This window comes from Ptychodera flava, chromosome 16, assembly GCF_041260155.1.
Source record: "Ptychodera flava strain L36383 chromosome 16, AS_Pfla_20210202, whole genome shotgun sequence".
NCBI lineage: Eukaryota > Metazoa > Hemichordata > Enteropneusta > Ptychoderidae > Ptychodera > Ptychodera flava.
Genome location: NC_091943.1, coordinates 16232562 through 16376740, shown reverse-complemented (window position 1 = coordinate 16376740; position 144179 = coordinate 16232562). Strand labels below are relative to the sequence as shown.

General features: G+C 38.9%; 3 protein-coding genes across 17 annotated transcripts; 2 read left to right on the top strand and 1 right to left on the bottom strand.

Moving 5' to 3' along the window:
* Positions 1-34415: 34415 nt before the first annotated feature.
* Positions 34416-93469, bottom strand: LOC139114136 (spectrin alpha chain, non-erythrocytic 1-like). 14 transcript variants are annotated; one of them, XM_070675664.1, is made up of 54 exons: positions 93374-93469; positions 82999-83259; positions 80867-80884; positions 78110-78235; positions 77396-77536; positions 76746-76829; positions 76052-76156; positions 75266-75357; positions 72717-72861; positions 72243-72359; positions 71687-71860; positions 71267-71368; positions 70672-70809; positions 70000-70110; positions 69563-69640; positions 69033-69188; positions 68139-68343; positions 67541-67722; positions 66740-66856; positions 65742-65762; positions 63551-63577; positions 61914-62163; positions 61461-61528; positions 60597-60746; positions 60007-60099; positions 59604-59738; positions 59200-59348; positions 58354-58657; positions 57667-57758; positions 56785-56929; positions 56152-56268; positions 55482-55646; positions 54977-55125; positions 54796-54844; positions 54273-54419; positions 53862-53965; positions 53130-53377; positions 52497-52681; positions 52038-52142; positions 51083-51291; positions 50421-50541; positions 49786-49907; positions 49004-49235; positions 48300-48459; positions 47543-47756; positions 43064-43253; positions 42207-42499; positions 41097-41120; positions 40062-40116; positions 39585-39679; positions 39161-39316; positions 36444-36590; positions 36041-36188; positions 34416-35571 (listed from the first exon to the last, which is right to left on the bottom strand). In XM_070675664.1, exons 2-54 carry the CDS (start codon positions 83233-83235, stop codon positions 35446-35448), a joined length of 7323 nt encoding a protein of 2440 aa, XP_070531765.1. In that variant the 5' UTR covers positions 83236-83259; positions 93374-93469; the 3' UTR covers positions 34416-35445. The 14 variants fall into 14 exon arrangements, with proteins under 14 accessions (XP_070531765.1, XP_070531766.1, XP_070531768.1 ...); XM_070675665.1 differs by lacking the exon at positions 93374-93469 and adding an exon at positions 87219-87237; XM_070675667.1 differs by lacking the exon at positions 41097-41120.
* A 7416-nt stretch (positions 93470-100885) lies between these two features.
* On the top strand, positions 100886-141006 carry LOC139114138 (metal-response element-binding transcription factor 2-like). 2 transcript variants are annotated; one of them, XM_070675681.1, is made up of 13 exons: positions 100886-101130; positions 105389-105556; positions 118704-118785; positions 119508-119603; positions 122122-122371; positions 132128-132180; positions 132323-132365; positions 133353-133421; positions 134200-134323; positions 134996-135063; positions 137508-137681; positions 139566-139671; positions 140117-141006. In XM_070675681.1, the coding sequence occupies exons 2-13, from the start codon at positions 105404-105406 to the stop codon at positions 140594-140596; spliced, it is 1698 nt and encodes a 565-aa protein (XP_070531782.1). In that variant the 5' UTR covers positions 100886-101130; positions 105389-105403; the 3' UTR covers positions 140597-141006. The 2 variants fall into 2 exon arrangements, with proteins under 2 accessions (XP_070531782.1, XP_070531783.1); XM_070675682.1 differs by having other exon boundaries at positions 105386-105556.
* On the top strand, positions 123301-126801 carry LOC139114135 (E3 ubiquitin-protein ligase TRIM71-like). Its single transcript, XM_070675663.1, has one exon. The coding sequence runs from the start codon at positions 123506-123508 to the stop codon at positions 126053-126055; it is 2550 nt and encodes an 849-aa protein (XP_070531764.1). The 5' UTR covers positions 123301-123505; the 3' UTR covers positions 126056-126801.
* Positions 141007-144179: the final 3173 nt, after the last annotated feature.

The window sequence follows — 144179 nt, the reverse complement described above, 5'->3', positions numbered from 1 at the left end:
GATTGTTATTTTATATATATTGTCTCAAATGGTATGAATGTATTGACGACGCGGGGTAACAAATAAACAACACACCTAGCTAAAATGCCACTATTTTATGTGTGAATGTATATTTGTGCCCCACGTGCTCATTTTTCTGCCTAACTAACAAAGTGAGTCACTTGTTGGTTTGTTAAGGATCATTTCTAGGTTCACTACATACCTATTAATATTTAGTACACGACACTCCAATATTCCTTTATTTCTCAGTCATAATATTCAGGGTTGACATGCAGAGGCCAAAGTTTTTCAAGACTGATTGTTATTGGTTTAAAAAAGGCATGGCTCTGTTGGCAGACTTAACAGACAGAACAAGTATCAGACCCGTCAAATCCTATTAAAGTACATTGAATATGTATTTTCTAAAAGCATCGATATTGGTCACTGCTATGAATTGCATTTTGTAACTATTGTCACAAATGTGTGAATATATTGAAGACACGAGAAAACAAGGAAGCAACACGCATAGCCTAGCCTGACAGAAAAAAATGCCGCCATTTTGAATACTTGTGTTTACATGTGAGAATGTAGACTTGTGTTCGACGCGCTTATTTCTCTGTATAACTGATAAATGCAGTCACTTGTGGTTCTGATAAGGATAATTTTAAGGTTCACACCTGTCGATATATACTACAAGACACGCCAATATAAGTTTATTTCTCTCTCAAAACATTCAGGGTTGACATGTAGGACCCGATATCAAAAATCATTGAGAAAAAAAAAACCTGACTCACACCATAACAGTTGTCAACATCTCTCGCTTATTAATCATTAATCGGTAATATGCCTTCATCGAAGTAGCATTTTCTCACCGCTACCTCCACATGTAGAATAAATTCACATTATTTTTCAAAACTTAAGCTTATAGTTATTGGTTTAAAAACGTCATGGTTCTGTTGACAGACTTAATTTTTATCATGTCAAAAAATTAAAGTTCAAGAAAACGTATTTGGCCAATGGAAAAAAAACTGACTCTCTGCAGAAGATAGGGCTGTATCCCTATAAGGCCTAGAGTAAATACATTGTAAGAGCTTAGATATTGGTTAGTGCTGTGAGTTTATTTTATATACATTGTCTCAAATGGTGTGAATGTATTGACGACACGGGGTAACAATTAAACAACACACCTAGCTTAAATGCCACCATCTTGAATACTTGCGTTTACATGATTGTGTGAATGTATACATGTGTTCCACGCGATCATTTCTCTGCCTAACTAACAAATTCAGTCACTTGTTGGTTCTGTTAAGGATAATTTATAGGTTCACCACATACCTGTTGATATTTAATACAAGACACTCCAATATTCGTTTATTTCTCAGTCCTAACATTCAGGGTTGACATGCAGAGGCCAAAGTCGAAATCCATTCAGAGAAATACCGTTGACTCACATGCAAAGCAGTCGTCAACGACTTTCGCTTATTAATCATTAATCAAGAACATGGATGCCTCGAGGTTTTAATTCACTAGAATCTCAACACTTTGTGAAATAAATTTACCTTGTTTTTCACAAACTGTTTGTCAGTATCGCTACTGTTCTATGAACGTCTTTGTACTGTTGGCAAACTTGATATTTTATCTCATCAAAAAATAAGGTTTCAGAACAAGTATCAGACCCGTCAAAACCCTATTAAAGTACATTGAAGTATGTATTTTCTAAAAGCATAGATATTGGTCACTGCTATGAATTGTATTTTGTAACCATTGTTACAAACGTGTGAATATATTGAAGTCACGAGGTAACTAGGAAGCAACACACATAGCCTAGCCTAACAGAAAAAAATGCTGCCATCTTGAATACTTGTGTTTACATGTGTGAATGTACACTTGTGTTCCACGCGCTCATTTCTCTGTCCAACTAATAAAGTGAGTCACTTGTTGGTTCTGTTAAGGATAATTTTGAGGTTCACTTCACACGTTTCGATATTTACTACAAAACACGACAATATTTGTTTATTTCCCTGTGAGGGTTGACATGCAAGGCCCAATATCGAAAGTCATTCAGAAAAAAAACCCTGACTCACACCACAACTATTTGTCAACATCTCTCGCTTATTAATGATTAATCGAAATAATGCCTGCATCGAAGTAGTCTTATGTCACCGCCATCCCCACATGTAGAATAAATTTACCTTGTTTTTTCAAAACTGAGAGTTATTGGTTTAAAAACGACATGGTTCTGTTGGCAGACTTAATTTTTATCATGTCAAAAAATTGAGGTTCAAGAAAAAGTATTTGGCCCATGAAAATACTGAATTCTCTGCAGAAGATAGGGTTGTATCCCTGTTTAATATATTCTAAACGCTTAGATATTAGTTAGTGCTGTGATTGTTATTTTATATATATTGTCTCAAATGGTATGAATGTATTGACGACACGGGGTAACAAATAAACAACGCACCTAGCTAAAATGCCACTATTTTATGTGTGAATGTATATTTGTGCCCCACGTGCTCATTTTTCTGCCTAACTAACAAAGTGAGTCACTTGTTGGTTTTGTTAAGGATCATTTCTAGGTTCACTACATACCTATTAATATTTAGTACACGACACTCCAATATTCCTTTATTTCTCAGTCATAATATTCAGGGTTGACATGCAGAGGCCAAAGTTTTTCAAAACTGATAGTTAGGGAGCATTCGTTATTTACGGGGAGGGGGGTTGGTGGAAATCGGGGGGGTTGACTTTTACAAAACCGCTTTTTAGGGGGTCAAATTTTACAATCAATGATTGTAGGGGGTCAAATTTTACAAAGGTTTGTATTGAGTTAGGGAAAACAAAATTGACTTTGGAATTTCACCGAAATGTTGCTTGTGTAACCGATGTTTCGAGACGGCAGAATAATAACCGACCGAAGCTCAGCCAAATTTTTTTCTCTAGCAGGGCCAACAAGTCCGAGACTGGCGTTAACCTCTCTAGAGCAGCAACAGAGCATGTAGCCCTGATTACAGGTCTGTGGTCTGTGTGTTCCTGGCGTATACGGCCTCCACCACAGCCCTGTAACGGTCTGTGGAGATAACTGGGGTCTCTGCAGCGAGATTCAAAATGGGGATCTCCATGGGTAAACAACTTGTCGAGTATGTTATGTTTCAGAAAATGAGCGGTTTTGGACGTTAGGAGAAGTCAATCGCATCTTTTCTGGGATTGGTTAGGAGGTAAAGGTAGGCAGGGAAAGGATTTTGCCCCAATAGAGCAGAATTTCGGCCTAAAAGACTGTTTAGTCTTCATTGCGGTCCAGATCCAGGCCGCAGAGACCTCAAGTCTGTTCAAAGACCATTGCAGGGCTGTGGTAGAGGCCATATAATGCTGGGAACACACATGCACACACCTGTACGCAGGGCTACACAGCATGGGGCATTAAATGAGGAACCAACACACAGTCATATAATGTAACAAACAACTTTTGTATATTACTATATTGTGTCAAATATCGGGGTCTACATGTAAAATAGTGAAACCGTACTTCAAAACTATAAATATTACTCCATGGTGACAGTAACCGTACTGATCGACCTCCCGACGGCAGGAGTCGAACACACTTTCAGAACAAAAACTGTTCATACCCTTTCTAAACGCTTAACATTTTCTATGGAAAACTTAACGTTACCGCAGAGGTACCTCAGACTTGACCGCGCGGCTGGGAAACACAAATAGGTTCACACGCGACTTTAACTAATGTTCAATGATGAGCACAATTGTAAGTCCCGTGTAATGTCTGCACATGAAAGTCGGCGACAACACACGCAATTCACTGCTAAGCAGCGTCCAGTTCAGCTATCACGGAGCAGCCATCTTAGATCTTTGTTTATTTCCGGTCGGGACATGCCGAACTAATCTGAAGTCTTCTTCTGCTAACTCCGCGCATCGACAAAAGTTCAGTGGAACGATCATAAATAATGTTCTCATGACAATCTCAGACATCTGACTGAACTCATAAACGGAATAAAGTTCACAGTTAACACACAATTTGCTGCAGAAAGATCAGCTTTCAACTTGTGGTGATATTATCATCTTAGCGTGCAGTGCGTATATTGCAAATATACGGCACGGCTTTCACTTGTGTGAGCTATGTTCGTTCGATCGACTAAAGTAGAGGATGGCGTAGGGTTTAAATAAACAGTCCGATCCGCATAAAATTCGATCTCTGCCACTCAACGGTTTCTTTACATATCTGCTGACTTGAGTAAGACTCAAAATAGAGAAATATCTGACTTAAAAAGCACACGCTGACACTCAAACCTTCCAGTGCCAGTGCAGCATGCAACGTAAAACACTCTCTGGAAAGTTCCCGTCTTGGACTCCTTAGGTATACAGTGATAACACACAAGAGCTCCCAGGCAAAATAGAAAATACACAGGTCCTCCATACATAATCTATGAGAAGCTATGAATAATTTCTTTTACATACAAAACTAGCTAAATCTGTGTGTTTATAGACTCTTGATTATTGATATTAATGTACTTGATAAGACTAGGGTAGTTACCAGTGCATGTGTGAGCAAGAAATTTGATTTTGGAATTTCACCGAATTGTTAATTCACTATCTTGTCAGAGGAAACTATGAATAATTTTTTTCCATTACAAAACTAGTTAAATCTGTGTATTTATATACGTTTGATTATTGATATTAATTTACTTGATTAGACTAGGGTGGTAACAAGTGGATGTTTGTGCAAGAAATTTGATTTTGGAATGTCACCGAAATGTTGATTCACTATCTTGTCTATATGGAAACTATGAATAATTTTTTTCCAACGTAAAACTAGGTAAATCTGTGTATTTATGTACGCTTGATTATTGATATTAGTGTACTTGATTAGACTAGAGCGATTACAAGTTCATGGGTGTGCAAAAAATTTGATTTTGGCATTTCACCAAAAATGTTGATTCTCTAGTATGTGAGGAAACTTCTTCAGCCCGGGGCCACAGGGTGCGAAGGGTTAATGAATCAAATCTGATGAATCTTTTTTTTTCATGGCGGGGGGGGGGGGTCACATTTTACAATTGATGAATTGAGGGGGGTCAAATTTTAGACATTTGATTTGGAGGGGGGGTCGCTTTTTACGTTTCATTTGTCGCTCAAATTCCACTGCCCCGCCCCCTCCCCGTAAATGACGAATGCTCCCTTATTGGTTTAAAAAGTCATGGCTCTGTTGGCAGACTTAACAGACAGAACAAGTATCAGACCCGTCAAAATCCTATTAAAGTACATTGAAGTATGTATTTTCCAAAAGCATCCATATTGGTCACTGCTATGAATTGCATTTTGTAACTATTGTCACAAATGTGTGAATATATTGAAGACACGAGAAAACAAGGAAGCAACACGCATAGCCTAGCCTGACAGAAAAAAATGCCGCCATTTTGAATACTTGTGTTTACATGTGAGAATGTACACTTGTGTTCGACGCGCTTATTTCTCTGTATAACTGATAAATGGAGTCACTTGTGGTTCTGATAAGGATAATTTTGAGGTTCACTTCACACCTGTCGATATATACTACAAGACAAGCCAATATTAGTTTATTTCTCTCTCAAAACATTCAGAGTTGACATGTACGACCCAATATCAAAAATCATTGAGAAAAAAAAAACCTGACACACACCACAACAGTTGTCAACATCTCTCGCTTATTAATCATTAATCGGTAATATGCCTTCATCGAAGTAGCATTTTCTCAACGCTACCTCCACATGTAGAATAAATTCACATTATTTTTCAAAACTTAAGCTTATAGTTATTGGTTTAAAAACGTCATGGTTCTGTTGGCAGACTTAATTTTTATCATGTCAAAAAATTAAAGTTCAAGAAAACGTATTTGGCAAATGGAAAAAAAAACTGACTCTCTGCAGAAGATAGGGCTGTATCCCTATAAGGCCTAGAGTAAATACTTTCTAAGAGCTTAGATATTGGTTAGTGCTGTGAGTTTATTTTATGTACATTGTCTCAAATGGTGTGAATGTATTGACGACACGGGGTAACAATTAAACAACACACCTAGCTTAAATGCCACCATCTTGAATACTTGCGTTTACATGATTGTGTGAATGTATACATGTGTTCCACGCGATCATTTCTCTGCCTAACTAACAAATTGAGTCACTTCTTGGTCCTGTTAAGGATAATTTCTAGGTTTACTACATACCTGTTGATATTTACTACAAGACACTCCAATATTCGTTTATTTCTCAGTCAAAACATTTACGGTTGACATGTATGCCAATGACGAAAGCCATGCCATTGAGAAACAAAACCGTTGACTCATATGCAAAGCAGTCGTCAACGTCTTTCGCATATTAATCATTAATAAGTAACATGGCTGTCTGGAGGTATTATATTGCTACCATCTCCACACTTTGTGAAGTTAATTTACCTTGTTTTTCATAACTGATTGTCAGTATTGCCATTTTTCATCAAACGTCTTGGTACTGTTTTTAAACTTGATTTTTATCTCGTCAAAAAATAAGGTTCCAGAACAAGTATCAGACCCGTCAAAACCCTATTAATGTTTGTTGAGGTGTGTTTTCTCTAAAAGCATCCATATTGGTCACTGCTATAATTTTATTTTGTAAACATTGTCACAAATGTGTGAATATATTCACGACACGAGGTAACACGGAAGCAACACGCATAGCCTTGCTTAACAGAAAAAAATGCCGCCATCTTGAATACTTGCGTTTACATGTGTGAATGTATACTTGTGTTCCATGGACTCATTTCTCTCTACAACTAATAAATGGAGTCACTTGTGGTTCTGTTAAGGATAATTTTGAGGTGCACTTCACACCTGTCGATATATACTAAAAAACACGCCAATATTTGTTTATTTCTCAGTCAAAACATCCGAGGTTGACATGCTAGGCCCAATATCGAAAGTCATACAGAAAATGTCTGTGTACTGTCTTGGAACATGACATCAAAACATTAAGGTTCTATGACAAGTATTGACCCGTCAAATTACTGATTTCTATGCAAAAGACAGCGCTATATCCCTATCAAAGTGTACAATTAATAAATGAGAGATATTGGTTAGTGCTGTTATTTGTATTTTCTAAAATTTGCCTTTATGAGGCTCAAACGTCAGTAAATTTGAATAACCTTTCAAACATTCTTATTTTCTTTCCCATGTACAAGCACTGCTGTGTTTCAGGATGAAATTTGCGTGATCAAAAGCTGTTGTATCAATCTTGTAAACTGTGTCTGCGATCTTTGTTTAAAGCTCTTGATCATTTTTTTTATAATAATACAATTTTTCAGGCCGTGATTGATTCCCTGTCTGAAACCTTTACGAGTCCATAACAAAACGCTAGGACAGATGAAAAAATAAGAGGCATAGTTTTCGAGTTCATTCATTATGTTTTCAATCGTTGCGGCTAATTTCGACCGAAAAACAGTAACGAGTGTACAGGATAGAGAGAAAGCACCTTAAGAGGTTAATTGACTGTCATATGTTCCTTTTGTAAAGTGATTACAAAATACAATCTCAGCATTTCCCAATATCTAGGCTTCAGAAAATATATAACACGATTAGAACGTATTTGGGATAATTGGATAGTGAATACGGCTAGTTTTCAATCGGGTTCGAACCCCCAACATACGGCATCAGTCGCCTAGCGGAGAGGCCACAGAGAGAACCGTAATGTCTTTAAAATCTGCAATTGTAAGCTCATCTGCTTTTCTTTTTACGTTACACACTTGTTTTTATGAGTAATTTGTAATATTGAGACATTCAGCAATACGGCACCTAAGATTTTTGAGAAATTTAAAAAATATGAAGATCCAATTATCTCAAAATAGTTCCAATCGTGTTATATACTTCAATTTGGTTATGAACTCTAGTATTTGTCGAATTCATTGCCTGGAAGGTTCCATTACTTGTAAGGCACTCATAAAGAAATGATCTACGGACAAGTATGGAAAGCAATGACTGACTTAAGTAGTCTAACAACATGATATTATTATGAATAATGTCATGTTGTGATGTACATTTAACATATCGTTTACAGCATTTATAATGTTATCCTAGGAACTTACAATGTTGTTCTGGGCATTCAGTATGTTGTCTTAGGTATTAAATATATTGTTCTAGGCATTAAACATGTTGTCCTAGGCATTCAGTATGTTGCCCTGGGATTTTCAATATGTTGTCCTGGGCATATTCTATGTATTCCTATGCATTCAGCACATTGTCCTATGCATTCAACATGTTGTCCTAGGCATTCTGCAATATTGTCTTAGGCTTTACAATGTTGTCACATGATTTTTGACCTCAGTGAGAGATGATCAAAACAAGCTAAATAGGTTAGTTTAATCTAGCCGCGACCTAAGAGTCAACCTGGCGAATATAATTTGTATGGAACAAGCAACACTTTATAAGTGAATACTAAGTCTGAAACTGTAAGTGTAAAACGACTCTAAATAAAAATATTATGTTCATAATTCATAGATTATTAATTACGAGGTTAGTAAAACTAGACATACTTCCTCTAATGTTGTGAATAATTAAGTATGCAAAAAAGTTAAAGCATCAAGACTGTTGTGTTAACTTCGCGTATTGTTGCTTAGAATAGTCTTTTCTCTTACTTCGAGTCTCGCTACTAGCTCGACGGTTCAGATTATCGATCTTAGTTATTGTTTACATTAAGTGTTGAATTTTTCCGCTTTATAATAAGACGAGGATTCGGATGAAAGCCATGCAAGTCAAATGGTATAAATATATTTAATACACGAGGTAACAATTAAGCAACACACATAGCCTTGCTTAACGGTTAATAAATGCCGCCATTTTGAATACGTGTTTACATGTGTGAATGTATACTTGTGTTCCACGCGTTCATTACTCTGTAGAACTAACAAGTAGAATCACTTTTTGGTTCTGTTAAGGATACTTTCGAGGTTCACTACATACCTGGCGATATTTACTACAAGACACTTCAACATCCGTTTATTTCTTAGTCAAAACATTCAGGGTTGAAATTCTTGGGCCAATGTCGAAAGCTATTAAGAAAACAACCCGCTGACACACAAGAAAGGCAGTCGTCAACGTCTCTTGCATAATACTAATTAGTCAGTAACATGCCTGCACGGGAGTATTGTTTCGCTACCATCTCCACACGCGTTTAAATGTACCTTATTTTTAAAAACTAATTACCGGTATAGCCATTGGTCTAAAAGCGTCTTGGTACTGTTTGCAAGCTTAATTTTATCACGTGAAATAATTATAGTTCCGGTACAAGTATTAGGCCCGTCCAAACACTGAAAACTCTGCAAAAGACAAAATTCAATCCCTATTAAATAGTATATGTTATAAAAGCTTACATATTGTTACGTTGTGTGGTTTGTATTTCATAAACATTGTCTGCACAAGGATCATACAGCATGAGATTAAATTTAATTAACCTTTCAAAAATAGCTTTTTCCTTCCCCTGTAAAACGCTGCAGTGTTTCCTATTAAAATGTGCGTTGTCAAAAGCTGTTGTATCAGTCTTGTAAAGTGTGTCCACGATTTTATTTTGAAGCCACAGACCGTTTTTTTATGATAATTATGATAATTTTTTCTAGCTATTAATTGATTCACTGTCTAAAGCCTTTCCGAGTCCATAGCAAATAACTAGGACAGATGAAACAAATCAGGGACACACCCAAATGCTACTGCGCACGCTCAGTCTGGCATTTGCATATTCTGAAACTCTGAAGCAGCTTTTGCTCGGGAAGCATAAGCCGATTTCTCCTTATATTGTAAGCTAGAGGGAAAGGACTTCGAGAAATTTCAGAATTGACCATCCGCAGGAGTCATTTGTCAACATAATGGAGGCACATGAAGCCGGTAAGTGCGACTTTGGCAAACTTTTTGAGGTATTCCCTCCAAAGATATTCGCAGAAACCTGAGTTCCATTGATTACAATCAACAGATCATCAATAGAGAAACCAACTTTACGTCCACATTTCCATCATTTGAACCAGCCAAAGCAGAAGACATAAAAACTCTCATCATGCAATCGCCTACCAAATCGTGTTCTCTTGACCCACTTCCTACATCAGTATTGAAACAATGCCTGGACAATTTACTTCAGTATATAACCACAACAATCAACTTATCTCTCCGATCTGGACACGTACCTACCACACTTAAATCTGCTCTTGTAACTCCATTACTGAAGAAGCTGTCACTGGATATTAACACTCTTAAGAACTACCGTCCAGTATCTAATTTACCATTCCTCTCGAAAGTCCTGGAAAAAGTTGTTGCCATTCAACCATTCAACTATGACTGGTCAAAATCTAGAAATTGCAAAAATTTCATTTATACACAGTGAGAAATATATTGTTGCCATTTTTAAAGTAATTTCGATGAGAACTTTCGAAAACTTGATCCTTGCCTACTCTAAAATGATAAAATGTTCAGACCCATGCCTTAACATACACGCGGTTGAGTCAAATTGTCATCTAACCTTGTGTGGGTATGAAGTGATGTACCATCAATCAATATAATATGAATGTAGGAGTGCACTCTTAATACCCTACGATGATGGGAGCGCTTTTTAAAAATCGTCCCTATCTTCAGGAATCTATTTTGATAGGGGATCTGCCGATGATCTCTTATTCTTAAACAGAATCAGTATGAATAAAAAGTCGCCCATTCATAAACTTACTCTTCAGGTACCTTAGGGGCCCTGAAAGGTGTTCCATAAATTATCATTAAACAGAAGTCATGCATTTACAAAGACATTGCGTTGTCCTTCAATAGGGTCTACCGACGCTCTAATTCTAACGGGTCTAATCATTACGGGTGCCACGATTACCGACTTTGCCTTGATAAAGAAATCGTGCCTGGAAGCAAGCCGTACAATGTGTAATCCATCATGTCGTAACAATTTCAAATTGTGAAGCTCAACATAACTAAATAAATTAAAATACTAGCAGTAATTGCAAATTTTAAAAACTGTTTTTATTAAAATGATTTTGAAGCATTCAGGTACGATATTTTTCATGTCCTACTCAAAGTTTTTAATTTTTGATATCTTGTTTTATCTATTAATTCTAGCTATCTTGCCACCTCAAGGGATGAACAGAGTGAATCGAGGGGAAAGTCTACCAATGATCAACCACGAATTACATGTTGTAAGTGTTTTATTAAATATACGAGAAACTACACTTTTTCATGAAAAAGAGTCTCAGAATACATAGTACATAATTGATACATAAATACATGTTTTGCCTATGATGCCTTCGTTACCCATATCCCAAATATTGCATTGCACTTTCTTCAACCTCGCGTATCATGGAAAGTGCGCAAATATATGAATGCCTCCCCTAACGAATATTTTCTTTCTGAAATGTTAGTGTATGAATGCCTGAATTTCTGTGGGCATATAAATAGCAAAATATAGTAACTGAAGGAATAAATGTCAGCAGACTGTGGCGAATGTGATAGGCTGTCGAGTAGCTGTGGGTCCATAGCTGTGGTGGGTCCTTTCTTTTATGTGCTGATTTTTGACTTCTTCGACTTTTAACACCTCCCCCTCCACCACTGCTATGGGAGTTCCCACAGACAAATGTCCAAATCCGCCCGCAAGCACACTTTGTTCTAGCTTGTTCGATGATATTTCGAAAACTTTCCATCCAAATTACAAATTGCCAACACTCATCGACAGCCTGGTTATTAGGAACTTACCACGACCAGAAATCCGTACAAAATTAAACAAAATACCACCTTTTTGTAGCTTTCCCCGACATGAATACCCGTCGTTGTTCTGGCTAAAAACCGTTTTATCAATTTTGGAAATATGGTAATCAGATGATCCTTGAGAACTTATAATGCAAATGTGATACTTGGTATCTGACATGTGATTCCTGGACACAAGACTATTGACCAAATATCGGAAAAAAATTCTAAATATAATTAAACCAATTTATGCTTTTCAACCACAATATCGCATACATTATCCCTACAAAGTACCAAGTATTAAAATATTAACTCTCTTATCGATACACCTATTGCAGTTTATGAAAAATCACATTTTTCTTATTCTCCTATCAACATTTACATGATTTCGTTCTATTATGCATACTTTTCGAAGCTAGTCACATTTAATGAGGGAATTTTTCAGTTACGAGCTCCACAAACTTGGTCTACAGACAGACTGACGGATCGATGGACAGACAGACAGGCTGACCGTAAACAGACTGACGGAGTGCTGACATCCCCCTCACAGTATGCCTTTGCTCATGGAGAATGACAAAGGTGTGACAAACAGCTGTATGCATTGATAAAATAGTTAAATATACAGGCACTCACATCAATTTGATTAGTTTCTGTTCGTCTTTCTATGTATGTCACAAAAACATTGGACATAAATTGAGGTAGCGTTGACCAATTTTTACTGCTATGCAAAAAATGGATGAAATGCTGTCGGTGATTTTGCTGGCTGAAGTTGTCAGTCGTCAGTGCGTGACCTATTCTTGACTAGCTCTGGTAAGTTACCAGAAAGTCAGGCCTGAAAGGGTTAAAGTCAAATACCATCCAAATGCAGTTTCTTACGTGTAATTTATAGTCTACCAACTTTGTGAACCGCATTACAGGGCTCTAAACTTCAATTTATCCTCAACTAAAATATAATGCGAGTCAGCCTGATGGAGTTGTTGTGTATATCTGTGCAAAGATTCGCTGTTCAAAACAACAGCCTTTTCGAAAACGGTAGTTGCAAGATTCCATAAATAATAACAATCAATAACTTACAGGCGATTTGAAGCCAATAGACGCCGATGAAACTAAACTTCGTTAACTGTAAAACCTAATTTCAATGTTGCTCTCTTTTTAAACTAGTCATATACTAATCCAAAAACTGACATGACTCAAATCCAACTCGTCCGATGATCAGCCCTTTCCATCGTCTTCCAAAATCAATTCGTTGATATGCCAACTCGTTTGTAGTTTCCAAGTTTGTGACACAAACATCTAAGGCCGGTAAGCTGTTAGTGCCAGAATGATTTGTGTCTAATTCACAGTCTACATAAGTTTATCAGTGTCTATAATTATCGAAATGTATTATTCGCATGGACGTTTATTATGAAAAAAGATATTAGGCCAAAGTAAGTAAATTCTTTGTTTTGCGTCCACTCAAAATCCTAAAAGGTGCGCCGGTAAGCGGTTAAAAAAAACACACAGAAAATTTAACACAAAATCTGTTTGCCTTTTTCGGACAATTTTTCTCAAACAACATGAGTACTCCTGTCACAGTGTGACACACTGTATGATCACTGTATGCATTGTCATGACAAATGGATCAAAATTAATAGTCATTCTTTGACGTTTGCTTTTAGATTTCTTTCTTGTGCATTCAAAGTGTCCACATGTCAATACCACTGCACAGCAACTTGACAGCCTCATTAAATTACTTAAATATGGACAGTTTGAGGAATGGGTACACTATAACAGTATACAGTAGCTGTCTTTTGTCCGCAAGTTCTTGTACGTTTGTTTCAAGTTTCTTGTAATGTTTATGCTGATGGGTGTCTGTTTTGAAAGAAAACACCAAACAGATTGGGTAACTTGTAGCCTCTGCATTCAATTTTAGAAAGATTGGGCATCAGAGAGAACAAGACATTGGTGATATAATGACAAAAGTATTCCCTGTAGCTTCCTCGGGACCATCCGTAAAACCAGCACCTTTCCTTTCCATCAAATAAAAGAAATCATTTCGCAATTGGCAGTCTCCATACACAGACTCATCAGACCCAAATTTAGGTGGACGCTTCACATCTATATTCCTTGCACTTTCAAAGTACCACACTTCAGATTGATTGAAAAGATGGAGTATCATGGCATAAATGGAATTATCACATGAACTGGCCCGAATTCCCACCTGTGTGACGTAGAACAGGACGGATAAGAAATCCGAATTACCCCTGTTGTACGTCATCAACCGGAACTTTTTTCTTGCATGGTAACCTTCATGCGGGTCGCGACGTGAACATAGACCGATTTGTCGTGATCGATGCGATGTGCCATGCTCTCAAGACACTTTTTCAAAAAAGGTGACCCGATAAATTCACACATGGAAACATAGAAGGCATGTCCAGCGAAATTTCGAGTCGCTAAAACTATAGCTGTTCCCGAGAATCGAATGGGGATACCGCCGGTCCAGTCGAGTCGCCTCGTAAGGCTCAATGTGGACGTCGTACCTGGTGATCCCGGTTGGTGATAAACCTAAAATCTTCACCTCAACGGAAGTTCAACTGAATAAAGGAGTACAGTATAATCTTCGGGAAAGCGACATACAGGCACAAGCATAAAGTCATTCGACTAACGCCGATAAATTTCCTTCATCATACAAAAAATTCCGGAAATTCTTGCTCGGAATCAAACCTGTAGCGGCGTAAGGTTGTAGCGCTAGCGAAGACATCAACTGTTGAGCTGTAGGCTATAAGCTTATGCATTGCAGCGCTGTGGAATCCGATGTACTTCGAAAGTTGACTCAGACAACACTCAAAACAGAGTTTCCGTCAAGTAAAATTAGGATGTATCTACGGGTGAGATATATGTTACTGCAAACATCAAAGTCCTTAAGACGAAAACATTGACGACCGAGATCGGGATTAACGAGTTGACACCGGCATGGCAGAGACCGGTGACGGCAGCGTTGTGGGCATAAAGTACATGCAATGAGTACACTCTGTGTGTCATCGAACGGATTCTTTCGCGCTCGCCACGGTCGTAAACTTGTGTGATATTTTGAAAAACCACGGAATCTCTGAGAATGAGAATTACTGTTTCGATCGTGTCGTTGCATTTACTTCATAAATCTATTTGTAAATATTCTGAATAACTCTGAATACTGTGGCTATCCGTCGCTAGCACGATGAAAGTTATGTCGACCGTACCGATGGCCGACTTGCCTTGGCATCGGTACAGCGCGAGACAATGATTGACAGGTTCACGTGACCGAATCCGTATGTCTGGTTGGTGGAGATACTATTTCATGTAGCAAATTTCAGCTTGATGGGATTTATGAATGTCATTCATTGAAAGTATCTCCTGGGTGACGGGCCGCTTTACTCTTTAAATGAAAGTAATCCGCGTAAGTAAAACACAAATCGCGACGAAATTCATGCAATTTGTTACGATAATTATGATCCATCTACGCCAAAAGAAAAATAAGAAGACTGTTCATGTGATAAATATATAATCCCATGGTATTTTTCTCTGTTTGACGTCATCGTATACGAGTGTTTTTCGCAGAGCCGTACAACTTCGAGCCGAAGGCGAGAAGTTGTGCGGCTCCGCGAAAAACACGAGACAGAGAAAAATACCATGGGATTATATATAACTATTCTACAGTGGGTCAAAGCTTGATTGACAAATACAAAAGAGCGAGTAGTCATAAATGGAGCATCATCTGAATGGAGAATACATCACAAGTGGTGTCCCACAGGGTTCAGTTCTTTGACCAGTACTCTTTCTAATCTACATCAATCATACTTGCGGTGAAATTAGTTCTGAACTCAAAAATTTACTGACAATACCAAGACATATCACCCCTTACGAAATTGTATTGATACTGACATTCTACAAGCTGGTTTGAACAAGTTACAAAAAATGAGTGAGCACTGGCGAACGCATATTGGCTACAACAACCCCTTCCATAAATTCTCAATTAACAACATTTCACTGGGGCGTACAACTGAAGAAAATGACTTGGGCGTCCTACTTCATTCTACCTTAAAACCTTCAAGCAAATGTGATAAGTTTGCAATAAAGCAAACAGAATGCTTGATCTCATCAAATGATCGTTGTCGAAAAATGTCAAAAAAATGTCATTCTTCGTCTTTACAAGCAACTTGTGAGACCACACTTGAATATGCAGTACAAGTTCGGTCACCATGGCTACAAAAGGGCATAAAAATCTTAGCACGGTAAATAATACCTAAACTCCAACACTACAATTATCAAAATAGACTTAAACTGCTTCATTTAATTGAACTTGAACAAAGAAGAATTCGCGACGACATGATTCAACTCAAGAAAGTTATCAAAGGCCATGACCACTGTAACCTTTCACTTGAGTTAGCAGCCGACTCGAGAACTCAAGGACACTGTCCCAAACTTCATAAATTGACCGTTCGACTTAACACAAGGAAGTTATTTTTTCAGCAAGAGTTGTGCACATTTGAAATAAATTACCAGCCGATGTCATTAATGCAGAAAGTGTGACCTCCTTCAAGAGCAGCTACGACCGCCTGCTACAAGTTTGAACTTTCACAGAGGGATTCTAATATAAACACGATTGGAACTAATTTGGGATAATTGGATTGTAAATTAATGCCGGTTTAATCAGCAAATGTAAGCTTATATGTTTTTCTGTTTCAGTTATACACTTGTTTTTATGAGCAACTTGTAATATTGCAAGGGTAAGCCATAGAATACCGAAACCTTTTGAGAAATTTAGTAAAATGAGCAATCCAATTATCCCAAATTATTTCCAATCGTGTTTTTGAACTATGTGCGGACATGCGCAGTTAACAACTTCCGGGAGACCAAAAACTAGCACATTTCAACATGTTCAAAATGGCGGTTTTGCGTCTGCCAGTATCTGCGTCTTACTATATTACGTGCTTCTTGTCTGGTCACGTGAGACTCAGTGATCAGCGTATGTACTACGCAGTTCGATGGCAAAATTTGGCGGGGTTATAGCCTAAAGTACGCGTTTTTGTAATCAGGTTTGATGTACGATGATGTCATCGACTCCTCTGTGGCCTAGATATGCCACCCCGATCGGGTAATTTGTTGTTTACATGTTTACGGCTAAAAGGCTTGTGGACTTGTGGACTTGTGGAACAGGTCTACGTCTCGCTCAAGCGCCTTTTGCTAAAATTGTGTGCAGAACAAATTGTTTTCATTACACTCATTTTCAATTTACAGGTGTAAGACATTTTGAATTCTCTAAAAACAGGTGGGAGTATGAGCTACAAAATGCAATATATACTGAAACACATGGGCATTTTCAGTTCATTTCTGGTTGTAATCAGGTTTGATGTACGATGATGTCATTGACTTGTTTTTAATTTTCAAAAAAATTTAATCTAAGTGGCTCAAATTTTGCGAATTTTTCACATTATGCTCTTGAAATACTGTAAAACAAAATGGCAATAAAATTGTGACATTTCAACTTTGTTCATCATGATTTTAAGAACTTTTTTGAAATGTCAGTCTTTCAACCCCTGTCATTTACGAATGAGAAGAAGTAATGCAAAAACATTGTTTTTTTACATATACTATAGTTTCAAATGAGATATCAAATTTCAAGCGTAGCATCAAGTTTTTGACTTAAATTAATATTCATCATTACTAATAGTACCAAAACATGAGCTTTTTACCCGAATAATATACTCCTTCAACCTTCGATGGAACTATTGCTACCATACTAAAAATTTAGACTCTCTCCTTGTTGAAAATATAATAGCATTAGGATCTTTCATGTCATCTTTGATAAGAAATATTATTTGAAAAAAGCGTGTTGGTTGAGTTAAACGACTCCGAATCCCTAATTTATTTTTATACGTCATCTATACTTATCGATATAAAAGGACGAGAGATCCAAGATATTGAAAAAAAATCCCCGCAGATTGTAACAGAAAAGCCCAGAGAATTTCTCACTTTGGAAAATTGCGATAAGGACATCGAGTTAGTAAGTATGGTTATTAAATCCTTGGTTAAATTCTAGCCACATTCGCATCATGAAACTGTGATAATTTTAGCTTTACTTCCACATAAAATTGAACAGCCGATGACAGCGCCCCATGGTTCAACCAATCAGATTTCGTTATATGGTAGTTTCCTATTACCTGCCTCTTTGTGCTTGGCACTGAGGCGGGGACCAGCCAACGTAGTATAGGCCACATGTATCAACTGAACCCCCATGCGAGACTCCAAGCGCGCCGTATTCGGGTTATTTGCACCCGGGCTTGTGGTGTATTCTGCTGTCCCTGGTCTTGCCATAGACACCCGTGCGGGGACGGCCGTAGAAACGTCGCAAGCGCTCGTGCAATACCCCTATAAGGCGCACTTGCACTGTCTCGCCAAGGGGTTCTGTCAGTATTTCGTGAATGGCCTTATTTTTATACACCTCCTTTAATCGCATTTTATACCTAGTGTCCCTCTCAATAAGGCCAAAGTAAGTAAATTCTTTGTTTTGCGTCCGCGCGCGCCTAGGTTTTTGGAGATTTTTCGGAAAAAAGCACAAACTTTCCTTTCAAAATTTCGCCGTTGGTGGCGCCGTTTTGTCGCAAAAACAAGTAATGGCTTTTAACTTTGCGATGAAATACTCCTTTACGGCAGTCAGATTTCACTGATAGACCGTGCGGTGACGTAAAACAGTACTCTATACAGATTTACCCCGTCGATCCTCTCTGCCTCACGCCGGAGCCTCACTTTCTGGCTGTCTGTTGTGGCTTTGCCTGTTGTGGCTTTGCCGTCACGATAAAAAATGGATGAAAGCAGGGAAATAATCAAGCGTAGCATCAAGTTTTTGACTTAAATTAATATTCATCATTACTAATAGTACCAAAACATGAGCTTTTTACCCGAATAATATACTCCTTCAACCTTCGATGGAACTATTGCTACCATACTAAAAATTTAGACTCTCTCCTTGTTGAAAATATAATAGCATTAGGATCTTTCATGTCATCTTTGATAAGAAATATTATTTGAAAAAAGCGTGTTGGTTGAGTTAAACGACTCCGAATCCCTAATTTATTTTTATACGTCATCTATACTTATCGATATAAAAGGACGAGAGATCCAAGATATTGAAAAAAAATCCCCGCAGATTGTAACAGAAAAGCCCAGAGAATTTCTCACTTTGGAAAATTGCGATAAGGACATCGAGTTAGTTTCGATTGTGACGGTATGGCGCCGATACGATGCATTGTTGGTGTGGCTGTAGCCTTTTAGGGTCTTTTGACATTTGTGTTTTTCTGTAATCGTATTTTTTTGTATTTTCAAATTTATTCTTCGTTATACTCAACACACACGTACATGCTAACCAGTTTATCATTAGTACCAAAAATTGAGGTTTTTAATCGAATATATACCCATTCATTCTTCGAATAATCTATTGATACCGTACTAAACCTCAGCTTGTTAAAAATATAATAGTATGAGGGGCTTTCCACGTCATCATTGATAAGAAGTATTGCTTTGAATAAAAGCGTGTTGGTTGAGTGCAACGCCTCCGAGTCCCTAATTTATTTTCATATGCCATCTTTACCCATTGATATAAAAGGGCGAGAGGTCCAAGTTATCATAAAAAATCCCCGAGGATAGTAAAAACAGAAAAGCCCCGGGGATTTCTCACTTATGAAAATTGCGTTAGGGACATCGAGTTAGTTTCGATTGAGACGCTATGGTGTCGATACGATACACTGGTGGTGTGGCTGTGAAGCTTTGGAGTTTTTTGGACATTTGTATTTTCTGCGACTTTATTCTCAGTGATACTCAACACACACATACATGCTAACCAGTTTGGTGAAACATCGTCGGTACATTGCCAGATGTTGACCGACTTATTTAACCCCTGATTAGGTCACATGACAATGTTTCATTGTGGAGGACAGTATAAAGTACAGTTATGAGACTGAAATAACTGATGTAATGACAGGACTAGAGGGTAATACTGATAAGCGAGGGCTACGTGCGTAACTTATTTGACACTATGTATAGATGAAACACACGTATAAATACACCGGACAGAGATATAGGGGAGGAAAAGCCTTTTCGCCGAGAGAATCTTTTGTGCACGGAAGTTCCTTTAGGTTGTGTGAGCCTCGTAAGAAAAGATGAAAAATTTTGCTGAAAGTTTCCTCAATAAAACCTTTCACCATTCTCTTAACAAAACAATAATAAAGCGGGGTCAAAGTGCAAAGTTTGGTGGTAGAGAAACAAATTAACAAACATTTACAGATATTTGAAATTCATAATGGCCACCATTCCTGTGTTAACTCAATGGGGAAAATACGATTTTCAATTTTCGAAAAACTAAGCTGGTGAAAATACGTCTTACTCCAAGAGCTTTAAAATTGTCTCCAATAAGTGGTCGATCAGAAAAGAATTGCAAAAATTTTAACAATCCGAATATTTGTCCCCGAGGCGTATTCTACTACATTTGGAGGTTTTCGTTTCTGTGAAATTGACGACATCCTTGCAATCGTAAGGTTTACAAACCCGCTCAAAGCAATGAATGATGCTTGAAAGATTTTACATACTGAAATTGTTGGCTAACAAAAAAGAAAATAACAGGCGCTCCGAAACCAAACTTTAGAAACGGGAAATATAGTATCGAATTTATAGATGGGAAAGTCCCCCTCCCTAACGGTAAATTATTGAAGCAGGTTGTTGAGATACTACAGTGCTGACAAATTTGTTTGCTTTTTAATTATTTTTCAGTTTTTATGCTATTTTCTCTTTCATTCTTTTACAAGGAGACACAATTCGTTCACGTTATTAAAATAATTAGATAAAGTAAGCCACGGACAAAGAGAGAAGGGTAAATAAGAAAAGGAAACAGGAATGAAAACATTTCTCTGGATTATTATAGTTTTAGTTTCTACTGGGTAAAATAAGTGTTACTATTAGCTTTGAGCTTATGGCCGTCTTACAATATTTGATACGTTGGTCGACTCGGAACTTATCACAACTTCAAATCAACTTTAGCTCGAGAGTGCGCAGGTAGACTTAGAGCCACCATCCGCTAAACGCAATAGGTTTTATTTGCTTTGGCCGTGTTTTAATTGTCAACGGCCCCGCACAGCTGGATAAGTATCTAACAGTTTAATTAATACAGATTTACCAACATTCCTCTGGTTAAATCACTGTCGTGGAGTGAGTGAGTATGAAAATGAATACAATATGTATCACGTTTCACTGGTCCAAAAGTTTCAGACTTGAGAACAGATATAATATACGGTAAACTGGAGTTTTCCTCCAATCTTATGATTGGAATTTTAACAGCCACATTGATGAAACGACAATCCCAGGAAACCACTTGACGATTTGGAAACTGTAACTAGTTTACGTCAAAGAGACTGTGAATTAATTGTTTAACTTACCATTTGCGTTTGAGATCAAACTCGGAAAGTGTGCTCACAGTAGGTTTCTTTCGTCTGTCTGCAAGTATCCATTGTTTAGTTTCCCGTAATAAATTATAGCTGAAAAAACTTAAAGTTTTTACTCCGAGACACGGCTGGATGTGCCAGGGCATTTCAGAGTACTCTTTACCCGGACTCTTCACCAACTCTAGACCTGCTCTGATATGTTCAGTGATAGTGACAACACCAGTTGCATGCTATTCGTCAAAATCAAAAGCAACAGAGTGCGTTCAAACAGATATACTCTGAAACAATCCCAATATAGCTTATGACGTACATCATTTTTAATGACTTGTTTTGGAAGAAAAATAACCCCCGCGAAACGAAATTTGGATGACGTCTTCCGCACGATATCCAGGCCAAAAACTCCACCACTAACAAAGGTCATTCGACTTACCAAATTGATAGAAATACAAGTGCTCCAAAGAACATAATTTGCATACACACATTGTTCGAAGGCAACGCTCTCGTGCTATCAGTTATTAGGTCTCATAGTCAAATTCTAGCTACAGACGCCCACCCACCGCTAACCGGTGGGCTAATTGTCTTTGCGAAGAAGACATGCCTGAGAACGTGCCTTCTCTTTTATTCAAAAGTAAATAGTCTTACATAATTAAATGTAACCCGATGACAATTGCGGTCTAATTATATCATTTTTATGTCAATAAAATATCGTGTGAAATAGAAACACATGCCGATAAAATTATCGAAGAATTAGGCTCGATCTTAATGCAATTGAAAAATATGCACAATGTATATAACCATGCATACTGTCATGGTTCTGTAATTCTGCCTTGTTGGTATTGATTCATTTTCTAACATTCCTAAATTTCTCGAGAAATTAGCGTCCGTGGACACTATAGGCCTAATTCCTGCGTATTTTCACTTGATATGGACCGTGACAATAGTCACAGTGGTGCAAGAAGTACCAAGAACTGGATCCACAACATGGGAGAAATCGTTCACGCAATTAAAACCGTCTGTGACAAACTCTTCCAATAGGTGAAATCTACGTGCAACCTCATTGTCCTGATTGCATAGTAACCATTTATCATATTGAGTAGCTGTTAAATATCCTTCAAACTCTTTAGTTGAGTCTGAAACAATATATGTACCATGCCTGCACAGGCAAGTGATAATTTATATGTTCACTTCTTTTTGTAATATCAGTACAAAGAAGTTTTATTATCGTGTTTTTTTTGCTTCAGAATCGGGCATAGCCACAATATATCATAAATAGGGACACTCACTCTCATTGAGAGATACTCTGATGTATCAATAACTGGGCCGTGATGCCTAGTCATGGTTCCGTATTCAATAAACAAGTATCAGTTCTACCACAGACAAATAGAAAAACAGACCAGCAACGCGGCATGCCTTTTGTTCCATGGTCGTCTCGGTAGACTATAGCCTTTTCATATTAAAATAAGCTTCAAAGGTGTTAAACTTTTTGGAGACTTTGTTTGTGGTTGATAATTGCACGAGATTATGCGAAAAATACGACGAGATGGCATCGTGCTACTAGTCGCGTAGCAAACCAGTTACTTTGTGAGCTCTCAGGGCAGAAACACTGCTTCACGCCAATCAAAACATAACACGCCAGCAGTTTCATAAACACGAACGTGTAAAATACAATATGACTGACCGTAAACCATTGAGTAAAACCAGACAGTATCGATAATAAAAAAGACTTTCAAATTTGGTTCAAACACACTCAATATATATTCATGAAAATATGAGAGGAATTTTTAAAATGGTAAAATTCACTTTCCTGAAGCTCAAAACACTCCCGTTTTCGCTAGCACGCCAATTCCGCTCAGCACCACACGACAACAACAACACAAACTTAGCCGAACATACTTTCACTTAACAATTGGCGAAAATCCGAAAATTACCGAAGGATGCATGGTCGGCACTCTTCGGAAAAGGCGAGGCGAACATAGATGGGTTACGTAACCGCTTCACGCCTTGTACAATACCCGTTGTTAGTCTGTTTCTCTATTTGTCTGTGGTTCTACATTATCATTCGTCAGTTCCAGGGTCATCTTGTCATTTTAGTTGAACCATGATGATACTATCAGTATTTATTTCATAGTGTCATGTAATTCATCAGTAATGTTGTTTCGTTTCCGTGAGTGAACTAACACTCTGGAACAATTAGATCCGTTAAAATCAACGGATCAAATCTAAAACGTACAGACTTCGGCGCAAACACTTTCTTATCCTCGTTTACTGACTCTTGCAAATTACAAATTAGGACTTCATTTAGTAACGTAGCTAGATGAATCGTTCGTCGGCACGAATGGTTCACATTTCTTCTAATTTACCTATATGACAGAGAGAATGTTTACGCGCGATTCAAGTACTAGTATTTGTCATTCGTTCGGTATAGGCCTATTCCTCATCGCACAGTGTTAGATACTGTGTTCCTTTTTCCAATGAATCATTTTCTGCTAAAATAGTTAGCCGACAAAATTGTCCACAGTTGTGATGAATCGACGACTTTGCTGAATATTATATATGCGTCATAAATAGCGCCACGACAAGCATGTGATTAGGGTGAGCAAAGGCAGAACCCAGACAGAGAAGCATAGGTGGTCCCTTTATTATAGACCATACATTGCAATGCAGATATTAATCAGAATTCGAAGTGAAAGCGAAATTAAGAGCTCGCCGATAATACGCTAGGTCGACATTTCACAGAAAATTCAATGTTGCCATGGCTCAGTGATACTTTTAATAATAATACAAAAGGGTATTTTTGTCTTTCATGGAACTGGTTCTGTGAAACGTCTTTGATATTCTGAAAATATTTATTATCATGTAAATGTTATTGAAATGATGACAGCACAGTAGCTCGCGTTGCCATGGCATTTATGAATGAATGCTGCTCTTGTGACCTTTACAAAGATCCTGGTACAGTTATTTGGATCTCTTTATCGATAAGTAAAACAGACTAATTTAATTGATGATCAAAGTACAAGTAGTGAACATAATATTCGATCTTAAGTCATGCGCGATAAACTTGACTTGAATTCGATTTGCATATTTGTGTATTGATATTTGAAGAAAAGTAAGTAAATATCCCAAAATGGGAGCTAATATCTGCAAAGTTCATAATCAATCGCACAAAATACAAAATAGATTTAGTCATTTTTATTTGTTTGTTGCCCCGGTTTAGTGCGCTTCATGAACGAGTTGCTATTGTAAAATAGCGTTGATAGACCAAAGCAAATAATAAATTTTATACATGCGACTCGTTTGTCTCAGACACTGAATTGCCTCTAAAAGGTTGGATTTGAGCCAATGTGCTTCAAGATGAGAGTATGTTTGTTTCAAATCAGTACAAATCCAAATTATCGCCCTGTACAAGCTCACTAGCATCACTTCTATAGATACGCTGGATATCTTTGTTCGCTGTCAAAACGGGAAACACGAAATCGGATTTTAAGTATATGATGTCTGATTTAGGTGAAGAAACACCTCAGAGATGATCAAATACATAAACAAAAGTCTTTCATGAAAAGCATTAAACAGAGACGCAAGCGGATGAAAATCTTTAAAGAATTGGACTCCTTGATTGTGCATATAAAGGATATAAAGTATCATTATGCAGTCATGTTTCTAATACTACAACATTACCCTAGAAATTAACGTCCGTTGACGCTATAAAGCCCGCACATGTCCACTCGATTTGGAATATGAAAATAAATTCTTAAGCACTAGATCCACAATATGGCGGAACACGTTCACACAGTTAAAAATCCGCCTAGCGACAAATTCTTCTCATACGAGAATACTGCGTGCTATCTCCATTTTCTCTTTGTATCGTAACCACGTCATATTGAGGTGTTAAATATCGCTCTAACTTAGTCCTAGCGTGGATTTGGTACAGTATATTTACCCTGCCTGCACAGGCGAGTGATAATTTATGTTTGTTTCTTTTCTAATATCGGTAGAAATAAGTCTTGTTATCGTGTCTTTATAGCGTCAGCATCTGGAATAGTCAAAATACCATATAAATAGGGCACTCGCTGTCAGCCACGTCCACTCACTCTCGTATGAAGCAATACTCTGATGTATCAACGACTAGGCCTAATGCCCATCCATGATTCCGTATTCAATAAACAAGTTGTCGTTCTACATTTATGACTCGTCAATTCCAGGGTCACCTTTTCATTTTTCGTTGAACTATGACAATGTCATCAGTATTTATCTCATAGTTCTATGTAATTTATTAGTAATGGTGTTTCGGTTTCTGTAACTGATCTGTTCAAAGGTTACCACTAGGATCGAAAACACTTCCACAGAGATAAAATCCATATGGGAATCAAATAAAATTGAAGGCCACATCGAGAATTACTCCCTCTCATTTACTTACTGATCTCTACTCGCAAATTAGTCAGTCTACCGCTATTTTTCTCTTTGAAATGCATGTTTATTCATCATGCTATGCAAGAACAACATCATCCAATCCAAACCGAAAGCTAGTGTGTGTGTGTGTGTGTGTGTGTGTGAGAGAGAGAGAGAGAGAGAGAGAGAGAGTGAGAGAGATAAACGTATTCTCTTAATCTAGAATAAAAAAAAAAACATGGTAAGTTGCTGATGCTTATCATGATGTGTTCAAAATTTAGTTGCATCACCAGTTAAATAAAAAAACTCTTACAGGTCATACAAATACTTGTATGCTGAGTACACAATGGCTGATATTATTTTTAGTCGTACCAGGAAATATTAGCCTATATTGTTGCCATAGCTACGCCGTCTCCAACTCGTACAATGCAAGCGTGCAGCATTTAGCGTGACATGTGGTAAATATATTTACATTAAACTGCGGTGTGTGGGTATTTGAACATGTATTTAATGTAAATGTGTGAAAAGAAATCAAAAAGAGGGTGTGCAACATTAAGTAAAATATAGATTGTAGTGCAACATATCCTCTGGAAAAGGGGCTCCACTTTGCATTGAAGGTAGAGACACATTCTCAATGACCCCTTTTTCATATCGCAAAAAATATTTCAACGGAGGGGTAACATTTATCGCATTAAGGTAGTATGTACCTTGAAAGTGAAAGACTTAAACTCTCTCTCGAACTTTCCTCAATGAAACTTTCAACCATTATCTTTCAAAACAAAGGATGAGGGTCACCGTGCAAATTTGATACTAGACTAGAGAAACAAATTAACAAAGGTTCACCGATATCTGAAATTCAAAATGGCCTTCATCCTTATTCAAATGCTATTAGAGAAATATTTTTTTTCAAACAACTAAAACTTTTATTACTCAAAGAGCTTTAAAATGACCCCCCGAGTAGTAGACCAGACGATTATTACAAAACATTGAGCGGCCGAATTTCGGTCCCCGAGGCTCATTCTACCTTAAGCTTTGCAATGTTTAAAGAAGTTATCAGATAGAAATAATTACATGTGCTTACCTGTACTTACGACACAAGTCATTGGGTATGTAATTCACCAAATACCAGAACTAGAGTAATGGACGACAGGGTATATTTTTCCACTCAAGGCGATATTTTTATATACCGACATCGATGACACTGAACACCATCAACCGAGCAACTTAAAACAACCCAATATTTCAATATGTTACGTATTGTTGTCAACAGCTGTTATCTAGATGTGCGTGAACTAACACTCTTGAATGATAAGACCTGTTAAAATCACGGGATTAAATCTTAAACGTGCAGACTTCGGCGTAAACACTTTCTTATCCTCGTTTACTGACTCTTTCAAATTACAAATTAGGACTCCATTTAGTAACGTAGCCAGATGAATCGTTCGTCGGCACGATTAGTTCATATTTCTTCGCGACAGAGAGACTGTTTACGCGCGATTCAAGTATTTGTCATTCGACCGCCTATTCCCCATCGCACAGTGTTAGATGATGTCGTCACTTTCCATAGCTCTGGGTAGTTTTCTGCATAAGCAGTTAGCCAAAGAATTGTCCACAGTTGTGATGAATCGACGACTTTGCTGAATATTATATATGCGTCATAAATAGCGCCACCACATGCACGTGATTTGAGTGTGCAAAGGCAGAGCCCAGAGAAGCATAGGTGGTCCCTTATTATAGACCATACATTGCAATACAAATATTAATCAGAATTTGAAGTGAAAGCGAACTCGCTGCACATACGCTTGGTCGACATTTCACAGAAAATTCACCGTTGCCATGGCTCAATGATACGTTTTAGTAATTGTACAATGGGTCGTTTTGTCTTTTCATTGAACTGGTTCTGTGAAACGTCTTTGATATCATGAAAATCTTTATTATCATGTAAATTGTTATTGAAATGATAATAAGAGCACTGTAGCTCGCGTTGCCTTGGCATTTTTGAGGGAATGAGTGCTGCTATTGTGACATTTACAAAGATCCGTGTGCAACTATTTGGATCACTCCATCGATGAATCTAATAGGCTAATTCAATCGAGCAAAGTACAAGTGGTGAACATAATATTCGATCTTAAATCATGCGCAATAAACTTGATTTGTATTCGATTTGCTATTTGTGTATTAATCTTTGAAGAAAAGCAAATAAATATACTAAAATGTGAGCTAAGATGTGCAAAGTTCATAATCAATTGCACAAAATACAAAAAATAGATTTAGTTATTTTTTGTTTGTTTGTTGCCCCTATTTAGTGCGCTGCATTAATGAGTTGATGTTTGTAAAATAGTGTTGACATACCGAAGCAAATAATAATATTATACGTGCGACTCGTCTGTTTAACACACTGATTTGTTTTAGTGTTGTTTGAACATAAAAAATATACCATCTTGAACTTGTTGGTGACAAGTAATATCGTTACATAACGCTGCATATGTCAAACATAACCACATTTTGTTTTTGTAAAATATGTCCTATGTGTGAGATCGTTAGTAAGCAAGTAAATGAACCTCGAGGGTTTAACTTTTGTGAAGCCAAGTTGACGCAAAAAGATATAATCGTCATATAGATTTGTATGAAAACATAACTGATGACGGATGCTCAAAATGATTACATGACATTTTACAACCTGACTCTAGTGTCTCTCTCCAGACCACATGTCTTTGCTGATCCACACTGTGTAACTTTCTAGCTAAGGAGCTTCGTTGGCTGTAGGGATAGCCTTGGCGGGGAGCGAAGCACCGAGACTATAGTCACTTTTGCTCCTGGCTAAGTTGCACACTTTACCATGAAAAGTAGGCACGAGCGCATCGACGAGGCCTGACTAAGGAGTAAAAGATGTGATATTACAATGGGTAACAATCTTCTTGCACAGCTGACGTCCGACCACTGGTGCCGATTTAAGTTCATTCTTCATAAATTTTCACAGTTTAGTTGCTGCAATGAGAAGTAATGGATTCATTTTTTATTGAAAACAGACTTTGCGCATATATACAAGGCACTATACCTACATGGTGTATAATTTCCACACAAACTTATATAACTAACATTAAATCTTTAAATGTTGGTTCAAATGTCTTGATTTTGTCGTCAAAAGTTAAGTTTGTGAGTGGTCCTAGGCTAACAAGTAAATCTAGTGTAAATCACGTCTCGATGAAATCAGGTCTGTGATCGTCTTACACATCTTTTGACGTTCGTTTTGCTCCAGCAAGTCATGTCAATATCGATTCCAACTCAAGCTTTTGAAACCTGGGAACCGTGTCAGATGCTATGAGACTTTGTCACCTTTCGTCAAGTAAAACTAACGATAAACTACTGATTTCTTATAGAGTGACGATTTGACGACATTGAATATGGCCTACAACGACGTGCAAAGCTCCCCCGGAGATATTGTTGACTTCAACATGAGTCGCTTTCAAGACGCTCGTGATGCTAAAAACCATCAATCAACCAATTTACGAAATGAAATTAATAACACCAGTATTCAGAACACCAACGATAACATAGTAAGTCAAGGCAATTCGACTTTATGAGCAATTGGCAATTACTAGAACAATATGTCTGGGTTGAAATGTAATAACTCCCTTGCTTATTCCCTCTATCCCCACCCAAAAAGCTACGTCAGGTTTCTGTGTCGTCTTGTTCGATTGGTTCTAAAGATACATGTAAAGAATATAATTTTCACCTGTGTACTAGACTAGCCCTAGTCGCTTGGCTTCTCTCGGCATGTGTTACTGGCTGGCTTAGCAGTCGAGTTATCGAATTCACTCCACGACCCACAACACCTTGCCAGAGTATATTGCTTCAATTTGCTTCAAGTTTACTTTGTTTTGATATCGATATGCCCATAGACTTAAGGCAAACCTACCTACATACCTGTAATAATCAGCAACCAGTTTAATCGAAGATGCACATCAACCGACCTGTTCTGATCGGAAATCAGAATTACTTCCAAACACCGATTTTCAAAACTTTAGCTATCATTATCATCATATAAAGGAATGCACAGACAGTTGGCTGTTAACATGGTATGTAGTAAAATTTAAATAATGCATAATTAATTTCTTATTTGCATTTAGGTCGTCAATAATAACGGAGGTACCGTTATTCACATGAACTGCTGTACAACTCGGGGAGACGGAAACACCAGCCGAGGAATCATACAAAGCTGCCCGCTACTTTTTGTCTTTTGTATTTTCTTATTAATTATCATTGCTGTCATTATTATTCTTTATTGGCGTTCAGTCAGCCTTTAAACACAATAGTGGCTGTGCCAGGATTCATGGGGCAAAACATTAAGGTCTAATACATCATAAAACTTAAATGTTAGAAAACAAAGGCAAGGGTAAAAAAACAGTCTGGCATGGCATTTGAAAACAAATGCTTCGTTGCTAAAGAAGCATTTGTTTATTATGCTGACGATACGAACTCAATGCAGCGCTTCTTCTGTCTGACCAGGTGAACATAGTTTTGTACTTTATTTAATGCTTGACAAGGTGTGACCAAGAATTATTTATTTGGTTCTATAATAGCACGCATGTTGCCACTTCACTTCGTCTTCTTTGATCAGTCTATATGCGTCGAAGAGGTAGTGTTGAGTTGTGTACTGTCCGAACTGGTCTTCCTGGAAACACCTAAGTTCTTTCATGAGTGCGGAAACGTCTTGCTGTTACGTTTAGGCGGATTGTCCTTCGATGAAACTCAAGTTCTGGCGAGTGTATTGCAGGGTACTTAGGAACATCATACTGGTGGGAGTGCCGTGCTGTGTCTACAAACTAAGACTGTTGTCCAACCTGAATGTTGTACTACTGCTGCGTCTAAGTTATCCCCGAACTATTGCACAAAAGCTGTATAATGTGTAGGCTATCCGCGAGTGCATCAAGAGTGTTGGGTAGTGTCTCAGTGGTAAAGGACACTTTTCGAAATCTGCGGGCTTCAGACTCATTTTTATCTTTTAGATACCTGATCGCCCTCAGCTTAAAGTAACTGTGGCATTCTGCATTTAGTTTGTTTGTCATTTAACTCCTTTTATTAAATACAAGACTTAGTTTAACATAAATAGTCGGTGTGTGGAGTGATCTGTGTTTAACCGGTATCCCGTTCTGGAAGTTTGTTTAGCCTGTTTAACGATTACCAAACAGCGAAAACATGTGGAGAACATTTCGATCGTAGTGCTGTGCTATTGGTATTTTATTATTACCTTATTAACTTTTTACCAACAAAACCACGGTCATGATAAAAGAGTAGGTGTTGACTGTACATCAAACTTAAAAGTGTTGTTTCCAAAATGGGTGATCATCGACTCACCCTTGATAACTTATTCCATCACGATCGATCTACTCCACAAAGCATGCTACGATATACACAATATTCATCTGGTCAACTCGGTCTGTATAAGTATACACACCATTGTTATTGTTGACAAGAGAGTTATTTTTGTTTTCTTCATAGAGCACGTGGAAACGCTCAGAATTCGTTCTGTCAACAATGCCTGTATATAATGCCTCTGGTGCGCGTGGACACTTAATTGTAAATTTTAGACTCAAAATCATCAGTAGCAATGTAACAATGTGATTTTGCTGGATAGTGAAAAAATCACCTGCTGCCTCTGAAGCCTTGCCAAAAAAATCAGGGAAACGATATTTTTATCAAGCTTGAAAATTTTTAGTCTCTCAAATAGGGATACAGCAAAACGGGATATAGCATCCCCAGAGCAAATGAGTTAAGTGCCTCCAGCAAGCTTGAGTGGAATGAAAGGTTATAAGAGAACACGATTGGAACTAATTCGGTACATTTGGATGTTCAATTTATCAAATTTCTCAAAAGTGTTAAGTGCCCTATCGCTGACTGTTGCAATATTACAAATTACTCATAAAAGCAAGTGTATAAATTAAAAAGGAAAGCAGATTATTTTACATTTGCATTTTAAACCGACATTTATTCACCCTCCAATTATCCCAAATTAGTTCCAATAGTGTTAGAGGTCATTCACATTGACGTCCTTTATTATTATGCAATACATGATGCTTGTTACCTTACGCCTTGTGACGAAATAGTCAAGAACTGGTAAACAAAACCAGGCCATAAAATTATAGAGATATTGACAAGCAGTGTGGGAGGGTATGATGAATTCGCATGCAAATAATCACTGTGTACAAGAGGTACGTTTACAAATACGGAGAAGCAAGGAACAACACCTGGCAGGATGTAACATTCTTTGTATCAAAATAAATGGTGTTATCTTTGAAAACTTTGAGCCACTACTCTGTTTCTGTCTTCCGACTTCCTCTCGCTTGCAATTTCCCGAAGGGTGACGATGAGAAGTAATACATGGTGGAGAACCCGGGTACCTCTCGCTGAGCAACTCAAAAACGAGTTTCTCCCAAAGCAAATCCACCGTTAACCATAAACAAAATTGTAATGTGTGCCGAGTTCTCAATTCACAGTTTGAAAGATTGACGGATTAAATTATTACTGTCCCTTTTGAAATTGACTAGCTACCTTCAGAGGCCGTCAAATCATAAAAATTCTCCCACCTCTCTCTCTCTCTCTCTCTCTCTCTCTCTCTCCCGACTATTCACTGAACACAAACTGCACTAGAATACCATTACAAAATAATTCTTGTGTTTTGCTCGGTATGTGACAAGAGTAAACAAGTTGAATCACACCATTCACATTATGCATTCCTTTTCTGAACAAACAACACTCAAATCAACAATATCCTAACTCGTTTACTTTGATGCTTAAACTAGTGCATCTTCGAACAACAACAAACAAATATAAAACCTTCTCAGCGACATGAAGTTACTCCAAAGTTGCATACACAAAGAGTCACATTTAGTAGTTGAGACCATGTAAAATTCTCTTTTGATGTATTAAACTCAGCGTCTGAATAAACACAAAAATACAAAGACATTATTCTCTTTTATCAAGCACTATTTACACAGCCAATGCATCAATCACTGAAATGCATTTCGCAACTGACATAATTCCATGAAAGATTAACCAATCATCAGCGGTGAAGGTAAACTGCGGTTTACCTGCAAAGAAATCCAAATTAATTCAACTGGTAGGATTACGCCGTACACATACATACTATGCCGGCCTCAATAATTCGTACAGATGAATACTTCTATCCGGTGACTTAATAAAAGTTCTCTCTGGTATCTGTGACAGAACCAAACAAGTTATCTCCAAGACGAAGGAGAGAAGCCATATCATGTCCAGCTAAATATTAGGATCATAACCTGCGGCCGCTGAGGCTCTACAAACCCAGGATTCAAACTGCCACCATGGTGCACTTCACAAACATCTGTGTAACTACCTGTAGCTAATTCCACTTGTTGCTTTCTACAAATTCATCTTTCATTTTCTTTTACATCTCCAATTCCTTTTGTTCAGCTGTTTGCAATTTTAAATGTGACAAATTCACTGCCATTCTGGGTATTTTGCTTCTGAGAACAAGTTTTTCCTTTTCACTTCAATGCATCTTATCTTATCCGGGCAGGACACTTCCAGTCTGTGAAAGCTCATGCTATTTAATTAAACCTGGTGAATGATGGCATATACTGAGGGACTGACTCTTGTTTGAAGTGAGGTCATCTCCTAGGGTAATGCCCAGAACAGTGACATTGTGTGACAGTTTCTACTCTAAATTGGCAGTTTACTGTGACACTGCTTTTGTCACGATTATCTTAAAATAGGAAGCAAGAATTCTTTGAATTGAATAATACTCACATAATTTTCAAAAATTAATTCATCCTCAACTGCCCTTTCTTTCCTATTTGACGTTATCTTAAATAAATCAACAGATTACTACAGAGAGCTGTGCATGGAAAGGGGGCACAAACAAAGATGACCTAAGTTCACTCACTGTTCTCTACCACTGCACAAACACTGTCCTTTCAAGGCAATTCTCAAAATCCGAGAAGTCGTCAAGTGGTATAACAGTGATATTGATTGTGAACGATAAAACAGGTATGGATCACCTGACAGAATTTTTTTTACCTTGGTAGTTAATGCAGCAACAAAAGATCTGTGTGGCAGTAAACTGATTAGTAGAGGGGCCGTCAATAGCAGCATTATTGTGACTGGCATGACTCTTGGATGACCCCTCCTCAATATACAACTGCCACCCTGTCACTCATCAAACAGGTAAATTATCTCTCTGCCACAAAGTGACAGCATTGCTAGAGAGCAAACCTGATCTACAGCAGAGTACATAGCACACAATTTATCAATCATGGTATGAGAAATATGCAAATTGAGAACCAAAATTTCTATTTCATTGAAACATTTCGTATATTTTCACAGTTCTGCATAATCAAAGTAATGCCAGTCATCACGGTATATTGCATGTAACAGTTACACAGTATGCACATATTGACTGGCCATGAGGGTAACAGCATATGTCTGTTGCACGAGGGTCTGAGAGTTGCTTAAAAGTCTTTTTCACCAGGCCATAGGCTGAGGGAGACCAACTGTTTTGGGAAGACTCACAGGACCAAGGGAACACAAATGTATGCCTTTACCTGAATATGGCCCGTCCATGTCTTTTATAACACTTGTCTCAGTCGCAGGCAACACTATCATCTTCCATAGGCATTCTATAATGTGCACATGCATAGATAACACTTTTCAATTTTCCAAAGTCCACAGTTTACAGTTTTGGAAACTGTTGACTGGAAACTTCCTCTTTGCATGTATCATGGGTTATATGTCAGAAAGCATTTCTTTGACAAGCACTGGTAATTGTGACGGCAAAACTATGCTTCGAAATCTCTCCGAAGGCTCACTCATGCACAAAAAATCTAGGACTAAATACCTTTTTTCAATGACTACGCATATTTATTACTACATTAGAACTATACCAGTCACAATATTGAAGCAGTACAGTTTTCTTATGAGATGCCAATTACCGCATTGTGCCAGAAGACCGATATCTCACTGCTTGACTTATGTCCTTAGCTACTTCAGACTCACAATAAAAATCTTTTTCAAGCAGATTTTCTTCTTTATTGTTGGTCAAAAGGCAAGTGAGATTTTAAGGTTTTCTCGTACAATGTTTTTGTGTTTGGAAAATGGCTTGATGGTTTTGACCACTAACAGGAACGTGCACACAGACTTACAAGTGTGGAGGCTTTTTTGCGATCATGATGAAAGTTTCTCAGAAAAGATGTAAGACATAAACACATTGAAACACACCCCTTTTTTATTCAATTTCTTCGATCTTATCATTCACCATTTTAGGTTAAAATGCATCTTTATACATAGGAGTGGTCCATGGGGTCCAAAAATTGATCATATCATAAAATTTTGATGACTAATTAACATTTATCATTACAAATTTTACTTTTTTGCCTGCTTAGTTGCACACACTGCAGTAAGACATAAGCAAGAGCGCAATTTCATTCACACTGATGATAATAATCTTCTTTGTGTAATTCTCACGGATATTTTAATCCTCTGACGAAATAGCAAAGCATTTATTTACTAAGTTATATCATTTATTTCCTTTAAAATTCCCAAACATTAATTAGAATGTGATAAGTGAAGTTTATCAGTGCTTTCTTTAGTTTTGATCTGCCATCTTTTTTGACTGTAACTTTTGCAGCCCTTTAACTTTGAAACATCGGTGTTGAAACTTTCTAAATGAAACAAATAAGAAAGTCCTGCAACTACTCACTTCTTTCTGTGGTCATAGATATCAACGCAGTGCAAAAACACTATACCGTATCATATCAAGATGGTTATAACTGGTAATTCCATCAAGCAATATAAGTCGCTTAAAAACTTAATCACTACTATGACTAGACTACTAGCAGAAATTCTCAGTGTCAATCTCTTTCTGAAATGCTAGTTCTGGAAGAGAGACGTGGTGAAGTCCACATAATCCAGGGCTCCAGGCACTTCCCTACCCTTGCTGTCTCGATAGGGCTTCATGTGTAGGATACACCACTCCGCCTGTTCTTTTGGTAAATTCTGCAGGGAAAAGCGTACAGAAAATGTGGAAAAGTTAACTTCAAATTTACACAAGGCAAAGTTTGCTTGGAAATTCACTTTTAGTATGTAAAACATACAGAGTAACTATTTGCAGCAAAAACCAATGGTAAGGGAAGGGTAAATTTTTCTGTGTCACATGATAGGATCATTGTTTTGCATATACTGTTGTGGTTGTACAAGAGTTTTGATCCAAGCAGCATTAGTGCATTAAGGTAGATTGCACCTCAGGGACAGATATGCAGACTCTCAAACTTTTACAATTATTTTCTGATCTACCACTTGTGGGGGCTCATTTTAAAGCTCTCTGAATAAAAAAAACTTTCACCATCTCAGTTTTTGGATATCAGAAACTTCATTTTTCTCCATAAAGTTAACTTCTGCGGTGCATACTACAGTAATGGAGGACAGTGGTGGAAACAATGTCGGTCACGTTGTAGATGAAACTTACCGAATACAGTTCTTGCTTGGTGACGTATGGCTTATTCTCAGAGCTGAGCGCACGGAAAGCGTTTTCAATTTCTTCGCTGGATTGGACATTTTCAGTTTCACGGCTTATCATGAAGCCCATGTATTCTTGCAAGGACACAAAGCCATCCCTTGTAAAAAGAAAAGGGTCAGTCATGTTAGTGAGCATTCAGCTGCAGTACCTCCAAATGTCCATGTGATATTTCAAATGTCTGTCATTTCAACATGTGACATACAAACACTGCAAATCCTGTGTCTGCATGATGAATCAATGACTGCTCACAGAATGGCTCTACGATGGAGTAGAAATGCTGTGAAAACATAAAACTACTCATTTTCCTGCATCTTGTACCAAACATTGGTCATATTTCCGCATCTTCACTCACCTATTAGGATCTACACTGTCCAGAATACTCTGGAACTCAGGATCTTCCTGGCCTTCCTCAACAACCGGAAGATCGTATCCGAGGGAACGTAGACAAGACTTGAATTCTTGGTGGTCCAGCTTGCCAGTCTTGTCCTTGTCAAAATGTCTGTGAGAGACAATATGTTTCACGAATGTCAAGAGTGTTTTTCACATTAGATCACTCTTTATGACTGCCTGAATCCTGAATATGGCATTTGAGAACACTAAAATCAGTGTTTTCTCCATAGTGAGTGAATGCATGAATCCCACCTATTTAATCTAATAACCCCCTCAAAATAAACATGAATACACAACACCTTGGCCCACAACATTCGGATCTTGCATGAGATATTTACATGACAGTATTTAACATAATAACAATAGTGGCTATCAAAACTTTGATTAATGTCTATGATATAACATCATAGAGTTGATTAAATCTACCATCTCCTTAAAACGCTTCCTATCTGCAGGACTTGAAGGACTATCATCACACTTTGTACATGGTTTTGTTTGTATGCCCTTCTTTTGAATTCTAGGTTTCACCCATTATTGGAGGCTTATTTTACTGAAATAGTTAAGCAGATTAGATGGTCCAGCCATTTTTGACATTGGGTAATCTTAACCCTTTGCAGTCCAGAGCGCCCTCAAACGCCCTATGGGGGTGCGGCCAAAGCGCCCAAAAGCGCCCGAACATTCCAGACTTCCGGGTCGATTTGAAAATGCGGGAAACGTAACGGTTTTCCGTGATGAACGTATCATCATTTTCTGATGACGTACTAAGCAAATGTTAGGCTACATTTTCCCGCTCATAAATATACAGGTTGCCATTAAAAGTTTTTGCACAAAATCGATCGATGTTTTCTCAGACGCGTCATGTCGCTAAGTTTGAATTTTAAATTTTTGTTTACGTCCTGCCGTAGCGTCAACCCTCACTGAAAAATCGCGGATGTCGGTCGCTCGAATACCTATTCATGAGAATTTTCCTTGACAATGACGAAAGGAGGAATTTGAAGGCTTTTCAGACGTAGACACAGTGAGTGACATAGACGTTGGCGAGATCGATGCAGCGCTACGGCAAATACTCCAGTTTTAGGACTTCAAACTGTAACCGGAAGCGCCCGATATCTCGCGTGAGATCCATCGTCGTCCCATGGTATAAAATTTCGATCTTCCGAATTTTCTGGTCGCTGAATCTGGCCCTTAGCATCGTTTAGGTGTCGGAGCTCATCCGGGAGATTATTTTTTCTGTTGATTCCGTTTTCAAAACGTAGAAACAGTGAGTGACATTGACGTAGGTGAGATCGATGCAGCGCTACGGCAAGTACATGCTGCATGCAAACTATGACCGAAGCGCCCGATAAATAGTGTGAGATCTCATAGTGTCGCCTCGTGGTACAAAATTTCGATCTTCTGAATTTTCTGGTCGCTGAATCTGTTTCTTATCATAGTTTAGGCATCGGAGCTCAGCCGTTAGATCATTTTTTCTGTTAATTCCGCCGCCTTTCCGTCAACAAGTTGTCGATGAAATCACCACTACGCGACTCTGTGTCGATGGCCCGGCGCCGACGTAAACCAGTACTGGTATGAGACTAAGGTTGATGAAATGCGGGCGCTCATAGCAAATATTTTGATCGAAATTCACACCATGCCAGATGTAAATGACTACTGGTCAACAGACGACAGATTACAACTACCGGGGATCGCAAAAGTAATGCCAAAGAACCGATATCAGAAGTATTTTCATGTCAATGATAATGAACTCGATGTGCCCGCCGGTGACCTCAACCGTGCATGATCGTACGTTCAAAGTTCGACCTCATCTTGACCTCAGGCGTTCAATTTTCTTTTCCCGCAAATTACGGTCATTTCGCCAGCTGTCGATTGATTAGGCTATGATAAAATTCAAAGGCCATATGATGCAGTACATGCAAGCCAAGCCAGTCAAGTAGTATTTCAAAGTTTAGATGCTGACTTGTCCCCTTAGCGGATACTGTCTGAGCTTCGATCCCCAGAATTTATTGGAAAGAAAGGCGGACGTACACGGTACAGGCGCCAAAAAGAGAACTATCGTACCCTCATTTTTTTGAATTAAAGACACTTTATAAATAAATACTTTTATTTTGTTGTAAATTTGATAATTTTGTGTTCGATATTACTTTTACTTTATAATACGTTTGAAAATGATGCAACATTTCCTCAATGTGCCATGAAATTTGCACAAGCTGGTTGATGATATATAATAATATGTACGGCAAATTCTCGTCTCTATGATGCTACAACAATTGCAAAATTAGAAAAACATTGATTTTCAAAATAACATCATGTAAAAAAAAGAAGAAACACTCAAATTATGTGTTTTGTTTATTTTTATTTCATCTGGGACTTCTTACCTGAAAAGGAAAGTGTAAAACTGCGCAATAAATCAGCTGCCAGCTTCATTTGATGAGGAAAAGTGTCAAGAAATTTTCTTGAATTCCCCATAAGCAATATATCATTGAAAGGAAATTTTATAAGCTTTAAAATAATTTCAGGTTGCTGTAGTCAGTTTTGAGCCACTTTTTTACAAATTTGGAATAACAATACACTGTTAATGATTACAGAATATTTTAATTTTTGAGTGGGGAGTTCTGGTCTCCACTGTATATTGTTATGCAAATGAGCTGGGCTGCAAAGGGTTAATGAAGAGTTACTTACTTGAACATCATGCTGAACTCCTTGAGGGCTTCTTCGCTGACACCGGTGGTGTTGCGGGCTTGGATTTGCTGTTCCAGGTTGTGCTGCATTCTCATACCGAGCTGGTCCAGCTGATCCCACTGTTGAGCCAGACCCACGGTGCTATGCTCAGTATAGCTATAATGCAAGCAAATGTGAGATGGATAAGAATCTCCTTCAGCCATTGACAGTGTCAAACACATGGCATACATGTACTATGTATGCATCGTATCTCTTTTCATCTCTTTCAGTTTTAATGTAGTGTACACACGATTGAGATTTTATGTAATATTTTGAATGATATAACACAAGACGCCTGTGATTCATTGCTGCTGTTGCAGATGCCATCTACAGCTCAGCTCAATGGATTAAGCAAGACGGAGCAATCTTAAAAACATTCTATTACCGATTATCCAGGATGAGGTGTTCCTCCATGGCAGCACCTAGGTCTTCTATCTTCTTCAGCTCACTACGGTGAGCACGGATTTCAGATAACTTGCGCTGTAGGTGGATGCACACTTTTGGATTAGCCTTACAGATTGCTGGTGTCTAAACATTTCACAATCACTTCTTCAATGTGATTTGGGAACACAGGGTGCTAAATATCAGAAGCATTTGCTGGGCTTTGAAAATCACTCATAACATCCTGTAGTAATGTTTGTCAGGTTACACAATATCCAGAAGAAAATGTTATTGGAGAGGAAAGTGGTGTTTGTATGACTGGCAGACTGCTTGAAAACATGTGAAATAACGAACTGTCCATCTGACAATATCCAAATTATGGACTCTCTTGCTCATCAAATCGCTTTATTGTAAGAGTAGATGAGGATATCACCAATACCTGACACATATGAGGGAATCAAGTTAACTTATGACAGCTCACCTTCATAGCTTCCAACTGGGTCTCCAAGGTACCAGACTCTTCAGCCAGCTGGGCTCTGTGTATGGCAATGAGGAGCAATGAGGAGAACATGTCACAAAAATGCGTAAGACCATCAAACAAACTATCTGAAGAGACCAATTCAACTTGCTGAATTAGTAGGAAGGATTCACAGCTTTGACGTTTTTCTTTGATTAAAGTCAACTTGGAATTCAAACTTCGTGGACGTAGGTAGAGTGTGCCTTGAGGACAGATATTTACACTGTCAAAACTTTTAAGATATTTTTTTGGTTTACCAAATGTGGAGGCTAAATTTGAAGCTTATGGAGTAAATAAAGTTTTCAACAGTTTAGTTTTTGAGAAAAATTGTGATTTTTGTTTCCCTCAACCAAAAATAGAGATAACACAAGGACAGCAGCCATTTTGGAATCTAAAATTCTTAAGTATCAAAAATTGCATGGTGAACCCAACTTTCATCCTTGATTTTGAAAGCGAATGGTAAAAAAGTTTCTTGAGGAAAGTTTAAGCAAAGTCTTTCATTTTCAACGTGTGAACTGACTTCAATTCTCGTTCAGAAACTCTACCATGTATAGTTTTCTGCATGCAATTTCCACTGAACATAGGTTTTTCTTCTCTGAACTGTTGGCAACGCTGGTATTGAGAATCCTACGAATTCAGGAGTTGGTGGGAATGGAATCAACGTACATCAAACAACACTCACTCACAGAGCAATCAACGTGTACACATCGAAAACTACTGACACTAACAAAGACATGCTCTCTCTCTCTATGACTACGTATTTTAGCGCACAGCAGATTTGTGCATTTGGCATGCGACGAAAGGCAACAATGAGGTATTAACAAAATCCAAGTGAATGAAAACATCATGCGATGAGGTAACCCACCACAGAGAAAAAAAAAGATGAGTTTTTTAAACTCTGTCAGTAGACTGAAAATGATTACTACCAATGTTAAAGATTAGGCATTTGTTTTCTGCTAGTCTTTTGTCAGTTTGAAAGAAATTAAAACGAATAATAACCCTCCGCCCATGACAACATAGTCCCTTCCGATAGGATGTTGCAAAAAGACACAGCGAGAGACGCAGACAGGTTTGACAGCCGCAGCGTGATGACAGACAGAAGAACCAGCATTTTAAAAACGGAGAAAAATTATAGAAGAAAAAAAGAAGAACAAAATAAAGATGATACACAGACAAGAAATACTGTACAAGCCGAGAAGGGAGAAAGTGGGCAAATGATTTGTGCTCATTATCTATCTAGCTAGTTTGGCACTTCTAAGTTCACATACTCTGCCATATATATTATTAGATTCAACTGACGGCTCTGAAAACTGGAGGACTTTCAAGAAACAAAATCTACTGCAGTGTTTTTCAAGTACATCGTCATGATACATGCAGTCTTCTCAAAATTTTGTCTTTCTTGCGACAGAAAAATATTCAAGTTTGTGCAAAAAATTGAATTAAGCCTAAAACACAAAGTAATTGCATAAAAGTACTACAGATTGACAAGAGGAAGTTAAAAGGAAACGGACACTGACAAAATAATGGAGCCACCTGACTAACCAAATGAAACAATCGGATATTTGTTTCATGACTATTGGTACTTAAAAAGAAATTTAGAATTTTGTCTTCATTCAGCAATGTGACTTTTGTGGACAAAGAAACAGCTCTAAATGTTACGAAAGTAGCAAGGTGTAATATGTTGTTAAAAAATATAAAAAATAAGAAAGCAGCTGCTTTCTTCATACCAAAGTTGTGCAATGGAATTCAAATAAATCAAAGAATAAAGTTGTCGTTGATGCGTTAATACATAATACATTTTCAATTTATCTGGAATGGAAAATGTAAATTGTGTTCAATGGAGATGCTGTCTGTGTCACTTTCTATTTTCCTTTTTTTATGCTGATTAGAATCAATAATTTTTCAACCTATTTCATATTTCGGGGTGAAAATTAATGAAAAATTCTACTAAATGCAAAAGTCTAGTTTATACACTCAAGATTTGGAAAATTTGAATTGATGTATGCAAATGATGACTGAGAAACTGAAGACTATCACCTTAGTGTATCACCTTAAATTTCATTTCTCACTGTTTTTCAACGTGTATCATGCCAGGAACATAACACGTACCTTGTTTCCTGCAGCCAGGCATGGAAAGCGTTGGCGTGCTTGGCAAACTCCTTCCGCAGCTTGTCGTTCTCCTCCTGTCGTCGCATCTCCTTGTTCAGTTCCACCTCCCGCTCTTTGATGATCTTCTGCAGGTTTCGCCAGGTGTCCTCCAGGGCCTCCATGGTGAACCAGGTGTACGGGTTGGTGGTCACGTTGTAGCTCTTGATCTGCTTGTCCAGGGAGGCCAACTGTTTCAGGTCGGCCTGGGCGCTGCTCAGGGAGTCAGTGAAGGCGTTGTGGGCTTCACGCAGGGCCTGGACGGCAAAACAGAGACATTGATGAGCTGCTCTCAGGATGGTGGGATTTCATGATAAACACTGACCAGATAGTATACAGCAGACATGAACATGCCACAAACAGAACTTGACATAACAATGGATCAATAAATGAACAAACATCTTTCATTTGTTTATCATTTATTTTCAGTTCATTTCTATCATCAAACTGGTGAAAAGCCAATTGCAGGATGAGGTGCTGACTATCCATTACTCAATGAAGCAATGATGAGCAAAGTGCCAAAATCAATTTACACAATATTATGGCTAATCATTCAACTTTCAAATCCCTGACAGTGATGTCATGCCCTATCCATAAGTGGATCTCAAACTCAGTCCCTCCACAGTCCTGCACCCAACCAACTTTACCATATCCTGATGCCTTAATAATTGTTTATATCAACCAATAATCACAAATTTTGGGGGGAATGTATAAATGGACAACTGCAGTATGTTTTGCATTGCTGATATCTTGGTTCAATCAGTATCACGCATTCACTACATCACAAGAAACCAATCCAACATTCATGAAGCAGTCCTCACCATGATTTCTTCCACAGAGTTACAGCGCACTGGATCAGTCAGATCCTCCTCGGCGTTTTCAAACCAGCTGTTGAAAGCGGACGCCTTCTTGGCGAATGTCAGGAACAACTCCTCAACCTGGCGGTACTGTTCCTGGGCTTTCAGCAGGCGCTGTTTGCGGTTGTTGGAGTCCTGTAGCAGTTTCTCCCATCTGGGTTAAGGGAAGATAAGTATAACATGTCAGACACTTTACATATTACAATGCAAGTATTGTTACATCAAAGGCACTCTTTGGAAATTAAATATCCAGTGCTAAAATTCCTGTAAAACACATTCATCAAGCAAGCTGAAGGGACAAAAAAGGTAAAAGAGAGAGCCTAAGGTATTCATTTTAATGCTACAGTAGAAGTCACAATGTGAGTTAAGGTGTACGGAAGTGCAGTTTTGCGTCACTATGCACATCAAAGAACCACATTTCCTTCTTTTACTTTCAGCTCAAAAACAATTGAAAAATTCACTTTCCTTGTAAAATTGATGGCATAATATTGTGAAAAGTTTGGGTGATAATGATCTTTAGTAAGTTCAACAAGCGACCTAGCGGCCGATATAGCTCCGCTGTGTTTATGTAGAGAATAACTATTTTTGACACATGTTGATGAAGAAGGAGGAAATCTTTGATAGCTCAATGCAGTGGCCAGAAAAAAGTGGCTAAAATAAGCTGCAAAAATACACAATTGAAGATTTCATCATACTTTGAATATATCACATCGGATCATCCCTAGGAACATGTCAACCAAAGCTATCTGATGAGTAGTGTTTTGAGAATAAAATTTTCTGACCAAAAATGGCAACAATTGCCCCCCCAAAATAAAATTGCAGATTTCATCATAATTTCAAAAGATCAAATTGAGTTCATCTATAGAAACCTGTATACCAAATTTCAAAGCTGTTAGACCAGTACTTTTTGAGAAACACATATTTTGACCAAAAATGGGAAAATTGCCACAAAATTCAAAATTGCAGATTTCATCATTATTTCAATAAATATCATGTAGTTCATCTATGGAACCTGTATACCAAATTTCAAAGCTATCAGATGAGCAGTTGTTGAAATACACATTTTTTGACCTAAAATTGCAAAAATTGCCCCAAAAATACAAAATTACAGATTTCAGGAGAAATTAAATATATATTACTTAGCTCATCTGTAGGAACCTGTATACCAAATTTCAAAGCTATCAGACCAGTACTTTTTGAGAAACACGTTTTTTGACCAAAAATAGCAAAAATTGCCCCAAAATTACAAAATCGCAGATTTCATCATAATTTCTACAAATATCATTAAGGTGATCTGTAGGAACCTGTATACTAAATTGCAAAGCTATCAGATGAGTACTTTTGGAAATACACATTTTTTGACCAAAAATGGCAAAAATTGCCCCAAAAATACAAAATTGCAGATTTCATCATAATTTCAATACATATCATTTAGTTCATGTGTAGGAACCTCTATACCAAATTTCAAAGCTATCAGATGAGTAGTTTTGGCAATACACATTTTTTGACCAAAAATGGCAAAAATTGCCCAAAAATACAAAATTACAGATTTCATCAGAAATTCAATATATATTACTAAGTGCATCTATAGAAACCTGTATACCAAATTTCAAAACTATCAGACCAGTACTTTTTGAGAAATACATTTTTTGACCAAAAATGGCAAAAATTGCCTTAAAAATGCAAATTTGCATATTTCTTCACAATTTGAACAAATCTTAAATAGATCATCCCTAGGGACATATGTACCAAATTTCAAAGCTATCTGACCGGTAGTTTTGAAGAAGAAGATTTTTAAAGATTTTTTTACCAAAAATGACAAAAATTGCCTTAAAAATACAAATATGCAAATTTCACCACGATTTGAAGAAATCTGACTGAAGTCACCATAAGTAAACTGCATATTAAATTTCAAAGCAATCGGACAAGCGGTTTGAGAAAAGAAGATTTTTTTACCAAAAACACCAAAAAATGCCCCAAAAATACAAATATGCAAATTTCACCACGATTTGAACAAACTTAAGTGAGGTCACCCCAAGTGAACCGCATATAAAATTTCAAAGCAATTGGACTTGCGGTTTCAGAGGAGAAGGCAATTGTTGACGGACGACGACGACGACGACGGACGACGGACGACGGACGACGGACGACGACGGACGACGACGGAAAATCAACCTATTTGATAAGCTCCGCGTCGCTGACAGCGGAGCTAAAAAGTTATTATTGTCTTGCCATTCCATTTGAATGGGAAGGTTCTGGCAATGGATAAGTAATTTATCAATTTAATAACATTTGTGCATCTGGGAGTGTGTGAAATATAAAACCAGATATGAACTGAATATGCTCACGTGTTTTACAACAGGTTCATTAATAGTAGTGCGCTTCACAGAACAATAAGATATATGTTATCACTATATGAAGCAGGTTTTTTTCAACATTGCACAGAACTCTCAGATTTTAATCACTAATTACAAAACTTTGTTTAATATGCAAATGAGCTGTTAATTAACTTCACACTGCTCAATGCTTCATGGGACAATTAGATATCCATCAGATCAACATTTGTAGCACGTTTCATTTAATTTAATGCTGTAATTTCAGAGTAATGTCACTAATTACAAAGTTCATTAAATATGCAAATAATCCCTAAATTAACTTGACACTATTCAATGATTCATAGCACAATTGAATATTTATCAAATCAATATCTGTAGCACGTTTCACAAAATTTGGTGCCGTAACTTCAGAGTTATATACCTAATTACAAAGTTTATTAAATATGCAAATGAACCCTTAATTAACTTTACACTACTAAATGCTTTACAACACAGTTAGATATCTGTCAGATCAGTATATGCAGCAGTTTTCATCACATTTGATGCAGTTATTTCGGAGTTATATGACTAATTATAAAACTTTATGAAATATGCAAATGAGCTAATTATTACCTTGACACTGTTCAATGCTTCTCAGTACAATTGGATATTTATCAGATCAACATCTGTAGCAATTTTCATCAAATTTAACGCTGTAATTTTGGAGTAATATCACTAATTACAAAGTTCATTAAATATGCAAATAAACCCTTAATTAACTTTACATAAGTAAATGCTCTACACCACAATTAGATATCTGTCGGATCATTATCTGCAGCAGATTTCATCACATTTGGTGCAGTTATTTTGGAGTTATATCACTAATTACAAAACTTCATAAAATATGCAAATGACCTATTTGTTAATTCGACACTGCCAAATGCATCTCAGTACAATTAGATACTTATCAAAACAATATCTGTACCCAATTTCAAAGACTTGGGTGCCGTAATTTCAGAGTTATATACCTAATTACAAATTTCATTAAATATGCAAATAGACCCTTAATTAATTTCACACTACTTAATGCTTTACACTACAGTTAGATATCAGTCGGATCAGTATCTGCAGCAGATTTCATCACATTTGGTGCAGTTATTTTGGAGTTATATCACTAATTACAAAACTTCATAAAATATGCAAATGACCTATTTGTTAATTTGACACTGCCAAATGCTTCTCAGTACAATTAGATATTTATCAAAACAATATCTGTACCCAATTTCAAAGACTTAGGTGCCGTAATTTCAGAGTTATATACCTAATTACAAATTTCATTAAATATGCAAATGAACCCTTAATTAATTTCACACTACTTAATGCTTTACACTACAGTTAGATATCAGTCGGATCAGTATCTGCAGCAGATTTCATCACATTTGGTCAAGTTATATTGGAGTTATATGACTTATTACAAAACTTCATAAAATATGCAAATGACCTATTTATTAACTTGACATTGCCCAATGCTTCAAAGTATAATTAGTATATATCAGATCATATTTGTTGCAAGTATCATCAAGTTTGGTACAGGAATTTCAGAGTTATCTTACTAATAACAAAAGTTCATTAAATATGCAAATGAGAGGTAATTGACATGACACACACAGTACCATCATAATGTTCTGAGATTGTCATCTGTGAAAAGTTTCCTGAAATTTTGTGCAGTATTTCTTGATATATGTCTACTCTGTCATTACCGTCTCCATAGGGAAACCATTGTACGGAAAAAAACGATATTGCATAACTTCATTAATATGCAAGCCACACTAACCAAAATCTAATCAGTTCTTGCAAGTAGCATATGGTACCTGTGTACCAAATCTGACTTGAATCCGTTCACGCGTTTTTGAGTTATCGTGTAAACAGACAGACAGACAGACAGACAGACACACACACACACTAACACACACACACACACACACGGACAGACAGACAGACATCGCTATGACAATAGCCCACGTGTTTACACACGTGAGCTAAAAATAAGAGAGATTAACAGGAACCTCTCAATTTCAACTATATCTGCATGGAACATCACTGCGAAGTGAAGTAATTGAGAACACACCTGGCAATGAGTGTGGCATGACGTTGTTGGATGGCTGGTGTCTGGGCATGGTGGGCTGCGACCAGCTGATCTTTCAGTGTTGTGATCTGTTGGATACCTTCTTTCTCAAAGGCATGCAGACCAGCGTCAAAGGTTTCTTGTTTGGTCAGCAAAGTCTGCACAGATGACAGATCTCTTCCGTAGTCATCTGAACGGGCCATTCCTTCTTTGTCAGCTGTTGGATTCAAAATAAATCGGGTCACATTTTACTGGGCTGTGTTGGTGCTTTTTGCCTTTACCTTTCAGTGCATATATTTACCTCTATGGTCTCGATAGAATGTGCAGGTTTTTTTAAGTTTGCTAGCATCACTGGACTCTTTGAAATGAGAGGTCAATGAAGTCAGTGAAATGCTGACAATACGCCATTTGAACAGTGATGTCTGGAGAATATTCTGAAACTTTTTCTAAACCCTTCTTGTGCTTACTATAAGATATGTACTGTGAGAGCTTATATTTGGATAACAAACAACACAACTGGTGGGCAAAAAAGATATTCTCATGACATATGCTAGAAGATGCTGATTCTTTGCTCTATTGGCATTTGAGAAAATTTTTCCTACTGTGTACGTTGCAAATATGTAAATCTTTGATCCTCATTGAGAAGTCCATCAGCACATCACTAAAACATCATGTAGGAGAGGTCCACCATAGACAGACTGTTTGTCTTCTTCAGAAAAAAAATGCAATACAACTGCTTGAAAGTTGATGGAACACCCACCGATCCAGGACTCTACCACATCAGCCTTCCAGATGAACTGTAAGAAGGCGGAGTTGTCCTCCAGTTTGCCCTTGCGATATCCGGCAGCCTGTTCCAAGGTGTCCACTTTCTGTTGCAGGGTGGTCAGGCGGTGAGCGATGGCATCAGCCTGGTGGTTACCCTGGATTGTGGGAGAGAAAAAATGAACATTGTAAAGTTGGAGTCACTGAAGTAGACTTTTCACTTTTCATCCTTTGAACCCTGAGTATTATAGGTCACCAGGAGGTCAGGGTTCAAGTGCCTGACACAAGCCTGGCAGTTTGGTGAATGCTTTAGCTGTGATACTAGTGAAATGGGAGCTTGATGAAATTCAACATATGAAATCCTAGACTTCAGCTGATCTCTGATCAGTTGTATCTGATTAAAAGGAGCTTTGATGATCAGAAACAAAAATGGAAATGCTGTTAGTGCTATAGTTAGCTTACAATTACAGTCGAATGATAAATTGGTTATTTTGAACACACTGGATGTCCATTTTCTCTATTGTCTAAACATTTAGATTGCTATCCTGATGAAACCACAGAGCTCTGCACTCACAACAGGTCACAGGAAGTGATGTCATAATATGCTCAGTAGACAATGAGATATTTCATTGAAAGACAGCTGTCAGAACACATTTCAGGCAAAACACTTGCACGAAATACGAATTATTCCCTTGTACTTACATCAGAGATGAGTTTTTCGCCAGCTCTCTGGATATCAGCAACGCGCTCTTTGTGCACGCTGAAATCGGTCTCAAAAGCTTTGTGTTTCTTCATCAATCCCTGGACAGCGGCAAGCGTGTCTCCGTAATCCTCGCTTGACATCAAGTTCTGCTTCTCATTCAGCCAGGTTTCCTCCTCGTCGACGTTGGCGCTGAACTGCTGGAAGGCCAGAGATTCATTCAGCTTCTGGCTCCTAAGACAAAACAGGAGCAGAGAAGAACAGGTGAAGCATTCAGACATTATCAGGATGAAACTGCTTTTTGAGTCAATATTTCTATAAATATCTTTATAATCTTGAATGACTGAGAAGAAGATATCTCGTAAGCTTGTGTACTTTCTTTAATGACTTTATATTGGAAATCCACATTGAAACTCTCCCATGGTATGTGATTGCACATCATTATCAAGGAAAGGTACTACTGACATAAGGTCTTGTTTGAACTCCTTCAAAGATAACATGCGAACAGCAAATTACAGTCAGCCCAAGAAACATCAAGAAATTATGATTTCCTATAAGAACCTGAATAGGCTGAACCTTCCAAACGCTCTACATCTCATTTGCAATGTCCCGGATAATTGGTTTCATTTGAGTGTACAGTGTTCATTCACATTGAAAAAGTATGTAAATTTGACGAAAACGACATTCCAGGACATGTGCACCATATACGGCACTTAAACTCCTTCCCTGACATTCACTACAGGACATCGGTGTTTGTATCTGTGTGAGGGCAGTATTCCCATACCTGATTTTAGCCAGCTGCTGCAGTTCCTGCCAGTTCTGGTTGAGCTGATCAAGTCTGTCCTGAATCTCCTGGCTTCCAAGGGTAGAGTCAGCCATCAGTTTGGCACCGGCATCTTGCACAGCCTGCCGAAAGTGATCAAGGGAAATGATGTTCACAAATATTTTTTTTCCGTAACATTTATGATTGCAGAACACAAGTACTTTCTACGAGAGAGGTTACACAGTTCATATGCATACTTTGAAGAGGTTCCCTAACAAACACTCTTTTGACTCTAATTGGGACAACATTTTCATTGTACTGGTCATATGCCAAAAGTGTGTTTTAGTGATGAAAAAGCACAATTATGCAATTTTTTCTTAATTATGCAAGCTCAACATACCAGGTTCTTGATATTCAACTTGACATCAAATATCCCTAGAATGATCTGATTTGGTCATGTAGTATTTTTGAGATATCAGCTCCTCAAATCTGGCTGCAGATGGCGAAGGATGGACAGACAAACAGACAGATACACAGACAGATAGACTGACACACATACAGAGAGTGATGGGCTTTGATACCACACCAAGGGCGTAATCCCTGCCTCTACACCCTGGGGCACGAAGACCGGTCTGTCTAGCTAAGCATTTGATTACCTGAATGGTAGGTTCATGGCTGGAGATCTCAGCTTCAAGACGCTTGTGTTTCTTCCTCAAGTTCTGGACACCGGTCAGTTCTCTACCATAATCATCAGAGCTGGTCAGCAGTTTCTTCTCCCTGAGAAACAGATCATGATATTGTTTTATTTTCTTTTTTTTTTCTTTTTTATTCTTTATTTTATTCAAAGTATCATCCAACAGGCAAACACCCAAATTACAGGATGAGGTACCCATCACCCACTACCCAATGGAGTAACGAGGAGTTAAGTGACTTGCTCAAGGGCAAAACACCATGCTAGAGTCTCACACTCAACATCCTCCAACAGTGAGTCCATTATGCTGGGCTTACTGGGTCTCAAACTCACCATTCTCTGGAAATGATTACAGTACCCTAGCCATTGCCTCCCTGGTGTCTGAACTGCATTTTGAAATTTTTGGTGTAGGAAGTTCAGAGTTTGATGCAACTGATGTATGGTACTTCGTATAACAGACAAAGAACTGGCTTGTACAATTTCAGATTGAGACACTTTCTGGTGAGGTCATGGAAACTACATAATTTTCACTCCTGTTCACCCCCGATTCCCTGTAAATAGATCCGCAATCATCACTGACAACAAATAGATGTGGGCTAAACCATGGTTGTGAAAGGGTTAACATACTTGATCCAGGATTCCTCATCGTCGATATCTCTCAGGAACTGGTGTTTGGTGTGGGACTCGTTCAGTTTGTCGCGGCGGGTAGCGGACAATTCCCGGACTCTGTCATAGCGTTCGTTGATGGAGATCTGCTTCTCACGGATTGTTTCAGAGTCAAAGTGACCACTCTCAATGAAGCTATCAGCTTGGGCATTCAGGTCTTTGATGCGGTCCTGGTAAAAACAGGAAAATCAGTGGTCAAGGTATACGGTGAAAAAACTTGATTTATTTGTCTAAATTTGACACATTACTCTTGGGAATATTCACAAAGAGGGAATTTCGACAATGCTACGCCACTTTACCGCTATTCAATGTACTAAATTTGCCACCTAGGTATGGTATCCCTGTATTGTTGCTGTTGTGAAAGTGTGGTGAATATTCCAGGCACAGGGGCAAGCACATTCAGAAGACCTGACTCTAAATGACTGGGCCTATCAAATACCATAGGAAATTGCAAAAAAAACCCAAAACAAAACCAAAAACATAGGGCCAAAGTCCCTGAAGCTACTATAGACATGGATACAGAATTAAGTATTTCTTGACTGTATGAAATTATCTCACAGGTGACTGGGCCTATCAAATACCATAGGAAACTGGCCCCCACAAAAAGACAGCAATAGCTTTTTAAAAGTGTGATTCGAAATTCACTGCTCTATTCTCACCATGCACACCACAGACTGCTCAGTCTGCAAGAAATGCAGTTTTTTTTTTCTCCCATTCCGTGTCCATTTATCTGTACTTCCTAAAATACACAATAGTACGGCTGGCATGGCAATTTAAAATACCTCCTGGTTGTTGACGTCATTCACTTTGTCTATGGGTTATGTCTGACACCCCCTATTTTCCTAAAAATACAGTTCTGCACCACTGAAAATGAATGCAGCTGATCTAACAAGCCAGCTAAGTGAGAGCTGCTCACCTCATGGGCTGCGATATCTGCTTCCAAAAGTTGGTGTTTCTTGATCAGGTTCTGCACGGAAGTGAGATCACGTCCGTAGTCTTCAGAAGCCAGGGCAGCTTCAACCTGGGAAGACAGGGAAAGCAGGTCTCTGCTGTCACATTTAAATATTCCGTGCATAAATTAAATTTCAGCAGGTGTTCACATGTTCTTTTTCAAGTAAAAGGACTCTGTCGTTACTGTTAGTTCTGTTATGTGTCATTGATGATCTGACAATATGGAACATTCTGGTATGAAAAGCAGTGTTGATAGGTTTGAAATTAAAGGTTGATAATGGCACAATTAAGACAAACAAAGATAATTAACCACTTTGACTTATATTTGTGTGACCAAAAGTGCAAAACATGAGCAGTATTGAATCTTTCATTCACACTACAGTTCTAAGTGCTCCCTGCCATGAATAACTTATCCATATCTCACCTCGCCTAACCAGAAATCAATGTCCTTGACTCCAATGTTGTAGGTTTGTTGTCTGTTTGCTTCTTTCAGTTTGGCTGCTTTCTCGGAAGATTTCTGGACCAGATATTTCCACTGGTCGCTGATGGCGATCAGGCGGGCTTGCACGGCCTCCTCACTGCCGGCACACTGCTGTTGTTCAATAAGACCTGTGAAGAGAGCCACAGATAACTTTTTGTTGAAACCCTGATTCTCTTTACTGTATATATTTTACCCCCCATTACTTTTTTGATCTCTTTAATCTCTGTATCAAGTAAACCTGAATCTAATCCTGGCCTTTATATCCTCCTTCACACAACATCTGTTTTGGTATTCAGCACCAAATCAGAAAAGAAACATCTTTTTTGTCTTGAACTAACTTCGTTACTCCAGTGAAATTTGATACACATCTGATTAAACTCGATACATTGTACTCGACTGTTGCCTTCACGTCAAAAGAATTTTCTACACTAAGGTCACAAATCCAAGTTGATGATTTGAGAGATGATTCTCACCTCACATTACTTCTGCTATGCATAAATCTGCACATGATACTTCAAAAGTCTGTAAGTCAGGAAGATTGGCTAATTGATGTCAAATACAATTTTCGTAACTTACGTTCACCGGCGGTCTGGACAGCGTTGACTCTTTCGGAGTTGGCGGCGACTTCTGCTTCGAACGCCTGGTGTTTCTGGTGCTTGCTCTGAATGTTGCTGGGGTCCTTGTAGGACTCGTCGGTGGCCATCTGCAGCTTCTCGGCGATCCAGGCCTCGACCTCGTCGGCGTCCCGGCTGAACTGCTGCAGGGTCTGGGACTCGCCGAGCTTGGAGCGCTTCTCAATCAGGGCTTCCTTCAGGTTGCTCCATCTGTGAACGGAGAGGATGTTAGTTCATTCTCTGTGCAGACACTTCATTTGTACTGGCCCTGGCCTGTTGCAATTTCTGAGATGATCATGGTATATGGCTTTCATCTGACAAGTTCTACCCCTCTCCCCAGTCAACTTTTCTTGCTGCTCACTTCCTGATATAACAACTTTTGAAGTTTTAACAAAATGTAACAGAGTTCAACTTTTTGCACCTGTGCTTTAAATGACAACCAGCAGTCACTGGATTTTGTAGTTCAAAGGTCAAAGACATACAATGAACCATACACTTGAGATGTTTTATGAGACACAGGTGTTATGATAGTGAGAGCCCAAATATCGCAAATTTTTGTCTACAATACAAAATGTGAATCACTTTCTGTAATAGCTGGCACAGCCATGCAAATGCACCACAATAACACCATATGAGTGAATCATCCCACTGCACACAAGACTAAGGACAAAGACACCACAGGAGGGTAACTCACCTATCCAAGACTTGTTCTCTTCTTACATTGATGGCAGGGGCGTCGTAATGATCAGCGGCAACCAACTGGTCAGCAAATGACTGCAGGGCACTGATCTTTTCCTCCTGTAAGACATAAAATAACAGCCTTAATTTAGCACAAAACCCTTGGCAAATCTTCAAGTCAATTTCTAACTCGTACAATTTGAATCTAAAATGTCACTTTTGAGTAAATTTTAACATTTTTTTTTCCTAACATAGGACTGATGGACTAACAAGTTTATCCTCTTCTTGTCACTGAACGACCAACACATCTTAGTACCATGACGGAGGCCATTAACGTCATACTGAGGTTTCATTTTTAGACTTCAATCCAAGTTACAAGACACATTCATTGACAAGCAAAGCCAAGGAACTTTGCATGAAAACTGACCTGGGCATTGATGGCTTTGTCAAAGTCTTCGTGTTTCTTGATCAGGGACTCCACGCCATCGAGGGAGTCTCCCACACTCTCCGATGTCAAGAATGCCTCACGGGACGCCATCCAGGCCTCGGCCTGCTCACAGTCACGACAAAACAACTGTGATGCAGAAATGAGAAAATGTCAGATGTTAGCTAGTACACCTTTCAATATCACAAACTTTAAATGCATAATCACCTGATACTGTTTAAAAGTAGAACTTTAAAACATTCTAACGTCTGATGTTTGTAGTAAGAATCAAGACACAATACATTCATGTGGGCTTTGTTGTGAGACAGGCTGGGACTGCTGAATGTAGAGCCATGTGCACTGAAGCACGTTTTCCAACAGACACATTACCTGTTTGCCCAGTTTAATTGATGAATTTTTGATGCAGGATTCTTTGAGTTATATGAGAAGGACAAACAGTAAATGTTATTTGTTATAACTGGTACTAAATCTTGTAAAATTGTGTATTTGTATGAATAAAACTAACCTGCAGCTCCAGGCACTGGTCTAGCTTGATGCGACGAGCATTCCATGCCCTGAAAGACAAACCAGGAAACAAATGTTATTTCCTAGCTTATTCAGACCAACTGAATCTTGAAGTTGCAATTCCGAATGATTTTGAAGGCTGTCAATGTGTACAATGAAAAAATTAATTATTCCAGACTTACTTATCCAGTTGGTCTCTCTCGTCGTTCAGCTGGTTGAGTTTTTCTTGAATTTCTTCACTGGCATAATGCTCATTACGGATCAGTTGTTGGCCGAAGGTTTCAAAGGCTTGGAAGTTGCCAGCACGGGCTTCGATCTCAGATCTCAGCTCCTAAAGGCACACATGGACAAAATATAGGCAGTTACAAATAGTGCCTGGGCTCATTAAGTTTGTGCAAAATGTCCTGCCTTTTGTTAAACTAATTATTTTCACAGCCGGCAAATTCAGCTGACAGTCAGTCGTTTTTGCCAGCTGCCTGCTATTTTCTACATCCCTCTATGTACATTGATGAATGTATTAAGATCGATTTATGTACAGGCAAGAATCAAGAATGCAATCATTTCATATACTGGATAAAAATACTTTTATCTCCTTGTTAACGCCTTTCATTCCTTTCTGGGGTACATCCCCCATGTGATGTCATGGGTCAAAAGGTAGGGGTCAAGGTTCAAAGTACAAAGGGTTACCTGGTGTCTTTCCAGCAGAGCCTCAGCACCGGTGACATCCTTAGCCAGTTCATCAGAGTTGGCCAACACCATGATGCTGTTAATCCAAGTCATCAGGTCCCGGTAGTCGGTCAGGAACCGTTGCAGATCGTATGAGTCATCAAGTTTAACTTTGCGAGCCTCGGCCTGGATTGAGATAAGTTAAAATTTGCGTTATGCTAAAAAGGCAAAGATTTTAGATTATCATGCATTTATACAAAAGGAAGAGAGATTTCATTAACTTTGCCACCTGGTCATAAATGCAATATGGTTCTTGAATTCAACATAAAACAGCAATGGAAATAAACAAAACACCATTGCACATGAAAACTAAAGATATTGCAGGCCAATTAAATATATTTTTGCAAGTTCCCATACCTGCTGTAGCAAAGGTTGTTGTCATACTTAAAACACTAGTGGGACAGTCAATTATTTTTACCATCATTTTTATCATTTTATAATTTGATGGGTGTGGACTGACAGTAAATAGGACCATTAAAATACACAGCTAACATCATTTGGCTCGCGCTGTAACAATTATGATTAAAATATTCTCCCAAAAATCCCGTTATAGATTTACTACTGTCTTTGTTAACTTTGGAATGGTGAATTGTCTGAAAATACAGGTTAGTCTGGCTTGAAGAAAGCTTACCCGTTTCTGGAGGTTAGCAAAGGCATCGTCAATTTCATGCTGTTTGTCAGAGATGCTCTCCGCTGATTCAGGATGGGTCTGGATCAGGCGTACGGCTGTGTCGTCAAGCTGGTGAACCTATCAATAGAAATGGACAGGAATTGACTGAGGTGTTTCATAAAAGAAAATACACACAGCATTACAGATGTTGAAATGGATTTCAGAACCGTTTAGCTAATGACCTTGAAAATTACCTCATGACAAAACCAAATCTGCTGGGATTGAGAAGATTTCATCTTTTTTTCTTATATATACAGTAAAGACAAAACTAAGGCTTCCACACACTTGATTTATATCAGTACAAGTGCCTTAATACTACAAAGTACTAGCAAACCAGAGGAGTAAACGTACACTTGATGAAACTAAAATGGATTGCCAGGGCACTTGTGGTAATGAAGCACTTAGTGTCAGGTTTTATTTAACAAACTCTCCAGTGCATAGCTGATAATCTTAACAATTGCAAAGCCAAGTTTAACATACAAATGACTTTATAGTGTTCTGCATCCTGAAAAACGTTCTCTACATCTCGTCTTTGCTGCATAAATTACTGAACACGTACACATATGGGTATGACATGGAGATCTTTTGATTTACCTTGTCGCCAAGTGCAGCAAGATCACGCTCCAAGCCTTGGTGTTTACGCTGCAGTGCCTGCACACTGTGCAAGTCGTGGCCATAGTTGTCGGTGTTCAGCGCATTGTCTTTCTCATTGATCCAGTCTTTGGTTTCATCAGCATCTCTGTGAACAGATAATGAGAGCATGAATGCATAACATAGAAATATTTCAACAACTTCAACCCCCCTTGTCTGTCTAACACTAGTCAAGCTTTGCGCCAGAAAGCAATGCGGTTCATACCACAGTTCAACAAAGCCAGGAATAAGTGTCATAAGGTGTGTTTCTCAGTACTTACTGTATCAGGGAACTTTGAGAATGGTTTGTTCAAAAACACATTTTGTAAAAGGCAGACTGAATAAACAATACTCACAAACTCAGGGAGTACATCCATATCTGTGTTATTTGGAATTATGGCAGTTCTTTATGTGTTGAGGTATTGAAAGGTATTGAGATAGAAGGGTATTGAGATGTAATGGACTGTATGGACAGATATTCAAACTCAAATTTTTACAACACTTTTCTGATCTACCACCTGTGTGGCCTCATCAGAAGCTATTGGAGTAAGTAACATTTTTACCAGTCTCATTTGTGAAAAAAAAACCCCAAAACTGAATTTTCACTGTTGAGTAAACACAGTGATGGTGGTCATTTTGAATTTAAATATCACTTAAGGTAATTTGTTTCCATAGCAACAAAACCTTGCACGGTGGCTGCTGATTTTTATTCATGATCTTTAAAGATGATGGTTGAAAGTTTCCTTCGGAAAAATTTCAACAAAACTTGAAGTATTTGAATTTGAGGCACATACTACTTTGAGTATCTACCAACAATGGTGCCTGTTACATCTGGTGTTACTCTACCTGAAGAAACGTTGTACTTCATGGGCACTTCCTAAGCTGGAGCTTCTATCATTGGTCAGTTGCTCCAGGGCAGTCCAGCGATTGTTCAATTCCTGAAAATCAGCATAAACAGGAAAACATCATAAGAGAACCACTCTGGCTCTCCTTTGGTCCAAAAGGTTCGGATAGCGTAGATGACTTCAACTGGAGTCCTCTGACATTTACATTAGAAATTGTATGGACAGTATGGGGCTGATTTGAAATGAATTTAAAGTTCCATCGCTGACATGCAATTACAAGTATTTGTAAAAAAATTTGCACTAAGGCTGTGGAAATAACTCTAATGGGAAAATTTGTTTCTTGTTACAACGTTGTTCTCATTGAAACTATGACAATCATGTCTTACAGGATCTGATTATAAAATGCAGCAATAGAGATGGATGCATAGAAACAGAATATTGCCAAATTTCACATTTCTATAAGCAGCACATTTCTATGTTGAGTATCCAACTTTAAGTCACAGTCTGCACTATTGTGGCAGAAAACGTTTTTTGAAAAAAACACACAGATGACATTAGTAGGTTGGGTAGATTAACTTGATCATGCTAAACCATCGATTTTTTGTTATGCATGGATCATAAGTATAGTACAAAATCATGTGCTCTAACACCACAAATCAGTTTGTGGGCCAGCAGTTCAGTCACTCACCGATATACGGGTAACCACGATCTGGGCCTCTGGGCTGCCATCCTCCTGCAGGACCCTGGAGATCTCGTTGATTTCAGTCAGTCTGGTCTCATTGGCTTTTAAATCTTTCTGGAAGTCATCAAACTTCTTGGTAAGCACTTCGACTTGTTCAAGGTCTTCGCCAACTTCGGTAGACGCGGCGATGGCCTCCTTGTCATTCATCCACACCATCAACTCGCCCGCTTCACGGATCAGCATGTGGTGCTTGACCGATTCCTCAAGGCGGCGTTTCCTCTCATTGGCCAGCTCAAGGAGGTGAGCGTATCTGTTCGTATCAAGATTACATCAAACGGTTGACTACTCGAAAAATGTCATTACATTGATTTCTACCAATATTCACTCTGGTGATGTCCAATTGACGACGTTCTTTTGACAATGTCTTCAGGAGGGCAATGTTTGAAACTTTTCACATAACGTGTTACTACGGTAAGGAGGGACTTCAAAAGCCACTTCTACATAACCTTGAAGCTATAGTTTCTATGACTTTGTCCCAAAACATAATAATTACATCATTGATCAGTTGCACCCAGGAAGCATAGCTCTTGCCTGTGTCGCTCTATCTTGCTTGGAGATTTTTGTATAGGATTTCCGCAGACTGTGTAGGGGACTCTGATGAGAGCCCCTGAAGTGCAGTCTTGGAAGCCGAGACTACATTTATACATGAATTTTATGGATATCTTAACTTTGATAAATCATCTCACTGGTGCCTGAATTAAAGTCCATTGCAGATACTCAAAGCACACTGCTTTGCCATTACAGGGTGGATCTTACCAGAGATGAAGATATGTCTGTGACATGTGTACTTACTGGTCTTCAATCTGTCTCTGTCTGTTGGCGATGCTGTTGACTTCATCAGCAAGATTGCCCTGTGATGTGGACTGTACTGAATCGATCTTCTTCACGTAGGCTGCTGGCACAAAACCCTGGCGATCGTTCACTTCCACTTTCCACCATTCCTACACGAGAAAATATTTGAAGTCACGAAAGTTATACGACAGATAAAAAGGACAAAGGATAAAGTCAACTGCTACCCAGTCTTGTAATCCCCCCAAAATTGTAACACAATAGCAAAACAACACGCACAAACGTTGACAATTTTTGAAACACTTTACATATTAATATTAACCTTCCAAAATTTTGAAATCAATGTACTCCAATAATCTGTAATACTCTCCTTTGGTTCAACTGCATGGTAAGATATATATGCCTACCTTGTTGGCACTATTCAGAAGGGTTAGAACATCCCCTTTCTTCATGGACACCTCACGAGGGCTCTTCTCCACGTAGTCATACAAAGCAAGAACACACTCCTTGCCGAGGTCGTCACCAATGGGTGCCTCTTGTTGCTAAATATCAACAGAAAGACATCACTGAAAAGCTGCACAGGAATCAAACAACTTAACCTCTTGATTTTTTTTTTGTAGAAAGATAGGGTCTTGTCATGATAAGAACTACAAAACTTTCAGTTTTACAACTAATGTGCTACACCCTGAAAAAATCTTGATTTGGTCTAACGGATTTGGACTTAGGGTATCACTGTCAGTAATTACTTTAGAATTTTGATAAATCGTGAAGTGGACTAATGAAGTCATGCAAATATGGACAGTCACTTACTCTGCATTCCATGGCCTCGTTTCTGAGAGCGTCAATGCTGGTGCTGTACGCCACCAGATCTGACATCAGCGCTTCGTGTTTCTTCAGGAGGGACTGTCAACGGAAACAAAAAGACTCCTTATTTTTTGTCGAGTTCAACATGAGAGAAATTCCCACTATCTGTGAATAGTTCTTGATAAATTGTCATTCAAACCATCAAAAATATGTGAACGTTTTGGAGGGCTGCATTCACAATTTACTATATCACTTTCTTGAAGCATTTGTGAAATAGACTCAGGCTGATAGCATTCTGTAATTATCTTATTAATTAAACTATTGTCCGACTTTTGTCAAGGGCGAAAATCAAAATTAACACATGTTGAATGCTTACACTTAAACATTCTATTCATTTCAAAGTAACATATGCATATCATGTCAAAAAACATTGGATTTGAACATGCATTCACATTTTAGAACAACGATATGAATCTCATAGGTGCTAACAATTTGTGAAATCACCATGCCCACACAATATTTGTCATATTTCTCTAGTGATCTTGAGATGATGTAGCGAAGTAAGTGTGCTGACACTTTCAGACATGAGCACTTACCTCTGCTGCGTCCTCATCTTTGCCGTAGTCTTCACTTCCGGCGATTGGTTCCTTCTCTTTCATCCAGGACTCTGCTTCATTGGCGTCGGCAAAGTATTGGTGAGCTTGCAGGGAGTCATCCAAGTCTTGCTTGCGTTGGTATGCTTTCTCCTACAATCAACGATGAAAAAAAAGCCATAGCTCTGTCAATTTAACCCTCTCATACCCATTCTCCAGTGGTGAGGTCCAACTTTGTCAACAATGGAATTCAGTCAAACCATGGCGGCGAAAGGGTTCAACCCACAAGTAAACATGTTCAGAAATATTTTCGATTTATAGTACTCGCTGCCTCTAGTCTTTCTTTCATCCCTTTAGCATTGGAATACCAGCCTTGCTGCCCCCCCCCCCCCACACACACGCTACCAACAATCAACACCACCACCATCATAACGCAGGTCACGTCACATTGGTCACGTGGTGATTAGACAAATATACGTGGCCTCATGAATAGAAATGACAGCTCATGAATAACAATGACATAATCACAAATGAAAAGGAAGTTAAAATGAGAAAAAAGTTCTGAAAAGTTGAAATTCATGAACATGTCCCAAGAGAAGTTATGACGCAAGTTTAAAATTTACGACTGAATTTGTCAACAGTGATTCACTTTCTCTGTTAAGTAATATCTTCTTTTTATTTCCCTATATTGCATCAATACCACTACTTGTCATACAGAGTCCTCCTGGTATCCGCTGCCCCAGCAACTTGTTGGGAGTGAGCCAACATGCGCTATTTGTATGGATACTGTAACTTCCTCCTACACATAGTAGCTACCTCTATCCTTTCGAAAACTTATTTCATGAACCGGGGTCTGCGACAACTTACCTTCAGTTGTTGCCATTTGTCTTGCAATCCAAGTATTTTCAGCTGGATGTCGTCAGATGCGAAGTGACCTACGTGAGAGAGCGGTGGAAACACAAGGTGATTATGGAATTCAAACCTGCATGTTTAAGGCTACCTTTGTGCTAGGTGGAGTCTTACACTGTGAAATGAAGTTTTAGATTATTCTATGGATGTGACTGGAGGTAAATAAAGCTACCAGTACAAGTTGCAAATTTACATTTCAACATTTTAAGGTAGTATACATCTTGAAAGTGAAAGATTTCAACTTTTGCTCAAACTTTCAAAATGGCTGTCATCCCCGTGTTAACTCTATGGGGAAAAATAATATCTTTGATTTTCGAAAAATTGTACTGGACACATTTTATACTGGCAGCGCTGCAGTGACACAACTAACATGTTCAAACACTGACATTCAAAGGTAACGGGGCTACATACCTTCGCTGACCATGTCCTGGCCGATTTGACAGACCACTTTGATGCGCGGCTCGTGGCCAGCCAGCTCAGCTTGCAGAGCCTGATGCTTCTTCAGCAGGTTCTGCACGCCGATCAGATCGCGACCGCGGTTAGTGGACGACGCTATGGGCTCTTTCTCCCGGATCCAGGCCTCCTCATCCTCAATGTCCCGGAACAGCTGGTGCAGGCGTTTGGAGTCTTCCAGCTTTTGCTTTCTCGCATGCAGGGGACCCTGGTGTGTGGAAAATAGACAAGTAAATTAGCAGAGTTCATATGCAAGCAGATATGGTACCTGTGCATAACCAGAGACACCTTAAAGAAACACAGCTCTTTGCTGTGTTTGTGTGGTAACACCAGATTATTCCCCTGCCAGTCATCCCTGTTAGAAGCAATCAAATGAAATTACGGACACTTGCGCTCACCAATCAACACAAAAAGGACAAGAAAGCCAACAGTCATCAACGTAAACCAGATCATACCAATTTTAAAGAGGCCTACGTTAGACCTTAGAAAACATTTTGCGGCAAAAGGAAATTCAAGCAAAGGAGTTTTTGGCTAATTTTCAGAGAAGTGTAAATTACAGTCAACTTAAAATATACATGAGTGATATTTTGCCAAATCTGTTGAGTGTAAGGCTGCAGTCAGACTTATCATGCTATTAATATTGAAACCCCTGTACACCTGTACGACTTGAACCCTTTTCCTGCCAAGTTCATATTTCACCATCAGGTCAAGTTGTTCAAAATTAATGATGCACAACATATTCCATACGGTGCATTTTAACACAGTATTGAAATCTGAGGGCCGTCGAAAACATAAATGCTGTAAACTTGATTTTTATGGATTAAGGCTTTTATAACAGACCAAGCCAAGTGGGTGAAAATACGTCATGTTTTGACTCAATACCGCTTTTCACTGACTTGGCACAAGGGGAAGTGATACTGTCTGGCAGGAAAAGGGGGTATACTTACTTGCACCTTTAAAAACCATTTTGTCTGACTGTGCAGAGGCTTACACTTTGTAACAGTGTGACACTGGTATTTTTTTGCAACATGCATGAACAGATGGCTTTCCAGATGATTTTGGCTTTGTACTGGTTTTTGTGGTTGATTGGCTGTGCATGGCATGGTCTCGTTCAGTTGGGTCTGTGTCCTGTTCACGATGGCAAAATTTTCAAACCAATCCAAAATAGCGCTTATACAAAGTTTCAATTTTATCCCATTTTCTGACATTGCATCCCCACAATCATCAGTCCAGGACACAACATACCCGTTTTAGTCAACTATATGACTTTCCAGGGCAAGTAAGCAAACATTCTGGGCGGTAAAACTGAGGCAAAAGTTATCACTGATATGGGAATAATATGCAACCTCCAGCCCATTAGAAAGTATTTTATCACCATAATACTATGTACAAAAAATCCCCATCCCAAAATGAAAGTTTTCTTTTGCCCTGTGTGAGCTGATCCCTATAAGCCTGCTAGTGCCTCAGAATGTGTTGTTTCCATGGAAAATCACACAGATACCATGAAAGTTCAAATGCATGGTTGATGATGATGTTATGTGCAACTGGTGCATTATCAGTATTTTGGGTTTTAGAGTATTTGAAAGACTGACTACCATTGAAGGCCGACTAGGTTCCGAGAACTGAAACGAGAATACATAAACCAAAATAGCTCATTCAAGGTATCATAAGATAGACTGCAACATAATGGCTGTACACATATATATACCTGTATATGTAACATTCATAGGTACAGTATCTCTGTATAAGTCATTCTGGTGACTGTGCAAAATCGTGACTTTGTAATAACAGGCAAAAACAAACTTCGCATTTCCTGTATTTAAAATACATGTGGTAAAACAAAGAAAACGTTGCTTGCATTCAAAAAAATCAAGCATGTGATGGCTTGCATTAGTCTGCACAGACCTAGTAATGGTCTTTCACATTCAGGAACAACAGAACTGTTACAATGATTCTTCAGTTTTGACCGATGTAATGTAATACCAACTCTTGTTCATGCCATCATGATGAAAACCCCATTAGCTGTATCTTTTTTTGATTTTTTTCAGTAAGCTGGTTTGAAGTCAAAAGCTACCTTAAAAATGCTCACCAACATGTGGCTACAGGACGTTTTTACGAACACTGGTGATGAAGGCACGACTTGGATTTTCACAGCTAAATAATTTGAGAGTTGCAACTCAAATATGGCCACCGCAAATATACACGTAAACACCTGAATTTGATCAACCAAAGCCATAAGTGCCGAGGGTTGAAATAGTCTAATTTATTAAATGGGAAACCAAAACTTCCGTCTGAAGACTGTATGGTATTTTTTTGGTAAGTAAAATTCAAAAGATACAGCTGATGGGGCTCGGAGTGTTTGTATCCCAGAATGATCCTTATATGAGTTGCAGTGCATAGGTGTGTTGGTACACGTGGCTGTGAGTTTATGTACATGAACATGACAGTGTTGATAAAATGTACCTGGGAAGTATTTCTGACATTCAAAATTTTGTAACTCTTTCCTGATCTGCTGCATGTGTGTGGACTCATTTTCACAACTGTGAAGTGAAGTTTGCAACCGCTTGTCTTTGTTAAAATTCAAAATTTGATTTTTCTTCACAGCATTGCAAAAGTTTTTTGTGGACATTTGCATCTCAAATATTGATCAATTTCAAGTAGCTTGTTTCACTGATCCCAAAATGTGCATGGAGACTCTTGATTTTTAAACTTGACCTTGAAAGAGAACAGTTTAAGTTTCCTTTCGGGGACGTTTGATCAGAAGTTTTCCAATCTCTGTTTTAAGGCATGTATTACAAACACTGTATATAATACATATATACAGAATAGTGTGATATCTTTTTGAATTATTTCGTGTACGTTGAACTTGACACCGTGTCTGATGGCATTGAAAGGCTGGGAATATTGAAGTTAGATATTAAAAATCGTGACCACACTCGATGATGAATTGAACATCTTATTCTTATTTGTCTGAGTGTGATTACATGTCTATCATTCTATAGAGGAAGAGATTGAGAATGTCAGATAGGAGAGGCCTGCAGTGTGTGGGTTACTGCATTTTCTTTTAGTTATTAGTTCATACCCGAAATGTTTCCACCTTTTGTTGTTAATGTGCCACAAAACCAACACTGAAATATAGCTTGATTAACTCTGTTATTAGTTGAGAAAAATAGTGTACGTGATCTGGCAATCACTGAGAGTTTCAAGCTTTAAGAGGGCTTGAAATAATAAAGAAACTTAAACTTAAGAGACCAGTATACAACAGAAACAGTTGAATACTGCCGACGCCTTTCCCATTGGCTTGCAACGATACTATGGCTTCTTCAACGTAAACAAAGAATCAACGATTACAAAACAAAAACAGATAAGAACGAAAATTTGGGGACAAACTCAAATTTCAAGTTGACCTTGGTAATGCTTGTTGGAATACTTTTCCAGGAATTCAATATAATATTGATTTTTTTTGTTTTAGTTTGATATTTTTTTGGTTTTTTGTTTGGATTTTTTCAGGGGGGAATATGAATCAATCTGAGATAGGCTGTACAAGGCAGTCAACCACTGCGGCTCCTACCACAACATGGCATGAGATGTCAATCTTGGTGAATGAGGCTGAAAGTTGACCAGTGATGATGATGATGCAAGAATGATTAGATGCTTTTTTTTAACGAGAGATACGAGATCTTGAAAGAGCATAGAGATGAGACAGTAAGTAAGCCTTAATCTTTATCATTTATAGGCTTAACAGTACTCCTGTAACCTTTGACCTCACTTTTTTTTTTTACTCACCATAACATTAGCACTCTGAGTCTGGAAAACACAAATTAACATGAAATCATAAATGGGCTTGCAATGACAGGTGGGAAGCTCTTATCCTCACTTGATCTCACAAGTTACACTGTTGTCGCAAGTCCAGTGCAACATCGCGGTGGCATATTGCTTGTAAAAAAGTGTGGTTCCAAAATCCCCCCTCCTCCCCTTCCCCAATATTTTCACTTTTAAATCTCTTTCTTCTCATTAACTTTCACTACTGTATGTTATCGGTACCAACAGCTTCAACTTTGAAAATATTTCATTTTTTGTGGGTTCCACGAAACAGAACGCATTATCTTTTCTTTCTTATAATACATTTGTTTAAATACTGACTATAAATCTTGTTTACACTATATATTGCGTACAATGTTTCTGTTGAAAAATGATGTCCTGACGAAAATTCAATATGGAAATGATGAGTGATATAAGCCTCTATGACATTTACAATTGGAACCACACATTTTCCCCAAATCTGAATGGCTTGTCTTTCTTCAATATAATGGATGCATTTAGCATGAACTGCTAAGGCTTTGCTGCTATGAATGTTGTACCTCCCCAGCACAAAGACAAAACGCGGCACGGACAAACGTGATGGACATGGGCAATGGACACCCGGTGGCTGGAATGCTGAATTTAGCTGTGAATGCATGTGCACAAACACACAGGGCGACAGAAAAAAAGGTTAGATAATAAAGTGTGCGGATTCATAGACTTCTACTACCTATCCTACAAGTCATTCACTGTGTCTGTCCCAACAAAATGTTAATTTATAAAGAAACAAAAGTATACATTTAGTTGTAGATTTGCATTCAACAAAACCTCTTGCTGAGACTGATCGTGGCCCAAAAAAATTTCAGCAGCATGTTTGGGTAAAAATGCAACAACGTGTGAAATCTAAGAGGAACTCTTGGACAGATCTCTGCGCTAGTGAAAGGTCATGGGTCAAAATAACACCAATCCCACAAAGTCCTCACCTGTAGAGCATCGTATCGCTTGATTAGCTGCTCTTCTTTCATTTTGATAGTGTCCTTGTCAAAGTGTCCAGCATCCATGAACTGCTGTGACTGGATTTTGACAGCATCGATACGGTCCTATGGCAGAAAAAAAAAGAAAGATGTCAATAACACAATTTGACAAGTAGGCTTTGAAAATAAGTAACTGTCACAAATCATGGAGCCCCTAGAATTCTGGCTTTGGTCATCATTTTCATTGGGCAGAGAGTTTCCCAACAATGCAGGCTTTGCTCTGAGATTTGCCATCATGACAACAGCCTTTATGTCGCAACAATTTTCATATCATTAAAAGGGACATTTGATAATTTTTTTTCGCTATTTTTGTTTTTAATGTCAACTGCTATTTCTTTGTGTACTCCTTTGGAGCATGTTGAGATACATGTGGTATTCAGCTCAACAACTTATCTTGTGCATGTGTAGAGCACATTGTTATGGTTGATGGGTGAAGTTCACTCTGGACTAAAATTAACATGTTAACAATAGCAGCACAACTTCTTGTATAGACGCTGTGTTGACAAGCTGAACAGTGGGTATCTCAACATGCTTTAGGGAGTAGAACTTGCAATTCACATACAAAACAAAACTAGTGAAAAAATTCGTCAAAAGTTACAGCTACTGTCCCTTTGATATTGAAATGAAGAAATCCCTACTGATTGATTCCATTCGGTTTCTGATTTATCTAGGAAGGGGGACATTTTCCATTTTAACCGAATGTTAACTATTTTTTCTCATCACTGACAGACAAAACAAGACAACCCTTACCTTATGGGAAGTGACGTCAGCTTCGATCAGAGCATGCTTCTTCTGCAGGTTGTTGACGCTGGTCAAGTCTTTGCCAAAGTCCTCAGATCCAAGGTGGCCCTCCAGTTCGGACAGCCAGATTTCAATATCTTCAATGTTGCGGTTGAACTGCTGCTGTTGGGAAGCTTCCTTCAGCTTAGATCCTAATGAAAAAAAAAGTTTTTTGAATTCAAATACAAGTTTCAAAACTTTTTCGCCTAAACTTCTTGTCTAGGTTAGTTCAAGCTCGCTGTATTGAAGTTTGAATAAAAAAAAACCGGTATTTGAGAAAGTTACAGATGTTTGAATTCATGAAAAGTTGAGCAATGTAGCACAGAACTTTGAAGGGTTCAGTTTCTCAATTGTCTCAACACTAAGTTCAACAATAGTACAAACTTTTGTGGCAGATGGTCTTGAAAATGAACTGTACTTTGAAAGGCAAAAACAAGTGACCGTCAAAATACAAGACTGCATGACACATTTCATTTTCAAAGGGTCAAATAAAATTCATTTTGTGATATTTACATTAAAAACTCCACTTTTCAAGACATTTTATTTTCACTAAAAGACTGGAATTCACCTTTGTTGCCAGTTTGTTCCAATAGTTGCTGCCACAGATCGGCGATCTCATCCAGGCGTTCTTTGATTTGGTCGGAGGCGTAGTGGTCAGTTGCGATCAACTCCTGCCCGGCTTCCCTGACAGCGTCGATACGCATCTGATTGGCAGACAGCTCTGCTTCAAAAGCCTGGTGTTTCTGGCTCTTGCCTTGCAAGTTGGTCGGGTCCTGTTGTGATGCAACAGCGTTTGCGATTACAAAAGGGGCAATCTTGGCAACTTTCAACTATTGCTGTTGATTTGTTTCATCTTGGGTGAATAATTTGTTGTTTGAACATTAAATCCAGTCTGTTGGCATGTAGTATGAGGCCAGACAACACTGGGGTCACGCCAAGGTGGGTTGCACCTTTATCACAAGTCAACAATATCAGAGTTGATCTATTCTTGGCTATTTTTACAGACAGTCTTAGCTACAAGCAGATTACCCTACAAATAAACAATGGGGCTCTCTTTTCTTTTGTGTGCCTCAAAGACAATTTGATGCAGATTTCACGAGACAATGGCATGCAATTTTGTAATTCTTTATATTCTATTCAACAGATATCCAGCAAAACTTCTTTTTTTAAAATTAAAATCGTGCAAACTTCATAACACTTTGACAATGAACACATTTGGGAATTTTTATTTTAATCTCGCTGATGCACTGTCCTAATGGCTGTCATAAAAGAAAAGGAAGCTTGTAGAGTCAGTCCAGGGCCTGGAGAAACATTGGCTATACATCCTGGCTTCTGTATACTTCTTCAATGAAATACACATTTAACCATCATAACAGGCTGCACTGACAATGTGAATCTGGATGTGCATATACAATTACACAAGATTATACCAGTAAGTCGTTCACCAATTTCACTGACTTACCCTGTAGGACTCATCTGATGCGCTCTTCAGTTTCTCGCTGATCCATCCCTTGACGTCGTCGGCATCACGGTCAAACATCTGCAGCTTGTATGACTCTTCCAGCTTCAATTTGCGGGCACTGGCACGCTCAATCAGTGCAGCACGTCTGGCAAGTAGCTGTTCATCAAAAGGAAACCAAGACAGTACGGATGATGAAACATCAGGAAAATTAAATTTGATTTACAAAACATCAAAAATATGATAAAATTGATCTCTATACTGCAAACAAATTATTGAGTTTTGGATATAACCTTCATTTTGGTTGAAACTACAAAATTTATCCTACATAGAATAAATACTTATTGCTTTTGGCTTTACATTGTGTTTTCTTAAATGCCAAGTTTTACCACATAGACCAATGCTAACATAGACAGACAGACAGACAGACTAACAGACAGACTAACAGATGTTTATTTTTTTTTTCCAGACAGCCCAACAACCCTGACAGTGTCTAGGTATATAAGCTTGAACGAGACAATAAGCTTGCTTACGCTATCTCTGCAAGTGGAGACATCATCGGCAGCGTAGTGCTTGCTCTCCACCAGTTTAGTGGCAAAGTCATCCAGGGCCTGGAAAACAACGACAAGTACACTAATCAGTGACTGCTCATGTCTGGAAAACGGCTGACAAAGCAATGTATCACTTATCCCAGGGTAAGTTTCAAAAGCAAATGAAACCTAGTCAGATCAAAACTTGCTATCTAATTCTGTGGAAGTGGACTTCTCATGTGACGCAACAGGCTGAATAGTGTGTGATCTGCGGTATAAGTACCCCACAAAAGCTTTGCCTTCCATCGTCACACACTCATAAAGTTCGTTCTGTGATGGCACTTCTGAGTGACAAATACTTCTGTACAAAGAAACACATAACACATGAATTTCCTACAGTCTGTTGTGGCTTATGTTTCTGGCTTCACAAGCATACTTACTTTGATTTTCTCTTCCTGTGCAGCCAAGGATTTTTCAAAATCTTCATGTTTCTTGATCAGTGCTTCAACGCTGTCAAGAGAATCGCCAAGATCTTCATTGGCGAGGAATGCCTGCGAGAGAAAAAAGTAAAGGATTTAACAATTTTCATCAGTAAATTGAAATGAAATAGTTTTGACAATATGATATATTGCTCAAAAATACTGAAAAGTTACTTTGGTCATGTCAAAGTTGTTCATATATTATATCAGTACAGCTTCAAGGCAGGCTCAACATACTTTCTCAACAGCATCTTACAAACTTGAATTTTTATAATTTTCCCCGATTGTTCATTCAATCAACTCAATTAAAAAGCATCAGGTTGTCACCTGCGTACCAATTACTCTGACTTAAATCAACCATTTATCTTGGCTTGGGTACTAAAAATACCGGCAGTTATGTTCTTTACATAAAGAACAAGATCTTGGGCAGAACATGTGGGCTTTGGTGTTCAAAGTATTGGCCACAAGTTTTATTATACATACTAGATGTAGCTGAGAGGGTTCGGAAACTACTTTTCAGGCCAAAAATTATATGTACTCCATGAAGATGTCATACAACACAATTTGTTCATTTATTACACATAACAATGAAGATGAATCTCCCCCCTCTCTCTCTCTCTCTGGCTAACTCACCTCCTGTTTGCTCATCCATGTGTCAGCTTGTTCTGTGTCTCTGTAGAACAGTTGCAGGTCCATGCACTGCTCGTACTGGTTCTGTCGCTCCTGCCACAGCTCCAACAGGGACGTCTTCTCCATGGCCAAAATCACCAGCTGTGATAAAACGCATGAAAATATCAGGATGGACGGTCACTTTGGGATTGCAATGGAAATTCTTTGTGTTTGTATCATTTACCTAGATGTGGAATCTAAAATACATGTCATATATAACACATGAAATACCCGACACACTAAGGACTTATCAGAATGCATTTCAGTCAAGAAGTCACACCTTGAATCTGGTGGCAATCAGTCATATCGTCTTAGAGCAGATGTTACACAATATGAGAAAGTCAGAATGTTATATGCCTCATATGACACGTAAAAAGTTCAACAGAATTCAAGAAGTGGGCTGTCTGATACTTTGAAGTCTATACAGTGTGGGTTCTTGCTGAGGAAAGCCCAAGTTCTGTGAAAAATACAGAACATTGCAAAGAGAGCCTGTGACGCCGTTCTACAGTGCGCCCTCTACAGGTCATCTTGAGGTGAGAGTGATGGCAATGACACTTGCCTTTTCAGAGACTTCATCTGAAGCATAGTGTCCAGAGTCGAGCAGATCTTGGCCAGCTGCTGCTGAACTCTTGAAACTGTCTTCACGGGCATCAATTTCACCCTGTGGTAAAAAAATATATAATTCCATCACTTGTTATGTTGAATACCTGTTTCAGCAAAGAAATGAAACTATCACCGCTGTCAAACAAAGCCTCTGGGATAATGAATAATTGCTGTCAGGTTACATGGATGACACTGCCGTATCCTCATTCTTACATTCAAGTGGCGCCCTCATGGGTTTGAATTTACTATGCAAAGACAAATAAATTTCGGGCAAAATGTTTAGGATAACACATCTCCAATATGTATCACAAAGCTCATGTGTCCTTTCTGACACTAAAGCTCTAAAGAAATCAGGCATAGTTCATCAGATCCATACCTTGTGTTCCTGGTGTCTTTCCAGGAGAGCCTCAGCTCCGGCAACATCCTTGGCGAGTTCATCGGCCGTGATCAGGGCTTTCATGTCGTTGATCCAGGAAATCAAGTCACGGAAATCAGCAAGGAATCGGTGCAACTTGTAGGAGTCTTCCAGTCTGGTTTTGCGCTCCTGGGCCTGAGGATGAAAATGAAAAAGTCATATTTTTGTGAAATAGTATACATTTGGTAATTCCACATACAAAATACAAGGCAAAATTAACAGAATCAAAGAAGTTATACTTGACTGTGTCAACAAATATTGGAACCCCATCTTTCAAGAGGTCAAAACAGACTAACTACTAACTATCATAGGTAGTGATGAAGTCAATATTTGTATCTACTGACAAAAGTGATCAACTTTTTTAATGAACAAAATTGAGATAATTTGATGAACAAATGAAACGCTAAAATTGTGCCCAGAGTACAGACCATACTCAGATACTGACATAATGTTTGGGACCTTCCCAACAAATGGGAAAGAGGTGGGTGAATGACTAGAGCGATGAATGCTCACACACCTTGGTTGTCAGCTGGTTCCAGTTGGTGTTGATTTCTTCCTTCTTGGCTTGGATCTCTGGAGCATTGTCCGTGTGGATCTCCTGGAGTCTGTCTGCTTCCACTGTTAATGTGGACACCTGTTTTCAAAAAGGAAGGGTGAACCAGGGTCCAAGACACAAAAAGGTGAGGAAAATTCTAAGAGTATTTGTGATCAGTTGATTTCATCATCTCTTTAAAACTGAAACTAACACCTAATAACCTGCATGCTGTTTACAATATGTTCCTTTTTAATTGAGGTAAACATCACTAGTTGAGAATAGGAAACAAGTTGCCATTTGTATTTCGTGCAAACCTGATTATTTCCAGTGGTATGGCTTGACCTACAATGTACATATTGTGGGAAGATCAGCAAATGGGTGGGCACCAAAAAACAATAGTAATATGCATTCTGATTTTGTTTAACTCTAAACCTTGATCTTTTCAGTGTTGCTTACCTTGTCATCCAGAGCGGCCAGGTCACGTTCTAAACCTTCATGCTTACGTTGCAGAGCTTGTACACTGGCAAGGTCACGGCCATAGTCATCGGATGACATCACTGAGTCTTTTTCATTAATCCAGCTGATGGTCTCATCTGCATCTCTGTTTGAATGAACACAAGATGCTTAAAATACAATTGCAGCTTAGATTCTTAGTTCTTTCAGATTCAAGGCCATGTCATCAGCAGTCTCTTTATGTCTTCTAATTACATGGCAGTGGTCTTGCACTTGAGAATCAGAGATAACAGTAACAAGTCATCGTTGATGACACAGTCCCCGCTTGTCCATTTTGTTATAATCTTTGGTGTCTAGGTAGCTGTGGAATGACATTGATGCAACGGGTGCATCAGGCCTGTGACTTGCATAATAAAGTAATCTGAGGAACGTTCAATAAAAGACTCATCTCTGCCGGTGTTGACCACTAAAGGAACTTTTGATTACATCACACATAACGATGCCCTCACTGCCTCTAGTGTCATGACAGCACATACTATACACATGGTTTGGTGGAATTTTCGAAATGGTATGGGATCGGGTATGTTGTTGTAATCAGCCATTTGGATCATATAATGAAACAAATTAATGTGCACAAGAACGCAGCCATATCACGTTTAAACAAAATCAGTCCATTGAAGGACAGTGACCTATGTTTATAAAATTGAAATCAAATGGCTGTCTATTGACCATATGGATCGTAGCACAAAATTAGTAGACATGCATAAGTATGCCATAGTACTTTATCTTTGTACCAAGTCTCAACAACATTGGATAAGGAATATTTGCATATGATTAAGCCTCAAAGACATGAAAAAATCCAAAAATGACAATCTGGCAGCCATATTGGAACATGTCACGAAGTAAATTGACATGTATACATGTATGTGTGCCATAGTGCTTGATCTTTGTGCCAAGTTTGGACAAAATGGGTTTAATGACCTTTGAATTATGCTTCAAAGACATGCAAAATTCCAACAAAATGGCAGTTCTGCAGCCATATTGGATCCTATCGCAAGGTTAATTGATACATGCATATGTATGCCATAGTGCTTTGCCTTTGTGCAAAGTTTGAACAAAATCAGTTCAAGGATGTTTGAGTTATGGTTCAGAGACATGAGAAAATCGAAAAAAATGACGCCTGTCGGCCATATTGGATCATATCATGAAATAAAGTGGCGTTCATATGAAGGGCATAATGTTTTGCTTTTGTGCCAAATTTGAACAGAATCAGTTCAAGGATGTCTGAGTTATGGTCCAAAGACATGAAAAATCGCAAAATGGCTGCCTCACGCCCATATTGATCGTATCGCAAAATAATTTTACATGCACATGAAGGCCATAGTGTTATGCCTTTGTGCCAAGTTTTAACAGAATCTGTTCAAGGATGTCTGAGTTATGATCCAAAAACATGAAAGATCCCAACAAATGGCCGCCTCACGCCCATATTGGATCGTATCGCAATATAATTTGACAAGCATATGTAGGCCGTAGTGTTATGCCTTTGTGCAAAGTTTGAACAGAATCGGTTCAAGGATATTTGAGTTATGGTTCAAAGACATGAAAAAATCGCAAACAAAATGGCCGCCTCGCAGCCATGTTGGATCGTATCGCAAAATAATTTGACATGCACATGTTGGTCATAGTGTTATGCCTTTGTGCCAAGGTTGAACAGAATATGTTCAAGGATGTCTGAGTTATGGTCCAAAGACATGAAAAATCGCAACAAAATGGCCGCCTCGCGCCCATATTGGATCGTATCGTGATATAATTAATATGGATATAAAAGCCATAGTGTTATGCCTTTGTGCAAAGTTTGAACAGAATCTGTTCAAGGATGTTTGAGTTATGGTCCAAAGACATGAAAAATCGCAACAAATGGCCGCCTCGCGGCCATATTGGATCGTATCACAAAATAAATCGACGTGCATCTGTAGGTCATAGTGCTATGCCTTTGTGCCAAGTTTGAACGAAATTGGTTCAGCAGTGTCTGAGAAACTGTTGATGACGGACGGACGGACGGACGGACGGACGGACGGACGGACGCACAGACGGGACCCAATCTATAAGTCCCCGTCGGACTTCGTCCGCGGGGACTAAGAAAACACTCTTCACAACCAAAGTCAAAAACAACACTGGAAACTGGAAAATGGTTTTCTTTGCAGGACGGAATGTTGGCTAAAATTTGGTCTCACACACTTTCTTCCAGGGGTGTTACTCATTCTAAATAAACTGCAGTTACTGTTTTAATGTCATGCACAAGCAGGAATGAATTATGAACAAAAGGATGATTTGCCATCAGATATTGGATGATGGATTAATGCATTAGGTAAAGGTTAGGACTCAAATGTCTGCCTTCTTTCAGCATTTACATACATGTATACCAATTGACATTTGAAATGCTGATTTTCTGCCCTGCCATCCAAAGCCTAGTTACCCTACAAGACAGTGGTGTCTATCATTGATGCTGTTCCGTACACAGTGGGTGGTATTTTCAATGTTTGACCACTGACCTGTTGAATTTCTGGATTTCCATGGCTCCGAACAACTTTTCCTGTCTGGCCAATGCCAGGGCTTTCAGTTTTTCCCATGCATCATTCAATTCCTGTCAAACAACAAACATAAGTGAAGCCATTAGGACATTCCGTTGCTTTTTTTAACAAAGGCTTGATAAGATGTCCCCTCCCCTACTCTGTAGAAGAGAAATCTGTACAAAATGTTGCAAAAAATGTGAAGTCAAGGCTTTAAAAGTATTCAATACATAAGAAAGCTTTTTGCACAATTTTGCAATGTCACTTTGCTCAAATTATTCAAATAATCCCCCGTTTTTTTACTCATTACTTGTGCATATTTTTTCCATCAGTGTCTTCCCTCTTAACGCTTGATGTCTTCCCTCTGAACTTTCTTGACAAATATGAAATTTGGCACACTTCTGAGTGACACCTGATTTTACACCATAAAGAGAGCATGATCTATCTTAAAAATGTACAAGTAACTTGCTTGTGCCATGCATTAATATTGATCCAATGTACATAAACAAAATATGCCAGTGCAAAAAATACAGAGTACAGTTGACTTACAAACTTCTCAGTATCATTTTTAAAAATCCCTGACTGCGATACACACGGTGAAATTTATAAAATAATGATTTACCCACTGTGAACTGCATAAACCTACCCTCCACTCAACCCATCCTGACTCCCCTATACTACCAATCTCCATTCCTACCAGTCCAAACCCTGCAATGTATACTTTCATTTCTGACTTTGCATTGTTCAAAACTGCATGCAGGTACTTACAGCTTGTCTTGCGCCAATGGTTTCTGATTCTGGGTGCTCTTCTTTGATCAGTGTGTCAGCTTCCGAGTTCACCTCAATCACCCTGTCTTCATGGGATTGTAAATCCTGGACAGAAATACACATATAGTCAACAATCTACAAATCTCAGGGACTCAGGGTATGAAATTTTCTTTGCACATTTGATGTTCAATCGCAAAATTTGAAGATGGCATGCAATAAGAAACTGATGGCAGATATGTTCAAATTCCTCACAGGGCAAATCAATGTGATGAAATCACCACAATCCTAACTTTCAAAACATTGTTGGGACTAATATGCTTTTGCAAATTTTGAAATGATTTCTGTTTAACTGTCCAAGTATATGTCATATACATCTGCTTTTTTGTCTTCCTGAGAGCTGTATATCTCGATACTGAGCAACTGATTTAAAGTAATTCCAGTCATACCAGTCAGCCCATACTGTGAATTTGTCAAACAATAAGATACTTGGGAGTGAACCCGATTAGTTGCTAAACAACTATTTTTCACTCTCGTTTTCCCAGACATGTTGTAATACTTTCTTTATATGACTGTTTTTGTAAGTGTTTTTTTTTCACACTTTGGAATGGGAATAAAGCATTTTCTTCTCTACACTCTAATACAAAGGATGATTTACATCCAAGTGTGGGGTCAGCGTACAAGTTACATCACCTACCTTTTGGAACTCATCAAATTTCTTCTGAAGCACCTCTACATGCTCCAAGTCAACACCAGTCTCCACTGAAGCACAGAATGCTTCCTGTAAAGGTGAGAAACATGCTGCATGATCAGTAATCTTGGTCTCTTCTATAAATTCATACTGTGTGCATGCATGTATATGCATACACACATACAAAGGCTGGCACCGTAAACAAGCTTTCTCTTGTCATATTTAATGCTCCTATATTGAATCGTTTGGTCCTTCATCCTTTGCAAAGCACTCTGATGAGAATCGCCACATGGTGCCATATGTCACCAAGAGGTCAGCGTTCATAGGTTGTTCATATAGGATCTTATTCATCGTATAAACCCTTCTTTTAAAATGAATGGGACCAGATCTTCTGGAAAAGTCCTATCCTATTCTAAATCCGAACTTTTTACAGTGGTGAAGTGACTATTCCATTATACACAGTGTTTGTCTTTTCTTTCTGTTGAACTCTGACCCATACTGATAAATACGCCCTTTCTATCACATACCTGTGCATGACTGATAATATTATACCCTCCATGATATGATTCCTTTAAATCTATCACAACATAATTTTTTTCATAACTGAAGGAAACAACATCTGCATGATTACAACCCTGTAACACTTCAAAACTGACCTTGTCTTTGATCCAGTACATGACTTCATCACACTCACGCAGGAAATGCACGAGTTTCTGGGCTTGCAGCAGTTTGATGCCTTTCTCACGCAGTTTGGACAGCAACAGGTCCCACAGACGGTGAAGTTCCTCCAATCGTTTCTGGCGATAACAAATACACATTAAACTGAATATGATTATGAAGCACTTGTCAGCTTTGTCACATGTGTGGTGGTTTTGCCCATCTGTGTAAAATGTTTAAAATTTCAGCAAAAGGGGTAATTTTCAACCAGGTATTCTTCCTTACACAGGCAGTTCTAGTCTGTCTGCTGTATATTTCTCAACTCTATTCCGGTATTTGTGGGGTGTGTCCCTTTAATTCAACTAATTTGTGAGATATGGGTAACGCCTATTATAACGCCTATTATATTCTCAAAGCTCATGCATCTGCTGTCAATGCAAAGCTGACAATTCTATGAACTTCATACGACAGACCAGTGCCAGTATTCTGAATCAGAGATGTTTCATACTCGATAGATGGATTCAACAACTCAGCTACAAATCTGTCCAATCTTGATCCAAGGTAATTTACCGACAAGTGAGAGAATTCTTCAAAGGTTCAATGTCGTGTTGTTCAAATAAAATCCTCAAATGGAAACAAGTGGTAAAAAGTGGTCTGCATAGGAATTTGCCCATCTGTGACCTGACATGTGTGATACATGTGTGCACACTTACCTGTATGATCTCAGATGCAAAGTGTTGAGCATTGATCATCTGCATACCGTCCTTGTCCAAGTCTTCAATGGCGTTGCTGTGTGCGGCAACCTCAGCCTCAAAGGCTTGATGTTTCTGAAGCTTACCCTGCAAACATGCAACAATCATGATTACATAATTTTCTATTTCATTCACCTATTCATTTTCTCTATCACTTTGTCTTGTACATTAATATCTCATTTTACATTATAAAAGGAAAAATCCAGGGGTAGTCCTGCAAAATACAATGTTCCGTTCCTAATCATTTTTATTCAGTACTCGCTGCAGTTTCCCTACCAATTTTATGCACTTATTTCTTGCAGTCAGCTATTAACGGCTTCAGTTTAGATTGCATACCGGGTTCTTGCAGAGGTTGAAAGCATGTAGTACAAGTGACTGATTTGAACATTAGATTCAATGTTGAGGTTAACAGTACAAATATCTATACTTGGACTTGAAGCATGAGAACAACAATTAATGTACCTCTTTTGCACCTCATTGAAATTCCACATGTATTGTACAGAGCTAGTTACACTTTCTTGGTTTAAAACAGATTTGTACAAGTTTCATGAAGAACATGTCAACACGTTATGAACAGAACATGCATCTTGACATTGCATGGATTGAATCACACACACACACGTACATTTAATCACAGATTTACAACACAGTACTTCGCTGCCATGCAGTACTTGCAGCCTTTCGCCATTTCCGAAACAAAATTAATAGAACAGAATATACCGGTACAATGTAACAACCACATCGATCGGTGTAACACATATACATCTACACTGGGTATATTTACTGTGACATTTCACATTCCTGTAATGGAACACTCATTTGGCATTTGTGCGTGTGTCTGTATGTGTGTGTGTCTGTGAAAACTGGTGTTTTTCATATGACTGCTGAGTGCATGAAACATGGCATAGAACATCCTGAAAGCCTGAAACTTGTGACGTACCATCAACCCACTACAATTTTTCCCCAAGATACCTGAAAATGTGATTAGCTAAGTGTACAGGAGCTCTATATATATGAGACTCTTATTTAGACAACATGAGTTTAGAATCATTCAGTTAAATAATAGCATGGTAAAGCAAGGTTGTTAGAAGAGTTTCAGGCTTCAGAGCAACGTCGCGTGCCACGTAGGATTCAATAGTAAAATGTCAATAGTACAGGTCATCATTTGACTGGAAGTGACCAAGACTATTTTCAAATTGAGAACATTGGGATTTAAAACTGATCTAATTACATGTTTAACATAGGAAATCCAGTTTATATGCAAAAATTTTGATAAACCACATAACAGGGATTTATATAAGTCAATGTGTCATTTCATGATGGAAATGTTTCCCTATGTTTTAACGGATTTTCGTCCATAATGAAAATAAAGCACACAGTAGGATTGTCGTTTGCATGTAAACCCAAAATGTTAAAGCGACAACTACAATGTATGTAAGAGAGGCATGTAATAAACATGTTTAGTCCAAACAAGGGACTAGTATCTTCAAGCCACGAGACCATTTACCCTCCTGACATCGAGCAAATGGTCATCTGCCCTCCGGCTCACAGTCCCTCGTTTTGTCAATAATACTATAATTCTGCATTTTGTACTCTTGTTATTATGCAGGCAGCTGAAGCACACGATACTTAATTCATATTCACGTCACTCAGCATGCAAATGGCTATGGAAAGCTGAAAGGCTCCACAGAGATCATGATAAGCAGCCACCATGGGCATACAGACATCCAGGGCAGTGCCCAACAGTGGTACAAGAAAGCAAGCAGAGCCGGAAGTGTTTTGTCTTGGTACTCAGCTTTGAAGCGCCCTCTAGAGTTAAGCTTTGTACTTCTGTTGAATTTGAATCATCATAATTGGAGGCCTCTGGGCAGATGATAAATTATTCAACCACCTCTCTGGATCCATGAAACAAAATCCTCCGCAAAAGAAAAACTGAAGCGTGTCTGTATACAAATCAAGATCATCAAATATTTTATTCTTGAAGGTAGGTCAATTTTCTGTGTTTGTCTTTAATCAGAAATGTTTCATAAATTGTTTAAAAGTCAAATTCTTGTCAGACCGCTTTGTCGAGCAAGAACTGAAGATAAAATACATGTGGCTCTCCATCTACTATAATGGGTTAGTTCAATGATTTTACACAGCATTACAATTTTATGATGCAATTTATGAGCTTGTATTTCTGCATTCTCAGAAAGCTAGAAAAGCTCACTTTCCCAAAAGAGATAGAATCATGAAACTCGTCACTGATAACAAAAGTATAATCAAGAGAGGTGGTCTGTATTCTCTTTCTGATATACAGGAACAAGTCAGCCAGCAGAAATGACCTATGCTTTAAAAAGTTGTGATAGATGTTTTGTGGTGACATATCTTAGATTATTAAATCATCTTTTAAACCCAGTAAATTGAATCTTACAGTATTAGCTTTACATCCTGGCTTAATATCATCCATTGAACCTTACACATGCCTCCCTGCAACACTTAAACAATCTTTGGTTTCCAGGTGATATCGGGACAAAAGAATTTAGATGAACATGACAAAAATTTGAAGAGGTCACAACATTAGAGAATGTTTGCTTATGTTTTAGAGTACAATGCATAACAGGGCAAGCAAAGCTGGCTATGTGTGTACCAAAACAAATGTGTACCAAAACAAATCAAAGCGATGATGAGGGTGGGTACAGTACCAGGGTGGTTTTATCTATGTGTGTGTCACCATACCTTAAGATTTTTGATATCCTGTAAGAATAGAAGCAGCGCAAGAGAGAAAAACATGGAGTGCGTATGGAATTAGGCAAGCCTCCAGTCAGTGACATCAACCACATACACACTGTGTCTGCAGAAACTGCAGTTTCATATGACAACTACCAGCAGCAGGTACGGGCGTGTGTTTTGGTGAGTTTGACAGGCACTTTCAATGTATTATTAGCAAGGGAAAAAAAATCGTGGAGGTTTGAAGTGAGTGAAATGTGTGGAGAACTGGAGATGATGGTTGGCTCAACGATGTTCTGAAAAATGATAAGGTCGTTAGGGTTGATGCTATCATCGGAGGAAATCTGGGAAAGCAGTTTTTCATGAGGTAATTAAACGAAATATTGTCATAGAAAAAAGAAAGCAATGATGTACATGTAAATATGGATCGGATTGAATCGGTCAGGAGATGCAAATTTTTTTGTTCAAAAAAAGGGAGGGAAGCTAGAAGATTTTCAAAAATATTGACATGCAAAATATTGTATGACAAGACAGAAACATCTGGATTTCTACTGTCGATGACATACATAAACCGTTGCTATTATACAGTAACAATGTAGAATATTACCATGAGCTATGAGTCAGTGTTCACGCTAACGTTTTCAACATTTGCAAAATGAGAAAAAAACTGTGGTTTTTGCTAGAAAATGTTTTCAGTAAATTCGCCATACCCATAGAGAGTGGCTATTAAAATGGACAAAAATCCAAGCGTGAACACTGAGTTGTAAAAAGTTTTCAATACATAAATGTGATAAAAAATGTGCATATTTTAATTTTGATTGCTAATATACTTATAAAACTGATGGTGATCTACAGATTACAACCAGAGAAAACAGACAAGTGTACAACTTGTTTAATTTTACATATGACAATATTGCTGTCTTTGAGAACTACTTGATTGCTGGGATAAAGGCAAATGAAAGGGGTGGGGAAATGACGGATTTTTTTTTAATTTTGTGGAAATACTCCTACAAATATGCAATGTTAATTTACCTTCTGAGAAATTGCTTTCTGCCAGACGGTTTGACACAGACACAAAGAGAGAAAACAGATTGAACGAAAAGGACACAGAAGAAAACTTCAGAAGACACACAAGATTTACAGAAATATCATCTCGTCCCACAGTTCTTTGACACATCATGAAAATTATGCATGTGTTTCACACCTTGCATGGAACTACACTTTGTTTTATAATTAGTCAGATTTATTTCGTACACAGGTCTGCAGCAATGGTGCTGCAGTAATTACAATGGATATAGCATGACCGAAATATTTATGTGATTACACAACGCAGAGCTTTTGTCCTGGTTTGCGACTTGGTATCAGTTCTGGATTGGTGGTGGAAACCATTTTCCACCATTAAAATTTAAATATATATGTATCATGCATCAACTGCAATATCATTTTTCTTCTATGAACCACCTCTTTTAATTCATTACACATTCAAGAAACAAACGTAGGAATGTAAATTTGTAAAACTGAGTGATGAACGCTACTAAATTATCACACAAATCTGTTCAATGACATGTGTAAGAAGTTGTGACGAGATTTCAAAGAAAAGAAAGAGATTGTTGAAAGTTCATACGCACATACACACACATGCACAGTACATGTACACATACAATATGAAGGCGATACATACAGCTCTAACCTCATCGAACCATTGATTATTTTACAACGAATCGCAAAAATTTTGTGCAACTTATGTGTTTGAAACTCATAACGAAAAACACCACCGTACACATGGCTGGCAGGGAAATAAAGTTGCGGCTTCCGGGAATGAATGTTAACTCAAATGTTACAGAGATTTCACCAAAATTCTGCATCTCTTCTCATCAGCAACTGAAAATATTTCTCTTCTTTCTCTTTTTTTTTTATTTTATACATTTAGAAAAAGGAATGGCTTTGATAATTCTGCTTTTTAGAAAGTACCCTGTCCACAGCTTATTCTGTTACATGAACTTTGATTCGAGTAGCAGAAAAAAACATAGATAATTTTACTTCTTGTTGGCACAAAATTTTTGTAGAGACACAAAATACACTGAAAATTGACTGTAACAGATACATATACACGTAGGTGTGCGACGGCAAAGACAACTTACCTGCAAGTTGGTTGGGTCTTTGTAACTTTCATCAGAGGCTGTCTGCAACTTCTCCAGAATCCATGTCTCCAGCTCATCGGCATCACGCTTGAAGTATTGGAATCGTCTAGCATCTTCCAGCTTCTCGCGCCTCTGGTTGGCGAGTTTCTTGAATTCGGCATAGTGGGCCAAGACCTGCTGTCTCCGCTCATGGATGTCATCTGCCGTCTCCAGGACCCTTATCTCTCGGTCCCCCATTTTCCTTTCTGTCACTTAGTTTCTCTGGCGGAAAAAAGAACATTGCGGTTACTCATTTTCTTACAGGTAGGATTGCAGTTACTCATTTTCTTACAGATAAGGCTCTGACAAACTGTACATAAATTTAAACAAGACATACACACACATACAAACACACAGACAGACAGACTTAGAAATGACTGGCTCGCAAAGAGTTTTCTGGGGGTTAAACACTTCTCCTTCTGAGAATAATAATGATTTTCTGCAAATTTAATCGGATGAAACTTTTTTATTACTCAATCAAAAGCACTGCACAATGAACATCACTGCAAATGCAGAGTTTATATTAATATTGAAACATAACATGTGCAAAACTGTACATCACTATATCTACAGATTTGCACACACACATAGCTAGGCATCAGCAAACGAAAACATGTCACTCTGTACAGTATTCTCCCCCAGCTGATCGTATAGTTAATTTGCATAACAATACATGTTAATGAATTTCTATTGTTTTACCAAAATGAAAGAGGTTCAGGGAAAACACTGATGTACATGATATCTATCTAATACTAGTAATCAAGAAACTCAAACCAAACCACAGACTCACTTCACGGACTATGGTTAAAACAACTTTTTTTACTGTTTGCGATTGGTCCTGTTTTAAATCAGTTGCCCATACAGTATGTGTATATTGACAAGGTGATAATTGCTTGAAACTTTTACAATGATCCATAACCAAACTCTAAACATGCATGTTAATGTCTAATATAGGCATAATTGTGTTGACTCAAACTCAAAATTTCAGTTCAATTGATGTGTAAAATATAGGAATGAGTTAACGACTTGACTTTCATCTGACTAAAAGCAGCAAATAATTTCCAATGAATCTCAAGGGTCAGTGCGCATGTCACGGCATACATGTACATGTGGCATACAGTACGGCTAATTCTTATCAAAATATGATAAATCAGATGTACATGTTTGCAATACACCTGGGTATTATTGTAATGGTTGCAAGCCTCTTCATAAGCTCCATAACAATTTCACCATCATACAATAGAATAGTGTGACAGACTCACAAAACCTACTACATGTACTGAGCCTGTCCAAGCACTACTACATGAATTTGATGCACAGTTATTTAAATAGTCTCAAAATATACATAAAATGTGTTCAAAATGCACTCAGTAAGTACCGGTGCTCCAAAACCAATGCTAATATTCAGTTCTCTATGCAAATTTCAGTTGAGTTCTTTGCATTCTCACAAAACATTACAACTTGCACACTGTACACTTGCAGCAGTAATTTCAACAGTGAATTTTTTTCACAGCACTTTCAACACAAGTGTACTAAAAATAAAATGCAACAAAATTCAAGCAATATCACTCCGAGTCTAAACCATCACCGCTGCCCTTCTTCTCACCTTTGAATTCACACACACACACAACATAAAGCACCAACTCAACATTGGATGAACATTTAAAGCCGTGGAAATTGACAAGGTTCCGCATTTCCATGGCAACATCATCTTGTCTCCATGCAGAGATTAGGGAACCGCACGTTCTACTCGATTGAGCACAACACTTGTGATGTACGGGAACTGCATGGAACTCAGCATTTCTGTAATCAACAGGCGCAGTTTGCAGCCACACTCCTGATCATACATGAGCTGAATGCGTAATAAAGACCGCTCCTGACGGACATCCAGTTTTATCTTTTCCTCTGTGTTTGGATAATTTTATCCAATTTCTCACTGGCTTTTGCTCAAGCAAAGGCACAGATATATCTTACATACATTAATGAACTTTAATTGGCAGTTGTTTTTTTTCATGTTTTTTTTTATCTTGTTTTTCCTTTCCCAATGAGTACATGCTATTAATTACATGAACTCAAACATGACATATCTGTTGCCAAGAAACTGGCCATAAGGGACATCCTTCATTTCAACATATTGCTCAACGGTTACCATGGAAATAATTGGGCGCAAAACATGCTTGAAGAATAATGAGCCAAGCACTGTGAGGATAGTGTAATGTTTTCTCTTATCATGTCAGTGGCACACATTGTACAGGTACATCAGTGACTGTTTTAAAACTGTTCATACCACTCCCTGTGTGAACAGGTCCACAGTCGCCCTTATTCTCAGCAGTACAGCACTGCAAATGAAAAATTTTGCAGGTTTTTTCTATAGTAAACTGAACAAAACAAACAAAACAGCTCAAAGATTATTAAATCTGTCTTGTCACACAATAATTGTAATCCCCAGTATTTGATTCATTCCCTATACTCAGAACTTAAGCTTTTACGCGCCACTTAGATTTAAATCATTCGTATATAGATCAGGTGCAGACAATACTGTACAAACATAATTTGAAAGCGATAAAACTTGGCGGCAGTATTTATGAGAGTATGTTCAGTAGATTCTAATATCTTTTAAGTCAGCATGCCCTCCGGGTGTACTTTAAGATTTTTCCGGTCTCCCTCTTTGCTTTACATGTACATATATACAAGAATAAGTGCTACATCATGTATGGGCAGAACATTCTGGAGTATTTTCACTTGGGACTGGGCATTACATGTGACATAATGACAAGGTACATATACAGAAATAGGGCCAGTACATTTAGCTGTAGCTTCTCATGATTTTTTTTCGCTATTTTCGTTTTTGAGCTTTGAATTTGAGCTTGTGTGTGTCCACCAAGCCTGTACTGTACGTGTGCAAACTGCACTGTTTTGACTCGTGAATTCAGGTCTGGACTAGAATTTGGTAAAGATAAACGATAGCAATGTAGTTTACACATGTACAGGCTTGGCTGACAAACTCAACCTTGACACTGTGTATATCAACAAGCCCTTGAAGAGTTGCAAAGGAATTTGCAAAAGACATACACAAGAAAAAACTTCAAAAGAGCAAAAATTTCATAAGTCAAAGCTACTGGCCCTTTAACAGCATTTACAGTAATAATGATGTTCACTCATTCTTTTTGTCTTAAGAAAGTGTATATATATATATATATATATATATATATATATATATATATATATATATATATATATATATATATAGTTAATTATATATATATATATATGACAAAAATAAAATAATATTCTTAAGAATATATATATATATATTTAAGACAAAAATAAAATAATATTCTTAAGAACATATATATGCATACATACACATATATATACATACACACACACACACACACACACCAAACTTGTATAGACAGGTATGCCGCATGCCTGTATTGTACCTGAATTGTACATTCTTCCTTACTTTATATACATACATACATACATACAGAGATATACACCCACACAAAGGCATACACAGGTTAAATGACAAAATAACACTGCTAAACACAATATCTGTTCTGTGTACCATAGAGTCTGCTGCAGTGAAATGTCAGATGCAGTCTGGCTGATTGATTAATTTCTTTTTTCACATTTTAGACTTATTGGGAAAGACTAATATACATGTTTTACGAAGAGCAATTCACTGAATGTCGACCCTACAGAATTTTTCACGCACTGAAATAATAGGAAGGCACACAGACCTTTTGTATTTTCTTATTTTGTTAAAAAAATAAAGATTTACACCTACAAAGGAAAGAGAAACAACAAAGCATTTCATCAGTGACGTGATCATTGAGGCTTTTGGGGCATTAAAATGCTGTAATCCGTTTTGATCAATTATAAAGTATATAACTGACGACACTAACGGGAGTATATTTAGACAAACGGCACTTCTTGATTTTGGACGATAACATCATCGCCATTCTCCCCTAGAAAGCGCATTTAACGAAAACGTCAATACCTTCAAAGACTGTCAATACAAATGTGAAGAGATTCTTTTCCATCCCCCCTTGAGGCTAACATCGCGGAATGACCTGCGCTCGGAGGGCACACGTCGGTCAAATCACAATGCGCCGAAACAAGAGGGGCCAGAGGATCGGAGAAAGGATTCGAGAAGAAAGGAGATAGAAACTAACCTGTCTCCTGTTGATGGACATATATTAACAGACAGCTTATGCCGTAGAAAAGAATGTAAATGACCAGGAGTAAAATAATGAGGAGGAGAAAAAGATCGGGATGCTGTGACAGAAAAGGACAGATGTTTCCTTTGGGCATGACATGACACAAAGGAAATGAACCACTCACTAAAAAAATTAACAGCTACATTTAAAAATCCGGCTGAAGTTCCGCCGACTCTACAGCATTCTGTCAGCCTTGTGTATCAAAAATAGAAATGAGAAGGAGAAGAAAAGGAAAAAAAAACGAGGAGAGAATATGGAAAATAAAACCTCGCCGCTGTGAGACGAGGGAGTGAAAAACGTGGGGAGAATGGTCAAAGAGGATTGAGAGGCCTGGGATTGTCAATTAGGAGGTATGAGATGGTACAGCTGTGCTTCACCGAGCAGCCCTGAGAACGACGATCTCGCCGGCAGTTACCAGGCAATGGACAGGTAAATCAAATGAGAGAAGCCTACTATTTATTCAGGGCTAACAGCTAGCATTTACGTCATGGATCAATTATCGAATGAGCAGACGTCCACGAGGAAGACACTGCATCGCCAGATGAGTCGACTACGCCGAGAAATTTAATGAAAATGTATCTGAGCAGAAATCTGCTTATTAGAGGAAAAAAAATCTTTTGGTCAATAATTGCAGACTACACGTAATTGGACCTTCCTTGCCGGCGAATTCAATAAAGCAAAGTCGATAAAAAAAGGGGGCCCCTATGGTGGATGTGGCCAGAAAAATGGCAGTAGCTTGCTTTATGCAGAGACTTAGCTGAATCCGACGACATGGCTTTTGCTCTGAAAAGACTGACATCACGTGATGCATATCCAAATGTTCGTAGAAAGCAATCAGGTTGGCTCTACATCCCCTGCATTGCAAATGCACGGCTCTCCTATTTTAAACAAGGGGCCTAACATGGTGAGATACGACTTTTCAGCATGTATTTCACTGTCAATGTCTGAGGGTTGTGTCCTGTACAATTTTCAAACAAGTACAGACCATACGTTAAAAAGGACCTCAAAGACTATATTACATTTGTACTTTTTTACACAACCTGCAGAAATCAACTTCTAAAACACAGGTGGGCAGTCATTAACTAAGTAATAATTGTTACTCGATCCCTTTTTGAAAATAATCACTTGAAAAAAATGGACCTGATTGCAGCAAAAAACAATTATAGCTGAGGGGATTTTTATAATCAAATGCAATTAACATTTCAGAGATTAAATCTCGAAGCATCTCCTTACATTTTTAACACTTTTACCATGTAAATTTGATGGGTTTTCCACGGCAGTAGCTGCATACTATCTGAACTGAATTTTAAATGAGTCTCTTTGAGTCAATGCACATCCAGTATTACAAGATGGGTTTATAACAGATCTAGAATACTGAAAAGGCAGGCTATTTCACAAAGGACACCTTCATTGTACTGAGAAAAATCAAGATTTATCCATGAATTACTTTGTGTCTTGCTCCACTGCCAAATGAACATGGCCTCTCCCATTTTCATGTTCTGTCGATCGCTTTAAGGCGAACATACCAAGTGCAGACAGCTAATTTGAGCAATGCTAACATTCCAGACATATTTTAATCAACACCTCATTCACATTTAACCAGTGAGATATTTTTTCTTTTTGTTCAACATACCAAGCTCTACATACATCCTAAAAATAACAAAAATAATCAAAATGTCATTGTGGTTTCAGCAGTTGTGTAAAATATCACGTTCGACACCTTACATTTTCACATTCTAAAAATATACAAAAGCATAAATACATAAAAGATTAATGATATACTTATGAAACAATGAGAACAACACCTATCACACTTGATGTGATGCATATGTGAAGCATTTTCACCAAAATCAAGTCAGATTCTTCTCAAATTTGTCGTAATGACGACTCTACCTCTGTGAAAGCTTTCAAATGAGGTCATCTGGGTTCATAAATTATGTTAATGCTGCTACATCAAAATGGCTCCTTTACGTCCATGCGTCTAAACATATGCAGCTGACGCTGGAAAACAAATCAATAACCAATTGGTACACACCCTGATTCTAGATCACTCTCTGAGAAATTTTTCTGACAAAATATATTCTACCTCTCCTTGGTAAAAAGAAAAATCTGCTTAATTTTTCACTTTCACTGGCCACACCCTGACCAGCGAATCATTTACAACAATTGGCATTCATACACAATTGGATATTATAAATAGGCAGCTCGTTCTCGTACATTCAACCTGAACGCCAGACAAGATTGCTGACTTCAATTTTTATGAATGCAATTTAATATCCCTAATTAACACCTTGTTTTTAAACCGGCTGTTCATTAACATCAAACTGCAATTTACGAATAATTTCACAAATTTTTCTCCACAGACCTTTATACAGCTGATTATGTCACTATCTGATACAGAAGCAATATTTAACAGACATAATTTAAAAACCACAACTACAAACACCCTTTAAATATAACACAAGCTACATATAATACATAGTTTTGAATTTCTATCAAATAGTACTGTACAATTTTTTCAAATATGTATATCGGTCTGGCACGAAAAAATGCACTGTGACATTTGAAAATCTAACACAAATCAAACTTAAGAGACTTTTTTTCATTTTAAAACTGCATATAGAACTATAAAAATGATTTTTTTAAATTTTCTGTGGAATAGTACAGTAAAAACTTTCAAATAACATGGCATGGCAAAAATTATGCACAATAAAATTTTAAAATCTTACATGTATACTGATCCATATAAAGTGCAAAGTTGATGTTATTTGCCAAGTTGATGTTATAAATACCAAACTGTAGATGTTTAACCTTTGCTGAGAGGTCACACAATGACCTCTACATCATCCTTCAGTGAAAATGTAAATGGACACAATATTCAAGTAAGGTAGAAAGTACTGGAAAATTGTGTTCAAAGATGGTATAGATGGTACAAAAGTGTCCAAAACTGTGTCTTTCAGGGGCAGATTGTGGTCGCTAATTGCATATTTTCACCATGATGAAACTTAGGCGGCACCTCACTGTTGAAAGAAATACAATGCCACGTCCCTGGGATTACAAGCTCATCAAATGTACATGTAGTTCTATTTTTGGACAAAAAAATCATGATCCCTCTAATTGTTCATATGCAAAAGAAAGTACATGCTGTATGTACAAAGAAAGTGCTTCTCATACATGTACTTGCACTATAGAATCATACTGAATATCACATTTCACCCAATCTAACATATATATACCAGTAGGATTGGTGACAGGCACTTTCAAAAATAGAAATGACTGAAAACTAAACTGACGTGAGTTTCTTTCTATATTTTGCGACCAGAAAATATCAGACTTTATCACATACATTCATATGACAACTCTTGGATTCACAGATGTTGAATCTTCACAAAAATTTTAACTTACATCATTCTTATTATGTTCAACAAGTTAAATCTACATCTATGATAAACAGACGATAAAAAAATTCTTTGTATTTAGGGTGTTAGTTTAGCTTTGCAATCTAGGTGCTGATTCGTGTAAGCTCTCTGATCTTTAGCTTTTACATTGACTAAAGAAGACAACCTGCAAGTACACCACTGGGCAAAACCGTGCTTCTTTTCCAATATTTCAGATCATAAAATATGATCCAAGCATTATTCTGTGTATAGGCTCAATGTTCCAAATTTGTTTTGCTTTATTCATGTCTTTATCAATACACACTGCCATTCTCCACTGCAATTCCGCATCATCCATTGCTGCGACTTGCAAATAGGTCACAAAGGACAGATGGTTTCACATTAAACACAAGTAAGTTTCATTTTCATTTGTAAAACAAATTTTTTAATCACAAACTCTTGCAGCAAGGGCTTCCTCTCAATATTTAGGCTTCTTTTGTGTGCGGTGACGTTGTATTTTTGGTTTGCTCATCACAGTTGTCACTTCTAAGTTCTACATTCCACGTAGATTGTTACATGCTCTTAGATTGTTACATTTTGATTCCAGAAAACCAGTTCCCGCCAATCTGCAACCTTTGTATGACTGTGAGAGTTCAACCGTTTGGCTGACGTCACCATGCACAAGTATATTGTTCATAAATACTACCGGTAAAGAATCAGGACTGGTGACACACAAATTGGTGACCAATCACATTGTCAACACAAGTAGACAATAAACATGCACTGCTTTATTCTCCATAAAACATTCCTATGTCAATAAAGGCTGGGTAGTTTCTGATATTGAAACCCTTTCCTGTATAAAAAGGCAGCTTATGCAAAGTCAATAACACTTTTTTCTGTACAAATTGTACTCATTGTACCTTAACACTGCAGTTATAATAGTACATATTAAGCATAAAGAAATATGCAAACAGATTCACAGTAGTCTTTATACAGAACATCAAAACACCAACTTATTTATTCTCTTGTATGCTTAACCCTTTGATTGCTTTAATTTTTTCCCACCAAAATAGTACAACATTTTACCAATTTTTATGAATTTTTCTTTGATTTTTCTGATAATTTTGGACCAAAGAATCATCACATATCCTTTGCTAGAGTTTTTTATCAAAATTTCGGTAAAAATATGATTACTGTGGTATATTTTATATAGGTGACAGAAACTGATTTAGATGCTCAAAAGGTTAAATTATGGTAAGATAATCATTGAGGCTGGATACAAGTATCACAATTTATGGCATCCATCTGGATGACTGCCATACTTGACTTTGTTACATGACTAGATGAAATAACAAGCTTTATAAAATATCTCAGCAATAAAAAAAAAAGATTTTTTGCAAGATGTTAGAAAAATATCATGCATGTTTTCGTTCACATCTATAATTCCAGACAGTCGAATGAATTCACATTCTTATCACAAGATAATTAACTCACTTGCATTAACACTACATCACTTACTGATTATTTATTCATCAACATGGACACTGCCACGTTCTCCAAGAATACAAATTATCATCATCATGCATTTTGAACCTTTTAATCCTTTCATTACATGAAATGCAAGCTTATGAAGAATCTGCGTCCTTGCATAGCAAATAAGTCCACTGTACATAAAAGCCAGCACTTGTTCAGCAAGTAGGTTTCAGATTATTTAAACTGACAGACCCAGACACCAAACCTTGTGACCTATAGATATATATGCACTTGTTAAATTGTGTGCACTTATACTATGCACTATATTATTTAACAACGGGTAGCCATGGAAAGACATTTTTATCAATATAAACTTTCAATATACGGTATTTTCAACTGAAATTGATACCATATCAAGAGTGAACATGTATACAGTTTGTAAAAGTAATATATCTTATGTTCCTTTGATATAATGACTGTGGCTCGTCACTCCCCTTCAGAAATTTTCACGACGGAACAAATTTGACGGTAGGTATTTAACTAACTGTGAGTTACATTCTACCACCACAGTGTCAATGTCATCGTTAGTAAAAATGTAAATAGGCACACAAGGACGAGCTACAAGTACGCTGCAAATACTGTACATACTGGGACAATTTTCGATTTTTTTACCAGTTGAAAGAGGAGTTGCAGTAAACCTGACAGGCCCATAGCCTGGCATAGTTGAGTACACACCTTAAATTCATCTATTGCCGAAATGCCATGACCTGGGCTACTGCAGCGGGCCCACTCAGTGTGGAGTGTTAGACCTTGATCAGACAGACGCGAATAGATTCAGATACTGCTCACGTAGGCATGGGTGTGACTCGGCGCGAATGATACAGGTTCACTGTACGTTTTATTTGATCCAACGAACGACACAGCTACTTGTCGGCGAAAGGTCGTAGTACGTTCAGTTCATCACGTGCATTATTTTTGCAACTGCTGATGTACCGAAGCAAGAGCGAAAACCGTTTATGTACAAATTGGAATAGCCTCCTCTGGGGTCAATATCTGTGTCACTGTTAGTTATTCCATAGTCTGCATGCAGTACAATACTACACTAACAGTACAGGGCCAAGCCCACATTTGACTCCTGAAGAAACAACATCCATTCATGCAAAATCTAGCACCTACTTTCACAATTTAAGAAAACAAATACGTTCTTAGACAATTTATCTCAAGAAACATCTAGCTACTGGTCCAAACAGATCAACCTACCGAGTTTCCGATGAAATATTGTGCGATACACCTCAGCTCTGAAGCGTCCCACCGAAATAAAGATGGCGGATGGCTTGCTGCGTTGGCTATTTTGTCTAGTATCGACACCATTCTGATGAGGGCGTAAGTTGTCGTAAAATCAACAAAAAACAAACACTTTGCAAACCCGAAAACACAAAATAAGTATTTATTAAATTCTAGAGGAAAACTAAATTGTAGCGTTCCGCAAGTACAATGAGGATTAAGGTAATTTAGGGATGGGAAAATCTTCCGAGGGAAGAGCAATATTAAACGAATCAGCTTTAGTCACGTGATATACAATTGAAGAATTTCATTTATGCGGTCTGCTAGCAGAATGACATCATCTGACCTTTTCGATGTCTATTTACATGCAAATTTTGACGAAATGTGAGGTCAATTTATATCAATGCATGGACAGGTCTCAGACGATTTACCACTGGTACATGGTGGTGGCCTTGCCCGGCGCCCATGCACATGACAACGAACTCACCAGGAGTTACGATTACTTCACATGCGCTCCTCGATGAAACACAAAAATCGGGAAAAAAACCAACGGTGGATTTATAGGCCTAAAGTAAGCATGGGCTTAAAACGTCACCAGACTCCCGCTCGTATTACTGTGGCATTTCTACTCCCGTTCGCGATGAAATGACCGTGCTTTATAGGGATGAATTGAAAAAATACTTTTACTATAATTTCTCGTTGCATTTGACCTTCCTCACAAGCGAGATACATATCTACCTTTATTTCTTCATTTCTCATTTGTTTTGTTTTGTTCTGTTTCACTGTATTGTCATAATTCATTCTTATCATTTATCTTATTTCCCCATGATTATCATAATCACCTATTAAAAACAGCCACTTCTCGTGCCCATTGTTTTTACATGCATCTATGGAATATGCATTTATATGGTGAATTGAAAGGTAATGCTATTTATTATCACATGTTCATGCCATTTGCAGGAAAAACAATATTTCAGTTATATTTTTGACAAGTATTAGCCTACTCACATTTTATGTGAAAAAGTATGAAGACTTTATCTGTGAAAAAATATTGAGAATTTTTAGTTTTCTTTTATTGACAAGGATGTTGACAGCCGCCATATCTTGAACATGTTATTGATGCTAATTTAACGTCACTGTTTTAGATTTTTGTATGCTTTTTTCACCGTTTTAGAATTTATTTGCTTCTCTTCTTTTGACAGCTTCATAAAATAATAGAAACAATGATTATGATATTTATATTGATAATACTAATAATAATTATAATAATAATAACAATAATAATAATAATAATAATAATAATAATGACAATAACAAACAACAACAACAACAAAGATAGAGGGACTAAGGGAAAAACGTCCGATAAAAACAATCAATGGCGCATCATAACAAAATGAAAACGGACAAAATATGGCAGTAACCAACTTCACTACCTTGTACCTTGTGAAAACGTACATTATAGATGATGAATGAAGGGGGAAAACACTTCAGTAGTTACAAGACCTGATCTGGCATTTAAGATTCAAACTGCGCAAGCGCACAACATGAACAAGTTATTCAGCTGAGGATTTCTGTGATGCGGTAGTTCACGTTTGCACCATTTTATTCTCCGTTGTAAATCTTTCCTTTTTAATGTTATGCTTTGTGAAGTAATGTTCAAATATCTCAAGCTGAATTTAATATCAGGTACCTATTTTCTAACTGTCAAAGGAAAATAATCATAACTTTTATATCTTCATTATATTTGTTCTGTAAAACATGAAAAATTCTTGTTCTTCTCCTTTCAGTGTGCTAGAAATGAGAGCGCATTAGCCTTGCCATCATAAACTCATATGCAACAGAACAGTTCACTTTAATCCGAGAAAAATATCGACAATTCAGGGATAACATTGCACATTACACACATCAAGGCATATAATATTGACAAGTTGAACACTCGACGTTTCAACATGATTTGAAAGAAGAAAAAGAAACCATCTTTAAAAAAGTAAAGAACAAAGACACCGGAAGTCCATAAAAAGAGTTAGAGATATTGGAGCTGCAACTTCATTAAGTCGCCCTCCAGTCTTAGTTTGTCTGCAAATAATAGTAGGTACAAGAATAAACGTCAATAATTATAAAATATGATGGGGGGGGGGGAGGGGGGGAGGCGCTCCCAGGTAACATCCATATTGCCTGATGCTGATGAGACACAGCTAAGATACTGTTAAGATATTGATTAGATACTTATAGTAGTAGTAATTTATTATAGTGACTAGTGATAAACACCAAGCCACAACGGGCTTATTAGTCACTTTAAAATAAAGTTAAATACATCTTATAAGATGCTTATCAGATACTGAATATACATTGATTAGATCATGTTTAGATGCTGATAAGATACTGATAAGATACTGATTAGACACCGATTAAATTATGATTAAATGCTGATTAGATTAGATACTGCTAAGATACTGATTAGATACTAATTAGATACCGATTAGATACTGCTACGATACTGATTCGATACTGATTAGACACCAAATAAATTATGATTCGATACTGATCAGATACAGCTGAGATACCGAATAGATACTGATTAGATACGTACCGATTAAATTATAATTAAATGCTGATTAGATACTGATTAGATACTGCTAAGATACTGATTAGATACCGATTAGACACCGATTAGATGCTTATTAGATGCTGATTAGATGCTGATTAAGTACATATACTACTAGGATACTGATTAGATACTGATAGACACTGATAAGATACTAATTAGATACTGATTAGACACTGTTTTAGGTCATTAAACTTGAGACAGTAGCCTGAATTTTCCAAACGACCAACGGCGCAGAGAACCCGTAATAATGTCAGTATCTCGGCACTCAGTGCCATTCAAAACCTCGATTCAAAATCACATGATTACAAGAGAGTCTGAGAAAAAAAATGGAATTCCAGTCCGTTAGGAATCTTATATCATTATTTTAATCAACAAAATTTCTTTCGTGAAATATGAAAGTGAACTTCGAGTGTTTCCAATTTTTAGATTTATATTTTCTACGAAGAAATAAAAACTTATTCAATCCGAAAAAATTCTTGTAAGAAATATTAATCAAGACAGATAAGAAATCTTGAACAGCAAACGTATTGATTATTATCAACATGATGATCCGTTTGATACTTTTTAACTTTGCAGATATCATTACTAACATATATTAAATAATAACTTTGCAAGATCGGAAAACTTGATTGTTGACATCTGGACTACAGAATACTGTTATGTATAGCACCGGATTACAATATCAGGCGTGGTCAATGTGCTGCAGATACGCAAGCATGTACGTGAAGGCGATCGATTTGATGCAGAATATGGGACTATTTTAGCTAACTGTTAACATGTTGTTGATGTATTGCTAAAGGGGTCATATAACCACTAAGATTTGACATAATCACCTTGTTTCTGCCGCATATTTGAGTAAAGGGCGTCCCTCCGACGCCTGGGTTTTTGAATACGTGAATGTTTGTAAAGCTTTTAAGTTTTAAAGTTGTGATTAGTGAATTGTTTATTTCATAACATCAGGCCACAGGCCCATAGTGAAAAGAAAATACATCAGTTTTCGCTTACAGAGAGAGAGTCTGCTCTTTTCTTCATAGCAAAATAAATAAATGATGCTAAACTATTAAGTTGTGTTACATTAATTGTACTCAAGAGTGACGTAAAATTGTCAAATGAAGGGTTAATACAAAACAAGTGTGGCAACATTTCTTTTCGGAGGTCTTTATAAATTGGACAGATACAAAAATGATATTCATCCTCAACGCAGAAATTATTAGTTTTCAAACAGAATTTACAATATCTTTCATTAACAGGAGTGTTTTTATGGCGTCCTTTCTCGATTTCCAGAACATGAGATGAACATCGAAATCTTGAAAGCGCAAATCTAAATTAAGAAATGTGTACACTGCTCAAATATTTCTCTGGTTCAAGCATCGTCTTAAAGGTGCAGTAACTACGTAGCCTTGGAGACGATTCTAAATCCTGGTGCCAGTTTTGCCCAGCACAATCTTTCAGTCTCTGGGTAAACTCAGATAAAAACAAATTAATTGAACCTACACCTTGATTTAGCCATACATGGCCAAATCCAAAGCGGTAAAGTAAGTTTTTGACATTATAGACCCAATTAATAGATTTTATCGCTCGTTCTTCAGATAACCTACTTAACATAATGTAGCACCTGTATGGATATCTATGAGAATCCATCTGTAACATTATCAACCAATAAGTTGCACACCTTTTAAAATACATGACATAGAGGGGAAAACGGCCACACTCACCAATTGCAGCAATATCAAGCGTTTTCCCACTGACATTTAAAAGAAACTTACAAAACTGATAGTGAACTTGCTTAACCTGCGGAGAATAGTCATAGCCCCATATTTCACGACCATATAATAAGACCGTTGTTACAAAAGTATCAAAAAGTTTAAAAGAATCGTGCAGTGACAGTCCACCCAATTTTCTTAATACAGATTTCAATTGATTTTCGACCTTGTGAAGCTTGATTTTTCTTGGTTGGTCTCCAAGTGAGTCTGGACGAGAAAATTAAACCCAAATATTTGTACTGTGGCACGACTTTAATCGGTCTTTTGTCCAAAAACCACTTTTCATAATTTTTAAGAGGACCTCCTCTACGGAAAACAATAATTTGGGTTTTATCTAAGTTGTCACTTAGTCCCCAGTGTGAACAGAATAAATTTAAGTGATCAATTTGTCTCTGAGTGTGAATTGGTAAATCAGATCCTTCTGCTATGTCATCATCATATGATTCATACATCAAAATATTCAGGTTTTGCGCTTCTTCATCAACATAAACACCTTCACAACCAACTTTACGAGTATATGACACAAGATCGTTAGTAAACAAGGAAAAGAGAACAGGGCTTAACATACATCCTTGCCATGTTCCGATTGTACATTCAAAATAATCAGTAATACCGGCAGGAGTATTTACACAAGAGTGCAAGTTTTTATACTTTGATCTGAGAACAGAAAGAAAATTGCCGTGAATACCATAACTGATAAGTTTATCCCACAACAAAGTATGATGAACAGAGTCAAAGGCTTTTGAAAAATCTATGAAAATACAATAAAATCTACCCTTTCGTAATGTCAGATATTTGGCAACCATAGCTTGTAATGTGAAAATGTTGTCAACAGTACAATAGCCTTGCCGAAACCCGGCCTGAGCTTCTGAAATAATTTTGTTTTGTTGGCACCAATTATCTAAACGCCAATTCAAAACTTTGGTAAAAACTTTGCTAACTACAGAAAGAAAAGAAATGCCCCTGTAATTATTTACATAAGTTTTAAAGTTATCGCCATTGTAATTCCCTAACCCATCCCTCCGCCGCAAATAATTGAGGACCCCTAATGCAGAGTTGCTCATAGTAAAGATACGTACGAAAGCCGCAGAGGGCCATCTTCCAAATACAACTCGGTCATACTTCCTACTTCAAAATTCGAGATATTACTGGGCTATACAAATGTATGGCGAGTCCCAAACGTCGTGTGATTTGCCAGTAGCTTTCGGATATACTCGGCAACATTCGTTTTTGTAGAAGACTTCGTTTCAGTGCCTTCAAAGTAGATGAATATATTAGTATATGGAAGCACGTACCAAACAGTTGTTTTTGCAGGTGATGATGAACGACCCGCTCTACAATCTTTGAATGGAAAACAAGAATACTTAATATTATCATGAATCATAGGATAATATATAGAATAGGATATGATAGGATGGAATAGGATAGGGATAGGATAGGATAGGATAGGATAGGATAGGATAGGATAGGATAGGATAGGATAGGATAGGATAGGATAGGATAGGATAGGATAGGGATAGGATAGGATAGGATAGGATAGGATAGGATAGGATAGGATAGGATAGGATAGGATAGGATAGGATAGGATAGGATAGGATAGGATAGGATAGGATAGGGATAGGATAGGATAGGATAGGATAGGATAGGATAGGATAGGATAGGGATAGGATAGGATAGGATAGGATAGGGGTAGGGATAGGATAGGATAGGATATGATAGGGATAGGATAGGATAGGGATAGGATATGATAGGATATGATAGGATAGGGATAGGATAGGATAGGATAGGATGGGATAGGATAGGGATAGGAAATAATTTATATAGCGCCAAGTATCTTGTATCCAATGGTGCAGCAGTGTTCACTGCCATGGCGCTCTACAATAGGTCACATGTAAGCTCTATCAAAGAAATGAGTCTTAAGTTTAGATCTGAAGGTACGAGTGTTGGGAACTGATCAAATATATGAGCTTGTGGTTTGTTCCATAGAATCGATGAACAATAGGAGAAGGGTCTGTCGCCAAACGATTTTAACTGAGTTCGAGGAACTTTAAGTGTAGTTTGTAGAGTTGACCGGAGAAGTATATCTGCTAGGAGTTCAGCCAGGTAATGAAGAAGCGAGTCCATGTATTGATACGTGAGAAGTAGGATTTTGAAGTTTGCTATCATCTTTCAGTGAGTTCAACCAGTTAATGAAGAAACGAGTCCGTGTATTAGTATATGAGCAGTGGGATTTTGAATTAAATTCTGTAAGACACAGGGAGCCAGTGAATTTGCTTCCATAATCTGATGTATAGAAGCGAGGCGAAATAAATTCATGCAAATTCGTTTACGTAGGGTAACTGAGAACAATAAAAATTAAAAAATACGAGACGACAAACAAGCAAAAAACAACACCAATTGGGATGCAAAATTTACATGACCGACTCAGAAAGGAATCGACGTCACAGTGAAAAGACGAGCAAAGTGATATATTTCATATTGAACATACTACAGTGTATCTATTTTATGCAAATACGAATATACGCTCAGTTAATTGCCAATGCATGATAATGTTATCTTTGAAAATGCGAAAACATTTTTGACAATTCACTTTGTATCAAAAGTTTTTAAAATCATGCGAAAATATCCTTCATCGTGCCCTTCTTCAAACGACTTGGAGATCCAGCACACAAAACAGCGAGCTGGCATCTTTTCCTCGACAGAAGCTGCAAGTATTTCTGTCTCACTCAGAATTTTGTGTTTATTCATCCTAGTGTAATCTCCGGATAGAACTGGATGGTATGAGGTCATGAGTGATTTACTATGTGCACATCGTATTTTCTCTCGATGTCATGCAGTTTACGACTTGATACGGTAACCGTAGAGAGGTCGGGGTTGTGTCGTATTAACCAGAGATGTTTTCGAAGTTTACACGTAAGTGTTCTATATTCAAAGTTATTTTGAACAAAGACTGAAATTTATGCAGGGAAAAGCAAACATTTTCTCAATTGCCCTCCGCTAACATTATTTCCCAAGCCCTATAGTCTGATAGTAGATGAGAGATGGGCGCTCATCAGTGGGAAGTATTATTTACGACAACCTAAAGGGTCCTACCAATTTTCGTAATGTACAGTTCGCTAGGCGGTCTGACTTCAATGATGGCGCTAAATGGAAATCGCGAAATGTACAAATGCAGTCAGTAGAGCTAAATCAGCCCGATTACGGTTAGAAATTTGGCATAAATCTGTGTCAGTCGGAAGCAAGCAATCGTAAAAATACCCCGGTGTTGGCCAGGTTTGATGTCCTTCGATTGAATCACAGGCAGAGTCCAGAAGGTCGGGCGACCCATTTAGAGACAGAACGTGTGCAGTGAAGATCGCACGGTAAGGTGTTTTTCGGTTCGCGCTTCAAATTCCGGTGATTGGAGGGGGTCGTATCTTTCGCAAACAAGAGCAAACTTATGTCCTGAGATTTCGAGCTAACCCATGGTATGCTCCACCAAAGAGCACTTCTAATTAAGTTTGAAAGATATGCACCTTTTTCTAATGGAGATGATTTCAGTGGGTTATGTGTCATTGATTCACGTTTACACTGAATCACACTGTCACGCACAGCGTGGTGCACGGTGGTACGGGTGATTCTTGTCACTTTATACTTGTATGTATACATACCTACACAGTACCTACACTTGTCGCACAGGTACTAGGTCAATCCTATAAAATTCAGGGGGGTCCCACACTATTTTCGGATTTACACGTATGCTGAGGTAAGAATGAAATTTGCCGCTTCTTGACGTTCGCTGACACACAAGACTTTGAAAGTAATGACCATAAAGATTTTTTTAATACCGTCCAATTTCAGAAATTATTTGCATAGTTGTAATTTGTCATACATTCACAAGCATTGTAGTATGGTAGAACACTGTCCCACCGTGGGCAGCACTGGGGAATTAAAAAGTACAAAGCTTTATCTATTGATGAACAATCATTAATTTGCGTGAAGTCAAAAGAATGTAAACACCATGCAAGGTTTAGATTGGTGGGGGTGTAAGTTTGACAAGCCATAGTCATTGAAAACATTTGCATTTTTAGAAAAGGTAACTTGTTTTAGATAAAAAGGACATGGGCTGTTTGGCTCCACCCTTCCAAAGTTTCTTAAATGTATTTCCATGATCCTGGGAAGAGCGTAGGGACAGGGAATGTACATTGCTTGCACGTGTCAGACTTGCCTTCCATACGATGCTGAGCCTGTGTTCCCCATAATATACAGCCTCCCGCCACAGTCCTGCTGACTGCCATAGACAAAACCGGCGACATGCAGTCCCAATTTCGACCGCATACAAAAAACTACTGTTCTAACTACTAGGTGCCATATCTTGCATAAAGGTATTGAAGTGGTGAGCCGCTGGGCCCTTGACCATGTATTGCTGGTAAACTAACGGTTTAGGACGTCTCAAGCAAGAGCAAATTCTTCTTGCAATCTGCTAGCGGTTGAGTTATTTGGGAAGGCATAGATCGGAATCAAGTTGATTTCAGCCGAAAGTAGTTAGAAAAGTAGTTTTTGGTGCACGGTCCAAAGTAGGACCGCATATCGCTAGTTTTGTGTATGGCAGTCAGCAGGGCTGTGGCGGGTGCCGAGAACAAACAGCATCGTACCAGACTACTCTTCCGTCGTATCTCAATGCAATGCTATGCAATGCAACAAATACCAACAATATTAAATCACACACATTCACTCAGTGTCAAGGTCAGACCTAGCTGTGAATACGCAGCAGTGCCATGGTGTATCGATTGCGTTTGGGTCGAGAGTCATCGTCCCAGGGAAACCAAAACCACGAGCACCCATTGACTGTCTGTTCTGCAGTGACACCCTATTCAAGAGTGTAAACCAATTGAATGACTGCAAGCCTACCAAAGTGTATTCACTGCTGTCAACACTGGGAATATCAGTAACAAAAAATGCCTCCAACATAGTCAAGTCTGTGATTTGTATATCATGCCTCGAAAAGCAAAGACTTAAATTTTGCCCAAACTTTCCTTAATGAAACTTTCAACCATTCTCTTACGGAATCAATAATAAAAATCAGGGTCAGTTTGATACCAAAGTAACAAGTTACCTGACATTCATGTGCACTCCAAAATAGGTGGTGTTTAAAATATATCCAATAAAACCCCATTTGACTAAATAAACCAATGACTGTGTCAATAACATCGTGCGGAACACCGCCGCCAACCGTGAACGTGCAACATGTTATGCATCTGTTCATCTGACACATACCCATACCACAACTGCTCGACTCCGACTGTCGAGGAAAACAACAGAATCATGGTACATAAATATTGTAAAGTTCTTGCCATTGACGGAAGATACTTTTGCATGGTCTTACAGACGTTTTTAGCAAAGGACTCACAATTCATGTAACCATCAGATGACCAGTCATTTCACGTCCCTCGTCATCCCGGCACATCCATGATCAACATCGTGACCAAATATGAAAAAGAATGTATTATCACAGAAAACAGAATATGAAACAAGAAGGAGACAATTTGAACAAAATTTGTACAAAAACAAAAAAATAGCACCACCGACAGTATCTAGTCTAATCTAATCGCATACTAAAGGAACAGAAATATGCCAGACTTCAATAAAGCTACCATAGCTCGAACTCTGATTCATAATCACATGAACATACACAAAAAACCATGACTGAACCATAGACATATTCTAGCTTCCCTACTTGAACAACAAACTTCAATAGAACAACATGTTAACACATAAAATCAATCAATCATTCAACACATCTCACCAATCATAAATGAATTTTAATTAACTGATGAAGGAAACCTGTTTTCGAATATTTAATAGCATCAAAGGGTCACAGTGTCACATTAATAATCTGTCAGCGCGGCTCCAGTGCAAGACACGTAGATCACAGGCACTTCTCGCCATTGCTAATCAACAATTTACATAAAACAGCTAAACATAATATACACTTACAATGTACACAATATCATACACAATTACACAAAACGCAAACAACTTAGATATGAACGATGCCTGGAGTTGCTTTCCCTTTATTACATCAAGGCAATCTGTGAATATGTACATGCATACACATGTTATTAGCGTTGCCAATGCACCGCTTTGCTCCTGTCCATGGCACCAAGGTGTTATGCATTATTAGAAAGCTGGTTTTCTTCCCCTTCGAATGATTTAAAAATACATCTGAGTAAGCTAGAACTACAATCCTGAAACACCAGTAAAAAAGAGTTGACTGTCAACATTAAAAATTGCAGGTAATTATAATGGTGATGGTAATTATAATGACCAATTTCAAAATGATGTAAGGAGAAGAATTTAACATGTGCCACTCTCCAAAGCTGCCATTTTAAAGTGTAGCCCTTGTAGATGTTTTCATCCAAAAGACCCTGAATATCTGTCAACTGGGGTTAAAAATCCCACCGAAAGTTGCCAGTGAGCTTGTTCCCGCAAAATCGCACTTTCACTTCCACATTCACCTAATATTTAAATATTCATGAATAATGACCTTTTGCGACTGGCTGATACAAGGGTCATGGCTTCAGCAGCCATCTCCAAATTTGGAGTGTACATGAACTGATATTTGAAATTAAAAATCGCCACCATCTCTATGTTACCTCTATTGGGAAAAATCAAACTCTTGATTTTCAAAAAAACCTGAGACGGTTTCAAATTTTTTTTCTACTAGAGCCCTCACAAGTGGTGCACCCAAAAAGTTTGGAAAATTTAAAAGAGTTTCAAGAATATCTGTTCCTGAAGCGCATTCTATCTTACAGGGACAAAGTCGGCCATTTTTTACGAATTTTGTTTGATATGAGACACTACTTATATTGTTTGACATCTTTTAACATCTCAGACAATATAAATAGTGTCTCATATCAAACGGAACTCATGCTGAATAAAGTGCTGTATTGCAACTTTTCTGACAGAATAGACTTTAAATGTCTTCATAATCACTTTACAAGAGTATATTAATGTACTGAAGGTATGTTCTACAGGAAATTTCCAATCTTGCAAATGTCAGCTTTGAATATTTAACAGGTCTTACTAACAATACACGGCAGGTAATCAAACTGAGTGTGTGTGTGTGTGTGTGTTCTTCATTTTCTTGCTATTTTTAATCGTAATTTTGAAACAAATGGAATATTTCTGTTTCTCAGACAGCTACTTTTGATTTGCTGACCATAAAATTTGTCAACTCTTGAACAATAAGTCCTCACTACTCACTCATCAGCAACTACATGTAGAATTTTAACCATGTATTTCCAGACTAGTTCTTAGTTCCTACTTCAAAATGTGATTGGTCATTCAACGATAACATGTACATGTATGCATGTCCAAAGTTCATGTAGCTAGAGGAAATAAACTCAGAATTTCAACTAAAATAGACCTTGTTATGTGGCCTGAAAGACTATTTATCATATTTGGCTTTTTTGCCTTTGCATATGATCTTTACTCAGAATAGTAGATGTTTATAAGGTAGTCCAGTATGTTAGAAGGTGCAATGTTTTTCTCACTATTTCTTCTTTTTTCCAAATACAGTGCAACTGATCAAAATTTAGTCAAAACCTATATCCATGTATCTTTTTCTTCTTTCAGCAGTATCTCACCATTAAAATGGATGGACAAAACACAGTTCCTGGAGAGACAGACAAGAAGAAGGCAGATAGTGATGGACCGTGTAATGCTTTAGAAACTAAATTTGTCCTTGGTTTAGATGTGCTAGCAAGATGGTCAGATGGCCTCTTCTACCTAGGCACCATTGAAAAGGTGAGACTTCAGGCAGGATGTGCCTTGGGGACAGATATTCAGACTCTCAAATTTGTACAATATTCTTTTTGTCAACCAATTGTATGGGGGTACATTTGAAGTTCATCGAATAATGAAGTTTTCACTGGCTTATTTTTGTGACAATCAAAAATTTAATTTAACCCCGGGATGTTGGTCATTTTGAATTTCAGGTGTCGGGAAATATTGGGTATTTTGTTCCAATCATAAAATCAAAATTTGCATGCTGACTCCTGACTTTTATCTTATTTTTGAAAGCGAATGGGTGAAAGTGTCTTTGAAAAAAGTTTGAGCAAAACTTTAAGTCTTTCAATTTAAAGGCACATGCTACCTTAAAATTGCAAATTTCACTGTGCCTCGATGAAACTTTATGCTTGCGCCACTCGCAGTAATATCTCTCACCTATTCTATGATTTTGTTTGCTTGATTTAATCAGGGTGTTTATCTTGCAACTGAGATGAAAACTATTTTGAATGACAAGCAGATTAAATTACAGCCAAGCCAGCAGTTTGTTCTGCTTATTGGCCTTATATTGGACCACTCTACAGGTCAACCAAAGAGGGCGTTCTTCTTTAGAGGTCACAGTCCCCTTTCACCCATAGGTTGTACGTGCACTGAATAATATATTTCTTTCACTAGTCCCTAGGAGCTACTGTTATTTTTCAATGACTGTCAGCAAACAGACTATCAAATATTAAGGAAATAAAAAAATCTATGTTGCTCTGAATAATTAAATCTTGAGAAACTTGCCGTGGAAACTCAGAAGGACAGTTATACATGTGCCATGAAACAAACAGTGCTGAATGTTCCCATGGTGTTTATACTTTTAGGAACTCACAACATCTTTATAGATCGCTTCATTAAGATACAAGTATGTGATGTTGTTCATGAAAACATACTTAAAGAAAGATATTGAATTGAATATTGTTTTCTTTTATTTTCTTCTGACAAAATTTTTTGCTTGTGCTTTTAGCCTTCATTGTAAATACTTGCTGATGGTTTCTTGATGATGTTGATCAGGAAAGGAATAAAGCTAGCCTATAAATGAAAAACTGATTTGGAATGACAAAACTCATTGACTGGAAAGGACAAAAGTCGAAACAACATGGTTGCAACCCATTCATTCAAAGATGTATCAGGTTCAAAATACCAGTATAAACAAGATTCCATAATACATCGTACATCAGTTATTTACTGCATGGAAAGAAAAACATTGTGTCAACATAGAATATATTTTCTCTTCCCTTCTAAAATTATTGATCAAAACCAATGGGGCAGATTTTCAAATTATGTGTAATATAAAATATTTTTGCGAATACGTGGATTACAAAATTAGTGATTAAGGGTCAAAGATATGTGTGTCACAGCTCTATCATTAGTATGAAAAAAATCATTATTTGTCCTGAATTTTTCAAAAATCTTTTTTGTCAATAGGTGGATTACAAAACTAGAGATTTGTCAAGGGCAATGCTTTGATGGAAACCCTTAAAATCTTAAGAAGTACAAACTAAATAAAAAAGGAAAACATCTCTTAAGCAGCAAAAGCCAAGTTTCTGTATGTAATTGCTATGAGCAGACACTAGAGTCATTCATGTATTGCTGCAGGTGTTCAAAGTAACAAACGTGCCATGATAATCAGCGCTCAGCTGCAAGGCTGAGGTAAGGTTGATGCACCTCACAGTCAGATTTTTTGACCCTCAAAGTTTTACAGTACTTTTGGTCTATTACTTATGGGGCGCACTTTGAAGCTAACAAAGTAAATAAATTTTTCACTAGCTTGATTTTTTTTAAATCGAAAATTTATTTTCCCTGTAAAGATAACACCAGGATTGCGGCCATTTTGAATTTCAAATATTAGTAAATATTGGGTAATTTGTTTCTGTATTACCTAAATTTGCACAGAGACCCCCAATTATTATTCTGATTTTGACAGAAAATGGTTGAAACTTTGCTTCAGAAAGGTTTGAGGAAAAGTGTTAAGTCTCTCAATGTCGAAGTGTGTATTACCTTAACAGAAGGACATGGGTTTTTATCTGAACACTTAATTAACCCTTTTCCTGCCGAGCGCCCCTGTCCGTTATCCTGCCAAGTCGGTCAAAACCGGCCCCCTTTTCCGTGTCTACAGAAGATAGGCTCTCCTGCACGCTTTCCTGCCAGGCATTTGGCGGGAAAATACCGCATTTTCGGGGTACGATTACCGACCATATACGTGTTAGACTTCAAAAATTTTTGCATGCCCGTATAGAGGGGCAACCGCTGATGAGGTTGTGTCCAGAAAATGACGAGGTCACGGGCGTTGTTTGCCCCGGGGGACGTGCACTTTTATGCCCTTTTCTAGCTTACTTTCGCGGAAGTAAAGCTCGTTCGCCGGCACGCACGGCCACACCGGGGAAACGTCACCTCTCTCGTGGGTTAGTAGAAGACCCAGGGGTTAGTGCTATGGGTGCGGCAGCACCCTCAAACCTGTCTGTTTCCCCTGGGTTGTGTCACTTGGCCACGTACTTTGAACGACTTGGAAGAGTCGCACAGTGCAGTCTGCGTTGACGTAGTGTCAACGACATAGTTCCGCCATTGAAGGAAGGCGTGTACGTAGTTTGGCCAGTTCAGTGAACACTTAGCTCGTTAGTGTTACCGTTTCCTAACAGGTTAGTTGTGCAGTTGTTACTAAGGTGCAGTTTTGTACCACCTTAGCTCTGGACAGTGCAACTGCTCTATGCACTAACCCCAACGACAGATGGTTGGTACAACGTCTACGTCGCACGAGCACAGCCTCCGTTGGGCTGTGCCCCTCCCACGTGATACAACGCACGTTCATCCATTACTATAGCGTCCTTACAAATCTGCCAAAAACGAAAGTGGGGGTAAAAACAAACAAACGAAAATATGCGATCATAGATAGTATTTTATTCGGGAATAATTTACATTATGCCGAACAATAAATCTCGGAGTCTGTCTCGACGTCCGAGTGCATGGTCCGTGTTTCAAAAATTACAATCGGGGTGGCAGATCCGTGTTTCAAAAATTATAATAGGGGGAATTGTACAAAATAATCCGTCTAAACAAAACAAACGAAAATATGCGATCCATAGATAGTATTTTATTCGGGAATAATTTACATTATGCCGAATAATAAATCTCAGAGTCTGTCTCGACGTCCGAGTGCATGGTCCGTGTTACAAAGATTACAATCGGGGGATTGTACAAAATAATCCGTGTTTCAATTTACAATCAGCGGGATCGTAAAGCACAAACAACTGCACAACCGTGCTCAAAATGTGATCATGGTCCGTGTTAAGAATACAGTCAAGCCACTGTTAGGCGAAGCTGTTCCCTGTCCGTTATTTACGTCGGGTTCTCTTGCTGATGGGTGTCGTCGGGGCTGTGTGAGTAGAGGTCTGCACGCCAATGCTCCTCTTACCTCGTAGCATCATGCGATGATGAAAAGCCGCAAAACACACTCGCCCTCGTGAAGATGAACCCCGCACAGACTACATCCTTTGGACGTCTCAGACAGTCGTCCGCTCGCAGTGGTCTTCCCCTCTCTGCTGCATACTTTACAGCTTTTCTGCCGCCCCTCCAAACGGCTGACAACGTGCATCGGCTGATTTTGTGGATTGATGTACGAGGCAAGAGAAACGGTGGCCTCGACCTCTCTCACACAGGGCTGCGATCGCCCACAATAACCGCCAATGAGTTGTTTCCCGACACGCAGATGAAACATCTTATGGGTCAGCTTACTATCAGGGTGTACATGCTTGAAGCATATATATGCATTTACCAGGGCAACATCAATCAGGTAACATGCCAGATATGTCCACCATCTGTGGTTCTTGCGCCCAGTGTGAAAGTACTTGCGCTTCTGGTTGGCTCGGTCGACGCCTCCCATGTACCAGCGATAATTATACAGCGACAGAGGCACTTGTCGCCGCTCGTCTCCCTCCCCCACTGGCACGCACTCCAAGGGTGGATAGACCGTATTCAAGATCAGCACCTGAGCGTTACTATCCTGATAAGCAGTGATGTTAAGACGAGAGTCCGTTCTGGTCGTGGCTTTCATATCCCCAACAGACAGAGGAAGGCGCTTCCTCTCACCCGGCGGAATTAATTGAGGGGGCATGGTGGGACGATTACGGCGGTTAAAACTCCCGACCATGTAGATCCCGGTCTCCATCAGCTCTCTAGCAGTAACGACCGTGCTAAACAGGCTATCACAGAATAGGCTGTGATTATATCCACAGAATGGCTGGACCAGCTCCATCGTAATTCTTTTCACCACACCTCGCTCCTGCCGTCTCCCATCAGTCCGATCCCGAAATTTCACACCTAGGTACGGTGCAAAGTTAGCGATGTATGCAGTGGTGGAGTCACACAGCTGCCATATCTTGAAACCGTCTCGATCAGGCTTATGCGGTAATCTCTGCTTAAATTTAGAACGGCCCTTAAATCGCACCATGCCCTCGTCGATGGAGATCTCTCTACCCATCTTATAATTATTTACGCACCGGTCAACTATGGGCTCCATCCATGGATTGATTTTATAAAGGGGATCCTCCTGACACCGACGTCGGCGGCGTGCCTCATCAGGATCACGACGTGGATCGTTCTCTGGGTCTGCCAGATGAAAGTATCGCATAAGCTGCTGAAAGCGACTGCGGGTAATCACAGTAGAAATACCCTGGTTTCTCAGAAAGGGATCGCTAGACCAATAATCCTCCACTGATGATTTACGGTCGATACCCATACAGACTAAGACGCCAATGAACGCCTGCACCTCTCGGTAGTCAGCGTTACGCCAGTATTTATCTATTTTCCTAGCGATATGTCGCTGGTGGAATTTGGCGTATTTATTAGTCTCGTCCTTGGCCAATCTGATCAGTGTAGCTGGAATAAACTTAAAAAAGTAATCGAGCTCACGGGAGTGGCTGGGCAAGGTGAAAGTCGGTCCTCTCTCATGGTCAAAATCGGTCTCCTCAAATATATTAGCATCGGTAGTCTCCGACATACGCCAGACAGGAGGGGTGTCGTCCTCCGCCAACACAGCAGCAACGTCATCATCGTCGTCAGAGCTTGCCTCACCTACATACTGCCTGTCATAAAAGTCATTGTCCTCTGCCGCATCCTCGTCAACCTCCGAGTCGGACTCAGCGGTGATATCACCGTCGTCTGGGCGTCTGGGCCTGAACTCGCCCGTAGCGGCATCAAGGATCATATCTGGCTCAAAATCAGGTGGGCTATCCTGATAACGAACCCTCCGCACTATCTTTTTCGGCGGGGACATCGCAGCACACGAAACTATGGCAGGAGCGGGCTGGGCAGCCTCTGCTGATGACGAGGACTCAAGCTCTTTCGCACTGGGCACAGGAACCTCTCCTGACGCAGGATGAGGGCTCATGGTGCACGCAACAGGTGGTGTCTCTCCCGGAGCAGCCGGGGGAGAACCAATGGCATCAGCCGACTCGTTACTCACTGTCTCACTAGCAGCAGCAGTATCTCCCACAAGAGCAGATGTAGTCTCTGCAGGTGAAGTAGTCTCTCCCGGAGCAGCCGGGTGAGAACCACTGGCGACCGGTGACCCGTCATCATCCTCATCGGCAGAACGATCGGTCTTACGTTTACGCTTACCACTGGGTTTTTCAGCCGGAGATAGCTTCGCCTTACGGGAGGGTTTCTTGCCCGACTTCTTAGAACGTTTACTAGGGACATCACAACGATCGCTACCACTACCGCCCGGAGACTCTGCATCTTTGAGCTTCAGTCGTCTGCTCGCCTTCAGAAAACTTTTGCGGTCCGTCAAGCTCATGTCTGGAACAGTGTCGACACACTAGCAGGTCCCTCCCTTTTAACCCTTTTCCTGCCGAGCGCCCCTGTCCGTTATCCTGCCAAGTCGGTCAAAACCGGCCCCATTTTCCGTGTCTACAGAAGATAGGCTCTCCTGCACGCTTTCCTGCCAGGCATTTGGCGGGAAAATACCGCATTTTCGGGGTACGATTACCGACCATGTACGTGTTAGACTTCAAAAATTTTTGCATGCCCGTATAGAGGGGCAACCGCTGATGAGGTTGTGTCCAGAAAATGACGAGGTCACGGGCGTTGTTTGCCCCGGGGACGTGCACTTTTATGCCCTTTTCTAGCTTACTTTCGCGGAAGTAAAGCTCGTTCGCCGGCACGCACGGCCACACCGGGAAACGTCACCTCTCTCGTGGGTTAGTAGAAGACCCAGGGGTTAGTGCTATGGGTGCGGCAGCACCCTCAAACCTGTCCTGTTTCCCCTGGGTTGTGTCACTTGGCCACGTACTTTGAACGACTTGGAAGAGTCGCACATTGCAGTCTGCTTTGACGTAGTGGCAACGACATAGTTCCGCCATTGAAGGAAGGCGTGTACGTAGTTTGGCCAGTTCAGTGAACACTTAGCTCGTTAGTGTTACCGTTTCCTAACAGGTTAGTTGTGCAGTTGTTACTAAGGTGCAGTTTTGTACCACCTTAGCTCTGGACAGTGCAACTGCTCTATGCACTAACCCCAACGACAGATGGTTGGTACAACGTCTACGTCGCACGAGCACAGCCTCCGTTGGGCTGTGCCCCTCCCACGTGATACAACGCACGTTCATCCATTACTATAGCGTCCTTACGGATCTGCCAAAAACGAAAGTGGGGGTAAAAACAAAACAAACGAAAATATGCGATCCATAGATAGTATTTTATTCGGGAATAATTTACATTATGCCGAACAATAAATCTCGGAGTCTGTCTCGACGTCCGAGTGCATGGTCCGTGTTTCGAAAATTACAATCGGGGTGGCAGATCCGTGTTTCAAAAATTATAATAGGGGAATTGTACAAAATAATCCGTCTAAACAAAACAAACGAAAATATGCGATCCATAGATAGTATTTTATTCGGGAATAATTTACATTATGCCGAATAATAAATCTCAGAGTCTGTCTCGACGTCCGAGTGCATGGTTCGTGTTACAAAGATTACAATCGGGGGATTGTACAAAATAATCCGTGTTTCAATTACAATCAGCGGGATCGTAAAGCACAAACAAACGGCACAACCGTGCTCAAAATGTGATCATGGTCCGTGTTAAGAATACAGTCAAGCCACTGTTAGGCGAAGCTGTCCCCTGTCCGTTATTTACGTCGGGTTCTCTTGCTGATGGGTGTCGTCGGGGCTGTGTGAGTAGAGGTCTGCACGCCAATGCTCCTCTTACCTCGTAGCATCATGCGATGATGAAAAGCCGCAAAACACTCGCCCTCGTGAAGATGAACCCCGCACAGACTACATCCTTTGGACGTCTCAGACAGTCGTCCGCTCGCAGTGGTCTTACCCTCTCTGCTACATACTTTACAGCATTTCTGCCGCCCCTCCAAACGGCTGACAACGTGCATCGGCTGATTTTGTGGATTGATGTACGAGGCAAGAGAAACAGTGGCCTCGACCTCTCTCACACTGGGCTGCGATCGCCCACAATAAACCGCCAATGAGTTGTTTCCCGACACGCAGATGAAACATCTTATGGGTCAGCTTACTATCAGGGTGTACATGCTTGAAGCATATATATGCATTTACCAGGGCAACATCAATCAGGTAACATGCCAGATATGTCCACCATCTGTGGTTCTTGCGCCCAGTGTGAAAGTACTTGCGCTTCTGGTTGGCTCGGTCGACGCCTCCCATGTACCGGCGATAATTATACAGCGACAGAGGCACTTGTCGCCGCTCGTCTCCCTCCCCCACTGGCACGCACTCCAAGGGTGGATAGACCGTATTCAAGATCAGCACCTGAGCGTTACTATCCTGATAAGCAGTGATGTTAAGACGAGAGTCCGTTCTGGTCGTGGCTTTCATATCCCCAACAGACAGAGGAAGGCGCTTCCTCTTACCCGGCGGAATTAATTGAGGGGGCATGGTGCGACGATTACAGCAGTTAAAACTCCCGACCATGTAGATCCGGTCTCCATCAGCTCTCTAGCAGTAACGACCGTGCTAAACAGGCTATCACAGAATAGGCTGTGATTATATCCACAGAATGGCTGGACCAGCTCCATCGTAATTCTTTTCACCACACCTCGCTCCTGCCGTCTCCCATCAGTCCGATCCCGATATTTCACACCTAGGTACGGTGCAAAGTTAGCTATGTATGCAGTGGTGGAGTCGCACAGCTGCCATATCTTGAAACCGTCTCGATCAGGCTTATGCGGTAATCTCTGCTTAAATTTAGAACGGCCCTTAAATCGCACCATGCCCTCGTCGATGGAGATCTCTCTACCCATCTTATAATTATTTACGCACCGGTCAACTATGGGCTCCATCCATGGATTGATTTTATACAGGGGATCCTCCTGACACCGACGTCGGCGGCGTGCCTCATCAGGATCACGACGTGGATCCGTTCTCTGGGTCTGCCAGATGAAAGTATCGCATAAGCTGCTGAAAGCGACTGCGGGTAATCACAGTAGAAATACCCTGGTTTCTCAGAAAGGGATCGCTAGACCAATAATCCTCCACTGATGATTTACGGTCGATACCCATACAGACTAAGACGCCAATGAACGCCTGCACCTCTCGGTAGTCAGCGTTACGCCAGTATTTATCTATTTTCCTAGCGATATGTCGCTGGTGGAATTTGGCGTATTTATTAGTCTCGTCCTTGGCCAATCTGATCAGTGTAGCTGGAATAAACTGAAAAAAGTAATCGAGCTCACGGGAGTGGCTGGGCAAGGTGAAAGTCGGTCCTCTCTCATGGTCAAAATCGGTCTCCTCAAATATATTAGCATCGGTAGTCTCCGACATACGCCAGACAGGAGGGGTGTCGTCCTCCGCCAACACAGCAGCAACGTCATCATCGTCGTCAGAGCTTGCCTCACCTACATACTGCCTGTCATAAAAGTCATTGTCCTCTGCCGCATCCTCGTCAACCTCCGAGTCGGACTCAGCGGTGATATCACCGTCGTCTGGGCGTCTGGGCCTGAACTCGCCCGTAGCGGCATCAAGGATCATATCTGGCTCAAAATCAGGTGGGCTATCCTGATAACGAACCCTCCGCACTATCTTTTTCGGCGGGGACATCGCAGCACACGAAACTATGGCAGGAGCGGGCTGGGCACCTCTGCTGATGACGAGGACTCAAGCTCTTTCGCACTGGGCACAGGAACCTCTCCTGACGCAGGATGAGGGCTCATGGTGCACGCAACAGGTGGTGTCTCTCCCGGAGCAGCCGGGGGAGAACCAATGGCATCAGCCGTCTCGTTACTCACTGTCTCACTAGCAGCAGCAGACGTAGTCTGTGCAGGTGAAGTATCTCCCACAAGAGCAGATGTAGTCTCTGCAGGTGAAGTAGTCTCTCCCGGAGCAGCCGGGTGAGAACCACTGGCGACCGGTGACCCGTCATCATCCTCATCGGCAGAACGATCGGTCTTACGTTTACGCTTACCACTGGGTTTTTCAGCCGGAGATGGCTTCGCCTTACGGGAGCGTTTCTTGCCCGACTTCTTAGAACGTTTACTAGGGACATCACAACGATCGCTACCACTACCGCCCGGAGACTCTGCATCTTTGAGCTTCAGTCGTCTGCTCGCCTTCAGAAAACTTTTGCGGTCCGTCAAGCTCATGTCTGGAACAGTGTCGACACACTAGCAGGTCCCTCCCTTTTAAAGCCACAGGGAAACAAAGCCCTGGACATGATTGGACGCAGGGGTGTTAATATATGCAACCACCTGTTATTATAATGGACCTACGGCAATCAGTCCACCAACCGGCGCTGACATTCCTACCCGTCATGTAAATTGCCTGTCCGCACCATTTGATATGCTAATAATACTCATTTGCGATGCAAATCCCTCGAGCACTTAGCATAACATAGTCAATGTCATTAGCATCTCAACTTGACATTCCGTCCAGCTGGGTACGTGGCATGCGCACCTGCCACCCAAGGACGTTGGCCCAAGCCCATGTTTAGTACGGGTGGGAAACCCGTATCTTTAACTCATGTCCCTTCTAAGTACGCCTGCGCAGGGCGTATTGTCATCCAAGTCGGTGACAAGCCAACCCGACAGATCGCCCATTAAGCAGTAATGGACTGGCCGTCTCGTTCTTGTACGGCAACGAACAGTGCTTCAGCGGCTTGTTTAGGTCATAACCGTCGCCTGCCGAGCGGCTTACCCAACTAAGGCGGTCAAAGATGAAGGATGCCAAAATTGTCAACGGCTGTCTCGGCCTCGTCCGTTGGGCAAACATGGCTCCTTCAAATAACGTGGCCAGCACGTCTACGTCATCAGCGGTGATGACGACCCGTCATTGACGCCCGAGTGCGTAAAACTCGGAATATACCGACAGGTACCTCTACCTGAGTCGGTCATACTACGGTATAAACCAAACACAGGTCTGCCAACTCCCGTTAGACTCGGCCGTTAGCCGAACTTCACAGGGACAACATAGGCGTAACAAGTCGGTGAACAACGGTTCACGCACCTAACCGCAGCCGCCAAGTCGGTGAACAATGGTATCAAATTTTGAGGCCATGTTCCTGAATGGCAAGGCTGAGGCGGTGTGTTTCGTTGCACGGCTTGAACGTCTAGAGCCAAGTGCAGCCGACAACGTCCGACATCTGAGTGGGTAGTCTTTTCGAGAAGGTAACAAGTCGGTTAAAAGCGGTGGTTACCCTTCACAAATGTCAGTCAAGTCCGTTCGGATCAGTTCCATGTCAGGGACTAATCAAGCCGAGTCCGTCAAATCCGTCCGCACTTCCCGTCAATCAGGACCAAGTCCGTGATTTTCGTCTCGCACCATTGGCAAAAAATTGCACCGCCAGCTGAGGCGGTCTTAGGCGGTTGCCTTAGAGAAAGCCGAGTCCGTCAAATCCGTCCGCACTTCCCGTCAATCAGGACCAAGTCCGTGATTTTCGTCTCGCACCATTGGCAAAAAATTGCACCGCCAGCTGAGGCGGTCTTAGGCCGTTGCCTTACAGATTAGCGTTGCCGAGACGGTCAATTTCGGCCGAAATCTATGTAGTGCCTCAGAGCCAAGTTACCCCAAACTCCGCTAGAATACGTCAACGTGCTAACCTGCCAAGTACGCTACTCGTCCCCCCAAAAAAAACCAGTCCCCCACCGGGGTGGGGGACTGGCTGGGTAGCTTCCGCACCTTTCCCTGTCGTTGGACTCTCTGTGAACCCATTTCGAGAGCAAACGCCGTTCCTCGCCCAAAACCTGTCCTCGAACGACCCCTAGCGCGAGCAAGGGTTTGCTACACGTAGTTCCGTCGACTAGGCAGGAAAGGGGGTACCAAAAAGTAGCCCGATTTCCACCGCCTTGGCAGGATAACGGCCGTGGCTGCTCAGATTCTAGCTACACCGAATTTCAAGCGGATTTTCACCGACTTGGCAGGAAAAGGGTTAAAGCCACAGGGAAACAAAGCCCTGGACATGATTGGACGCAGGGGTGTTAATATATGCATCCACCTGTTATTATAATGGACCTACGGCAATCAGTCCACCAACCGGCGCTGACATTCCTACCCGTCATGTAAATTGCCTGTCTGCACCATTTGATATGCTAATAATACTCATTTGCGATGCAAATCCCTCGAGCACTTAGCATAACATAGTCAATGTCATTAGCATCTCAACTTGACATTCCGTCCAGCTGGGTACGTGGCATGCGCACCTGCCACCCAAGGACGTTGGCCCAAGCCCATGTTTAGTACGGGTGGGAAACCCGCATCTTTAACCTCATGTCCCTTCTAAGTACGCCTGCGCAGGGCGTATTGTCATCCAAGTCGGTGACAAGCCAACCCGACAGATCGCCCATTAAGCAGTATTGGACTGGCCGTCTTGTTCTTGTACGGCAACGAACAGTGCTTCAGCGGCTTGTTTAGGTCATAACCGTCGCCTGCCGAGCGGCTTACCCAACTAAGGCGGTCAAAGATGAAGGATGCCAAAATTGTCAACAGCTGTCTTGGCCTCGTCCGTTGGGCAAACATGGCTCCTTCAAATAACGTGGCCAGCACGTCTACGTCATCAGCGGTGATGACGACCCGTCATGACGCCCGAGTGCGTAAAACTCGGAATATACCGACAGGTACCTCTACCTGAGTCGGTCATACTACGGTATAAACCAAACACAGGTCTGCCAACTCCCGTTAGACTCGGCCGTTAGCCGAACTTCACAGGGACAACATAGGCGTAACAAGTCGGTGAACAATGGTTCACGCACCTAACCGCAGCCGCCAAGTCGGTGAACAATGGTATCAAATTTTGAGGCCATGTTCGTGAATGGCAAGGCTGAGGCGGTGTGTTTCGTTGCACGGCTTGAACGTCTAGAGCCAAGTGCAGCCGACAACGTCCGACATCTGAGTGGGTAGTCTTTTCGAGGAGGTAACAAGTCGGTTAAAAGCGGTGGTTACCCTTCACAAATGTCGCTCAAGTCCGTTAGGATCAGTTCCATGTCAGGGACTAATCAAGCCGAGTCCGTCAAATCCGTCCGCACTTCCCGTCAATCAGGACCAAGTCCGTGATTTTCGTCTCGCACCATTGGCAAAAAATTGCACCGCCAGCTGAGGCGGTCTTAGGCCGTTGCCTTACAGATTAGCGTTGCCGAGACGGTCAATTTCGGCCGCAATCTATGTAGTGCCTCAGAGCCAAGTTAGCCCAAACTCCGCTAGAATACGTCAACGTGCTAACCTGCCAAGTACGCTACTCGTCCCAAAAAAAAAAAACAGTCCCCCACCGGGGGGGGACTGGCTGGGTAGCTTCCGCACCTTTCCCTGTCGTTGGACTCTCTGTGAACCCATTTCGAGAGCAAACGCCGTTCCTCGCCCAAAACCTGTCCTCGAACGACCCCTAGCGCGAGCAAGGGTTTGCTACACGTAGTTCCGTCGACTAGGCAGGAAAGGGGGTACCAAAAAGTAGCCCGATATACACCGCCTTGGCAGGATAACGGCCGTGGCTGCTCAGATTCTAGCTACACCGAATTTCAAGCGGATTTTCACCGACTTGGCAGGAAAAGGGTTAAAGAATTGTGTACAATTTTCTCTCCAGAGATAAGGAGGGTTACACCTATACTTTAATGAACTACTGTACATACATGTATTTCTCAAAGAAAACCAAATTTATATTACCTTATCAACAGGTTGACAAGGAGCATGAGAAATGCTTTGTTGTGTTTGAAGACAACTCAGAACACTGGGTCCTCTTCAAAGATTTACAGACTGGTAAGATAATCACACTCTATCTAGAATTTATTCACAAATTTCTCAAGACATTCTCCACTTTTGTTTGCACAGGTTGCAAATGTACATCAGCGGTCTGCAATTCTGAAGAAACAGCCAGTCTGCCTATTTTCTCAGAATAGAAAAACAGTTTGGTTCAACCTTTACCTTTGCAAATGAACTTAATATAAAGAAATGGTGGATGAGCCAGCAAGAGATTACTAATTGTGAGATGGCAGAATGTTTTCACTTTTGGTGTTATGCCCACATTATCAACCAACATTTGTTCTGTAAGATTCTATACACTCTCATGCAATGTCCAGATACAACAAAATAAATAATGTTTTGCCCGTGTTTATACCCTCATCAAAACTTATGGCGACACGTGCAGTTTGACAGTAAGATTCCGCACTCATGTGAGTGTCTTCTCTAATAAAAAAATCACAAAATCTTAAAAACATGGATATTTTTCATAACTCTAATCCACAGTGCTTGTGACAATCTGTTATAAGATTTGTGCATCTTTTGTACAAGTTGTCAGATAGGTCCAACATATCAAAATGCAAAGAAATGGACCAATCACAGAGAACCTTGGAAGAGTGCTGTGGACTGCCCCCAAAATTCCATTGTGCTGCGACATTGATAGGCTTCATTTGTCAGCCTGTGAAAAATTTAAGAAATCTATTTTGCCTTTAATTAAGAATTTGTGACTGTGTCCATTGCAGGACCCAACTACAGCTCAGATATCATGTGCACGATATGCCAAGATGGATCCTCAGACTCTCCGAATGAAATTGTCATATGTGACAGGTGTAACCTTGGTAAGTGTCATTTTATTCGTCCACCAGGGCTTTGAACTTCAACCCCACACCACATACAGTACATGTATGACTGTCAACTACACAGCTGCATAACACTTTATGTTTTCATTTCTCGACAAAAGAACTATTAAACTGTTCTGTTTCTTTCATGCTGATCTCAGTAAGGCTTGTTAGTGGAAGATTCGGAATTCAATATAAAACCATCCTTGAGTACACTGGTGGACACAAAATTTACCATTTGACAATAAAGAGCAAGGGACATTCCTGTTGCTGTAAATTTGCTGTAAATGTTATAAATGAATGGTACACAGAGTGACAAAACTTTAAAAACTGACCAAAATCAACTGTTGTTATTTTGTATAGTAGTATGCGCTACACGTTAGGGAGAATTCACAATTTGCCAATGACGTTTCCGTGTCATGTACCAAGGGAGTGTGTTCATTATTTTCGGAAACACTGAAGAAGGACTGTTTCCTGACTGAGCAATTTTACAAATGACCATAAACTTGAGGGGGTCTTGTTGCTTAGCAAAGCTGCATGTATGGGATGACCCCAAAGAATACCCCATTGTTTTTATAATGATGACTAGGCCCAGGGTTCTTCAGGTGTGTCTTTTGCAGTCATTTTACCATTCGACCTTGGTACATCTGCCTGTGAATTCAATAGGAGGTACTTTTAAATAGAGAAATAGGGTGACAGGATAAATTAACCCTTTGAACCCTGTAGGCCGGTATACCGGCCTATTTGAGTTTGACTTTATATCCTAAAGGCCGGTATACCGGCCGTGGCGCCTAACCATTTAACAGCCAATCAAATAGCTTGTTACAACACGTTTTTGGCATCCAAACATTGTGATGACGTATTGCCGCCATTGTTACCGTCGCTGTGAATTACTTTATCAGACAAAGCTCTTCGAAAATGCCTCATAGACGTGTTACAACTGCACAAGTGCTGCAAGAAGTGTTGAGTTGAGATGAGGGAAGTGAGCAAGGTAACAATTATGGCCACAATAGTGATTTTTCCAGTGAGCTTTCTAGTGTAAACGGCGATTTCGCCCACGTTGATTCAGCTGCTTCAGACGATGATAATTTACACCCAGCACCTATCGGCAGAGGGCGCTGCATAGGAGATGGTCGTGGCAGGGGACGTAGGCATGGCAGGGGGCGTGGCAGGGGACGTGGGAGAGGCAGGGGATGTACTTGAGCTCAACAGAGAACCCCTTCCCCTACCCCCTGTAGATTGGAATAGAGATACAGCAGGTTTCAACCCAAGACAGTTTACACCAAATAATCCCCCTTGTCCAAGAAATGTAGCAGATTCAATAAATGTGGAGAGCAAGCTGGTTGAATATTTCAATTTATTTTGGGATGATGAACTTGGGAAATTTTTGTCAACATGCCAAATCGCGAAGCTGATCGTGTGAGGGCAGAAAAGCCTAGTAATTACTATGCTAAATCATTCGAAAAACAACCCCTGACTGAACTAAAGGCATTTTTTGGCTTGAGAATATCAATGGAAATGCTAATTTACAAGCATCGGTGCAGGTATTGCAAGGAGTTGTTGTGTATCGGACATGGCGAAACTGATTGCTGGTATGATTGGCATCACTAGGTACAATACTGGCAGTAAAATGAAGCAAGTAACAAGCTACGTCAGTTTTTATCATTCATGTATCATTTATTCATGCTTATCCTTCAAATAAAAATATATAAGGGCTCACAAATATGATTTCAGAAAGAAATGATATTTGGAAACAATGCCCCTGGGGGGGTCAGGATATACATCAGGTTACCCTGGGGAGCTTAGGGTTCAAAGGGTTAAACAGTGAGGAATGCCAAGGTTGACTCTTCCCCTTCCTTGGGCTGTGTGTTTCATCAAACAATTATCTCTATATTGCCTCAATTTTTTGTAGATTTCCATACAATGCGCAAATGTATGAAATATACAAGCAGTCTTCATTTTCTGCTACTGCAGGATGGTGAAATCCCCCTTCCATACTAGAGTGCATGTGACTGATGTTAGGCTGAATACCACATTTTGCGTCCTCAGTAAAAATTACTGTCTAAAATACCTCTATCAGCTGTGATGGCATTATGACTATTCTTCACTCTGCTTGCTGAGAGAATAGTTTTGCAGACTTTCAAAAAGGAATAATTTACAAGGTTGCAGAAGCATGATAAGATCAGACACTATATGTCATCTACAATGATTGTATAACGATTTTGGTTACTTTATTTAATATTTTCTGAAATTTTTCCATCAACAAGTTGATTCACGTAACAAATTCCAGATGAAAGAAAAAGGTAACAATCATTCTGACAATATGATGTCAATCAATGTCATATACATTGCTGTATAAAGCAAAAAAAAAAAAAACCAACACCAGTCACAGAGTGCACAGGAGCGCCATCTAGTGATGAAGTAAAAAATCCCCAACTTGAAAGCCATCCCTTGTGATGTCGTACAACCATTGCAAGTTGTAGCGGAAATTCTCAAATGTCCATCTCCACGTTTGCAGGTTATCATCAGAAATGTCACAAACCTGAAATAGAAGAGAACGTCCTGAAGCCGGACATACCATGGCACTGCCGACAGTGCATATTCGCAACGTCAGTCAAGAGAGGTGGCGCATCCAAGAAAGGTCCTAACGCCAAAGCATTCCAAGACATGAAGAAATCACTGCCATACAAACGAAATTCTTTAACCTGGGATTCTAGCCACCGAACCAACTTGCAACAGTGTTACTGCTACTGTGGTGGACCGGGAGAGTAAGTACTTTATAAATATTTTGTTGCACTTCACTTCTATCCCAATACATCCATAGCTATATGTTGTTCTCAGACCAAAGTCTTGTCTGATAGGTTTTAATTTGGCATGTGTGGATCGTGCTCTTTGTACAATAAGATTTAATGCAGTGTAATTGGTACAAGTGCATGCATTACCATACTAACACAAATACAAACAGTACACACATGCTTGAATGCATCAAGATACAGCCAAAGTCTCCTTCCCAGATTATTTTCCATTTTAAAGTTTGCAATTGACCAACCCTGATTTGCGTCACAAGCATTCCATATGGCCAGTCGGTCTCGTCGTAAACTGCCAACAAAGCCCATGGTTTGGCTCGTAGTGGGACTGTGGCGATGACCCCAATGACCCGAGCATGTTTGATATACGCCACAAGTACCGCTGTGACATCACAGCTATCAGCATTTATGCAATATAGTTCTTAAATTTGCATGTGTGAATATTGCCATATTTCACATTGCTGCCAAAATACAATTTTTGAAACTTGTCTGATAGCTTCCATACTTGACATGTCAAACTTATATCTGTTCTGATCAAATTTAAGCAAAGTATCAATGACACTACATGTATAGCGTTTGTTTTCCTTTACATTGAATCAAGGGATGTTACAGCAATTTGATTGACACTTGTCCCAGGCGGGAGTGCAATTGCAAAGTGTACAGTATGTCTAAGTTGTGCTTGTTTAATTGGTAGACCTCACAACTGTGAAGTTGCTGATACATTGAAGATTAAGAAATTGCAACTATCTGTTGCTTTCCTAGTTAACTGTCATGTTATTATCGTAAAGAATGTACAGAGACATTCTTGTCATCAAAACAGGGACAATAGATGCACAGTGCTGCTGGCAAAATTCAATACTTCTTTGGGCAGCAACCATAGTCTAGTTAAGGTTCAATGAACTCTACTGTGAAAGAGTAAAAGGCGGCATATCCTGACAGGTCACCCCAGGTCAAAACAAAGTGATTCCCTTAGGTTTCTTTGTAAGTGCAATGTGGCTCCATTTAACTCACAGTCTATGAAAACTGCATGCATCAATATTTGAAAGGATAGGGGGTTTGTTCTTCTGTCGCAGTCACAGTAACATCGACTCCATAATGGCTTCTGGATTTGAAAGCTTTGTTGACAACATTGGCAAAGACTTCCTATCTTGTCCAATCTGTCTTGAGTTCTTCAAAGGTCCAAAATGCCTTCCATGCCTCCATACATTCTGTAAGGGGTGCCTTGAATCACTGACAGAAAAGACAGGACACTTGATCTGCCCAACATGTACCACCGAGCACCAAATCCCAGACACTGGTGTGGAGGGATTGAAAGACAACTTTATGATGGTGTCCCTTGTTGACAAATTTGAAGAGAGGTGGGATCAGGTTCATGCCAGTTCAAGTGGGAGTGATCAGCAAAGCTGTGAATGGTGTGAAAGAGATGTGGAAGCCACACATGTCTGTATTGACTGTCAGCAGAAGTGCTGCAGTGCGTGTGCCACAGCTCATAAAAATGCTGTTGTAAGTCGCACCCACCAAGTCATGGCATCTGCAGAATACAACGAGAAAAAGGTCAGTAACCCTGCAGCAGTTAAGCCTGTAGTGCGCTGCAGTTCTCACAAAGAGTTTGAAGTCAAATTCTACTGTGAGGAGTGCCAGACACCAGTGTGTGTGGAATGCTGTGTTGTGGAACACCGCGGTCACACCCACAGAAATGTGCAAGAGGTCATTGAAGAATACACAAAAAAACTGACCAGTTATGCGGGGAAATTACAAGAGAAAGCTGAAACTGAAGATAGGGATAAAATTAAAATAACAAATGTCTCGAAAGAAATAAAGGCTGCAACTAGGGTGGAAGTTGAGAAAATCAAGATGAGAGTCAAAGAAACTGTGTCAGCTGTAGAAGAGGAAGGTGCAAGATTGGTCGAGGAACTCACCAAAAATAATGAAATGAAAGTCAAAGGAAATGAAATTATCAAAGAAGGAATGGACACGATGTACGGACATGCTGTTAACCTGTGTTCCTACATTGGAAATATGATGAGTCAAGGAAATAAACTGGAACTGTTGGAAAGGAGGGAGGAAATGATGGGGCAAATGGAAAAGCTGCTGACTGTAGAGAGTGAGCCCGGAATCGAAACTGATCCGGTTACATTTCACCCAGATGATGGGGTTCCTTTTGAAGGCATGGTTGGGAAGCTGGCATCGCGTGAGACATCAGTCATTCAAGGAAGTGAAACCAAAACTGAGAACAAAATTGGAAAGGTCCGAGAGCCGAGTTTTCCAAGTGTTGAAGACACTGTCAAACCAAAAGAGGAGAACTCTGCCAAAGATCTTTCAAAGTCAAAACTTTGCAATGCTATTAGCCTAAGTGTCATTATTCTTTTGATAGCTTTTATGTTGTGGCCGATTATGTCTCGGCCATACTATGTAACTAAAGGTTCAGATATTGTAATCTCTCACAAAGGTAGTATTGCAGTTCCTAAAGGTGAGCGTATCCAAGTTGTGTTGAAAGACAAGAATGAGAAGAGAAATCTTGCCGTGCCATGCCATGAAATAAAGGCTGAACTGAAATATATGTACTCACAAAGTCCGACAAAAATTCCAGTATTCGATGATAAAAATGGCAAATGCAGTATCATTATATCTGAGGAAATGAATGGTGAATATAAGCTGGCTGTAGAAGTGAAAGATGAAGCCATAAGCGGCTCACCATTTGATGTCACTGTCACGAGAACCAGATTTTGGAAGACTATAAAAGGAGATTTCCGTTCCCCAACTGGTATCACATTAAATCAAGATGGTGATATGGTGATAGCTGATAGAGGAAACTCTGTTGTTAAAGTCATGGACATCAATGGAAATTTAAAGAGAAAATTGACATTTGAGTCACTATTTAACAATCCAGTTAAACCTTTGGATATTACAGTATCCTCTGATAATAAATATTTCATAACAGACGCTGGAAATCATCAAATTATTGTTTGTGATGATGAGGGTCAGGTCTTGAAAACTTTTGGAGGTGAAGAACTGATGTATCCTCAAGGTATAGGTATCAGCCCTGTTGATGGTTCTGTGTATGTATCAGACTGGCATGGTCTGGACAGCCAAACTTTCCAAGGAGTGCAGTTAATCAGAAAGTACTCCCAGAGTGGTGAATATATCAAGTCATTCGGAAGTTATGAAACTTTAAGCTATCATTATCAAGGACCTAATCTCTTGGACTTTGCCAGAAATGGAACTTTATATGTTTGTGATGGGCAAAACCACCGCATCCGTGTGTTTGATGCAAACGATCAGTTTTCGACTGCAATTGGCCATTACGGTTATGATGATGGACAATTTGTAAACCCTACTGGGATAGCAGTTAGTGAGGATGGCTTTATTTATGTCGTTGATCGCTATTCTGTTCAAAAATTTGATGTGGCTGGTAATTTCATCAATCGCATTGACTGTAGTGTTGATGATGATGAAAAGTATGATTGTGATGAGGTAGGAGAGCCCTTTGGTCTTACCCTAACCAGGGACAATCAGATGAAAAGACTCCTTGTCGTTGATGCAGAGCGCAATGGTGTTCATTTATTTTTAGTGTCATGTACACAACAGAAGTCTCAATACCTTCAATATGATTTTGCCACCTTACTGAGTTATGAGAGTCTCTGATCGTTGACCATATTATCAATATGACGGATTTGTAGAGGTTAAACACATAAGATTACGTAAGCAAAATTAAAGAATTGAATGCCAGAAATGCCTACAAAGATGAAAAGGTAAATAAGTTGTAGCTAGTTTCATGATCAAACAGAACTTAATGCCATGACAACGATTACAATTGTGTTAAAAATGTAAAATCGCTATCCCAAACTCTTCATGTGGTGAGAAGCTGACTTTTTACCCACCATGCATTTCAAGATCATGCAGCATGCCCCCTAGCACAAGACAAAAAGTAGGTAAGGTAGCAAGAATTTAATGGCAAAGAAATAAAAATACTTATAGATACAGATAGTAATGTCAAATTGATAAGATGGAGAAAGGAAACACTAGGTCACTTGTTTTCATCTTGAATTGATCACATTCACGGTTTTCATGGTCTTTGAAATGTCCATTGCTTGAAAGATGAGGAAAATGTCGTCCAGTATTTCTGGTAAATCAATATACCAGTGTAATATGGTGAAAATCTTCATAAATTAATACCTATTATTATACATAGCACAGAAGATTTTTGAACATTTACCTTTCAACTTTTCCTTGAAAATGTCTTTTTTTTGGTGTGCATATACTCTGTACCTCTGGAAAAAACTCACTATCAGTTGAAACACTATCAAGATCTCTTAAAGACATACTTGAAATCACTTATTTCAATCTGATTTCTTCTTGATGAATAGAAAAATAAATTTCTTGATATCCAACTTTAAAGTGAAAAGCTGTTTCTGTCAAGGCTGTGTGTTGACTGATGTTGCATGTTTTCTTTTCAATAGGTTCTCATTGTAGACTCTCACAGTCCCCGTTTGCTGAGCAGTAGACAACTCTTCCTTTTAACTTGTGCATATATAGAAATTCCATCAATGTGTGAGTCAACTAAATAAAGCAAGTCGACCTAGTCACAATTTAACTAGACAATGCTGCACACAGGATGTATGAGGGCCTTACCTCATTCTGCTTACAAGCTTTAACTTTTGATGGAGTGTCCCATATTTCTTTGGTTGTGTTTGTAAAATAGTTTCTTGTTCTACCACAGGGCGTTGCAGGAATTATTAGTGTAGAAGTTATGAATATGATCAATAAATGTCTTGTATTAAACTATTTTTCCTTATACAAGCCTTACCTGTGTCTAGTGTGTGCCTATTACTTTACGCTAGCTATCTCTGTATAGTATTTCAAAGAAAACAGTCTATATCTGTTAATTGCCCTCCTAATCCCCTTCATTAATTTGTTCTGCCAATCACTGACGTGGGGGTTTATCTCCCTGACCAAATACCTCGTTAGCAGCTCATAAGGTAGTAGACGGAAAGGGTTGAAACTCTCAGGGTCCGTAATCTTCTACGTAGTACAGCAGCGATGGTGTCCACTTTGTCAATTTTTGTGTAAATTTAAGTAATATACTGACATATTGGAGAGAGAAAAAATATTTTGTCCCCAAGTATCTTACAAAATTGAGGCCGAATGAAGTACTTTCCTTATCATTGTGAGAGAAAATCAACTGATTATGAAGCATACAGTATGCTATGTTACCTCCAAGACTAGACTGGCCCTGGTCGTTTAGCCATACGCTGCAGCATGGCTTTCCAAACTCCACTCCAGGATCTGCGCGACATGTACGTGTTGCTCCTATCTGGAGACAATCTCACAACTAACGCAACAGTCTGCTGAAGTTAATTGCTGTAATTCTACTACTCTGTTTTGATATCTGAATGCCACACTAACGCAACAGTCTACTGAAGTTAATTCCTGTAATTCTACTACTCTGTTTTGATATCTTAATGCCACAGACGCGTCAGACTTAGGCAAGTGTAGCTATACCTCCTTTCTCTACGTCGGTCATTGTACAGACCATGGGGGTCCCTCTTTCTTTCTACCTCTGTGTATACAGACCACGGTCTCGCCGGCAGGACCGTGTACAGACCACGAACAGACCAATGATGAACTATCTTATGACGGAGATGTCGCGCAAACGGTAACGAAAATGTAATTGAATTAAAACAAAATTAAGGCTGCTGTATTCTCTTTTTAATGCCTTCCTTTGCCTTTATAAAATACATCATGGTCGTAAAAATATAGCATTCAGTAACTACTAATTTCCCGATAGAATTTAGTAAAATTTCAAGAACATTTCCCAAAATAAACATCAACATCCATCATTCAACGACGAGTCGTCTCTGGGTTTACTACTTGACTTTGAAGCCGGATCAATGGGGAAAGTCAAAATGGATCAAAATATTCTCGTTTTTTTCCAAGGTTCATCACTTGTATAAATCAAACATTTCTTTGCTAAATACTTGATTCAAAACATACCTCAGTTACATTTATCCAAAGGAGGGAACATAATGAACAACACAAAGATCCAATAATGTCAAGGAATCTGTAACACAAGCAATTAAACCAGTGAAATTGCAAAAATGCAAAATACGACAGGCAAAAACAAATAAACAAACCTAGAGTGTCATGACAAAAACAAGCATAGTCGGCTTCTTGGATACAATCTCCCCCCCCCCTCTCTCTCTATCGCTCTCTCTCTCTCTCTCTCTCTCTCTCTCTCTCTCTCTCTGTCGTGGCGTATCACATGCAAGTGTCGGACATACTTTAAAATAGGAAAGTTTTTGAATGTGGCTACTAACCACGAAATTGTGGTATTACATCGCCACAAAGAACACTGCTGATCATTTATTTCACGATGACGTCACATCAAAATCTCAGATAAATCAATGTATTTTCACCAAAACATGTCTCAAGCTACAATAATTTTATTCGGGTCACATCAGACAGTTGACATTTTAGAAAGGTGGGAGACTTGCAAAGAGTCAAAAGAAAAAGTTTTGTGTTTCATAACATCGACAACGGAAAGAAGGCATGTCAAATGCGTAACTTGTAGATCCGAGTTGCTTTCATTGACATGAGAGTTTTCCTAGTGATAGTATTGGTTTTCTATTCGTGTTCATTCTCAGACTCCTTGGTTTTCCTTCACGATAAATCTCTACAAGGCAATTTACTTGTTGCCAACTTGAGCTGGCTAGAAAATTCAACGCGGTCCTTTCTTTTTTGCGGATCAGACACTAGTAGGCATCACTGTCAAGCCATTGGCAGTGGAACTGGTCTTCCACACTACACCGTCTTTGGGCAAATCATAAACAGACAGACCAGTTCATTTTGATCCGAGAAACATTCGTATTTTTTTTAGAAATGTTCACTAGATGTAATCATGATTTAATCAACCCGACTTTGCACAATCGGGACAAACACTGAAATTACTTCATACGGTAATTTTCGTGTTTGTGGCTTAGTAGTGTTCTAGTTGTGTCTACCAAATGAAAGCCTGGGAAATTTGAACGAACTTAACATCCAAACTATGATGCCGGAGTATTTCAATGTACCATGAATGTGCTAAACCACAGTGGGGAGACTTAATTCGAGTAACTGATAGTATATCAATCGACATTGACACTAAGCGAAGCTTTTGTGGAAGTATGCAAATTTTGTTTACATCTTGTCCATTTGCTTGCTCCCGTAAACAAGATATGAGCCAGAATAGTGTCAAAGGTCGCAACTTCCGTCTTCCGGCGTTACTCCCATCCTCATACCATCGACTGGTAGAACCACTTGATCGTTGTATTCTGTCTTCGACCATTGGAATCCTGAAAATAACTAGTCAGCGTTCTTGCTTGCTTAAGTACAAAGCTGATGCCAACTTTTTTTTCGAAAATTTACATCATGTAGCCCTTCGAAAATGAAGATTTTATGAAATCGGACCCTGAGAGTTTCAACCCTTTCCGTCTACTACCTTATGAGCTGCTAATGAGGTATTTGGTCAGGGCGATAAACCCCCGCGTCAGTGATTGGCAGAACAAATTAATGAAGGGGATTTAGGAGGGCAATTTACAGATATAGACTGTTTTCTTTGAAATACTATACAGAGATAGCTAGCGTAAAGTAATAGGCACACACTAGACACAGGTAAGGCTTGTATAATGAAAATAGTTTAATACAAGACATTTACTGATCATATTCATAACTTCTACACTAATAATTCCTGCCAGGCCCTGTGGTTCTACTGCCAGTGCATGGTTTTTCTCCAGAACACAAGCTAATCCAAATCCCCTTAAAGGCCAAGAACTTGATCCCAGGATCAAGTTTGTTCTAGGCTTTAAGAGGATTATGGAGTGTCAGAGCCTTTTGTTTTCAATTGAAATTGTAATCTAATAAGAAAATATGTTGCAAGACAATCTGACATAGGTCTTTAAAATAATCACAAATGCAAGCAATGTCAACCCAGCAATGAAATCTTGAGATATTGAAATAAACAAACTGTTGATAATGATAGTAGCATTCCATAGCATGATTAGGGCCCATAATGTAACATCATAAACTTTGCTTCCAGATTACAAAACTGTGTCTTATTACTGTGTAAATGATAAGCTTCAAGTATATTGGTATATAAATGGTGTAAACATTTCCTACGCAGCCATGAAGAAATGACAGGAGATTGGTTTAATTAAATATTTGACTCACTTTTTAGCCTTAATGTATAAAGAAGACCTTGATAAACCTTAATTTGCATAATTTAATTTTCAAAATTTTTCGAATTCCCCCATCGTAAGAGAAACCAGGAAAAAAACAGTCACTCCCCAAGTCATGCTAAACTGTGCATCAGAATGCAATAATGTCAAAACTTAATTTACATCATCCCTATTAACCTGTATTCCAAATACAAGCAGTTTTGGCGAAACACATTTTTTGACCAAAAATGACAATAATTACCTTAAATATAATTTGATGGGAAGAGATTTAAATCTGAAGTGCCTGTTGTCCTACTGAAGGCAACAGTAGCTGACAAGTTGTGGACATCTCACATTTTGGTGCCCAAGTCATGAGAAGTTTGTTCACCCTCCATATTTAGCCCTTTCACAAGCAAGCTTTGGTCTGAACATAGCATTGCGTATATGTGTATTGAAACACCTTAATTTAAGTTGTATGTGCCTCAGAAGTAAAAGACTTGCAACTTTATTGATCTTAATTAACCTGTTCACCCCTAATTTCCCGTAAACAGGTCCTCAGTCGCCATCAAAGGTATACAGTCACCGATAATCTAAATATGCCCATATATGGTCAAGCGGCCACCCGCTTAAAATCTGTGATTGGTTTGATTTTCTCTTTCTATGGTAACTGTGACAAAATTGGAACAGGTGACAGTATACCTTTAATAGCAATGGATTTGGTTGAAACTATGGTGGTGAAAGGGTTCAACCAGTTGGGAACTTTTGCTCAAACTTTCCTCAAGGAAACTTACAAACGTTCTCTTCCAAAATAATGGATAAAAATCAGGGCTGCTATGCAAATGTTGGTACCAGAGATATATAGTGCCCAATATTTACTGATATTTGAAATTCAAAATGGTCGACATCCTTGTGTTAACTCTATGCAAAAACATTAAATTTTGGATATTCACAAAAAATAAGACTGTGAAAATTTTAGAAACTCCAAGAGCTTCAAAATGAACTCACACACAAAGGTGTTGGAAAATTTGACAGTCTGAATACCCGCCTCTAGGTGCGTTCTACCTCAAACTTGAACAAGGTAGATCTGTCACAAATGGCACTTCAGTCTCACAGATGTCACATTTCTTGAAAGTGTGAGTGCAAAACCCAAGACAAATCCGTGCAAACACTATGATTTCTTTTGCATCATTCAGGTCATGAAGCAGTGGCCAAAGAACCCTGGCCACTGCTATCAAGAATTATGCAGTTGCTCTTTTTGATTTGTTTCCCTTGTAAGATTTAATGGAAATCTTTACAATGTCTTCATACTTGTTTTTCAAAAGTATGTTATGCCTTCTTTCTGTTTATGACTTGAAGATTGGGGCTTTGTATCTTGCCATGATTTTATTGTATTTTCACTATTTTATCTCTGGTATGACCTTTAGATTTTCTTTTCCCATCTTCAATGTATTATAAGTTATATGTTTCCGTGTTGTGAATATGTCATTATTCACTCATGGCGTTGTTATTTTATTTTCTTTGTCAGATGGTACCTAAAGATGATGCAGTGCTGTCGGTGCAAGCAATGGTTTCATGAAGGTAGGACATCAATCTTACTGCCAGCCCGTTTTCCATCCTGACTTTTTGTTTTCAATTGGACAGATTGAGAAAATATTCGCAAAGTCTGTGAGAACGTTGTAAATTATTCTCAATATCAATGTTATTTCCTCCTCATCTGCAGCTTGTGTTCAGTGCCTGGAAAATCCCATGATGTATGGAGACAGGTGAGTTCAGTCTATGCACACTTTGATTCCCGTCTGCAGAGGGTTGCAATGCATTATGCTATAGATACGATTATGTTATCCCTTTGAGTGTTGTAATTTTTCCCGCCAAAATTTTAGTGCAACATTTTACCGTTTTATGAACTGTTCTGTAATTTTTTGGATAATTTTGAACCAAATGGATGTCACATTTCATCAGCTACACTTTATTATCAAAGTTTTGACAAAAATTTGAAAAAAATTGACAGAGGTATATTTTTAAAGGTGACAAAAATTGACTTTGGTGCTCAAAGGGTTACGGTAGACAGACTCAGGAAAAGATGTTTGGACTCTCAAATTTTTACTACACTATTCCTATTTGCTGCTTGCGTGATCTCATTTTGAAGCGTGTTTGCCAATGAAGTTTTTACTGTCTTGCTTATGTAGAAACCAATAGTTTAACAATTTTTCCAGTAGAGTTAAACTATGGATGGCGGTCTTTATCTACATGTATTTCAAATACTGGTGAATTTTAGGATATTTTTTTCTCTGGTACCAAGATTTATGCAATAAATGACCATTAATTTTATTCTTCATTGTACAACAAAACTTATATAAAGTTTTCTCAAGGGATGTTTTAGCCAAAGTTTAAAACTTTCAGTTTCAAGCGCATATTGCCTTTAAGATTAAATTCTTACACAAATTTGTATTTGCTTGATCTCATTTTACCTGAGTTATCACACCCACTAAGTAACTGGCATACGTATTTGTTGTGGAAAATTGAAATTATTGCAAAATGTTGTTTCAGTCATAAATTCTGTATCAGGTGAGCAGCAATTCTGTCATATCTGTGGTGAAAGTGACTTTTCAGATTTATGTTGTTTTTCTAACCCGTTTACCATAATGGTTTGACCCAAAGCCATTGTTTTCAATGGTGATTGTGGACCTGTTCACAGGAATTGGGGGGAGTCAACATGTTAATTAACCCTCTTTGTTCTTTTCATCCTGTAGATTCTATCTGTTTGTGTGTTCCGTGTGCAACGATGGCCCAGAATATCTGAAGAGAATGCCATTGAAGTGGTAAGAATTTTACTGCCGATAAAAACCAGTCTATTTCAGCCAAACTGGTAGAAATGTTTTGGATCTCATGGATATGTCACTTTTAGACCTGCATGTCATATTCGTTTAACTTCTTTTTGAAGTGTCTTCAACAATAGCCTGATACAGTACTCGTCAAAAAGGACCAAAAATACAGCCTGAGGAATTCAAAAGATCACATGACTGAAATTAATGGATATAATGTGGAGCGATGTCTTCCCTTTGTGCAAATTAAAATCTTAAAAGGGATGAGACAGTATTTTACTGTCAGTGAAAAAAAGAAGGGCACTGTTCTGGTAATGCTCTTACAGCAAAGTGATCGGTGAAAATTGGGAAAAGCACAAGAAAACTGCAATATGTTTCGGCCATATGTTGAAGACTAGAAAAAATCACTTTCTCAGCCATATACCGGAATTTTAATGTGTTTCATTTATTGATCCAGTAGGTCTGTGTAATTGACACTTTCATGCTTCACTGTCCAGAAATCCAGAAATCCCACCAGTCCATGAATTTCAAAACTCTTTCTGGGAACCCAACTGACCCTATTTAACACCCTGCAGCCCCAAATTTTGTGAAGCATTTTTAAACATCAGTCATCGTTTTTGCCAAATTTTGCTGTATTTGATAGGTCATATAAAAAATGAGGGCATGTTATTGCATGGAAACACTAAATATTTTCTATGCCTTATAAATTTTTTGTTTGTGATGTTCATGTTTACTAACAATAAATCAATTTCTGCTCTCTCTTTTTTCTGATCAGGGTTGATGTCGCTCAACTGGTCCTCTTTAATCTAACCATGTTGCATAAAAAGAAATACTACGACATAGATCAGGAAATCATTCCGTATCTCAATGAACAGTGGGACAGTCTACAAATAGAGCATGTGAGTACCCCTGGCACTTCACTTGACCTGTTCACCCCCAATGCCAAGTGAACTGGTCCATGATCACCATTGATAACAATGGGTTTGGGCTAAACTACAGTGACACAAGGGTAAAGATAAGAAACAAATCGGGAGGGGGGGATCAAATTGGACATATGTCTCAAAGAAGAATACTTAGCACATCTGTAAATGCAATTTTCCAAATTCGCTAGTTATCTGGAAATTATTTCACTATAGTCTTCAAAACTTTATAGAGTCATCAAAAGTGAATTGCTGTTGTTCAAGGTCATTATTTTCCATGAATTGTATCTGATTATTTGAAACCTTTTGTGATGAATATTCTATGAAACAAAACCATCATTGACTGAGAACGTTTTTGAAAAATTTGAAAAGAGATGTTCAGAAGTTGTTCTTGTGAATTAGAAGCATAAATATCTGTTCATAGAAAGTAGTTATGAATATAGACAGTGTCCCTGTTCAGTACATTTCAGACGAATTCAAATAGAGAACACTAACTCTGATGGTAAGATCCACAGTGTCAGTCTCAAAAATATAGTCATGTGTATGATCAAGATGAGTCTGTTTGTTGCCATGCCTGTTGGTATGGGTATTACTCACATGTATTTTATAGAAGCTTAACTTGAATCCTGTTTCCATTTTGTTCATTTTCAGTTAAATGTCTGTACCAGGTCAGAGAGACAGGAGAATTTCCTAACAGCACTGCAGACATCCAAGAGTAGGTAAGTGAAGTGCTCAGACGTTCATGAGGTTAATGCCAAACTGAAAACTTGATATTTACAAGTAACATTGTCATGGAACCATAGCTACAAAGTGTACCACAGATGAAAAATCATGATATCACATTTCTCTCATGGAATCTGTTACATAGCAACACAAAATCTACAAATTGCATGAACTGTCCAACCCCCTCCCCTTTGTGCCCAGTGTACAGACAGTCACACTGAATGGAAGACTGAACAGAAATGTTCTTCTGTTCATCGGAACATTTCTCATGTGTGTACTACCAGTTCCTTGTGTTATCCAGGATAGTCCTCTGTAGCAGCATGTAGCTGATTTTGAAGGTCAAGAATGTCAACTGTTGCTTCATTTGATTCAGAAACAAAATTTGGTCATTACTGTGTACGCATGCAGGGTTAGCGGTAGGATTTTCAAGTTAGTAGCCACACTTACTGAGTGTGGCTAATTTGGTCCTAATTTTATTAGCCACACGCAACTTTCATTAGCCACACATACTAAATCCTGGTAGAAACATGCTTCAGTCTTCAAGTTTTTGATGTGATACATTCATAAATGCATGCACACACTTATATATATATATATATATATATATATATATATATATATATGAGATACGAGACAATACGTTTCACTTTTCACTGCAAAGGCTACACAGACAGTAGACATGATCTTTAAGTAAACTAAACATTTGTAAAAACACATTCAGAGACACACAAGACCTTATAAACATTTTTCAAGAACAGTCAAATCATCATTATGTGATTTGGGAAAATTGTTTGAACTCAGACCAAAATAAAAATGAAAAAGAGTAAAATATTGATGAACATGTTACATCCTCATCTATATATACTCTTTTGTTGTTGATTTTGCAAAACCTGTATTGCACTTTATGATCAAGATCCCCAATTCTACATGGACGATCTGCCCCCCAATTGGGATAGGATTTCAATAAAGGCTTACTTCACTTTACTTTACATGCCTACCCTAGTTAAACCCGATACAGAAAGGTGATGAGCGTATAATAGATCATTACAGTTAGTAAAATTACTTTTCCGATCAGAAAAACTATTAAAAAGGTGTTACAACAATGGGACATTGAAGTTCCCGCGACAGCATCGTTAGGAAAATGGCACGTTTTGCCAGGACCTTCATGAATCTGTGTCCCTCCGTACCCCCGTTACCTAAATAGAATAGTCCCACTCCGCACATCCGCCATTGTTATTCTCACTCAAGGCCACGATGCAGATGCGACGTTGGTTTTCCTTCTCTAAATATGCAATTTCATTTGTTTGACGCTATTATCCTTTCATCAGTGAAGAGTTTTTACCGGTGACTATTACAACTTTCACTGCTATGTCGTTGTTTTCACAAGATGTAGACCGTTTGATATTGCAATGTCGACTTGCTTTTATGTGCAGTCAATGCATGGCATGCCAGTTAGTTTACGGTTCACTATGCTGTTGATCGACAGCATACACGTCTTTGTTTCACGTTTACTTTTTTCAAGTTATGATTAATGTGGAAATTTCACTAAAATGTCGCTGATCCAGGGATTGTGTAATCAGTTTGATTTGATACTGCGATATGAAATACTGTGTCAATAAAGCTTGGAATCGTCGCTGAGTTTTGCTGCTTTTGGCTATGGTTGTCTATCTTAATAGTATCAACGTGATCGGAATGCCAGTTCATGGAGATCGAGATCGCGAGAATGTAATTGTAACTGTTTTCTGTATTTTGTCTTCCTTTACAATTTCAAGTAAGTGCTTTAAATAAAGAGTTTTTTATGTTGTCTTTAGCATATCAGTGGAAAAGCATTAAGATTTGGACTGTTTAGTTTTTATATAAATTTCGACTATAGAAATCAGCTGTCGCCACGCTTTTGAGATCGTGGCGATTGCCGATGGGTTTTTGTTCGCCACAATCAAGTTTTAGTCGCATTTTGCGACTGTGGCGACCTCTACCGCGAACCCTGATCTGACAGACTCTGCTACCGTAAAAATCCTATCAATTCAACCGGAAAAAAATAATTACAATTTTAAATAGTTGAATTATAAGAAAATTAACAAGGCCAAAATACTTGTAGTGGTCGAATAATTAGGGATTTCAACTTTTTTGACAGTTCGCAAGTGATATGCTTGCCATCTTGGATGATTGAAACATATAAAGGTGACTTTCCTGAAGTCCCAACTTAGACGTTCACTGCTGTACATTGCATTGTTGTGTGTATTTTATCAAAAATAAATGTTCAAAACAGCTTGTCATGATTGGTTGGTCGAATTATTAGAGATTGAGGAAGTCCCAATTTCCATCAGTGATGGGATTGATAAGGGTAAAATAAAATTACGTTTTTGAGAAAAAAATAGGATGGTTGAATTAATAGAGTGGTCAAATTAGTAGGGTTTTTACCGTATGTCTGCTGTTCCAGGTTTACCTGTGGTAAGGAACTGAAGAAAAGGAAGACCATCTGGGGTCTGAGAATACGCACAGCTCCCACCCCTCCAAGTATAGTGCTACCAACCACGGGACAAATAACAGACGAGTTCATGAATGAGTTGAAAATGAAAGGAAGACGCACAGTCACGTTTGTCCCAGCCCAAAGGTAGGAATTCTGGTTGAAAGCCATGTCGGTGTCCCCCTTTTACCACTATGGTTTACAGAAATGTATTAAGTTGGACAGAAAAGCTTTGTGGAGTGTACATCTGTTCAACTTCAAGTCAAAATGCATCAGGTGTCAACTTGAATTTCTGTTTCAAGATTTGTTTTTTCACAAGACAGTAGGGCTGTTTGCAAATGACCTCAATGTTCTCTCATTAATATGCAAAAGTAAATACCGTACTGTCTGCAAATTTAGATCACATTTTTGGAAATTACGCACCTAAGAACGATTAAACGCTACTTAATAAGCAACTACATGTACCAATATGACACATGACGACCTAGACTATAACCTTTGACAACAGCCAAGCATGCAACACTGACAGAATTTGTTGGCATTTGTTGCTGTAGTGTCCAATGTCGCTGGCGTGCAGCTATAATTAGTTGAAAACCTACAACTGTGAAGAGCGGTAGTAATTTACATGTATCCCAGCAGGGATGCCCGTGACTCAGCAGATGCCCGTGACTCCTCAAAAATATGACCCATTTCAGTCAAATACAACTTACAACATCAAGCTGCGTGGTAATGTTTCAAAAATTACGGCCCGTTTTCAGAGAACTAGTGAGCCCTGAACAGATGATAATGGGAATCAGGTGATACCTACAGGAGTTTGAGCCGCTGAGTATCCCCTGAATTTCAACCAACAGCAACTTGGCTGTTGTGCTCTGTAACCTTCTTCAGAGAAAGCAGACAAATTCTATGACAGAAAAATTCCACCTGTGAGGGCAGAATTCAAAAAGAGCAGTTACATGTACAGTGTACATCAACCATGTGTAACAGCTCTGAAAACTGATAATGTAGGTTGAATGTATCTAATAGGCAGGTATTCAGATCCCTAGATTTTTACAATACAATACTCTTAAAGTCTGCTGTTTGTGTGAAATATTCACCATCCTGTTTCTGTGAAAATTCAATTTTAACTGTTTTGCCCTAAGAAGTAACACAGGAAAAGTGGCCATTTTGAATTTTAAATGTTGGTGACCCGTATATGTTTATCATTGATTTGGGAAAAAAATGCTGTAAAGTTTCCTCGAGGAGAGTTTGAGTAAAAATTGAAGTCTTTCTGTTCCATACTACCTTAAAAACTTGAATGAAAAGTCATGCCTGTGGGGGCACAGTTCAAAAAGGTCTTAATACATCTATGACGGTATAACATTTTTTAGAATGAATATACAAGTAGTTAATGCCCTGAAAAGGAAAGATTCTTTCCTCGAACTTTCCTTGAGCAAACATTCAATTAAAAATAAAAACTGGGAAGGGGGGGGGGGGGGGGGGGGGGGTGTCACTGTGCAAACTTTGGTACTAGAGAAACAAATTACCCAATATTTACCATATTTGAAATTCAAAATGGCCACCATCCCTGTTGAATCTCTCTGGGGGGAAATAAACTTTCTGATGTTTCACAAAAGTAGGCAGATGAAGACTCCATAAGCTTCAAAATCAGCCCCCTCAAGTGGTGGTAGGCTACAAGAATATTGTAAAAATAGTGTTGATTGCGATTTCGGGTTTGTTACTAAATATAGCTGCATGCGTGCGACTTTCGGACAAATATGCTGAAATTCGGACAAATTTTGTCGTTGTATGCGTGGCTGTTGTTTGCAGCTTGTAGTCTCAGTCATCTAACACTCGCAGGTTTTATTTTCGTCGTTTATGCAGAAAATGCGGACAAATGTTTATTTATGCATATTAATGAGAGAGAACAGTGACGTCATTTGCGATCAGCGCTATTGAGAATCTGTCCCCGAGGTGCATTCTCCCTTAAATCTTGAAATAGAAACATGCCTGTGAGGATGTAACAACTGTTTCAACCTCTCATTCTCTGACCAGCCCTGCTTCCTCACCCAGGAGAGGAAAGAGAAAACTGGATGAGGAGACCAAATTCTTGGGAAAATGTAAGAAAGCAAGGAAGATGTTACAAGCTGCGCTCATGAAGGTAAAAACACTGTACAAACTGTACTGTTTCTCAGTGGCATTGATCTTACCATACAGATTGGGACAATTCCTTGATTGTCTTTCTCTGAAAGGTTATTGGAAATATTTTAGCAATAATGTACCGCCCACCGGGGGTCACCTCGTAAAGTTTGTAACTAAAGAAACAAATTGCTAAAAATGTTGTGATATTTGAAATTCAAAATGGCCGCCATCCCTGTGTTAACTTTATGGAAAAAAATGAAATTTTGGATTTTCAAAAAATAAGACAGTGAATTTTTTTCTTTCTCCAAAAGCTTTAAAATTAGCCCCCACAAGTGGTAGATCAGAAAAGAATTGTTGAAATTTGAGAGTCCAAATATCTGTCTCCTTAAAATTACTCTGTATGGGAACATCCTCAGTTCAAAGAATGATGGTATCTATGTTTAATACATAATTTGGTTTTTCAGAGTCAGTTTGACAAGGCCTTGCACAGTGCCAACCAGTCTTACAAGGGTTACAAAGGAAGCACAGCACCACTGGAGTGGGATGAAGACAGCTCCAGCACCGCCTCGTCCATCCTCGACACCATTCCACCTCTTAGAACACACTTCCGCAGGGAAGGGCCAGATCAGCGGAGCACAGACACTGAGTCCATCGTCTCCGTCTCCACGCCACGGAATCGCAAGGGCAAAAAGAAAGCAGGCGCCAAGGCTCGCACCACCAACAACAACAACAACAGCCTGATGGACAGTGACCCGGAAGTCTCCAATGGAATCCTCAACGACAAGGCCATGTCTTTGAAGCACCTGAGAGAGAGCATCACCTCGTACTTCGGAGCAGAGGGGCGGCTGGCGTGCGGGGAGAAGTTCAAAGTGTTGGCAAAGAGGCTGACTCCAGATGGGAAGGTCCAGTATCTTGTCCAATGGGAAGGCTGCACAGCAGAGTGAGCAGCTGTGCTAGTCAGCTGGTTCATCATTCCACCAATCAGATGTAAGATGGTTCAAAGGTCAAAGTTTGACACATTGACCCTTCCCCTTTACACCATTATCTCTGACCTCAGATAGCAGTTTTGTGTCAAAGTTCACAGAGTTCACTGTCTGCTGGAAGTTAACTGCCGTCCAGCCATCATACTCATTCAGTAAAATGCTTGTTTTTAATGTTTATGTTGAACATGTATCGCATGACGGCATTTTTTATAGAATTGTTTTAATGAAGTCAAATTTTTAAATTTCACTTTTAATTACATGACAAAAGAGTTCCTCCCAGTAGTAGTGTCATGGAGTGCCACCGAAGAAATTGAAATCAGACAAGTTTGTTCAGTATCAACCACTGACTCTGCAGAAAATTCTCGTGGAAAATTTTAACCAATGCCGTGAAAGTTTTAAGAGAGACAAGAGAGTTTCAATTTTTTCTGTTTTTAAATGAGGGCTCACAATTACCGAAAACTGACCTTTTATATGAGTGTAAGATAATTGACCTTTCGCTCTTTTAACAGTGTGCCCTCTTGCATATGACATTTCCGAACCCTGAGTCAATTTAGGAATTACTGAAGACTTCTTTTTGTCTGCCGTACACCAACAACATGCAGTGAGTAATAGTTCTTGCCTTATCGACTTAATTTGAGTGAGTGGAGGGTACAGTTAGCTCAGAGGGCACACCGTTCTTTACTGTGTCAAGGTAATCAGGGAAAAAAATTAATTGTCATTTATTGCCAAAAAATGATAATATTTCTTAATCTTTCAGAACGTGTCGCTTAGTCCATCGCAGTACAGCAAAGAATGATAAAATTTTAATGACCGAATTCTTTGAAACAAGGTTTTTCCATTTAGTGGCACTCTGACTTCTAAACCCTTTCAGTCAGTTTAGGGTTTCTTTACATTTCTTGGAGTCGGCCCTGCAACATTTCTCTTACCAATTTTCTAAAATTCTCACAAGTCCAAGAGAACATACTTGATTCGGTGGCACTTCGTAGTGGCTCAAAAGGTAACTTACAAGACATTTTCAGTGATTGGTCAAATTCATACTGAAAGATCCTCATAAATTTTACAGTCATACTTGTATTTTGTGGTTTAATATTCCGACATAATTTTTTTTTTCATAATAGCTGATAAAACTTGCAGTTTATTGGCAGACCACATGTGACAGGGTATCTGACCCGCACGTGTGTGTGTGTGTTTGTGTGTGTGTTGTTGATGCTTTATCTTCACTGCCACGCGTGCAAGCTATGCTAATTGACCTCAACTCATGTCCCTGCTGTTGCTCAGAAATTCAAAATCTAAAAAGCTTGTTGCGGGCGTAATTTGATGCACTAGGTCAGCACAGGGACAATCTAACTTTAGCATTTTTACCAGTTAACCTCATAAATATAACCATCAGACAAGTTACATGTAGGTTTGTTCATAAATAATAAATAGCTTTAAGAGTTTTCACATGACCATTTCATCATTTACAATTCTTAAAATCGTAGTCTGTAGGCCTTTACTGATCAATTTGTACAAATATCGGCTGGTTTCTTAAAAATTTACGATACCTTTTTGCATTGTAAATCAGGGTACTTTTTTGATAAGAAAAAATAGTTTGCTTTACTCTGCCACAGAAAGAGCAATGCAGAAAATAGTTCTAGTCAAGCGTTGTGTCTTTAAACACCATTTTGTTGAATAAGGGGATTTGGGTTTCGTACATCATCAATAGTTTTCTCACTCACAAAGCTGCCTCTTTTTCCATGCCCTTTTCCAACCAGTCTTGATGGACAGTCATCGTTAGCACAGTTGAAAACCTTCCTCCCATAGCAATGTCTTCCAGATCTCGTACCTAGCGAAATTGTCAGCAGCTTTTGAAATAGGGAAACACATGCAAAGCGAAAGTCTGACAGTGGTTCTGTTTAGGGCAATAACAATGTGAATTTCACTCAAGCTGCCAGTCATCATATAAACAGGGTTACCCATAGAACATGAACTCTGCCATGTCAGAGTTCAAAGGCAAATAAACTCATAGGTTACATGCAAGTGGTGCATTTTTTAGTTGATTTTCTATTTTTATATTATCTTTTTTGAGCTCACAAGATTCAAAATCTGATATGAAAATGACAAAACAGAAGTTGCTAGGTGTAGCAGTTGATACTGACACACAGCAGTAGTGACCCGGATAAGTTCAATGTTCAGCTACATTGAGTACATGAGATCAAACAGATATCAACATTTGCTACAGTATTAGTAGTGCATTGTCATATATCTTTAGTAAGCAAGCTTGGAAAAAACGGGCAAGTCGAGCTTGCAAGATAAAATGCACTAGGATTAAAAAAAGCTTTTGTAGAGGGGCGTTTTTTCAAAATTTTTGTACATTGTTTTAAATGCAGATTGAGTGCCATGTTTATATCTATTTCACATTTATATATCTCATCTTCGTTTAACCTGTTCACCCCTGCTTTGCTGTACATAGGTCCCCACCTTCAGTAGTTAGGAATACAGTTGGGCAAAACCATAAGTCGTGAAAGGGTTAACCCAACTTGCTGTACTGTCAACCAACTTGATCCCCATCTATCCCTGCTGTTAGGAAGACAGCTGTATCAGGCGTGGTTTAGCATTTTTCCAGGCTTTGGTTCAGGAAGACTTTAAATTGTTGAAATGTAGAGGAGATGTTATCAAAGTCATATACACTGGATTGACCTTTGTTGCAGGCTTGACAGAAAAGTTATAAAGTAGCATTTAGCAGCTGAACAATTTTCCTATACCCGGTATGCTGAAGTGGTGCAGTAAAGGAAGTGTAGTGATAGTTCTTGAGTCGGCAAACAGACCAACATATTATTGCTGTGAGTGTCAAGGCATTTATTTGTCGTGGAAGCTGATGCATGGGAGAACAAAGAAATGTGGAATGGAAACTCCAGCGGACATTCATGTCACCTGTTAGGTGGGAGGTTTTGACTTTATCAGCGCCTGTCCACAGGCGTGGTCTTTTTTGACTGGGGTAAAATTTGCTGTGAAAACTGCACAGCAGATATGTCAAGAGCAAAGTTGACATCAGGAAAAGCGCAAGATGAGTTCTCAGAGGAGAATTGATTATTGATGAAACCCCAAGATTGAATATTGAAGAAAGTGGTCAGTGATAAAACTCCTCAGTTGAGGTGTCAAGGTCAAAGTTCATCTAAGTGAAAGTCCCCTAAGGTGATAGAAAGTCCTGGTAGTTAGAGCGCTATGTATGTTGCAGTATGCTAAACTCTTGTCATCTGTGCAGCCTTACATCCGTTCAATGGTTACTTTTCTCTGTATTGCCACTCAATTCATGTATTATCATAGGATGCTTCCTGATCAAAACCCCAGTGGTGCAGCAAAAGTTTAAAGCAATTATGAGAAAGAATTCTTAATTATCAACAAAATTATTATTCAATCATTTATTCTTGTTTTTTTTATATTTCTGTCGGGGAATTTGTTTTTTGCATCATTAAAGGATCACGATTTTAGGTTTCTTGCTCTCAAGATAACCGACTGATTCCATGTGTATTTTACTTATGCTTTAGTGTTATTGACAAAACTT

Excerpts from the sequence above, each read along its gene's own strand:
- LOC139114136 (XM_070675664.1), bottom strand. The coding sequence starts at position 83,235 with ATGGGGGACCGAGAGATAAGGGTCCTGGAGACGGCAGATGACATCCAT. Across the intron at positions 49,236-49,785 it reads CAGCAGCTGGCTAAAATCAG|GAGCCAGAAGCTGAATGAAT; the intron begins GTATGGGAATAC and ends GTTTTGTCTTAG. Across the intron at positions 47,757-48,299 it reads TGTGGTAGAGTCCTGGATCG|CTGACAAAGAAGGAATGGCC; the intron begins GTGGGTGTTCCA and ends TGAATCCAACAG.
- LOC139114138 (XM_070675681.1), top strand. The coding sequence starts at position 105,404 with ATGGATGGACAAAACACAGTTCCTGGAGAGACAGACAAGAAGAAGGCA. Across the intron at positions 105,557-118,703 it reads ACCTAGGCACCATTGAAAAG|GTTGACAAGGAGCATGAGAA; the intron begins GTGAGACTTCAG and ends CCTTATCAACAG. Across the intron at positions 132,366-133,352 it reads CCCATGATGTATGGAGACAG|ATTCTATCTGTTTGTGTGTT; the intron begins GTGAGTTCAGTC and ends TTCATCCTGTAG.
- LOC139114135 (XM_070675663.1), top strand. The coding sequence starts at position 123,506 with ATGGCTTCTGGATTTGAAAGCTTTGTTGACAACATTGGCAAAGACTTC.